Source organism: Pseudorasbora parva, chromosome 20 (genome assembly GCF_024679245.1).
Source record: "Pseudorasbora parva isolate DD20220531a chromosome 20, ASM2467924v1, whole genome shotgun sequence".
In the NCBI taxonomy this organism is placed as follows: domain Eukaryota; kingdom Metazoa; phylum Chordata; class Actinopteri; order Cypriniformes; family Gobionidae; genus Pseudorasbora; species Pseudorasbora parva.
This window is the reverse complement of record NC_090191.1, coordinates 18,122,425-18,244,320: the sequence shown is the minus strand read 5'-3', so window position 1 is coordinate 18,244,320 and position 121,896 is coordinate 18,122,425. Positions and strand designations below refer to the sequence as shown.

The 121,896-nt window shown below is 38.5% G+C and overlaps 1 protein-coding gene across 1 annotated transcript; it reads left to right on the top strand.

Annotated features, from left to right (window-relative positions):
- The first annotated feature begins 226 nt into the window (after positions 1-226).
- LOC137049809 (protein phosphatase 1H-like) lies at positions 227-101,541 on the top strand. The gene is made up of 10 exons (XM_067428500.1): positions 227-687; positions 17,106-17,271; positions 43,792-44,160; positions 52,014-52,126; positions 52,215-52,299; positions 63,861-63,979; positions 65,672-65,735; positions 73,520-73,627; positions 95,947-96,098; positions 98,789-101,541. The coding sequence occupies exons 1-10, from the start codon at positions 449-451 to the stop codon at positions 98,934-98,936; spliced, it is 1,563 nt and encodes a 520-aa protein (XP_067284601.1). The 5' UTR covers positions 227-448; the 3' UTR covers positions 98,937-101,541.
- The last annotated feature ends 20,355 nt before the right edge of the window (positions 101,542-121,896 follow it).

Sequence of the window (121,896 nt, the reverse complement as noted above, 5' to 3'; positions counted from 1 at the left end):
GGTGGTGGAATGGTGATATTTTCTTGGCACACTTTGGATATCATTGATTTAATCACCATATATATATATATATATATATATATATATATATAGAGAGAGAGAGAGAGAGAGAGAGAGAGAGAGAGAGAGAGAGAGAGAGAGAGAGAGAGCAAACACACACACACACACACACACACACACACACACACACCTTAGCAGTTGAAAAAAACCCATCATTATCAGTTCCTGCGCAGGTCCCACGCAAGCTGTCATCGTATAAGCCGCTCAGAAAACAGCTCCATGGGATCACATGACCTCTAATCGTTGAACTGTTTCCGCTTTGGTTCAGACACTGACTGGAGAATTTTGTGAAGGGAACACGATTCATTCAACGTGTCGGGCTGTGGATCGTGCTGGCGGGAAACCATCAGGCAGAAGGAGACGCACGAACATACTGCGCTCCGCAGACATGCTCACGCGCGTCAAATCCGCAGTGGCCAGCTTCATGGGTGGAATCATGGCCGTATCGTCTATTAATAATAGTGAACGTTCGGGTGGCATGGACCAGCCGCTCAAATACCCCTACATGAGACCGAAGTTTCTAGGATTGTCGCCGGATGAGATCGAGTGCTCGGCAGATCACATCGCTAGACCTATTCTGATCCTGAAAGAGACGCACAGGTTGCCGTGGGCGACGGGATACGCCGAGTAAGAGCAACTCGTGCATGCCTTACAAAATAACACTATGAAATGAACGGTAATGCATCAGTGTATGGTTAACGTGCAGTGATATATAAGGCCTACTACTAATAATAATAATAATAGCGTAGACGTGCAACATTTTGTCGTAAAAGTGCATTCATTGAACAAACATTTGCTCTCTGCAGTTTTAGGTATGTCAAATATAGGAATGCTTGTGGAATTTAGGATGAGGAAGATTTCCCCCTTAAGAACACTGTAGGTTTACTTTTCAATTGCAACATATTTAGATATAAGTTAAGCATGTGCATGATGATGATGCATCAGTCAATGTGCTATTTATAAGAAATAAATACCTCATTTGCTAATTTAGTTGTTATAGCACAAAATGTCAATGTTAAAAGAAGGGTAAGATGGACCCTACTAAGTTGTAGGGGGTAAGTTAACACCAAGAAGCTCTTGACTGCATTAAATTAGATAAATTAACCCTCTAACCTTTTTGACTGTCTAAATTACTTAGACTTACTTGCATAATAGAAAGCATGCAAACCGATTGCCTTAAAAAACAAGTAAAGTGAAATAGGAATATGTTGTAGTATGTTGTGCTAACAAATGCTTAGTATAGTTTACTTACACAATAGTTATCTGTAGAGAGTACTTGATCTTTTGCTTTAGATTTACTCTTGACTAGCTACCATTGTTGTTACCATTGTTGTGTTTTGCATGCTGATGTTGAAGTTTGTGTGACTCAAGCATGGTCAAGTGCAAAATATAAATATACCCACTAAAATTGTGAACGATCATTATACAACATAAAGGGAAATATTATATAGATTCATTTTAAAAGGTGACCTTATTTTCTGACTAAATCATTAACTATAGTTAATTGTCCAGTCAGAATCTAGGTCAAGATTAAGAATCTAGATTACTTATTTTCCTTTTAAACCAAATAACGTACTCGGTTACTCACATAACCTCGGTTCTCTGAGAGAGGGAATGAGTATTGCGTATGGGAAAAAGCTCCTTTTCTTGAGAATATGAAGCGAGCTACCCGCTAATTGGCTGTGCTGCGGCAACTGCAGGAACCTATCGTGAGGCGGCTGAGAGAGCGAGCCAATAAGGGTCGCTGAAAAAGCCCTCCGGAAGAGATCGCCTGAATTAGCATATTGAGGCTATAAAAGACCTCGTGTTCAGCCATAGGATCGTGTTCAGCCATAGGATTTCAGGTTAAGAATCGACTGATGCGATATCCTGAGAAGCACAAGCATGTTACGCGCGTTACGCAATACTCGTTCCTTCTCTCAGGGAACCGAGGTTACGTGAGTAACCGAGTACGATCCCTTTCGAGAGGTCTCTCGTATTGCGTATGGGAACCCCTTTCAAAATGCCGTGCGTGCTTACCTGCCCCAAACTGAGGTCTGAGGAAAAAACCTGTAGCACATAGGATGGGTAACAGTGAGCCCCAAGGAAGCAGGTGAAAGTGGGCCTCGTATGAGGGCATACAACATATAGGGCGGATAGAATCGGGCCATGTGAATTATAAAACTATGACTGGCTTTATAGTATGCAGTATAAAAACACATGCTTGTGAACACAGGTTTATAAGTGTCAAGTGGGATAAGTCCCCAGTAATTGTCCTGAGACCTGCGCGTGATGTGCTACTATTGCAGCAAAATACATCTTGAAGCATGAGCGGGAACGACCCGCGTCCATTAGCTCCTGCAGGAAGGCGAGTACTTCTGCCACCTCACACGAGTGTGGATCAAGGTTTCATGCTGTGCACCAGTTAACGAATATGACCACTTCAGTGCATATTGCCGTCTGGTTGCGGGAGCTCTAGCTTCAGAAATAGTATACAAAAACTCTCTCAGAAAGATTCACTGGTATCCGTTAGTGGGCCATACATGAAGGGCCCATAGATTGGGACGGGATGCCAGATTTTCCCTTTTGCCAGCGTGAGGAGATCTCTCCTCCGTGTAATCGACCATGGGGCTGAGTCTAACATCTGAGTCAGCTCAGGGAACCATATTCTGTTTTTTTTCCACGTCAGGGCTATTAATAGCACTGTGGATTTGGTTTGGACTTGATCTTTCTGATGGCCTGTGGCAACATCGCGATCGGAGGAAAAGCATATAGCGGGTGTCTGGGCCAGGAGTGGGCCAGCGCATCCCTGCGTTTGGAGAAAAATATTGGGCAGTGAGCGTTGTCTTCTGAGGTGAAAAGATCTACTTTCACGTTCCTGAAGGTGCTCCGAATCAACTGAATTGTTTGTGGGTGGAGGGACCATTCCCCTGGGGGAATGCCGCCTCTGGATAACATATCCAGACCTAGATTCATTCCAGATACCTGGCACGTGATCCGCTCTCAGGTAGCTCAGATTGTGCTCTGCCCATAAAAGGAGGTGTTTCGTAACTGTACCCATCATTACGCCTGCCTGGTATCAGGTAGTCACTTTCAAAGGAGCCAGAGCTTTAACACAGCTATGATTCACTTTGATGCGAAAGTGGCCTAGCCACCATGCATGAGCCGGAAAGCGGGAGTTCAGCCAGCATTGAAAGGGACATATGTGCAACAGACTTAGTTTGAGTACTGCCAATGCTAAGGCCATAAGACCTAGCATCCTCTGAAAACATTTGAGGAATGCAGCACCAGGTTTGAATGACTTCGCCATGCTCTGAACAGAGAGGGCGTGTTGTGACATAAGCCGCGCTCATGTGAATTGAGTGTATGACTGTCCCCAGGAAGAAATACTCTGGGTGGGATACATCAAGCTCTTGGCGGTATTGGTCCTGAGATCCAAACATTCTAGATGGTCAAGTGCAAGATATTGTTACAAATATAGAGGGTTTATATAAACTGGGTTGATATAAACTAAAATTGTGAACGATCATTATACAACATAAAGGGAAATATTATATAGATTCATTTTATATATCACAGCCAGGACCTGTGGGTTATCAACTGTGTCTCTGACTGGGCTGAAACAAGCCAGTCGTTGAGGTAGTTGAGAACACGCATCCCTCTTAGCCTTAGCGGGACTATGCACTTTGCTAAAGTGTGAGGTGTCAGGGATAACCCGAATGGCAGGACTGTGTACTGATAAGCCTGACCCTCGAAGGCGAATCTCAAGAATGGCCTGTAACGGGGGGGCTATCTGAATGTGAAAGTAGGCATCTTTCAGATTGATTGTGAAAAACCAATCTGCCAGGCGAATGTGCGCGAGGATTTGTTTCACTGTCAGCATCTTGAACGAGCTATACATAAGCATTTTGTTCAGATTTCTGAGATCCAGGATGGGTCAGAGACCACCATCCTTTTTCGGGACGAGGAAGTAGCGACTGTAAAAGCCTGACTCATTCAGTGTTGGGTGTACGGTTTCCACCGCTCCCTTTTGTAACAGTTTCGATACCTCTGAGCAAAGCACGTGACTTAAGTTGCTTCTCACTAAGGTCTCGACCGCGCGCAAAAGCGTGGGGGTGTGTGAGCGAACTGTAGTGAGAAACCTCGTTTTATAATGTTCAACAACCAATTTTATATTTCCGGAATGGCCTTACAGGCCTGGGCTTGTGAAGCCAGGGGTTGAATTAGAATCGGGGGCGGGCCGTTTAGTAATGGGGACCCGGTTGCTTGTGCTTGTAACACTGTGGATAATGTTTGTTTGGCGGCGTGCACTGTGTAGTGGGCGCGCGTATTACATTTGTGGTACGGGACAGCGATGTGCACTGTGTGGGAAGTATTTGAGTGTAGGGGTGCATACTGTGGGTTGGGCACACTGCCTACAGAGAAAAAAGCTTTTCGATTTATTTGAGTCGCAATGAAAACAGTGTTTGTGTGCAGGAGAGCGCATTTGACATTGGACTCGTTGGCTGCGGAAACAAAGTCACCAGTCACCTGATTGCAGACCAAGAGTGGTGGGGATCCGACAGAGGCGGGACCTGACCACCTTCTGTTTATGTTTGGCAGCATGCACTGTGCAGTGGGCATACACCTCACACTCGTGGCACGGGTGCGCCATGTAAAAAGTGCTTGGGTGCAGGGGTGCAGACTGTAAAGTGGGCACCTTACCTACATAGAAAAGCTCCTTTGTTATTATTATTGTAAATAAGACGTAGTGGTACGCATTGTGTAGTGGGTGCAAACTTACATTTAGAGTGCTCACGGCGCAAGCTGGTGAGCGAGTAAAGTGGGGCTAACCCAATTACTATGTTCAAAATCCGTTATGATATACTGGGGATGGCCTCCATGGTCTCAGCTTAGAGACGGGCCCCTTGTAATAGGGGCCTGGTCACCGAGAGACACAGTGGGGAAAGCACTTATGTGTAGCGGTGCGCACTTTGTAGTGGGCGCACGCTCTACATTCAGAGCACTCTAGGCAGCTTATGTTAGCCTGGCTCTGCCCTCCTACGTACTTCCACTCAATTTTCATTTTCCTTCAGTACTACGTCTGGGACTGCTGTATATTCTTAGGTTTTCTCCGAACACATTTTTACCGGTCCAATCAGCGAACAGAGGGAGTGGCTGAGAACGATGACGTTGATGTCGAGCGCTAGTTTGAGATGTAGTTCAGTAATGGCGGCAGAGAAAGATGCAAACTAAACCATTCATTGCATTGTGGCACCGCTGCCGAATATCCAGAAGTTAAAGCCCCGAGCAATAACAGTCTTTGCTGGGGTTTGTTGGTGGCCATGATGTTGTGGCCCTCCAACAGGGTAAATTCGGGAAAAGTTTGATTTTCCAGATCACTTCGTTAGTGATGAAGGAGGTGGCTGAAGCTATTCGGACGGTAACTGTTTCTCGTGGGGTCGGAAGGTATTGCCATCATTTAAGTTACAGGGACTGGTCAGTTATTTTATTGCCGTCCGTCTCTCACCACCCGCGTAAAAATCCCCGTCCGAGTTACCTAACTTACTGCTTTTGAAAAACGCAAGGTCTTGTTGATGTAATAGTTGTCCGAAATCACATCTCTGAGTTTTCAACAATATATCACTTCAAAATTCACTGTTTGTAATCATTTTTGACCACTGCAGAACACCATACGGTTGCTTTGCTGTTATGGATGCATTTCTAGACTTGTATTTCCTTAAAATGCTGGCAAGTAGTTAGAAGAGCAATATATTTCACCACCGCTCAAACAAATTAAAATAAAAGCACTTAAACATTTGAATTGGTCCGTTATTTATAGCAGCATTTATTATCATACCAAGCATATGACATTTTATTTACAGCATTCAATGATGTTACGGACCACGTGAGCGCCGCGTTCCCGATCATAATACTCTCCTCTCCACGTGGCGTGAATAAATCACAATCCGAATGCACGAGTTTTAGGTTTTATCCTATAGTTTTATTACTGAGGTGGCATACACATGTGCACTTTTATTTTGTCGGATTTCCATGAGTGAAACAGGCGAAGGGCGCATGACATACGTCACGACCAAACATTAGCGATTGGTTATGGCAGATCCAGAGTGGCTCAGGGCAGATCCAATAGATTTAAACCTCAACAGCGTGCCCGCCTTCGCGGAAATAAACCCTTGTCAATGGAGAGTGGCCAGACTCTATGTACAAATGAAATGTATGAGAGTCTGGTTAAACCAGGCTAAGCTTATGTGCAGGGTTGTTGTAAAACAGCATTGGTGTACAGACAAGCGTTTTTGTCAGGCTAGTTGACTGCAATGTTTACATCCCCAGCCGCCTGAACCAAGGGAACTGGGAGAATGTAAAGAAATGCATGGTAGTAATCCGGCCGCGACGGGACGAGTGATTTGAGGCACTGAATTAACAGTGCTAATATGCAGGGGTGCACACTGTGTAGTGGACATAATGCCTACAGTCATAACAGAGGAAAAAACTCTTAATTGTTTATTATTAATAATACAGCATTTTGTATTCAGGCGTGCATGCTTCCTCTCCAGCTGCCACAATAGAGGAGACTGGGAGAAGTGATAGAGATTGAAAAAAGGTGCAGGGCTTGGCCTAGAGGAAGCGCTGGTCCTCCTGGATAAACAGGAAAGGTGATGACGAGGCCTGCAGGAAAATGGCCGGCGTGTGCTCGCGAGTACGCTCCAGCGTCCTCTGTTGGCGGTGCTAGACAGAGCAACGGGAGTGAGAGAAGCGCGAGAACGAGGCATAAGAACAGTGCTTGTCTGTTTATAAATGTGCGTTGCAGCGGCGAACGCAAAACACCTAGATACACAGAATAATAAAGGATATAACACCAGAAGGCGAAGTCCAGGGCTGCAGAGAAGTTCCGCTGAATGCGTTTCAACGGCACTTCAAAATTCCGAAGATCAGCGAAGGGTAAGTTCGCTGAAGGAGATTAAATCTGAAATCCTATGGCTGAACACTGTCTTTTATAGCCTCAATATGCTTATTTAAGGCCCTATAAAATCCGTTTTATTTTTTCCCAAATTCCGTTTTATTTTTTCCCAAATTCCGTTTTTTCCGTTTTAATTTTTGCAAATTCCGTTTTTTCCGTTTTAATTTTTGCAGATTCCTTTTTTTCCGTTAAAATGTTTGGCAATTCAGTTTTTTTTACCCTTTACTGTTATTTTGGTGAAAAAAAGAGTGTGTTTTAATGTTAATATAATAGAACATAAAACAAAAAATAGCAATGAGCTTAAATTTATTGAGGTAACAAACATCACATTTACTTTTTAGGACAAATACTGCATGATGCAACATAACACTGCACTTCAAGTACTTCAAGTATTAATGGTTATTAGCTTTAAACTTCCTAGTAAAATACATTATAGTAGTTTATATAAGTTAAAATTAAAGTGCTCCATTAGGTTTTTCTTTCAAATTAAAAAATTAAAAAAGAACTAAAAAAAATCATAAGAATCATCTTTTACATACAGTACTATTAAGTAAAACATTTAAAGCTGAAAATAAACATGAAAAAATAACACATTTCACCATGAAATCATGTAGTGAAATGTTCTGTGTGTTTAACAATCACCATTATGATATCCAGAGCTGTGAAAAATAAAGATACACGAAAACACAACACTGCCAGAAGTTTTTTCCCCCATCTTCAAAGGCCCCTTTAAATGATTAAAAATAGATGCTTATCTTAACTTTAAGGTTACTTTTATCATGTAAACTACCCATATACAGCATGTAATATGTGTTTGGAACAGAGGGGAAAACGGTCGCATTTGCAGCAGATATGCATTGCTGTCTAATGTGCCCATTATAAATCAAAGCACGAGATGATAGGGGTCGAGAAGAACACCGGAAAATCTGACAGAATGTCAGAGTTTCTTAACTTTTTCGCTGCCGAAAGCAGAGCCGTGGAGACCAACTTCACCATACTTTCATTGTTTTGATGGGCGAGCTGAAATGACGGGAGGGGTTGTGTCCCGAAGATTTGCTTCCCCCGGTGTGCACTTTCCTCAGACATACGTTCTCCACCCACACGACACAGAATTTCATTACAAATATGTAAAATTCCGGGGAAATCTGCGTTAACACCAGATTCCGCGTTTATATGCAGATTCCGCGTTAATATGCCAATTCCGTGATTCCGTCCGCGATTCCGTGATCACGGAAATTATAGGGCCCTACTAATTCAGGCGACCTCTTCCGGCTGGCTCTTTCAACGACCCTTATTGGATCGATCTCTCAGTCGCCTCGCCATAGGTTCCTGCAGTTGCCGCAGCACAGCCAATCAGTGCGTAGCTCGCTCTGTTGCATCTGCTGTGCAGCCGCACTGCGTTTTAAATAGATACTTTATAGAATAAAGTTTTTGCTTCATATTCTTTAGAAAAGGAGCTTTTTCCCATACGCAATATGAGAGACCTCTCGAAAGGGAACTGGGATTTCTCAATAATATCTGTCTGCAGAGCCGCAGTTTCACCACAGCCGCGGTTTTGCCCGCTCATGCGCAGTTTCACTACAGCAGGTTTGCCCCGTGCATGCGCAGTTTCACTATAGCGGTTTCACGCTGATACATTTGCTTTTAACATCTTAATTCTGTCTAAAAAACTATCTATTGATTATTGTTATTCATGCTGTTATTTTTTTGCTTCGGCTGTTGCCCGGAGGCCTTCAGGCTCCTTTACTGATATAAAACAGTGCTGTCATGAACACTTAAATATTTTACATTTTTTTCTCCCAAAAACGAACATTGCAGCATGAAGCATGTCACCATTGTTGAGAATCATATGTTGAATCTTGATGTCTGTCTAAAATCAGACATCAAAAGTGTGTATGTATATACATATACATACACACACACATACACACTTATTACTTCCCTTCCTTTGAAATCAGATAACTGTGATTTCGTGTTGCATTGCTGCATCAATAGCAATGAGGTGAAGAGGTGAAGCATTGATTGACTGATAGACAACTACTCTGTAAATGTTTGTAACTTTTCTTTTCTCATTTGATTGTTTGTTCATTTGTTGTTGGATAAGTGTGTCTGTGTAGTGCAGTGGTGTGTATTAATAGTTTTGGTGTATTCTCGCGGTGTGTGTGGGAGTTTGCATTTGTTTGGTCATTGCCACGTTGTGAGTGAGCGTTTGTTGGGGGCGTGGCCAGCGAGGTATTAAAAGCCTCATGTTTTTGTAGCATTTGGCTAGAGGTGAAGCATTGATTGACTGATAGACAACTACTCTGTAAGTGTTTGTAACTTTTCTCATTTGATTGTTTGTTCATTTGTTGTTGGATAAATGTGTCTGTGTAGTGCAGTGGTGTGTATTATTAGTTTTGGTGTATTCTCGCGGTGTGTGTGGGAGTTAGCATTTGTTTGGTCATTGCCACGCTGTGAGTGAGCGTTTGTTGGGGGCGTGGCCAGCGAGGTATTAAAAGCCTCATGTGTTTGTAGCATTTGGCTTGAGGTGAAGCATTGATTGACTGATAGACAACTACTCTGTAGTGTTTGTAACTTTTCTCATTTGATTGAGCGTTTGTTGGGGGCGTTCCCAGCTGCTTTCAGTAACGATACTCAGGTGAGTATAAATAGCGTGATAGTCCGCGGCAGCGGAAGCGGCAGCGGCAGCGTGAAGCCCTCCTTGTGTGAAGACCGACGAGTGTAAAGACTTCAACTATTCCCTGTGCAAGACCGACGAGTGTAAAGACTTCAACTCTTCCCTGTGCAAGACCGACGAGTGTAAAGTCTTCCACTCTTCCCTGTGCAAGACCGACGAGTGTAAAGACTTCAACTCTTCCCTGTGCAACTCCTCCCGAGCAAGGACCCCGGCAAAGCACTTGAGTATCATCTTCCTTTTCATTATTTGTGTTCGGTTCTTTTCTAATTCCTATCTGGCCTTTTCTCTGATCTGTATTCACCATGTGCGTTCAGATCTCAACTATTACTACTAGCACTCGTAAATCACGCTCCGTACGCAAGAGACGTCGCAATCCTAATAATTTGCGCTATATCCTAACATCCTCTGCTACTTTTCTCTCTATTCCAATTGGTCTGTAAACAAAGAAGACTTTATTTCATCTATTGGGACTCATTCTCAGCTCAGCCTCATGGCCCTAACTGAGACCTGGATCAAACCAGAGGACACTGCCACTCCTGCAGCTCTCTCAACCAATTTAACTTTTTTCACACACTCGGCCTATTGGGAGGGGTGGGGGTACTGGTTTGCTTATCTCAAATGATTGGAAATTTGATCCCTTACCATCTCTACCGGCCAGTTAATTTGAATCGCACTCAATCACTATTACTCACCCTGTTAAAATCCATGTGGTAATGGTCTATCGTCCTCCAGGTCACCTCGGTAACTTTGTGGAGGAGTTGGATGTGTTACTTTCTAGCTTCCCTGAGGATGGCACTCCACTGATTCTGCTTGGTGACTTCAACATCCATCTTGATAAACACCTAGCCACAGACTTCAGCACTCTACTGACTTCATTTGACCTTAAGTTAGTATCTACTACGGCTACTCACAGATCAGGTAACCAATTAGACCTTGTCTACACACGCAACTGTTCCACGGACAACACTTTAGTGACTCCATTACACACCTCAGACCACTTTCTCATCACTCTTAACCTCATACTGACTCCTGATACAACACGTTCTCCTACACAGATTACCTTTCGGTGTAATCTATGCTCACTCTCCCTCTCGCCTATCCACTATGGTTTCATCTTCACTCCCTCCACCTGCTCAGTTCTCAGCACTGGATGCTAACCGTGCTACTGACACACTTTGCTCCACTCTAACATCCTCCTTAGACAGTTTTTGCCCCCTTTCATCCAGACCAGCCCGCCCCACCCCATCTGCCCCCTGGCTGTCTGATGTTCTCCGTGAACATCGCTCTGGACTCAGGGCGGCAGAGAGGAAATGGCGGAAATCTAAAAACTATACTGATTTTACCTTGTATCAGTCTCTTCTCTCTTCTTTCTCTACAAATGTCTCCACTGCTAAAACAACATACTACCACAACAAAATCAACAAATGCTCTGACTCTCGCAAACTCTTTAAAACATTCTCCTCTCTCCTTTGTCCTCCTCCTCCCCCTCCTTCATCAACTCTTACAGCTGATGACTTTGCATCATTTTTCACAAACAAAACATCTCTCATCAGCAACCAGTTCTCCTCACCACAAACTTACACGCACATCTCAACAACTAACACGAACACGCTTCCATCCTTCTCTTCGCTCTCCGAGGCCGATATTTCTAAACTCATCCTTTCCAATTACCCTACTACGTGTCCACTTGATCCTATACCCACTCACCTCCTTCAGGCCATTTCTTCTTCAATCCCTCCTGCACTCACTCACATTGTCAACACTTCTCTTCACACTGGAACCTTTCCCACAGCATTTAAGCAGGCTCGGTTAACCCCACTGCTTAAGAAACCCTCTCTGAATCCAGCACTTTTAGAAAACTACCGACCGGTATCCCTTCTGCCTTTCATTGCAAAGACCCTTGAGCGAGTTGTGTTCAATCAACTCTCTATGTTTCTTGAACAGGACAACCTCCTAGACAACAACCAATCTGGCTTCAAAAGCGGCCATTAGACTGAGACTGCCTTGCTCTCTGTAACTGAGGCACTGAGACTGGCAAAAGCAGCTTCCAAATCCTCAGTGCTCATTCTGCTGGATCTATCTGCTGCTTTTGGCACGGTTAACCACTAGATCCTCCTGTCAACACTTAAGAAGACGGGGATCTCAGGAACTGCTCTCCAGTGGTTCAGGTCTTACCTCTCTGGTAGGTCCTACAGGGTGTCATGGAGAGGTGAAGTGTCTAAGTCACATCATCATCAGTGCTTGGACCACTTTTCTCCATCTACGTGTCATCATTAGGTTCTGTCATTCAGAAACACAGCTTCTCCTATCAATGCTATGCTGATGGCACTCAACTCTACTTCTCATTTCAACCAGATGATCCTACAGTCAGTGTTCGTATCGCTGCCTGTCTGACAGACATTTCTGACTGGATGAAGGAGCATCACCTTCAACTCAATCTTTTAAAGACAGAATTACTTGTTTTCTCAACCAACCCAGCACTTCATCAAAATTTCTCCATTCAGCTTGGTTCATCGACCATAACTCCATCCAGGACAGCCAGGAACCTTGGAGTTGTGATTGATGACCAGTTAAACTTCACTGACCACATTACTGCAACAGCCCGGTCCTGCAGATTTGCTTTATACAACATTAGAAAGATTAGACCCTTCCTATCAGAACAGGCTGCACAACTCCTGGTTCAAGCTCTTGTTCTCTCCAGACTGGACTATTGTAATGCTCTTGGCTGGGCTTCCAGCATGCACTATCAAACCCTTGCAGCTGATCCAGAATGCAGTGGCGAGAGTGGTCTTTAATGAGCCGAAGAGAGCGCATGTTACGCCTCTCTTCATCAGACTGCACTGGTTGCCAATGGCTGCTCGCATCAAATTCAAGGCACTAGTTCTCGCCTACAAAACAACCACTGGCTCTGCACCAATATACCTAAACTCACTTGTTTAGACTTACACACCCTCCAGAAGCTTGCGTTCTGCGAGTGAGCGGCGCCTCGTGGTTCCATCCCAAAGAGGCATGAAATCGCTCTCTCACGGACATTTTCCTGGACCGTTCCCACCTGGTGGAATGACCTGCCGATCTCAATTCGTGCTGCCGAGTCTGTAGCCATTTTTAAAAAACATCTTAAGACACATCTTTTCCAATTGCACCTGACCAATACAGAATAGCACTTACTGATCACCACAGCAACGACCAAAAAGCGCACACTCCTGGATCATATCTACGTCTCTCATCCGGATTTGTGCCTTCAGGCGGGTGTGTTACATAGTTCTCATAGCTATCATAATCCGGTGTACTTTGCGTTCGTGAGTTTTTGTTGTAGATGGCTATTGTTGCGCGTTTAGCTAGAATGGCATACAAAACCAACCCATTGGGCCACTGAATCTGCTTAACGACAACAGTTGGGGCAACAGCCTTAGTCCTAATGGGTTATTATCATGGCTATCAAAATCCAGTGTTCTGTATTTTGCGTACGTGAGTTTTTGTTGTAGATGGCTATTGCTGCGCGTTTAGCTAGAATGCCATACAAAACCAACCCATTGGGCCACTGAATCTGCATTAACGACAACAGCTGGGGCAACAGCCTTAGTCCTAATGGGTTGTTATCATGGCTATCAAACAGCTAGACAACAGTTTACCTGGCAATTATTATTTTATTTATTTAATCAAGTAACATTTAATATCTCTAACATGATGGAAAATTGTAACTTTAGGGTTCACACATAGGTGTCGGAACCATTGTGTGTATGTGGGACAAGACCCACCCACTTTTTAAGACCAATGATATTGGACCCACTCACTTTTATCGTCTCTAATTCAGCATGTCTGTTTACCTACCCTTAATCGAGAAACACTTATTATTAAACACATGTTAAACGCTTTATTTTGCCTTTTCTAATATTTTTCTCCATTTTTATTGAAAATAAATGCCTATCTGATCTGATATCTGATACCTTGGGAAATCCAGGTAGCTGCTGGTAGAGTTGTTAGTGAGGCCAGCGGGGGGTGCTCACCCTGGGGTCTGTGTGGGTCCTAAAACCCCAGTGTAGTGATGGGGACACTGTACTGTCAAAGAGCACCGTCCTTCGGATGAGACATTAAACCGAGGTTCTGACTCTCTGTGGTCATTAAAAATCCCAGGATGTCCTTCGATAAAGAGTAGGGTGTAACCCCGGCATCCTGGCCAAATTTGACCCATTGGCCTCTATCCATCATGGCCTCCTAATCCTCCCCCTCTCCTGATTGGCTTAATCACTCTGCCTCCTCTCCACCAATCAGCTGGTGTGTGGTGAGCGTTCTGGCGCAATATGGCTGCCGTCGCATCATTCAGGTGGATGCTGCCGATTGGTGGTGGTTGAGGAGATTCCCCCTACATATAAAGCGCTTTGAGTGGCTAGAAAAGCGCTATCTAAATGTAATGAATTATTATTATTATTTTGATATGTAATGGGAAAAGGTAGTAGAGCAAGTGTGATAAAAGGTGGACTCGGAACCTCTGATTGAATTGCGTCAAAGCTTGATGCATGCGTATTACCCCCTACTCTATAGCCAGGATAAATAACTCTGATTTCTGTAATTTTGTCTGGCCCAATCAATCGTTTAGTAAACGGCACTATTTCTATCTGGACACGGAGCATGATAAACATGCAACTTGTTCATTATCATTAGGCTACCTGTGAAACTGTTGATATCTATGGCAGTTAAATAATATTGTCTTTTTATTAGACTATTGACTGGTTTGAGTTTCTTTATTGGTATAGTCAAGGGATATGGCCTCAAATGCACCATAATGCAGGAAATCACATCTACAAAATAATACATTTTCTGGGTTTTTATTGCTGTCTAAATCCAGAATGTCATTGTTTTTTTTTTCTCCCACCACCTGCATAAAAAAACCTCTGCCGAATTACCTACAGCTTTTTGACGAACACAAAATTTGAGTGTTAATTTAATTGCAAAATATTTCACTTTAAAATTTACAGTTCATATCCTTTTTGACCAGTACAGAGTACCATAACAGTTGCCCTGTTATTTGGATGGATTTTACAGATCTAGACTTACTGAAATGCTGGCAAGAGCCTGATAACAAGAGCTCGTTATCATGATATTGCAAGATTAAATCATCACCGCTCAAAAATTAAAAATAAAAGCACATTAACATTTGAAATGGGCCATTACAGCAGCAGCAATTATGATAATATATTCAAGCAGCATTATGTTTACCTCATGTAATAAGAGGCTGTATTAACTTATCTCCACTCATTTTAATGTGGAATAAAATTATATCCTTTATTTTTAGATAAAATACAAGACAGAAAACAATTTTAACTGGTGGGTCTATATCTTCCTTTTTTAGGTTTAAATAATTAAATAATAATTAGGACATTATTTTCCTATTATTAAATTAAATATGAATTTATTCTTATACCATATGCCATTTTATTTAGAGCATTTATTTACCATGATTATGTTATTGATCACGTGAGCAGCGCAATCCCAGGTGCGCAGGATCACAAAACTAGCTCCTCCATCGTGAACAAATTTTATCCCCGAGTTGGCATGCAACTTTATTGTTACAGACTTCCACATGAGAAACAATTACCGTCCAAATAGGGCTTATCTCAAGAACTGACAGAGTACATAATTAGAGACAGGTGACAATAATGAGTAACTAAAATAGAACCCACGGCGCATAACAAAGAATGAAAACAGGGAATTGAGGAAGCAAAGAGGAAGCAAAAAATCTAACCAAAACACATAAGAAACAAACACTGACACTTGTCCAGTGTGTAACCTTTATGTTTTGTGTTGCAAATGAGGGCACCATTTACCTGATGAATACCAATTAATCACAACCTATCAGGCAGGGCTGGACTGGTAATTTGACATACCAGGCATTTTACCAGTGGGCTGATGCACTTTGGGGCCAATACAAAGTTATTTTGTTTGTCTTCTGAATTGACAGCGAGAAAGCGAGAGACCTCCACTCCTCCATATTAGGGACTATTTTTTTCCTTTTTTCATTTATTTTTTTCCTTTTTGTAGCGTATAATTTGATAACTCTAAAATATTATTGTTTTTAAAGTTAAGCCCAAAATGTGTCATTTACTCACCCTAATGACATTCCAAACGTTTTTTTTGTCCGTACAATATTCAATGGTAGCCAAACCAAAATGGTTTGGTTGCCAACATTCTTTAAAATATCTTCTTGTGTTTCACAGAAAAGAGTAAGTCATTCAGGTTTGGAACGACATGAGAGTAAATGATGACAGAATTGAATAGCAGTAAATTCACTTAATGCATCCTAGCTCAAAATCAGTTCTTTAGTGTCAAGTGCATTTCTGTGTGACAAAAGTGCAATATTAAATTTGTTAACTGCATTTCCAGTAAATGTAATAATATCCATCATATATAAGGCCCTAACCCCAGCAAAAAAATTCCCCCTGAATTCATGGGCTGGATTGGCTGGGTTTGTCCAGGGCCGAATTTTAACCCCAGTCCCGAGTGGGTCATAATGAGATGCAATGACTGACAAGAGGCACACAACGAGTTGGGGTGTGGTCTTTTGCGTCAGTGTTGAAGGTGGGGTTGGGGTTGAAGGTGTAGTGTTCTGACGAGCATTTAATGCCAAGTATGTGTTGTTTCTGTGTTGCATCTGGGTTAAGTAGATCAGTGGTTACTGCCCTTTCTGAAGGGGGTACACAGGAGAGGATGATTCGAGTTGAACAGACGTAGTCATCCACTTTTGCCCAGTTCCTGTGTTTCGATAATTAGTTCCTTAGCTTCATTGACCATTGGAACACTGGTCAAACCATTGTCCACATAGAAGTTCTTCTCCAGAAACACAGAAGCTTTACCACTGTAAAGCTTCTGTGTTTCTGGAGAAAAACTTCTATGTGGACAATGGGTAAAGCTTCTGTGTTTCTGGAGAAGAACTTCTATGTGGACAATGGTTTGACCAGTGTTCCAATGGTCAATGAAGCTATGGAACCTTGTGTTGTTGTGCCAGATATTTAAGGACAAAGTTGGCACATCCAGGAAAAGACGCGGCACCAAAAAGGGTGGACTGTCATTCTGTACTCACATTCTAGACTGTCTATACACATTCTATTCAGATTTCTAAAAGTCTCCCCTCCCACCAAAGGAACCTAAGGTAGTTGCAAACTTGTCCAGGGCCGAATTTTAACCCCAGTCCACCCCTGCTATCATGTGTTATGATAGGCCTCTGTTACCCACCATGGTTGATCACCAGTCAAGTAGTAATAAATTCACCAGTAAAATAATTTCCTTTTATATTTAGTATGGCACATTTGCTGGTGTTTTTTTTAAATATGTTTTATGAATGTATGATTGTCTATTTTTAAACATTACCATATTAAAACACTAAAATGAAAATGCTTTAGTGTCATGCTTTCTGTTTTGGTGTTTGTGTTTCAGGGTAATAAATGCAGGTAAAAGTGCTCTGAATGAGGACCAGGCATGCTGTGAGGTTCTACTGGTTAAGAAGAAACCTATAGGACCCTTGACACCCAGAAAGCCATCTACATGTAGAAGGAGGTCATCCCTTCCCAATAGTGTTGGCACGGGAATGTCAGAAAATGATGTAAGTGATTGTTTACTGTATACCAGGTACAGTACATCTATTGAGCAATAATGTTTTTTCAAAAGAGCCTATTTAAATAGGGTATTATTAATAATAGGTTTGGAAAAATCAGACATCTGCAATTTATATTAGCTTTTAACACATTAAAATTGAAGCTATTCTAATATGGACGATTAAAGGGTTAGTTCCCCCAACGATGTAAATTATGTCATTAATGACTCACCCTAATGTCGTTCCACATCCGTAAGACCTCTGTTCATCTTCAGAACACAGTTTAAGATATTTTATATTTAGTCCGAGAGCTTCTCTGTTCCTCCAATGAAAGTGTATGCACACTATACTGTCCATGTCCAGAAAGGTTATTAAAAACATTAAAAACATCATCAAAGTAGTCCATATGTGACATCAGTTGGTTAATTAGAATCTCTTGAAGCATCGAAAATACATTTTGGTCCAAAAATAACAAAAAATACGACTTTATTCAACATTATCTTCTCTTCCGTGTTTGTTTTCAATCCGCAAACAAAGATTCGAACGGTTATGAATCAGCATATTTATTCAGAATTCGGATCACAAATGTCACGTGATTTCAGCAGTTTGACACGCAATCCAAATCATGAATCAATACGCTGATTCATAATTATCTGATGTCACAGTTCTACATAGTTCCATTGATTTGGGTCTTTAATCTCTCTTATCAGGTGAATGTTTTCCACAAACACAAGGAACCTTCGTGCCTCATTGCTGATGTAAGCCAGCACTACTTGTAAGTCTTTCCAGAAGAATTCTTGCTTGATTTTCATTTTGAGTTCCGCCTTCATCATAACACTCATCCTGGCTCCAGTGACTGAGGCTGAGAGTTCCAATCTTGGGATGGTTGTGATCTTTGTTAGCGCAACCCTCACTTTGGCCATTACAAGACTGCAATGAATCTCATCCTTGTCATCTTTGTATCTGACGTAGGAACATGAACCATATCCTGCATTACTGGCATCCGAGAAGTGTTGCAGTTCCACCCAAACAATTTTACCAAAGCTTTGAGGCTGGTAACATCTGGGTATGGCAACTTCTCTTATCTTCTGTAAAACATTCTTTCACTCCTCCCACCATGAACGCAAGTTCCCGGGAATGGGATCATCCCATCTAATATCTCTTCGACAGCTCCTGTAGGATGCACTTGCCACTTAGAGTGAAAGGGGTTACGAACCCGAGTGGGTCGTAATGAGATGCAATGACTGACAAGAGGCCACAACGAGTTGGGGTGTGGTATTTTGCGTCAGTGTTGAAGGTGGGGTTGGGGTTGAAGGTGTAGTGTTTTGATGAGCATTTAATGCCAAGTATGAAGGCATTGCTTGTGGGTTTAGTGGGGTGCTGGGTCCAGCATTTTGTCAACCATACTGAGCTTTATGGTCAGTCTCTTCCTCAACTTTTAAGGCCATCAAAATTGTTGTACGCTTTTACCCAAACTTCTGCTACCTTCACTTCATTGTCCGTTTGTATCTGTAGTGACCTTGTTTTTTCCTCTTCTAGCTTTAGTTTCATATCAGCCTCTTGACAAGACTAAAATTACAATTTCTGTTTTTGTATTTCCAAAGACTGACTATTTCCTTATTTAGCACTATTCTCACTTGCTTTCTCTAGTTGGTCATTGAAAGCATCATCTATGTTCTCTAGTCGTTTACTGACAAGGTCACAAGTCTCAGCTATAAGAATGTCACATGCATCCATTCTTTTGACAATATTTGGTGCACTACTTATTATTTTCGTGTACTATGGCTTGTTTAATGTTTGGTGTACTCGTGGATATAATGTTTGTTTGGATTTTATCAAGGTCCTCACATGAACTGATAGACTTCAGTTTCGCTCCAGGGGCGAGGCTACATAAGGGCCAGGGTGGCACTGGCCCACTCAGATTGACGGCTGGCCCACCCAATCAGAACAGACAAAAAAAAAAAAAAAATTGGGATAGCAGAAAATAATATGCCTATGTGACAACCAAGCGGCAACCTCCCGCGATCTCTCTTGAAGCCAATACGGAAGTAATGTAAACTGCAATTCCTCAACTGGCCACTAGAGGCAGGCTCCAGAAGGGAGCAGAATCTCATTGAGCCCCATGTTAAAATTCTCAACTTTAAAGCAGAAAAAAACATGTTTACAGCCTGGTACAAATTGTGATTTTGGCTTATAAGGCTAATTTTGATCTTCATGACAACTCTGAGGGGGGTGAATTTTTTTATAACTCATTCGTTTACGTTATATAAAGCCTTAAGGCTCTGCATAATTAAGGGCGTGGTTACAAGTGGATAGCCATTTATCCGCCGTCTATAGTTATTGCGTCACCTCAGCTCCGCGCACATCCCGCCTTTTTGCCCATTTTCTGTTATCCGGGAGTGACACGCGATGACTCGCTAACAAGATGGCAACGCCCTGCTCGGCCATACTTTAAGCTTCAGAATGGCTTATCGGAATCCTATGGGTGACGTCACGGACACTACGTCCATATTTTTTTACAGTCTATGGTGACAACACAAATCACTTAAACACGTACAAAAAGTTTCATTAAAAAATAGGGCTGTCAAATATGTTAACGCGTTAACGCAAATTCATTTTAACAGCACTAAATTAATTAACGCAGCGTGCATTTTCTGTTTGATCCGTGGCATAGGGCATAGCCCGTATTTGGAAAAAGTCAGACGCAAAGGATGCAGCAGCAAACATTAATAGGGAAAGAAAAGGGTTGACATTAATGTTCTAAACCAAAAGTGCAGTTATTGCCTACAAAAGCTACCACATAGCCTAAGCTACCACATTTTTTGTTTAACTGTTATTAGACTTCAGAAAGAAAAGTGTGTTTTTTTCACTGAGCACATTCTCTGCAGTCTGAGCACGATGCACTGCAGCTCACTCTCGCTCATGTCTGAGGTAAATCATTAACACCATCACCGCTTACAGTACACCTGTTTTATTGAACTAAATACATTACAATCGGCTACAACGAATGCACAGGTTACTTTACTGAACAAGCGCGCTCCCAAGTCCATGTACTTCACACTGTCCACGTAAATCGCGGCCCAGTTCGGCGCGCACACACAAAATACCGACAGTTCAATAGGGAGCGCACGTCTCTTAAAGGGGCCGCACTATATTCCTACTCGTGGAGTATGGCCCTCCTCCGGGTATGGTGCATACCTGTCAAGTATCCCGTTTTGGCCGGGAAAGTCCCGTATTTTACCCTTCTTTCCCGCCGTCCTCCCGTATTCGTATTTTCCCGTAAATCTACCGTATTTTAACCTGCGTTATTAAAAAATAATAATACCGGAGTAAAAAAACAAAAAAACATTTCCAATCTGAGCTCTGTAACTAGCCTCGCGATAACTGCCATCTGCAGTAGCCTACAGGTGGTTGTTGTCGCGAGGTTATAGTGTGTGAGGTCAGATGACGACGAGTGACAACGCGGGGAAAAACAAAACAGACGGATGATGGACGTAACTAACGATAGAGATGAAAGGCACTCCTGCCAACAAACCCAAACCCTGTGTAAATATCGTGATCAAGGGGACAGTCACGCATTTTGTAAGTTTTGTAACTGCGACTTCATCATGTGCGACAGGGGAAGATCTTTTAAAGTGACAGTATTCACTTATAATGACAATATAAAAACAGAAGTAATTTCTCACTAAATATGCTCTGTTCTTGAGTAAATAACTTCAGTACCTTTAAGAAGGATTAATCTATATATAATTCTTAACTTATGCAGTGCAAACTAATGCCAATTTATGTATATTTCCCACTTGATAAGTTGTTATACATGTAGGAAGAGCACAGGTACAAATAAAACGTATTATTATTATTATGGGTTTATGTGAGGATGTAACCCCCATCTATCCCGGATTTTGATACCCAAAAGTTGACAGGTATGGTATGGTGTGGATCTGGTGCGCTCACTGGTACACATTACCAATTTTTCATACGAACTGTGCCCTGCTCTGAATTAAACTGCCAGTGTAAAAACTGAAAGAGAAAAAAAGAGAAATCACTGCTTACTCTTAATTTTTAAGTTTAGGCTTAAGAGACATGAACAATTTCTTAAATAAACATCTATGACCGTTGATACATCTAATCTTCATGCTGTATTGATTATTATTGAATAAGTATGGTTTCACTAATAATAAATGAACATTTGCATAAAACATGCATATTTGTCCATACTCATGTTGATTAGAGTATTAAAAACTTAATTTTAGATTTACAATTGCTAAAAATGTGCGATTAATCGCGAGTTAAATCATGACAATCATGCGATTAATAGCGATTAAATATTTTAATCGATTGACAGCCCTATTAAAAAATTATTACTGTAGAGCGAAAACATTTTCATATAACTGACTTATTGCAACAGCCAATCAATAAGCTTAGTAGTAATGTTTAGCCAATCACGTATTGTTAAGGGGATGGGAAGATGAGTTTACGTCTGCTAGTGAAATAAACTTTTAACATGGGCCACGGTGCATAACACGAGACGAAATTCTCACAGGTTAAGCTGCAAATACATGTTTGACAACAGTTATACTGAGTTGCATTAGTTGACAAGAACTGGTTATTCCATTTTAAAATGAACCCAATTACTGAACACTGATGTCTTGTTAGTGGTCATATAGCAGCACAATATCTATATTTGTCTTCCTTGCAATAGGCTTTGTAGCTGCTTGTTATAAATTAATTTTGCATATATGAATTGTATGAATTTGTTGGCAAAAAATAAATCATATATAGCTTATATTTACTGTCAAGTGATTTTGTCCCATATTGTTTAATTTGTGTAATTTGAGAGTAGTCATTGAGGTCCACCCTATTCCACCAAGGTCCACTCAGTTAAAAATTTCTGCCCTCGCCACTGTTTCGCTCTAACCCACTTTGCTGTGTTTCCAAGAGTCATAGGCTTTGTTAAATGCATTTTTACTTCTCTTTGCTTCCTTTTAATGTAATTCTTGACCCTTTGTTGTTAAAGTACGCTCACAGGATCTTGAGCATTTCTGTTTCCTCATCAGATGATGACATCTTGTTAGTCTGTGGATCTGTTTATACTGTAAGGCCTGATTTATGTCTAGACACCATTCAGCTCGGTTCTGAATTTTGGATGAATGGCTGCTTTACTTATCTTTAAAACTATATATTATCACTCACATCAGACATTTACAAAGAAACAATACCAAATGTCATAAACGAGAATACTACTGACAATCTACAGTCTACATCTACAGTCAGACAATTTTACCCCTCGGATATTGTTAGGTTCAGGAATTAAGATCTTGTGAGGTGAAAGCTTATAGTTTGTACCATAAGAATTTGTACTTGATTTCTCTAGATGTCTAATGTCCCATGTGATGAATTAGTTGAGCACATAGTCTTTTGATTTTAATGTAGAGCTCCTGTATGTTATCCAGCTCATTTCAATTATCATATAGTGAAAATGCGGGCGGATCAGTTATTTAGTTGAAAATATATTTGAATATTTAGTTAAAAATGTAGTGTCCCCAACAGAGCAAGCCAAGCCAAAGGCAAGGACAGTGACAAAGAACCAAAACCCCATCATGTGGCATAATGGAGAAAAATAAACCTTGAGAGAAACCAGGCTCAGTCAGGGCCCACATAGCAACATTGTGTCGGCCCAGATTCGGCCCACATCTGGCACATGTGGAATACTGATCTGGCCCACATGCTGTGATGTATGACGGCCCTTGAGTGTTTGCCAGATCTGGGCCACAAGCAGGCCATAGCAATGCCACATGTCAGTCAAGAGTAAAGACGTAAACCAGAACTTGACTTTATCTGAGCCACAAAATCTGTGTATATTAAATATGGAGTCATCTCAGCCTAATAAGCCTGTTAACAAACATAATCACTGAAGGAAAGTCGAGAACAGAAAAAGAAATGAGCAGAAAGACGCAAGTTCCATTATGGATTGCTATTATTATGGCGTATTTACCAGGCGCACCAGAAGCGGTTCACAGCGGAGGAGACTGATGTTCTTGTAAGAGCAGTGAAAGACAGAAAAGATGTGTTGTAAGGGGATGGGAGAAACCCACCCAAAATAGCGTTGGTTAAACAGGCGCTGGTTAAGCAGTTTTTTCAGTTTTTCAGTCGATTTTTTTTTTTTTTTTTTCCTGGTTCTTGGCGGACAAACTAATTTGTCAGATGTCCTTTTTCACATCTTCGTGGCACACCACAATGATTTCCGTCATCTCATGTGTTAATATTTTTTTAGTGTAACAATTTATGATTTGCAAAAATAACTGTTGCATCTGTGTAGATTACATGAGCAAAGTGTATGCGCGTTGTGCACGCTATACATTATGGTCATGCGCCCTTAAAATAGCATAATGAACTACGCGCAACGCGCCACTGACTTTAGACTAGCTTTTTTCTGGTCACTGGCGCAATTGTTTAATGGAACAGCAAAATTGCACCAGGGATTGTTTGCGCCGGAACACGCCTCCTTTTTTGCGCTGAACCACCCAGGGAGTGCAAGTTCATTCACTAGTTTAGTGACGTGCTTCTGTGGAGGGAAAAGCGTGCTTTGCGCGGGTGCAAAATAGTAATGACACATGCGTCTGTGTACAAAGTCAATTGCGCTGGGTGCAAGATAGGGCCCTTGGAGTTAAGCTTTTCTCTGAGAAAAGAACAAAGAATGGCACTGAAGTCATTCTTAAGAAGGGAAGATGTGTTCTGAGTTTTGCTGACCGGATACGGCGAAAGTTTAATCTGTCAACTAGCTCTGCTTCACCTTCATTGCTCTGGTTGGTTGTAGCGCTATTCAAATGCGTGCACACCGTGCAGAGGGAGTTTGAAAGATAACCGTTTATCCCGCCCCTCGGATTGAGCCCTGTCAATGGTGAGTTTCCAGACCAAACATCTTGATATGGGTCTGGCTTGTCAGGCTAGAGATTTTCTTCACTAATCAGCGATTTGTAAACCACACAAGAAAAATTAGAAATTCAGACGATATTTCCTTTTCCGTGCATTAATCTAAACTAAACAAAAAGTATAAAAGGGCAATTTAAGGGCAAAATATAAATATCAATTTTGTTAGATTCCACTTGTCAATAATGCAGATTTATACAATTCAATATCAGATTATTTTGTCATATTTCTAACCCAGTAGTTCTTAGCAACAAAACATAGTTACACTTTTAATCCAATCATTTATGCTAGAATCCCTCAGTGCATTTTATTTAATATAAGGGTGGGTTGGGGCTTTTCAACTCTAGGAACTTTTAAACGCTAGGTTTAGTAGTGTGGCCCAATAAAAGTTAAACCGAGAATGGTCATGAAAGATCTGACGCTGTTAGAAATCAATACCAAAGAGACACTGTTGAGTTTCAAGAAGTTTATTAAAACACTAAACTCCCATGACCAGGTTAAGTTCTCCACTAACACCACAGTTTGCCCACTAGAGATGGTCTTGATGTTAGCATCTCTTCCTGGAAAAGAAATGTTATAATTGTGGGGTACATTTAAAAATCCAAATTATCATGGTTCCTGAAGTCAGTTTACAGCAAGCCCTAACTTTTCCTAGTGCACCTTGTTCATAGGAGCCAGAAGAGGGATGGCACACCGCAGTACTACAGTGGATGAAGATCTAAGAGAGAGGGGAAAAGGGTTGAGCCACATCAATCAATATAAAGACTTCATCAATATTAAGACAAATTAAGGGTTCAGGTAAGGCTGTGGAGCATACGGTTTCCTGTAGAGGAGCCAGTGATGCTGGATGCTGGATCAATGTAAACATCTTCACAACAAAGCGCTAGTAGTGGGTTAGGAACTGAAGACCAGAAGATCCAGCCACCAGAACCAATGTGGTCAGGTAATGGTTATCCTGGCAAGGGCATCTGGAAGGCAAAGACGGGAGTCAGAAATGCCTTACAGCACACTAGTTAGCTAAAGACCAACTACTCAACCATCAACCAAAATGTCTCACTGGGGTAGACTGAGTGGACTGGGGGTTGCTGTTGCCCTGCTATGTCACAGCTTTAGGACAATGTTGGGGTTGGTCCTCTCCAAAATGCGCACCACAACATATGCAGGCTCCAGCAGGACTTTTGTGACCAGATAGTCAGCACCACTGTAGTAGGATATGTATCTATCTTCCATCCCCTGAGGAAGAATACTGGGGTTTAACCACAGATTGCTGAAACCTGTACTGCACTGTGGGCACAAAACCAAGGTGCAGAGACTTTTCACATAACCAAGGTGCAGAGACACTGCTGCATTGCCTTGATTATGCGAGAAAGGGTTCCCCTTGTGGAAGTCCCTTGGTATTAAGCCACCACTGTCTCTTACTGTTACTCTACACCCATAACATCTGCACTGATCATTTATGAAAAAGAAACACTCTTGGACATTGGACATCGCTTCACTGACCTGTTTAAGGACACTTTATCCCCCAACCCATTGTGGCCAGCTGAGATTCTCTGGAACGCCAAGATGAACAATGGCCACCAGAATAAACCCCCGAGGCGACGGATCAAGAAACACAGCGGGAAACGCGCTGGGATTCACAACAGAATGAGAAAAAAAGCTCACAGTCCTCCTCTACCGAGCATTCTGCTTGTCAATGTCCAGTCTCTGGAGAATAAGATGGACGATCTTAGAGCCAGGATAATTTTCCAATGGGACATTAGAGACTGTAACATTCTTTGTTGGTCGGAAACTTGGCTCACGCCCTCGGTCCCGGATGCTGCTGTAACACCGTCTGAAAACGTCTCTGTTTTTCGGATGGACAGAACAGCCGAGGCCAGTAAATCTGAAAGGTGGAGGAGTGTGTTTCATGATTAACAAGAAATGGTGTGACCCCAGAAATATCTCCACTTTGTCGCGCTCCTGCTCGCCTCATCTGGAACATTGATCCATTATTTGCCGCCTATTCTATCTGCCCCGTGAGTTTTCATCGATCATCGTTACTGCTGCTTACATCCCACCACAAGCTGACACAGGCTTGGCTTTGTCTGAGCTTCACGGTGCGCTCAGCGGCAACATCAACAAACATCCTGATGCTGCTACTATCATCGCTGGGGACTTTAACAAACCCAAACTCAGGCAAGTTATGCCAAAAAAAATTATCAACATGTATCCTGTTGAACCAGAGGTCCGAATACACTGGATCATTGCACAAAGCTCGCTCACTACCGGCTTTCGGCAAATCGGACATTTTCCTTACACCAGAATTTAACAAAGGCCGCCCACTCAGAAGCCATTCTACAGGCGGCTCTTGATGACGTAGACTGGGACATGTTTCGGGCAAGTTCATCAGACGTCACCGAGTTTACGGATGTAGCATTGAGCTTTGTAAACACGCTAACCGAACAAGCTATGTATACAACAACTATAAGGATCTTCTCAAATCAGAAACCTTGTTGGGTGGACTGAACAATCCGTGCAGTAGTAAACAAACATACTGCCGCTTACAATGGCGGTCTTTTGTCGGGAAACATGAGCGAGTACAAAGCATTGTGTTATGCTCTCGGATGCGCTGTAAGAGATGTCAAACACAGATACAGGGAACGCATAGAGTCATTTTCCAGCTAAGTGACTCCCGATGCATGTGGCAAGGACTTAGGACCATCTGTGCCTTTGGAAATAAATCCTCTGCAGAGATGAGCACTGATCTGTCGTTGGCCAATGAGCTAAACGCCTTCTACGGCCGCTTTGAAAACAATCTTAACGTTACTCATGTGATCACCGTGTCTGAGGACGAGGTTCGGAGGAAACTAAAGCAAGCGAATGTCAGGAAAGCAGCCGGACCTGATGGTATTTCTGGCCGTATTCTGCGGTCCTGTACTGTTCAGCTCGCGGGTTTGTTTACATCTATTTTTAATGAGTATCTCGCTATATCGGTGGTTCCCACCTCCTTCAAAAAATCTCTCATCATCCCTGTACATAAAAACAATAAACCCTTTAGTCTAAATGACTATCTTCCAGTTGCCCTCACATCAATAGTCATGAAGGTCTTCGAGGGACTGGTTAAAAAGGTCATCTGCTTCTCCATCCTGGACACTTTGGACCCTTTTCAGTTTGCTTATCGCCCCAACAGATCCACCGATGATACCATCTCTTATATCCTGCACTCTTCTCTCACGCACATTGACAGCAATAATTAGAATTAATTAGAATTAGAAGCTTTATTGTCATTGCAATGCAACGAAATTATAATGCCCATCTGATCACTGAAAACACACACACAAATAGCAAAAAAACAAAGAAGACCATAAACATTTTAAGTTAAATAAATAACATTAAATGAAAAATCATCTATAAAAATAATCACATAACATGTTAAAAAAATATATTAAAAAAATATATTGGTGTTATACACCTTAAAATGTATCGCATGTTAAGAATAAAACAGTCAACATTATGTCTTGTTCCCGTTTAGAATCCTTATGGCCCATGGATAGAAACTGTTTTTTAGTCTGATTGTCCTACTTTTAAGACTCCTGTATCTCCTTCCAGAAGGCAGGAGGCTAAACAGTCCATGTCCAGGGTGGGTGTCATCCTTTATTATGTTGCGGGCTCCGCGGAGACACCTGCTGTTTGCAATTTCCTCCAAAGAAGGCAACGGGCAACCAATGATTTTTTCTGCAGTCCTAATAACTCTTTGTATTGCCTTCCTATTTGCTGCTGAACATCCAGAGTACCACACTGTGAGGCAGTATACAAGGACACTCTCAATGGTGGAGTGATAAAAAGTAACTAGGAGATTTCTCCGCAGATTGGTTTTTTGGAGTAGCCTGAGAAAGTGCAACCTCTGCTGGGACTTTTTCACAATGGCCGTTGTATTGTCGTTCCAGGAGAGGTCGTCAGAGATGGTTGTCCCAAGAAACTTAAAAGTGAAGACCTGCTCCACCTCGTCCCCGTTAATTTGTAGTGGGACAAGAACATTCCGTTTCCTCCTAAAATCAATGACCATTTCTTTAGTTTTCTTAGTATTAAGCACCAGGTTGTTGTTGCTACACCACTTATACAGTGCCTGGACCTCCTCCCTGTACTTGGACTCATCTCCTCCTGTTATTAAACCGACCACCGTTGTGTCGTCTGCAAATTTAATAATGGTGTTGGAGGGATGGATGGGAATACAGTCGTGAGTGTACAGGGAATAAAGGAGTGGACTCAGCACACATCCCTGTGGGGAGCCGATGCTAGTAGTGATGGTAGAGGAGGTGTGGGATCCAATTTTCACAGTCTGTGGCCGGTTTGTGAGAAAGTCCAAAATCCAGGTGCAGATGGAACGGGAAAATCCTAGGTGCAGCAGTTTTTCCACAAGAGTGGCTGGTATGATGCTATTAAATGCAGAACTATAGTCGATAAACAGCATTCTAACATAAGTTCCTGGCTGCTCTATGTGACTCAGTGCGATATGAAGGGTTGTGTTGATTGCATCTGCTGTTGACCTGTTTTCTCTATATGCAAACTGATGGGGATCAAAGCTGTGAGCGAGGCTGGCATTGATGTTCTCAGCGATAAGTTTTTCAAAACATTTCATGACCACTGAGGTGAGGGCTACAGGCCTATAGTCATTTAAACTACTGACTGTAGGTTTTTTGGGAACAGGGACAATTATGGCAGATTTTAGGCACATGGGGATGGATGCTTGTGTAAGGGAGGTGTTAAAAATCCTTGTAAAGACCCCTGATAGTTGGTCTGCACAAGCCTTCAGTACTTTACCGAGTACTCCGTCTGGTCCAGCAGCCTTGTTTGGGTTCACTGCCCTCAGCACACGTCTCACTTGGTGTTCTTGTAGTGCAAAAGTATGCAATGTGGTCGAGGGTGGAGGCAGGGTGACTGGAGGTAATGTTGTTGTCTCAAAACGGGCAAAGAAACTGTTCAGCTCCTCTGCCAGTTCAGCGTCGCCACCAACAGCCACCTATGATCTGCCTTTATAATTGGTGAGATGTTGTAGTCCCTGCCACACCTGCCGCGGGTTGTTCTGCTGCAGATGGTCCTCTATTTTCCTCCTGTAATCCTCTTTTGCTGCCTAAATGCCTCTCCTCAGATTCGCTCTCGCCGCGCTATACTGGGCCTTGACCCCGGACCTGAAAGCAGAGTTACGTGCTTAAAGCAGAGACCGTACTTCTCTGTTCATCCATGGTTTTTTATTGGGGTAAACCCGAATGTGTCTGTAAACAGTTACATTTTCTGTGCAGGTCCTAATGTAACACAACACGGTCTCTGTATATTGTTCCAGGTCCTGGGACTCAAAAATACTCCACTCCGTGTGTGCAAAACAGTTCTGTAGCTGAATAAGTGCATCCGCTGGCCAGATTCTTATTTTCTTCTTTTCTGGCTTAGTTTGTCTTATCAGCTGAGTATACGCTGGGATTAAGAGCAGTGAAAGATGGTCAGACAAGCCCAGATGTGGCATGGGCACAGCTCTGTATGCGTGCTTTATGTTGGAATAAACACGGTCCAGTGTGTTCTTCCCCCTGGTGGCACACTGTACATACTGTACAAATTTAGGGAGCACAGTCCTTAAACACACCTTGTTAAAGTCCTCGGCAACTATATGTACACCTTCAGGATAGGCCTGCTGCTGTCTGTCAATCAAGTCATGTAACAGAGCGAGAGCCGTGCTAGCGTTAGCATCCGGTGGTATGTACACAGCAGTAATAAGCGCTGCTGAAAACTCTCGCGGCATATAATAGGGTCTGCACAATACCGTCAGTGCTTCCAGGTCCGGACAGCAGTGTGTATATATGGTCCTACTGTTCTTACACCAGCCAATGTTGACGTACATACACATACACCCCCCCCCCCCCCCCCCCCCGTTCTTACCGGAGTCACTGTTCCTATCCAATCGATGCATTGAACGCTCTGCTAGCTGTACCACCGTGTCCGGCATCAGTGGGTGTAACCAAGTCTCAGTTATTATCATCACACAACAGTCGTGGATGGTGGAACTCCCAGCGATGAGTACATCTAGTTCGTCCATTTTGTGCACGACGGATCTAGCGTTGGTGAGAAAGATGCTTGGTACCGTTGGCTTGTATGGTCGCTTTTTCAGTCGAGCCAGTAGACCTCCTCGGCAGCCCCGTTTCTTCCGTCTCTCTCGACGCCGCCTGCGTCGCCTTCCCGGCCCGAAAACGATCCAAGCAGATCCCGGTGGCCTCGCTATGTCCTGCGGGATGTTATGAGCCTGATGGAACGAGCTCGTAACATTTATCCGACACCCTCGACTGATATTCTGCAAGGTTGAGTAACTATATGCGTGTCCTGCTTGAGAACACGTCTTTACACACACAACATACATGATCAAACAACACCGTATCAGAGAGCAAAGAGCTGCTGCGTCTGTGCGCGCCGCCATCTTGAATTCACTTCATCCTCACTTCAGGCCCAATGGAACAGGATTGTTCACTGATGGTTATATATGCTCAATATAATTGTGTATGTAACAAATAAATAACAGGAACTATGTAAGGCTGCTATTTATCGACTATAGCTCAGCTTTCAATACTATAGTCCCCACAAAGCTAGGTTCTAAACTCATGGATCTTGGCCTGAATTCTTCACTCTATAACTGGATTCTTGATTTCCTCACCGGCAAACCTCATGTGGTGAAAGTAGGCCAGTACACCTCCAACTCCATCACCCTGAATGTAGGAGCCCCACAGGGCTGTGTCCTGAGCCCCCTGCTCTACTCTCTCTACACACATGACTGCATGTCATCCCACAGCTCCACATCTATTATCAAATTTGCTGATGATACTGTGGTTCTGGGCCTCATTCACAACAATAATGAGACTGCATACTTGGATGAGGTAGAGAAACTAACATCATAGTGCCAGGACAACTGTCTCTCTCTGAATGTGAGCAAAACTAAAGAACTGATTGTAGACTTCAGGAAGAGACAACAGAAGCCTTAAATATAGAATGGAAAATTTCCATTCTATATTTAATTGTACAGCATACATACTTTTTATTTGAATCTTTAATTTTTTAATCTTTTAGATTTTTTTTATTTATTTCTATATTTATGTAAATTTTCAGCTGTGTTGTATTTTTTTTATATATATATATATATATATATATATATATATATATATATATATATATATATATATATATATATATATATAGGAGCGGACCTGACTCAAATTTCACTGATGGTTATATATGCTCAATATAATTGTGTATGTAACAAATAAATAAAACTTGAAACTTGTTAGACAGTGAGTGACCGGTCTAGCTTCACCCCTTTACTGCTGAGAGGATCGACCCTATGTGAGGCTCTGATAAGCAGGCCTGCATAGAGACAAAATTCCAACTCACGCCTGGATATGTTATTCATATGCAGGGGGTTAGCACCACGTACACACACTTCATGAACATGCAGGGTGAAAGAGCTAGACCAAAAGGAAACACCTGATATTGGTAAGTGAATAAATCTCATGTGTTTCATCTGTCGTGACAAACCAGTCCTTGGACCTGATCTGAGATGCAATCTGTTTGAGTGTTATAACCACGGTCCAATGTAACATCCCGTAGTTACATACATCTGAATAAAAAGAGGGGCCCACCAACTATTATCTTAACGCTGCCAAAACATAGCTTATTATTTTTCCCAGTATATTGTCACAAACGATAGGAGACCAAATGCAATTCTTATACCTTTATATACAGAAAATGTTTAAGGTACACCAAAAAAAAAGAATCAGCGTAATACATTTACATGAAATGAAAATAAATGGAAATAATACCAATACAGCAAATCAAAGAAATATAAACACCAAGATTGTCTGTGATACAAATCAATATATATAAATAAAAATACATAGGACAATGCAAATATGAAATGTTTCTCAGCTTAGCTCAGGCTTGTAGATGAGTGATTATTAAGGTACATATGGCATCACTACAGTGAAAGTTCACCTCACTCAAACCAAACGAATATGAAACTCTTCAAGTGTTCTTCAGATCATCCACTGAAACATTAATAGTCCACCGAGTCAGGATTTGACCTTCCCTCAGGAAATCCAGGGAGAACCATCCATGGGTTAGAAGTCATTTGCTAACCATGTCTGTGGAGCCTTTGTAATTCATGCAGACTCCTCACAACAATATACAAATATGGTAACCTTTAAAGAGTCCATATGATTGAACAGGAAACAAAGTTTCTCAATCAGGACTCCAAATGTGTGATGCTGGAGGTGCAAAGTTAATACCATGCTTTCCTCTTCCAAACAAACTGAATTCTTCTACTCTACTCTCAGTTTTTATACAAGGGGTTTTAGCGCTCAAGCGTGCCCCCTAAGGGTGAATATATGTATAAGATACAAGGATAACAGCTAACACTGTTACAGTGTAAACATCCTGAACCTGAGTTTTGCTACGGAGCAGTTGAGGACATGCAGATCTAAAAATAGGGCGCAGCCCCCATCCTTCTTTAGCACGATGAAGTACCGGCTGTAAAACCCTGACTCCCTAGAGTCTACAGTCTGAAGCTACAGGCTTGAACTTGCTGTTTTTTTTATTACCCAGAGCTAAATCTGAGGAATCCCCTTGCTTTCTCTCAGATCTTATATCGGGCAGTCGAATATGGCCATGGCCAAGCCGCTGGTGAGTACATTTACTCGAGAGCCGACTGAGCATGCTGTTCTCCTAAACAAACATTGCACATCAAATGTGTATGCCCCACTCAAGTTGTAACGAGCAGGGAGAAACACACTTTCAGTAACACTGTTCGCTCACCATATGTCTCTCTTTTAGTGTGTCAGTAAGTGATGCAGGCTTGTAAGTGATGCAGGCTTATGAAAACAAAAAAGTCTGAACTTAGACAAAAACCCAGCTGATAAAGGACAATGTTAACCAAAGAGCTTTCTGAAGACAACAGAAGCTAGCAGCATCTGTTTGCCAGTATGCTGCTTTTTACCTTCCGGGTCTATGACGTCACCCGCCTATGACGTTAAGTACCTCCATTAGACTGATCACATGCTTCACAACGCAATCACACCAGAGATCGAATGAGTAACGAAATATTCTACTCAAGTAAAAGTACTACAATCCCATTTTACTTAAGTACAAGTAAAATTACTGGTCTAAAACTTCACTCAAGTAAAAGTAAAAAGTAGTTTGTTTCAAATGTACTCAGATTAAAAGTTACTGAGTTACTTTTTTAACAGCTTGTTGGGGACTCCTGTGTAGGGTTGGGATAAAAAAAGAGATTTTCACGATATAATAACCATCTCAGAAAACATCTCAGAGTTTTTCCAGCATCACTGCATTAAACGATGATTTAATAAATAAACTGTATTATTAAATTATGGTTATTATTATCATTAAAATGGCGTTAAATTTTGGGTTAAACAAATGCTTTATTATAACAAACTTGAAACCATTTGTTTGTTTTGTTTATTAAAATGTCAATTAAACAATGTCTAATCAACAAAATTTAAAAAATATTATGAATTAGATAAAACTTATTTTTATCATTCATTTATTAGAACACAATTACCATCGCACACCTGTTGGTAATAGATAGGTGCGTGGGATGAAGGATAACCATGTCCAAAAATCTCAACAAAATCTTAGTGTGCGGGATTTCCTTTGTTATCATTAATTTATTAAAAAAGAATAATAGAGTCCTATGAATTTTCTTTCTTTTTATGATTTAATACAAATATACAGTGGAAATAAAATAAAATGTAACAAACTTCTATCATTTTATTTTTTGGCAAGTGCTGCAAAACAGATATTTACTAAATTAAACCCTGGGTTAAAAAATATATTCTTAAATAATGTTTAAATTATTATTATTATTATTATTGTTATTGTTATTATGACGATACATTATATTGTAAGGCCTAATAGTAATATATTTTTGTCATCATTTCTTTTAGTTAAATCAAACATTTATTTTGACGGGCTTTATTGAAGACATGTTTCAGTGAAGAGTCCTGTTTCAGGGTGTTTGACTGGTTTTTAAATAAAATCTTGAAAATTCTCATTAGGGATTCTCTATGATCAGCTCTTGAAATGGTAATGTCTTCATGTCCAAATATGGTTTGTGGGCCGTTAAAAGAGCATCATACACCCTTCAGTGTGTAGTGACGAAACGGCGCTACTCATTCACACAAAGACATTTATATAGCAGTGATTTCATATGAATAACAGTGACGTCATATTCAGTGGTCGTTCGGCATCATCCCAGAACACTGTGCGCTCAACAGAAGTGGCTGGCTTACGTTTTATTTTAGACTTGTTTCAAGGCATATCTTCAACGACTATCCTCATAACAGCAATCTTAAATGATTTATATAAAGTCTAAAATGAACAAAAAGAGTTGTGAGAGTATGAGGCACGATCCATATAAACAGTGAGATCCGCGTGTCTGTCTGCTCTTAAAGGGACAGCAGTCAATAAAGCTTCCTGTCAGTAAAGTGAAAGAACAAAGGGAACAGAGAAAATGACTCGCTGCTCTTGACTAAATAACTTTTGTAGCTTTAATAAGGATTAACTATTTAATTTATAGTTTATGCAGTGCAGACTGCATATAACTTTGATAACTTTATTAAATTTCTGTATATTTCCTAACTGTTAACACAGGAAGGGCAGGAGTAAACATGACATTTATTATGGGTTTATGTTAGCATTGTTTTAAGTTTACTTAAATTAAAAACGGTTATATTTTTGAAGCCTAATAATAAATGTAAAAAAAGAAAAAAAAAATCAGTAGCTGTATTAATAGGCCTATCAGTAATAGGCTACTGGCCTTCATTCATAAAAAGATGCCATTTAAACAAGTATTTAAAATATACTGTCTTTATGTTGTGTCTACATTAATTTGATTAACTGTGAAATTATTATATTAAAAACGTACAAAAACTTTTTTTTTTTATTGCGATTAATCACAGAAAAAATGTGTGATTAATCTAGTTTTTAAATCGATTGGCATCACTATTTTTTAGTATTTTGTTAAATTCAACAACTTATCACAGTTATAGAAATGTAATATTTGGCTCAGGTTTTGTTGTTGGAAAAAAAACACTAAATAATTTAATTGCTGAATTAATAATTATTGATTGAAATAAAATGTGTATGCAGTAATGTTTCTCCTTAACCAACCTTTGTGAATGTTGAGATCTATTTTACTGTGTCTGAATGATAACTTATAACAGATTTCTTCCTGGTGTCGATTCTAAATCTATTTTTTTTTTTATTATTTATGTTATATATGTCAAAATCTGTGTAAATAATAGAAAGGTCGCTAAATAACACTTGCCATGATGTTTTTAAAAAATAAAAACATGATGTTTTTAAAAAATATTCTGAAGGTAGTAAAAAAGGTATTAAAACATAGTAAATTTAACTTAAGGATTGCTGTATATACCCTGTTCCTGCATTCAAATTTAAGAAGCATAAATAAAAGTAAGAAACAACTCCTTTATTTGGGACATTGCAAATCCATTTCACCACTGGGTGAGTTTGAAGGTTTGCACCCCACGGAACCTTATGGGCCTTTAATGCAGCACGTAATTTAAAATATAAAAATAGAGTGTTAGGTGAAATGTTAAATCTTTGAATTAAGTTTTGAAAATCTAGGATTGAATCATCTCCATTTATATCATTTAATGTTACACTGTAAAAAAATACCCATCAAATTTACGGTAAAAAAACATCAGCTGTGGTTGCCAGAATTATACCGTAAAAAATACAGCAGTAACATTTTAGATTTTATGGGATAGCAGCATATAATTTAAAGGTTTATAATGTGGTAATTACGGCTAAAAACTGTTCATTTTACAGTTCCAAACCATATAATTTGAAAGTTTTTATTGTAATAATAATGTGTACACAGTGCACTATAAACAATTATGGTAAAAAAAAAAATTTAACTGAAATAATATTAAATTACCAACTTATTGAAATGCTAATATCTGTTATTTTCCTTTGATATAGATTGACAGCCACCAATTACAGTGGTGATGAGAATCACATGATGAATCAAAGCTCATCACACGCAGCTTTTGGAGGGACAATATTAACATATAGAAGGTGCACACACAAGCACTAAACACCAAACACCATCATGGTAACACACATGATTTTTAAAAATGCAATAAACATTAATTTAACAATATTAGATGTAACATAAAACCTTAATATACATACGTGATTAGAAAAACTAAAAAGAAACATAGTTAATTCAATGAAAATGCATCAAATGCGAAGTGTCACGTGGGGAATTCTGGGAATGTCAATTAACGGTTTTTCACTGTTAATTACACAATGACCTGTTCTTTTTCACTTCGAAAAACTGTACATTTAACGGTGTTTTACTGTAAAATAAAATAAAATGTATAAACTTTTAAATTATACAGTTTTAACCTGTAAACTAAATGGTTTTTAACCATAATTATTATGGTTATAAACCTTTATAAACCTTATACCTTTAAATTATATGGTGCTGTCCCGTAAAACCTAAAACGTTACTGCTGTATTTTTTACGGTAAAGTTCTGGCAACCACAGCTGCCGTTTTTTAACAGTAAATTTTACGGGGAAAAACTGTTGTTTTTACGGGAAAACGCTGCAGCTGCCGTTACCAGAGAATTATGAAACTATGCACACTATGAAATTCAAAATTAGGCGTGGTTAGAGGAGGCACTGTTTTTTTGTGTTTTTTTTTTTTTTACATAAATATAAAACCAGTAAGTATTACATTAAATGTAAAGACTAAAAGAAAAAAGGAAACAAAAAGCATAAGATTTATGTATTTATATTGCATATCAATTTTTCAATGGATTTGGATTTTTTTTACATAAACAAATTAATAAACTTAATGTGATTCTTATATTTAAGTATACATAAATGAAACAGGTAAGATTTGTGTAAATGTATTAATAAACTGAATGTGATTGATATATGCCAGTTATACGTAAATTAAACAGTTAAGAATTATGGAAAAGCACACAAAAATTGTCATGTTAAATTAACACTTCCCGGTGTTCATGTGTGGGCTCACTACTGAGTTAAAGTACCATTGAAGCAGTGTTGATGTTAATTAGATAATTAAGTGATGATTGAGCATTAGTGGTGAACACCTGATGATAACCATGATGGTGAACAGTGTTTTCTTTAGTTGGGCTCTTGACCCTTGTCTCTTTCACATTAGTTTTCTGGCTGCTTTAACTGTGTTTACAAAGCACTTTTGTTACAGCATGGAAAGCCAAGAAAGAAACATGGCCAGGTGATTTGACTCTTAAATGATGATTATATAATCAACATGTAATGGCTGAATCACTGAGCTCATTCAGATTCTAATGCTCTGGTTATAAAGGTAATGTGTTAATTGTGTAGTATGTGTAATAATAGCCATGTGGTTTACAGTACGATATCAAGTATTGTTGTCGTAATCACACAATATGCAGGTTTATAAAAAAACGTTTTAAACTACAGCATTATATAGACACACACAGACATCAAGAATCAGTGTATCTATCTCTACAATGGTGACAAGCAAAAAAAAAAAAAAATTCAGATAAACATCTACTCTTAAATAATACATGAAATAATAATAATAATAATAATAAGTTTTATTTATATAGCGCCTTTCCAGAGCTCAAGGACGCTTTACAATAAACAAACAACAATAAAGCCAAATGACAAACAGAGTAGACAGAACAACAGTAGGCAATTGAGAGTGCAAGTATAATAATACAGAAATCGGAGTGAGAAAAAAAAAAAAAACATCTTTAAGACCTATAACATTCAGAAAAGAGGTGTGTTTTGAGCATGGATTTTAAATCAGAGATAGTGGCAACAAAACGGAGTGGTCGGGGTAGAGAGTTCCATAATTTGGGTGCTATTACACTGAATGATCTGCCCCCCATTGAAGCAAGGCGATGCCTAGGGACAACGAGAAAGTTGGAATCAGCAGATCGTAGAGAGCGAGTAGGGTTGAAGGGGAGAAGCAAGTTACAGAGGTAAGGGGGAGCAAGGCCGTGCAGAGACTTAAAAGTGAGAAGAAGGATTTTGAATTTAATACGGTAAGACACAGGAAGCCAGTGAAGATCATGCAGAGTTGGGGAAATATGAGCAGAACGTTTGGTGTGTGTGAGTAGTCTGGCAGCAGAGTTCTGAATATATTGTAATTTTGAAATGGAGCTAGCTGGTAGGCCAATGAAAAGTGCATTGCAGTAATCAAGACGTGATGTGACAAACGCATGGATGAGTGTTTCAGCATCAGAGATACTGATAAAGGGACAGAGCTGAGCGATGCGACGTAGATGAAAGAATGCTAATTTGGTGACGGAATTAATGTGAGAGTGGAAAGATAAAGAGGAATCAAAAGTTACACCAAGATTTTTAACAGTAGTAGATGGTTTGATAAGAGTACCAGCTGTCTCACAGGTGAAGTTGGTGGGAATTTTATTAGTGAGTGATGAAGGTCCAGTGAAAATAATCTCAGTTTTGTCCATGTTGAGTTTTAGAAAATTTGAATGAAGCCAATATTTTATTTCATGTACACAAGCAGAGATTTTGTCGGTTGTGAATGATAAAGTGGATGTACAGGTAGTGTATAATTGAATGTCGTCAGCGTAAAAATGATATTTAAAACCATGACGGCGTAGGATCTCAGCAAGAGGTATGATATAGATTATAAATAATAATGGCCCAAGAACGGATCCCTGAGGGACACCTTGCTTCAGGGGGACAGTGGGTGAGCGGAAATTCTGAAGAGAAATGTAGAACAGTCTGTCAGAGAGATAGGAGGAGAACCAGGAAAGAGCAGCACCAGAAATACCCACATCCGAAAGGCGCAGAATGAGTAGTTGATGGGAGATGGTATCAAAGGCAGAGCTAAGGTCAAGCAGCAAAAGCATAGATAGAGAACCAGAATCACCAGAGAGAAGCAAATCATTAAGTACCTTAACTAGAGCAGTTTCAGTACTATGTAAAGGGCGGAAACCAGATTGAAAAGGATCGAAAAGATTATTTTCAACTAGAAAAGACTGAAGCTGGATGAAACAAGCTACTACAAAACGTCACAAGAAAAACAGCAAAAGTAAAAAAAAAATAGCAAGAATCAAAGAAAATTCGTCAATTCAGATGCATAATTTATTCATGCCGCAATGCATGCTGGGACCCATGGGAGAGTTTTGATTGGTGGTACCCAGCATGCACTGCAGCACGAAGCTTTTCATTGATTGTCACCATTGTTGAGATTCATACACTGATTCTTGATATCTGTTTGTGTCTAATAATTGCCATAGATTAAAACCTTTTGCGCACTTTTTTTTATTTTTTAGCTCTGCATATTATTAGATTGCTGAAACTCATGCTGTAGAATGAAATAGCCAGTTGGCCACTATTATGAATAAAACAAAATTAACACGCATAACAAGGACCTTAGACTCTGAAAAAGACCAGTGATCACTAGATGATGATTATAGCATCATGAACAAAGAGCCAAATCACCTGGCCATGTTTTTGCTTTGCTTTCCATGCCATAACAATAGTGCTATAAACACAATTAAAGCAGCCAGAAAACTAATGTTGGAGAGTAAAGGGTCAAGAGCCCAACTAAAGAAAACACTGTTCACCATTATGGTGACTTTAAATAATACTATTATTTTCATTAAAACATAAATTACACAAATAAAGTCAGTCTGGTTAGTAATGTGTGAAGCTGGTAATGCTGTTTGTGTAGTTGTTTAATCCTCTGATCAGATCTTCAGAGATTTAATGTCTTCTTTTATCTTCAATTGATTTCATCTAAGGCTGTGTCTGAAGTCAGTTGTAGTTTTCATGTTTCTCTTTCCTTCAGTGATTCTGCTCATTATCACCAGGTTGCTAGGCAACGTGGGGGAGAGGACGCTGGCGTTGTCTGTTCGCCGCTTCTCCACCCACAACAAATCATGTTAATGTACTATTAGATTTACATTTTATTTTATTTCCTTATGTTTGTGACTAGTCTAACAGTCAGAGCTACAATTGGGACTGTTGCTGGCAGCCACTGAGAACTCGTTGTTCGTCGTTTCGCCGTTTTCAACCGCTTCTCTAATGTTTACGTTTGAATTGCTGCGGTTGGTTTCTGGTTTGGAGGACATTTGATGTTTCTCGCCGCGGGTGCTCACTGGTGGTCTCCCTTGGGCTTAAGCTGCATGGTGGCTGAAGTTTGCACCGGGCTAGCGTCATCCGGGCTCTCGTCGTCGGCGTCCGGCATGATGTTGGGATGTTCTGCTTCTCGGCTGCGCCGCTGTTCCGTCCTGCATTGCGACCGTGGAGCGACATCTGCGCCGGCCCCGGTGTGTCCACAGAAGTGCCCGGAGGAATGTTCTGCCTCCTGCATGGTGCTGCGGCGATCCCCATCGTTTGAATCATCATGAAGAAGACCCATCATCTGGTCTTCAGCTGTCGTGCCTCAGCGATGTCATCAGGACACACCGCTGGGAGAAATTTTAAACATGGAGTGGACCACAGTGTGCTGCGGAGCTAACAGAGACTTCCACCATCAGCTGTTTTCTGTTCACCATCAGCTCTGTTTCTGTTCACCATCAGCTCTGTTTCTGTTCACCATCAGCTCTGTTTCTGTTCACCATCAGCTCTGTTTCTGTTCTGTTTTCTGTGTTGGTTGATTGTTTGTAGTATTCTGTATTTTTACTTGTTATTCATTTTTTGTGTTACCCCCCTTTGTTGCACTTTGAGATTCTTCGGAATGAAAAGTGCATTATAAATAAAATCTATTATTATTATTATTATTATTTATTATTATCATCAGGTGTTCATCATTAATGTTCAATCGGCTCTTAATTATCTCATTAACTTCAACACTGGTTCAATGGTACTTTAACTCAGTAGTGAGCTTCTCATCTGAGAATCTTACCTGTTTCATTTATGTTTGATTTACAAATAAGATTTTCATTACGTTTATTAATTTGTTTGTCAAAATTGCATAATCAAAATGCATGGAACATTTATATGCAATTCAAATACATGTTTAGACATTTTTTTAAGTGCATAAACTTGTAAAATGACTTACATTTCTAAGAACAACTGACTAAAACTTTACTTTTTATAATATTAAGATATCAAATTAACAAAATAGTTTTTACAGTATTACTCTGTTTTTGATACCAATATTTGTAGGTTTAACAAACAAATGTGTTTATAATCACATATTGTTGTAAATATAACACAATATTCTGTTTAACAGTTTACAAAAGTTCATTGTGATTTAAACAAAAAATATATGTTTTGGGGTTTCCAATAATACTCTGTTGGGATTTTACATTGTTTTTCTGTAAATTTTACAGGCATAAGGTTAGATCTATTACAGTTATTCACTGTATATAGTACGGAACCTGTACTGTTTCCTACGGAAACTTTCTGTTTACCAAATAACAGTTTTTAACCGTAGAATATTACAACCTTACACCGTTAAAATCACGATCATTTTTTAGAGTGTAGTATACCATTTATTAGCCCAGGATGGTTGTACAAAAGGTTGTCCACCTGAAAGTAAATTCAGATTGTGCCAAATAGGAGTCTGAGCGTGCCATATGATTTTAGGTGAACAACAGGCTTCTATCTTTTTAAATATTTGCAAAGTGTAGGAAAGTACAGGACCGTAATATAATGAACATTTCCTGTGTGATAGGCCTGAAAATAAAAAATCTTGCAAACGGATTGGTGCAATGCGCTCTTTTTCTATTTGCTTCCATGAAGGCTGTGAGTCTGGATCAAACCATTTCTCCACCGAGAGCAGGATAAAGGACCAATGATACAATTTAAAATTAGGGCAACACAATCCACCATTTATTTTACTTCTTTGAAGTGTAGACCATTTAATACAGGGACGTTTCCCATTCCAAATATATCTTATCAACAAAGAATCTAGCTTTTTCCAATAATTTACTGGTGGGGGGAGAGGAAGCATAGAGCTAATAAAGTTAATGCGGGGAAGAATATTCATTTTTATAGTTGAGATTCGGGCAGATGGTGAAGAGGGCAAACATGTCCATCTTAAAATATCTGACTCAACTTTTCCAAAAATTGACATGTAATTAACTTTTGAAATAAGGGGCAAAGTGAGTCTCAGCTCAATCCCTAAATATTTGACCTGTGTTGATACCTGAATATTATGTGGAATATAGAAATTAAAACCATTCGATTTGAGGGGCATTCAAATAGTTTTAGTGATTCATTTTAAACCCAGATAGTATACCGAATTCTTCTATGATTTGGAGGGCAATAGGTAGAGAGCGTTGTATATCAGATAAAAATAATAAAGTATCGTCCGCATACAGGGAAATAGAATGGGTTGTTAAGCCTAACTTGATCGGGGTACAAATTTTACACTGTCTAACAAACTGAGCCAGAGTCTCTATTGATAAGTCGAACATGAGGGGGGAAAGCGGGCACCCCTGTCTTGTGCCTCTATTCATTTTTAAAGTGTCCGAGATGAGTCCACCAGTAGATACCCTGGCCATGGGGTTAGTGTATAGAGTTTGTATCATTCTGATAAACTGGTCTCCAAAATTAAATTTTTTAAGTGTATACCATAAGTAGGTCCATTCCAGCCGATCAAAGGCTTTTTCAGCATCAATAAATAGAAGGCCACTGGGTGTTTCTAATTCCTCTGATTCTGCAATGATATGTAGCACTCTCCGAATGTTATCTGAAGCCAAAGTCCCGTAATAAACCCTGATTGATCTGGATGAATTAATTTATGTATTACTGATTGTAGACGTTTGGCAATAACTTTGGCATAAATTTTAAAATCATCATTAATCAAGGAAATATATATTATAATTAGAACAGTCAGAAAGATCTTTGTCAGGTTTAGGTAAAACCGTTATTAGAGCTGTATTAAGATCTTTATGAAAATAGCCTATGGAATATGACTCGCAGCGATGCTGGGTAGATCAGGAAAGAGTCAGCGCCTTTCTGGTGAAGCTTGAATCTAACGGACGAAAATGCCTTCCTCTTTTCCGCAGTCTCATGACTGTAATCAGCATAGAATTCCAGCCGCGCTCCTCCGGGCAGAGTGGGTTTAGCTTTCCGGGCTCCTTGAAGAATAGCCTGCCTGTCGGGATAACGGAGGAGCCGGAATATCATCTATCGTGGTTTAGGTGAGTTTACATTTGAGTATAGGACGTCGTCCTCGAGCGTTTTGAGGCGTTTGCATCCACCAGACGATTTTTGAGGAGACATCAATTTTTTGCTAGTTGCCATTTTTGAAGTTGACTCATCAAGTTATTGAACGCTGGCTTTATATTTCCTCAATGTGCAAACAAAAACTTAAATAAGGAAGTTTTGGTCAGGAGCCTAGTGCTGTGCGGCCATCTTGCAGCGCACGCCACCGGAAGAAAACTACTTAAAGTAGAAGTACACAGAAAAACTCTCAGCTGTTCTAGAATTACTGTAAACCACAGCTTATTTGGGCTTATTACTTTAATATTTGTCAATCTAATATAAGCGAAATTAATAAACTACTGTTGTTTTTGCTGTGTTGTGTTATGTAGGCTTGTGTTTGTCCACAAGACTCAGAAGGGCTGATCTTCCATTACTGGGCACTGTTTGATGGTCATGCTGGTTCAGGAGCAGCAGTGGTGGCTTCCCGACTTCTACACCAACACATTGTGAAGCAACTCCAATCTGTACTAGAGGTCCTATCTAACCTGACATCCCTTCCGCCAACTGTATTGGGTGATGAACCCAAACACCACCCATCCCCATGCACACATCGGACCCTCACCCGGGCTGCATCCCTACGCGGGGCCACTGGTGCGCCTGGCTCCCCCTGCACCCCTCCAACACGGTTCTTTGTGGAGAAGAAAATCCATCATGAAAGCCTTGTGATTGGTGCCTTGGAGAATGCCTTCAAGGATATGGTGAGGTCCAACTCTGTGTAGTTTCCACAAAATAATTGGATGTGGTTTGAGTTACATAACAGAACAGAGTTTTCCACTTCAAATGGTATTAGACAGGAGAGAATTAAATAGCTATATAAAATTAATTTATATTTATGCCAGGTACAAATAGCCTTGTTGGCAGAAGCTATTTACACTAATTCCGCACACCATTGTCTGACTGAGTCAGACAACATTACATAAGAATACAAGATAACAGCAGCAGTGATGTGATGCCTTTCTCCAAACTTTTAATAGGCCTAATTGAAATTGGATTTGTTTTTGGTAGGTAGAGTTTAATAGAGATAGGGGAAGGTGTAGGGGGGCTTTAGAAATAGGGACTAGTAATGTCCCAATAAGGCAGCATACATTTATGATTTTAATAAATATAAACATACTAGATATGTTGTTGTTATTATTGCATGCTGTTTTATAATATTCAACAATAAACTGAGGTGCCACTAGTATCTATCAATATTTACAATAAATACTGGACAGGGTTTAAATTATTACAAGAGTTAATAATTAGCATTACTTATTATTAATCTAGAATAGGTAATCATGGTTAAAAATTACTTTCTTAATCACAATTAAGTACAGATTACTAAAACCTGTACTTTGAAGTCCTAAACTAAAATAAACAAGATTCATTTAAAACCAACTGTGCCAATCTGAATTAGCACGATCAAGGTTGCCTCTACAACACTGAATGAACCAAGAAATGCTTAATGTTGAATAAACTGTAACTGACAAGCAAAAACAAGGAAAACAAGACTATTCTGAACAAGACCAAACTCTTGCAAATAGCTAAGAAAAACTACGCACAATCATGTGGAATCAAAGAAAAAGAATGCCTGGAAATCTATTTGTAATTAATTTAATGCAAACTTACACACATCTAATAACTGACAAATGAAATACTACAACAAAAACAATACACCAACTTCAGGTAATAAACATTAGCTTTATTACCTTACTGTTTTGTGAAATTTGTGGGTTGTCCTTACAGTAGTTATTTAATATAGGTCTTGTGGAAGAATATAAACTATGCTGAACCTCTGTCTGGGAACAAAAAATAAAATAAACCTTGCTCACTCATTAACTCAGTAAACAACTTTGTTTTCACCTGATCGTGTCCAAATCAAACTTAACCTTCAAATGACTTTATTTTTTATCAATGAACACATGCAAATGTACTCAGGGTTAGACTGAGGCTAAAATTCGGCCCTGGCAAACCTAGCCCATCCGGCCCATGAGTTCCCTGTGAATGTTTTTGCTGGGGTTGGGGCCTTAAATTGGAGTAAATAAATAAAACTAGGACAAGGACAAATAATGATAGATATTATCGAGTTTGCTGCAAATGCAGATAAACTTAATATTGTTTTTTTTGTCACACTGAAATGCACTTGACAGTAAAGCACTGATGATTTTGAGCTAGGATGCAGTAAAGTAAATTTTCTGCTTTTAAATGCTGTCATAATTTACTCACTCTCGTGTCATTCCAAACCTGTATGATTTTCGTGAACAGAAAAGAAAATGTTTTTGACAAAAGACACAAAAGAAAATGTTTTGAAGAATGTTGGCAACCAAGCCATTTCGGTTAGGCTACCATTTGAATATTGTATGAACACGACAAACAGACTCAGATTATTATTTTTTTATGCTACACAGAAATAAATTCATTTAGGTTTGGAATGACATTAGGCTGAATAATTTTAAGAGTTAACACATAATTTAAGTAAGACATTGATATCTATCTTTCATGAGGCTATCATTGAAATATAATTTAATTAAATTTCATTAGATCTATTAAAGAGTTAATAAAACTTTTAATGAGGAAAAAAAAAGTTTTTCCTTAAAGGGTTACTTCAGCGATTAGCATATGGCTTTGTATAAGTATAAACCCTGGAGTATATTCAAATGATTGTGCTTTCCCCCCTCATATCTCCCTGAGACGAGAGATTTATGCATTTTATTTCTGGAAAAATTCCTCCTATGATGCAAATTGACGATTTTTGCATCATAGGAGGAATGTTTGCCCAGAGGCTAAAGACTACAGCCAGCAGAGGGAGCCATTTCCGCATGTTTTGAATCTGCGCATGGGGGATGGGAGATAACACTCAGCTTGCAGGGAGAGCTCAGCTTGCAGTTACAGGATCATTTAAATGGAGCTATGGTGAGCAATGTAAGTCTTTTAACTTCTCAAATTCATTTCTATGAAAGTTAAGCTTGCAAAGGCATGAACTGAAATGCGCCAGACTTAACTCGCGTTGTGAATGTATGCCGCGAGTGTAGTCACGATTACCTCAGCTCTCATCACTCGTGCAGTTAGTGCTCAGTGCTGTGATACTCGCGCGGTGACTCACTCATTATATTGAACAGACACGTTCAGTTTTTAATTGTAGTGTCTTCTCTAACTCAGTCACATTAATGAAGTTGGTGGCGTTGGGAATGTCCTCGCAGGGCAGCGAAGCATTCTGGGAATTGTAGTCTTTCATCCCCATGAGACAAAAATACATTTTCTGTCTTTTTTCAGTCTAGAAGACACCAAATTCAAAAATTATTTCACATTTCTACTGCATTGATGACCCAGTTTAAATACAGATTCATCTTCCCAGCGCTGAAGTACCCCTTTAATTCATGGGATCCAGACTTTAAAGCTGTTTTATAGACTGTAGTTTAACTATAGCCCAGTTTCATTTAAATGTAAGATTATGGTAGTCACTCACAGGGTAAAAAATAGACTGTAAAAACCTTGCTCCTCATTAAATGGCAATATGGTTTCTAAAATATATAAAACATATAATAAACTATTATATTTGTAATTAATAAAAATTGTAAACACCTGTAGAAAATAAGCAAACAGCCTCTGTGAAAGTTATTTATATTCTGCAATATTAATTTAAGTAATAATAGCAACATTTTTAATAAATGTTTCTTCCAAAACACCATATTTATTCTCTGTTAGTAGCTGCAAGGTAAATGTGAAACGTTTGTGTGTATTGCTGTTTTCCACTTTACCTCGTAATAAATACATGCTCACAGCTGTTTTTAGCTGATTCAACACAGAACCTGTAATGTTCCCATATCACACGATTGTAAAAAAACGTCTCGGGTTATGTATATAACCCTTGTTCCCTGAGAGGGAACGAGTACTGTGTCGAAACGACGAATTTGGGGATGCTCCTTAAGCATCAACGCATCTGAAGTATGAATGAAACTGGTCCAATCCTTATTGGTCCTACGTCATGATGTAGATGTGACGGCATACCCGTAAGCTATAAAGGGGAGCCCGACGCATTGTAGCGTCAATTATCGCGATGAAGCAAAACGCTCTCATGTGGTGACGAGACTCAGTGCTCATTCCCTCTCAGGGAACAAGGGTTATATACATAACCCGAGACGTTTCCTATATCGAGGGAACTTCGCACTGCGTCGAAACGACGAATTTGGGGAACGAGTGCCCACACCAAGGATACGCCTGCCCTTTTGTGAGCTGGAGACCAGGCACAATTAGGACTGGAGTACCCTGCCGCCGGGTGTCGCAGGGAGGTGTAAGCTGTAAAATCTTATGAACGTGTGCTGAGTAGCCCAACCGGCCGCTTCACAAATGTCCTGCATTGGGACTGAGAAGGGCCACCGAGGAGGCCATGCCCCTGGTAGAATGGGCTCTCAAGGCAATAGGTGAAGGCAGATTGCGCACCTGATATGCCAAAGCTATCGCCTGCACAAACCGATTACTAATAGTAGGGGTTGATACAGCCAAAACACACTGGTCTGATTTCCTCCACTGAGCTGACCTTTCCAGATAAATCCTTAAGGCCCGAACCGGGCACAAAAGGAACCGTCTCCCTTCTTCCACCGTCGCGTGAGGCGGGGGATGAAATGCCTGAAGAACTAAGGACCTGACCACACTGGACAAGACCTTAGGCACATAGCCTGGTCTAGGGTGCAGTACGGCTTTTACTCCTCCCGGGGCAAACTCCAAGCAGGTTGGCGTAATGGCCAAGGCTTGAAGATCCCCCACTCTCCTAAGAGAAGTGATGGCTAGGAGGAACGTCACTTTAAGCGTCAGATTCTTAGGTTCCGCTGCATCCAGTGGTTCGAAGGGGGGCTCTGCCAGACCTTTGAGAACCACTGCCAAATCCCATGTAGGAACTCTGGTACGCACTACAAGCCTCATTCTCCGTGCCCCACGGAGGAAACGTACAACCAAATGGTGCCTACCCAAAGGCCCATCGCCTAATGGAGCGTGGAAAGCTCCAAAAGCTGCCACATACACCTTAAGTGTGAACGGGGTAAGCCCTGCAGAGAAACGATTTTGGAGGAACTCCAACACTGAAGCCACTGGGCAGTTAATTGGGTCCACCTCACGTTCTCTACACCAAGTGACGAAGACATTCCACTTGAGGCTGTACAATTTCCTAGTAGATGGGGCCCTAAAGCTAAGTCTGGTCTGCTATAACGTCTGGGGGGGGGCGTGAAATATTGTGCCCCCTGCCTGCGATAGGAGGTCCCTCCTCAGAGGGACCTGCCACGGGTGATCCACCAGCAGAGCTATTATGTCCGAGAACCATACTCGGGTCGGCCAACGAGGAGCCACCAGAAGGAGACTGACTCCTTGTTGCCGAACTCTCTTCAGGACCCCTAGGAGCAGAGCAATAGGGGGAAATGCGCACAGACACAGCCTCTTCCATGTCTGTACCGTGGCGTCCAACCCCAGCGGTGCTGGATGCGTGAGGGAGAACCCCAGCGGACAGTGGGACGTCTCTCCAGACGCAAACAGATCCACTTCCACTGGGCCAAACCTCCTGTATAACGCCTCCACCACCTCTGGGTGGAGCCGCCATTCCCCGGGCCTCAGCACCCTGTCTAGACAGTATGTCTGCCCCCTGATTCTGTATCCCCAGGATATACATTGCCCTGAGGGATAACAGTTTCTCTTGCGACCAGCGAAGAATGAGATGTGCCAGTTTGCATAGTGGGCGCGATCTCAACCCCCCCTGGCGGTTTATATATGCCACGACTGCCATATTGTCCGTACGGACCAGAACGTGGTGTCCGCAAAATTCCGGGAAGAAACTCCTGAGAGCTCTGTAGACCGCCATCATTTCCAGACAATTTATGTGCCATGTCGAATGACGGTCCTCCCATGGACCCCTCGCAAAGCGGCCTTCCATGACCGCGCTCTAGCCAGTGAGGGAGGCATCTGTTGTAGTGGTTTTCCGGCAACATGATGCTCCCAGCACTGGCCCTTGGGACAGAAACCAAAATTTCTTCCATATACCTAGAGCCCAAAAGCATTTGCGTGTGACTCTGATCATACGGAATGGGTTCCCTCTGGGGGAAAACCTTTTGATTTTCAACCACCAATGCAGGGCCCTCATTTGTAGCAGGCCGAACGGAATGACGTTGGACGCTGCTGCTAGATGCTCCAACATTATCTGAAAGTGTTTTACAGTGATAATTTGGCCCAGCTTTATCTTTGAGACTATCGCCAGAATGGAATTGAATCGTGCGGGGGACAGTTGCGCCCGCATCGAAACCGAATCCCATATTATATATTAAAACACCTCTTTTTGAGAGCCGCTTGAGCATGCTGAACGCCCAGGCACTGTACACATAAAAAGTGCGTGTCCGCTCCCGAAATGAAGCGGGGACACAGGTGCACATATCTCTTAAACTCAGTACTTGACATTGTACTTTATAGGTCTCTTTACTTTTGAATATATGTATATATATGGGACAGACAACAGAAAATAGACAGATAGTCTTTCAAACACACACAGAGCGTTATGCTGAAGAGCGATAACTGACTCTACAATGCGCTGGGCTCCCCTTTATAGCTTCCGGGTATGCCGTCACATCTACGTCATGACGTAGGACCAATAAGAATTGGACTAGTTTCATTCATACTTCAGATGCGTTGATGCTTAGGGAGCATCCCCAAATTCGTCGTTTCGACGCAGTGCGAAGTTCCCTCGATATAGGGAACTAATTCAGAGTCAAAGTGCCATTCATAGAGCAGCATTTAAAAGCGGCGTACGTTCATCAGCGGCTGCGCTGTGCAGATATTCGCCTTTTGCAGTTCCATGCGCTAAAATAGTAAATAAATAAATAGAAAAAACGCCTAATTTGGAGGGGAGGTCTCTCTTGCTTCGGCTTGTCAATTCAGAAGACAAACCAATGGGACGCTGATCCTGCATGCTGTCAGTGGTACAAAAAAAAAAAAAAAAATGTCCGGTATACCAGATTACCAATCCAGCCCTGGATGTACTTCTGGCAAAGTCTACCTTGTCCTATAATAATTTAGCCTGATGATGGCCCTGTAATGATGATTGATAGGTCTTAATGCACACATAAAGTGAGTTCTTCGAAATATACCTAGTTATTTTGTGAATTGTGTTTTGAGACAGTTAATTTTTTTGGTTCCTGTCATTTCTGTTCCCTGTGTTTATTTCCTGTTTCAGTTTGTTTCCATAGTCACTGATTAGTTTCCTTATTAAATCATTGTTTACCTGTGTCTAGTTTAGTTGCTCGTTTCTGTGTATATATAGCCTGTGTTTCTGTGTTTTTCTTTTGTCAGTTGTTGTCTTTGTTTTTGAAAATCTGTTATACTGTGTTTTGTTTATTTCATATCTGTCAGGATTATCTCATTTTGATTCATTAAAACTGCTTCAAAAGATCCCCATTTCAGTTCTCCTTCTTCCCCAACTGCACAGTTACAGTAAGTTATAGTTCTTACAAATGAAGACATTTTTATTTATCCTTTATTTTACCAGGATAATTCCATTGAGATATACAATCTCTTCTTTCAAGGAGTCCTGCCCAAAATGGCAGCACAAAAAGTTTCACATATTTTTTAAAATATTTTTTTTACAAATACATAAAATAAAACAAACAATGCATAAATAAAATTGTATCCAGCACTCAAATAAAGTGTACTTTGGTGACATGGTGTTTACATGAGATAAAGATTGTATCAATGTGTGCGTATGTTTTAATTATATATGCGGGTCAACCCTCTCAGTGTATTTGCTGAAATTAGGTGACATCAGAGAGAATCCTCTGCGTCATTGGTTGCCACCCCTGTAGATTAGGCAACACTATGCTATTAGCGTATATATACACTAGCTTAGCATGGTTATGCAAAGAGTGAAAATTAGACAATGGAGCCACACTTATTTTCATTCTTTTCCAACTACCAAAAGGAGAGTCAGTACCTGTATGGCTGAAGAAGCGTAAAAGGTTTGAAGACAGAAAGTCTGACTGATGAAAAAGGAAGAAAAAATAAGGAGTAAAGAGCCATACGGCATACATTGAGTGGAAAGTGTAGACCTTACGTGTAGACCACTTGCTACAACTCACCGGTATCATTATAACTTAAGCAATTGGGAGATGCTTAAACTGATCCACATACTGTAAATGGCAATATAGTGTCTTCACACTATTGCTAAAGAACTCAACACTCTAGCTATAACACCTTTAACCATGTTAAAATAACTGTAAGACTTGTTGCTTTTTGTTTTATAAAGCAGCAGCAAAAACAATATGGTAAAAGACAACCCAATAAATATTTTAATTTCCTATTAATAATTATAATAATATCAATAAATAATTGTTGAAACATTATATTTCTCATTAGCCTAACTTTTTTCTTTTTGATGCATAAAATGTATAAAATTCAGCTGATGTGTGGCCACAGGTCTGCATATACAAGATATTTTTCAATGATTCTGAACATAATTTATCCAAACACATTTAGTTATTGTTTATTTTTTAATTGCTTTTTTTTATTTCATCTCCATATTTTTATGCGTTTGTGTTTATTTCAGGATGTCCAAATAGAGAGGGAAAAATCTATATACAACATCTCTGGTGGCTGCACTGTGCTTGTAGTTGTCTTCTTGCTGGGAAAGCTGTATGTTGCCAATGCTGGAGATAGCAGGTAAGACATATTTTAGATATTTATACACTTGTATGTACAGATGTACAGATTTTATCATTTTGTATGTGTGTGTGTTTTTACCCCTCAGAGCCATTATAATCAGAAATGGAGAGATTATTCCTGTGTCCACAGAATTCACCCCTGAGTCAGAGAGACAAAGACTTCAGTTCCTTGTAAGTTGTAGTTATTCACTCCTTGAAAACTTTCTTATTCACTTTTTATGTCAAGGAGAGCAAATTATTTCACATAATGCTATTATGATTGTAATAATGCTATTCATTTTATTGTGATTATAAATGGTCTTATCCCTCTCATAAATGTTTTAAAACATACATGTTTTAAAACCTTTGACAATTTCCATTGGCGCTTTAAAACAAAGTGGGGATCAAAAAGTTAAAACCTAATAAACCTTTAGAAAATGCTGATCTGATCCAATCTGAACTAAGGAAGTATGACATTATTTTTACCACACACTTTATTTTAATTATAAATTGAAAAACCTGAAAATTAGTCTTCTGCGTTCTGATGTCATCCCTCTATAAATGAATTATACCTGTTTTAGGGTGGTGGTCAAATAGCTAACCTGGCTTACACCAATAGGGGGCAGTAAACCTGCTCAAGTAGTTCAATTAAATTAAAACTGGGCCTCTGGTGCAGTACATGGTCTTTATTTCGTTAAAAAAAAAACACTTGAATAGAACACTTTGTTAAACTTGTATAGAATCCAATACATAAGTAACAAACACAAAATAAATCAATATAACAAAATACAATAAAAATAAATGCTAATAAGATACAAACAAAATAACAGCAACAAGGGGGCCAGGTGGACTCATTTAGACTAGAGTCTAAAAGTGGAAGTAACAGTCTCAGCTGTTTCTAGTACCACCATAAAGACTTGTAAAGTCCACACGTGCTATGCAATATCCAAAAAGAAATCAACTGGTACTGTCATCACTGCATCACACCATATGCTAGTAGCCGAGATACTGTCTCATCTAATCTGGGGCCCCCTAAAGCAACTGAATAAAAACAAAGTACAAAATCCAATAAATTATAGCATATTCACATAACCAAATACAAAATACACCTACATTCACTATAGAAATATAGAAATTACATTTCTGCCAATATTTTAGTAAAGTACACTTTATAAAATGTTAACCTATTCAAGTTACCTCCGCAATATTTCTTGCATTAAATTAAACACCTCATAATCAATCAAGTTCAGAAACCACGCTGCTGCATTTACTACAAAAGCTGTGTCAATTGGTGTCTCCTCTGAATTTGCCTCACCGGCACATCCTCAATAAACCCGTCTCCAACACAATAACTCTGATCTTTCAAGTATTTATACTCTTGTGTAATCGACGCGCCATCCTAAATAAACCCGTCTCTTGCGTGATAACAAGAAATGTAGAATATTCCGATCTAATATGATTTCTGACCTGTAAAGTTGCCAGAATAATAATCATACACTGTTTTTAATAGGCCAGAGGACAACTGGCACCCCGACTGAGTCTGGTTTTTCCCAAGGTTTATTTTTCTCCATCCATGCCTTGATGGAGTTTTGGTTCCATGCCACTGTCGCCTTTGGCTTGGCTTGCTCAGTTGGGGACACTAAAATTATGATCCAAGTTATTAAACTAAATGCAAATAAAATGCAAATAAAATGAATGAATTATGTCTTATTTAATTCTATAAACTATAATATTGATCTGCCAACATTGTCGCTATATGATAAATTAAAATAAGCTGATAACATCACTGTTTTCTCCAAATTAAATTTTGTTGCAATATTGTCCTGTTTAATACTGTGAAGCTGCTTTGAAACAATCGTCATTTTAAAAGCGCTATATAAATAAAGTTGACTGATTGATTGATTGACATGTTTGTTATGTTTACATTGTATGCTCTTCACTCACTGCCTGCAATTTCGACTCATGACCAAGAACAAAGAAACACACTTGCAGAACTCTGTTGCTGCTCCGGAAAAACAAACTACATCCACTAATTTCTTATTTGGGATGCTGAACAAGGTTATTTTCCCCTCACAACTCAGAAACACACTTCTTTAGTGACATTGTTGATTTTGTGGTCTAAAAACAAATTAACAGCTCTGCCGACAGCATCCGTAATCCAAACAAAGAATGTTGATTGGAGTGCTCTTGCTCTAGTTGATGTGCACACGCACTCATCCGAGTAAAGTGCCCAGTAAGGTTGGGCGATGTCCTCTAAATTGGCAGTTGACGATGTTTACAGTAAAACATTGCGATGGATGATGATATCGTTGTTTGTTTTTATTTTTATAAAAAGATATAATTTACTATACTCTGTATTTTATTTCTTTACATAAATTACTATTTTCTACTTAAAAACTATAATTTCATTATTTTAGTAACCCAAATAAGGACTCACCCGCACTAGTTTGCACGTGATGGGGAAAAAAAGTAGCTTCGTTCCACTTAAGAAGTAGCCTGACAAGCGAGACCCACATCAGGATGTCTGGTCTGGAAACTCACCATTGACAGGGCTCAATTCGAGGGGCGGGATAAACAGTTGTCTTTCAAACTCCCTCTTCACGCAATAGGATAAACGCTACAACCAACCAGAGCAATGAAGGTGAAGCAGAGCTAGTTCTCAGATTAAACTTTTGCCGTATCCGGTCGGCAAAACTCAGAACATATCTTCCCTTCTTAAGAATGACTTCAGTGCTGTTCTTTTTTCTTTTCTCAGAGAAAAGCTCAACTCCCAAGTCTTCCAGAGTCGCGGTCAAAGCCGATTCGAAAGACCGCCGTTCGCCAGCTTCTTTGTTTACTAGAAGCACGCAACGCAAGCGCATTACGTTAAACCCCGCCCACCGACTCTATACACGATGTGATTGGCCCGACCAGAGTTTGGCAAACGCCGTCTAGCAACTCTTAATACAGTTCTCGCGGCAGATTAGATTTGCTGCCGCTAGGGTGCGTCTAGATTTCTAGGCTACTTAAGAAGAGTTGTGCACTTTTTATTTTAATTTATCTCTTTACATAAGTACTATTTTCTACTGGGTTATTAACCCATTGTTTTGTATGTGAATTCTGTTTTACGTGAATATTACCACAGGAGTAAAGCACAAAGCTTTGTTTACAAAGGAAATAAATTCCCAGATGTAACATTGCAGCCCTGGATGAGAGAGGTGAGCTGAGCCTAATTTAAGATTTGCCAGATTTTTAATTCTGTTTTGCAGTCTGGTCACCCGATTTTCCGATTTCCGTGAATTTTAACAATATGCCTAATGTTAGTCCATTTTAGTCCACTGGACATCTATTTTGTTTTCTCAAATCTTCACTCCCGTCGCACTCATTTTCACAGGAAATTATAAACGTTTCTTCCTTTCGTTTGCGTATAATTAAGTCTATTATACCCATTCAGATCCATGGTAAAGACTGTAGGACGAATACCTTTTGACAAATGTTATTTTATTAAATTTTATGTTTGTCCTTGTTATTAGACTTGAGGCACGTCAAGTTTATTTGAACAGCGCATTTCACACCCTGGGATTTTACTTTCGTTTTCTCTGGCAGTGCATAATCAAACATAGCCTAAATGTCTTGACCCTGTGGAAGATAAAATTCGCTCTTCAGCCCTTTTATGTCAAGTGTTGCTTTGCAACATCAGGAGAAAACATGAAGACAAAGATATTCGAAAAGGTGTCTATCCAGCTTTTGTCCCACAATCATCTCAAAGTGCAGAGTGGCATAGGACGCATCTTTACGGGGGAAAAGGCTAGGATCTATCTACAGATCTTTTTTATACTAATATTTAATTGTCTTATATTCTTTAGGTTACCATTATTTACTTATAATCGTTTAATTGGCATAACGATGGCGGCGCTCCATCATCAGAGGTGGGTAGAGTAGCCAAAAAGTACAAGTACTTACGGAAATATTTACTCAAGTAAAAGTAAAAGTAACAATCGTAATAGTAAAAAAGTATTCGATGAAAAAACTACTCAAGTACTTAGCTACTAGTTACTTTCGATCTGATTGATAAAAAAGTGAAAACCCTGAATTTCAGACTACTTAGAGAGCTTTCACACACCTCCAAATATATATATATATATATATATATATATATATATATATATATATATATATATATATATATATATATATATATATGTGTGTGTGTTTGTATGTAAAATGTGTGTGGATTTGTGTTTAATGGTTAAACAGTGTAAATTAATGGTGTGCTGGGCTAACCAGAGCTCTTTTTAAAACATACTTTTTTCTTATATAAGTATATGCTTTCTTTAAAATACAGTCCCATTTTTAAATGTATGTATACACTTCAGACTGTTGTCTGTCCGGATTTGTGTATAAATGCAAGACATCACATTAGGCTATTCAATTCGTTTCATTTTTAGCCTGATCTCATAGGAAAACCGTATCTGTGGCAACGTTTTTGCAAACAACAAAATACGTACTTATCAGGACAGTTTCGCAGTGAAATGTCCACTGGGTGGCGCTAAAAGCTTAGTTTATTTCCGGAACAGATTTGCGTGAATTGCATGTTTTGTTACGTTGTGTTTTTAACATGCACCCACAGTACACCCTAAACCTACCCGATGGTGATAACAAAAGCAAATGTGACAAAAATAAATTTGTGTCCATCTATTTTTAGCTTGTGTTTTGAACTCGTCTTTGAGCTCTTTTATCATGACTCGTTCTTCACGGGGTTCGTTCCCAAGCTTTTCGCATTGCAAATACTAATCTGTATCAGCTGACTTATCGAAAAGGTTTGGTAAATCAGAAAAGCAGAACATATGAAGCTGTGACACACACTTCAAACTTCAAAATGTATTTGTTTTTAAACCATGGACTATGGTTAAAAAAAAACGATAAAAAATGCTGTTTTTCTGCCTAGTGTTCATTTCGGTTGGAAACTAAACTGTGTATTGGTACGTATTTTTGGGTGTGTAAAAACATTGTCACAGGTAGGCCTACATTTTGCCAATGAGGTTGCTCGTTTTTGAGAAAAAAAAAGATATGTAGGCTAAATATACAGATGTGAAAGTTTTTTTGTAGGCGTGTGTTATTTAGAGGATTCAAACGATTTGTCATTGCTTGCAAGAGCGCAAAAAACACTCGGACAGTGTGTGAAATAGTATTACAATAAAGGAAAAGTGCCCATAGTTACCAAATTACCATTAATAGTGTTCAAATATAGGCATCATTGTTACACTTACCGCTACATGTTTTCTCAGGTTGGAGCTGGAATTCTTGTATGCTGAGATGTCAGTTCATTTTGGTGCACACAGCATGCATTAAATTATGAAACTGTTCTTTTTGACATCTTGGAGTGAAAACAGACTGAACTTGAGGCCACGTACGGGTGATCTGCCGTAGCTCACACACATCTCCCTCTGCTTCGCCCATCATCTTCCAACTCAACGCGCGCTAATTATAAGCGAGGGATGCGTATCCATCTTTCGCAAGGCAGCCTCACCAACGTTTCGCGAGACTTGCGAACAAGTCATATTAACTTTTAAAATAAACATGTAATTAATTATTACCAATGACAGTAGCGGAGGAACGCCACCGAATGTAACAAAGTAAAAGTACAGTTTTTTCACAAGAAATGTACTTGAGTAAAAGTAAAAGTACCCATTTTTAAATATACTAAAAGTACAAGTTACCCAAAAATGTACTCAAGTAAATGTAACGAAGTAAATGTAATTCGTTACTACCCACCTCTGTCCATCGTGATGTCGGTCAGCCGCACAACCCTAGTGCCCAGACCAGGAATTCCGCCCCTTTATGACGTCATACAGGTCCATACTTGAAAAAAACTTTCCGGAACTTGTTTGAATCATATGTCTAACTTATTTTGGCCATGTTTAAGCATGAGAATCAAACTCTTTAACAGTGTAAATTAGGTTAAAACAGCCTTTCTCAAAGTGGGTGCCGGCACACCGGGGTGCCCCCTGACTCTGTCAGGGGTGCCGCCAAAAAATTACGTAGGCTAAAAAAAAAAAAATCTGAAATTTCATATATAAAATATATTTGAATTTATATAAATACATTCTTCTTCTTTTTAACCCTTTCGCATGTACGATCACACATCCACACGTGATTAGAACGGTTCATTCAAATGTAAATTCAAATGTGCTTTTGCATTGGCTTGCACTGAGCCAGAGACAGGCGCGCTCAGAGCTGTCATATATCACAACTTTTCAGCCACATAATGTTTATTTTAGGTTTCATACATATACGTACTAAAAAAAACAATACATGTAGAGTTTGTAAAATACACAATGATGAAAAATGACGAGGCAATAATAATCCTTTCCATTATAATTAGTTTTATTCATCAGCTACACATTGTGTAAGTAACTTTAAAGTTTACACTATTCTTCTCCCAGTTTACCTGCCACTTACTTTTATGTATTTTGGGAGAAGTGGATGAATTCACGTCTTGTAAATCCAACATATCCGATTTCCTGAACTGCGCCTCCGGCGGCGATGGCGACGCCCGTCTTGCATACAGCTCAACTAACGCGATCGTTATAAAGGTGTTTAAACGACAAAACACTTCCACTTCTATATATTTGACAATCGGAATATCAGATATTTCAGGCCATATCTAACAAATGTGTGAATATTTTAAATAAAAAAGGAAAAATGACAAAAGCAGATCATCATTCATTCAGCTCTGTTGATGCTGTGGTGTGTCACGTGACAAGCAATGATGCGTCACCATGGAAACCATAAAGTGACACAATTAGGGCTGGTCGATTCCCCACTGTTGTTTTCGATTCCTTTTCGATTCTTCTTTTTTTAACAAAATCGATGGTGAACCTAGTTCCGGAGTGACCGCAGGATACAAGGATGTAGAAAGTATCCTTCTCTGAAATTTTATTTGTAAAATGATGATACGTTTCCATAACTCTGATGAATTTTAAATGATGGATTCTCCTGAAATGGCCCATATAGCCCAGAAGTAAATGCGATTTAGCCTAATAAATCAAAAGGATAGCACATTATTCATCGATGTGCATTTATTGCATGTTTAAAACTACATGACATGTCTAAAATGCATGTGCACAGTTAAGTTAAATGACTACATTCAAATAAGTGCTTGCACAGAATGTACGAGGTAAAATAACCACAATATTAAAGAAAAAAAATTATATAAGAGTGCGCAGTTTATTTGTCAATCAGATGCGCGAGCAAGTTGCGTTCATTACTATAGCAACATAGACTCGGTCATTAAGCTGTACTAGGCGCATTTTCTTTCAGTTATCAATGGATTAATGAAAATAAAAGAAAATAGAAAATTAAAATAAGACCCTCACATCTGCATCTGTAAGCAGCGCTCAAAACCTACCGTTGTGGATAACAGAAACATTTCACAATTTAAAATTATGGAGTTTTTGTGTGCAAAATGTAGCCAACTTGTCCAGGATGCAGGATCAATGAAAGGAAACAATGACAATAAACACTATTAAACTAAGTGAAGGAAAGGTATAGTAATAATCAGCGATATGCGTTCTCATATGGCTCGATTTGAACGTTTCATACCATAAAAATAAGTAGTTAGAATTACGTTTTTAGTGACGTCATCACACAATGACGCAAAAAAACGCTGAATTGCTTTATTTTTAACTCGTAATTTGAAACTAAGTGTTCAAAAGAACCTTTTGCAAAAAATAAATAGACTTCCAATCATTATTAGTAAGCGAGAGACAAGTGAATAAAGAGGAGTCGATTCCCCGAGATGGAATCGATTCCAAACATTGGAATCGACTCTCGATTCCCAACGCCTTGGAATCGAGGAATCGATTCTTTTTGGAATCGATTCCCAGCCCTAGACACAATAACGGTGACACAATAACATTGAAAAACTCAAGCTGGGGGGTCAGCCAGAATGTTTTAAATTTACGTGTGTACGGGTTAAATATATGAGCAGATTAATACAATTGTAAATTAATTTGAGATGTGTGTATATATATATATATATATATATATATATATATATATATATATATATATATATATATATATATATATATATATATATATATATTTAACCATAAAAATCCGTCTCACATCAGTAACTGTCATGACGTCCCCACCGGGGATTGTCCCGGGATTGTCCCCGATTCCGACTCATCTGGAATATTATATATTGCAGTTGGCTAAATTGTTTTATAATTTAACCGCGAAAATACGAAAATAAAAATTAAAGCCCCGCAAGAACCGGACAGTTTTTACTGTGAAATGAAGTATTATGCTCTGTTCATTACTGTCCGGTCTAAATAAACAGGACATTTGCATTTAAATTTGGGTTATGCAGTGTTTTTAAATTATATTTTAAACTGGGGTGCCTTGAAATTTTATGCACTTTCGAAAGGTTCCCTGACTGAAAAAAGTTTGAGAAAGGCTGGGTTAGAATACATTTAGTAGCATTAGCCCTTTAAGTGCTTGGAGTCAACACAGTTATAGCTGACAGGATAACTTGTGGAGTTTCATCTAAACAAATTACGACTGAATGTACCATGTGTAGTGCATTTAAACAATAACTGGAGTAAAAGAAAATGAAGAACAAAAAATATCTGTAGAAGATTTACCCATTTAAACTTGTTTTAATTATTCAGTTTGGGAGAAAGTATGGTTATGATTATAAAAAGTAAAGTAAACTAGCTGGAAAATATGATAAACTTTCTTTTAGTTTAGTATGTAACACTCAGACAGGTATAGGCTCTAGCATGCGAGCTGCTGCTGTGAGGCTGTACAAACACTTCCAGTGTGAATACACTCGCGCGTCTGCAGCTGCAGTGACGGTGTAGTTATGCTCACGCTTGCGGTGTGAAACGGCCGTTACATTCATTGTTCACATTTTTCAGTGAAGTGGGAACATATTAATCGATCTGTAACAAAGCACTGGTGACACATGGTAAAAACTTTGTTACTCTTATGTTGTGACATTACTGTTGGATCCAATATAGTCATGTTTTATTTCCAGTTTCTCTGAAAAGACTGTTGAATTGTGTCTTGTTTAAAAAAATCTGCAGTTAAATGAAGCAAACTAACATTGTCTTACTGACAATCTTTAAATGAAAAGTTAATCCAGGCAAAAATCGTCTTGTAATCCTCAGAGGCATCTCTATAATTTCCATTGCAGGATACTGGAGTAATTCTGTGTTTACATCTCTCTCATATTTCTATTTCATGACAAGCACGAATCGGTGGGTGGTTAATTTTGCCCTTTAAGCAGTTTTACAATGAAGAGTGCTTTACAAACACCAATAAACAAGCCAAGGGTGACAACATTACATACCTTTTGATTTATGAAATTTTTGCTATTATGTGCTGAATCATATGTATATTGTTAGAAGGATACAAGTCAAGTCAACTTTATTTATATTGCACTTTTTACAATGCCTATTGTTTCAATAGAATTTGATTCGGCTGTACAGCTGTTCTGGAGAAAATGATGTCATCTAGCTAATTTTAATTATCATAGTCTCAATGCAGGGAGATCAGTTGAAAACTTTGTGTCCCCAACTGAGCAAGTCAAAAGCCAATACTTACAGACAGGGTTGGGCATCTGGGGCCCCAGTGCAGGTTGTTGCTGTGCTCCCTGAGAATCATCGCCACCTATCTCTCCTCTAGCGACGGCCCTGCTTATAGTAATTTGTAAGAAAACTTTCATCCTATATGCTTATTTTTTAGCTTGAAGAGAAAAACAGTCATTAAAAAGTCAACTTCAATATTTCACACTGTAGTGTCATCTAATCCAGTTTACACATCAATAGTCTCCTACTGGTCATAATATAACACTTAGTTTGATAAAATGTTTTGTTTTTTTTATTATTATGAAAGATATACAAGACCTTCACTGTAATGCACTGCACTGTCACCAAATGTAGTTTACATATCAATGCTCTGCTGCTGGTTATACTACAACACTTAGTAATAGTAATAGCAAGTAATAGCACATTAAATCATAAAATAAATATACAAATAAAAGTAATGGCAAACATGCAAGTTTTGCAAAGGAATGTAAATATCTTTGCGAGGGAACACAAAAGATTTGAAAAATATATTTCCTCCCAAGTTTTTTCTACCCCATCCCTTAAGGGGTTCTGTAGTGTTGTGTACCGTCATATTAGGTGATTTTTAAAGGGGGGGGGATGCTGTTTCATGCATACTGAGCTTTTTACACTGTTAAAGAGTTGGATTCCCATCCTAAACATAGACAAAGTTTCAAAAACTAATGTTGGACGCTTGATGGAGTATTTCTGTGTCAAAAATACTCCTTCCGGTTTCTCACAAGTTTCGGAGAGTTTTTTTCAAATATGGGTCGGCTTGACGTCGATAGAGCGGAAGGTCCTTGTATGGGCCGTAGGGGCTCTTTTCCCGGTAGGGTGCGTGCATGCGTGACTAGAGCGAGAGAGGAAATGCACGCCCATAAACACACTCTCAGCTGCAGATCCACTCGTCCGTGAACACTTATGTCGTGCCGCGCTCCACTTTATTCCTATGGGTGACATCAAGCGACTTCAACGCTTCAGCACAGCATTCCGGGAAGGCAGCGCTGCATTTGAACCGATTTGAACGCAGAAGCTTCACAACATCGCTTCAGTCGCGTCGCAAAGTGGATCTCCACAGTCACTGCTGTCATAGGACTTTACCAAATCATACCAAAGAAGTGTGTTTTTGACGGAGCGGTCCCAGCGATAAAGGTTCGGTCCTGCTTTGGAAGCAGGCGGTGAGTAAAACTGCTTCAAATGTCTATGCTGTTGGCTATCATCGCGTGAGTAAACATCAGTAAACGACACGATCGTCATTCAAATGTGCTAACGGTTACTCCATTGTTGTTCTATGTATAACGTTACACTAGTCTGACGTGCAAAACCGTTTTGCTTGCTATTGCTAAGGTTTAGTCGCATACAATAGTCCATAAACCGAATCATGTCCTCATAAACTGCGAGTAAACACACACAAATGTTGACAGGCCACTAAATACAGTACATACCACAGAGACGAACGTCCTGTTGCTGTTTCTCCTGTTCAATTTATTTCAGCCTCCGAATCTGATTCTGGATCATATCTGTATTAGCTGAATTTGATCGATAGCCATTTGTTTCTACACGCTTGAGGACGTCACCGCTTTGTGCGCACTCGTCATTCTTTAGCTCCGTCCACACGATACGCCTCCAGGCGCTCGGTTGATTCCGGAAAGACTCGGGTAAAGCCTATATTTCTTTTATAAATATAATAAAACGAAAGACTTTTCAGAGATATGAAGGATGCAATACTACTCTATAGGTACACAAGATTGACATGAGATTGACTGAAACTGAGTGTTTCACCCCCCCCTTTAACATTCACCTTTTAACCTTACTCAGTCTGTAGTGGGCTGTATGCACAAACAGGGTTACACTCTGGATTTGGTACTGTCCTGGGGTCTCATTTATAAAGCGTGTGTACGCACAAAACAGGGCTGGAAACATAAGTTAGAACTGTAGAAAATAAATGTGAGAAGAAATAAGAACATTTCATTTTCACTCCATTTCATACATTTTAACCGATGAGGTATGAGGTTCTAAAGGATGAGGTAAGGTTATAAAAGTTTATTTAAACCCAGACACGAACACAGTAAGACGTTGGAGATGGGCGCAATGGGATCTCAGGTGAGTAACAGGAGATTATATCTGTATCTCTCTATCTGTATTTGTCTTTAGGGTTTCATGCAGCCCCATCTATTAGGAGGAGAGTTTACACACTTAGAGTTCCCCAGAAGGGTGCAAAGGAAGGAGGTGGGCAAGAAGATTTTGTATCGAGACTGGACCATGACTGGCTGGTGAGGTTATTATATTTTATGAATATATTTTTATATTTGCTCCATCACTGTTGTGGCAGCTAGTTCTAGGTGTTCCTCTAGGTGTTGTTCAGAAACAATTAATCCATTCAGGTAACGAAAACACAAATTGTGGAAAGCTATAGAGGAGCGTGGGGCGCAACCTAACGTGGGGTTAGTTGTAGCATGCATGGTTTAACACTTTCCACACATGCCAGGATGACGAAACTTTGTGTATAGTTGTCATATTAACATTAATAAAAAAATCTTTGGAAGATATCACTGAACATTTATTTTCACATACAAAAGTAAATTTCTTACTTAAATTTATTTTTCATCTCATTTTTTTGTGTTTATTTAAAATAAGACAAATCTGATATTATTTGAAATTTATATCTGTTATTTAACAGTTGAGATCTGTTCTTTGATGCTGATCTAACGGCAGAAGACGCGAGCCACGGTTAAAATACCAGTCGCGCAGGTGGGGTATGTTGTAACACTGCATTACAATGAGCCCCTATTAAAAATATGCTATTATATTCTATACTTTTATTCATTCTTTTGGGAAACCATGAGAAAAGGGTAAATAAGGACTGAGAGTCAATGTTCAGAAATTATTCATTATTAGTCTGTTTTTAACTATGCTGTATAGCTGTATTAGCGATGTGTTTGTTGTCCAAATCAAAAATGTGCGTATTTTTAATGATAAAAAAAAAAACATTATTTAATTTCAAAAAGTTAATAATTGTATTTTATTGATAAAATATTTTAGTTTGTTTTGGATATTTTTTTAATTATATCAGATTACACTTTAAGCTGTCATTTGTTCATGTTACAATATGCCCCCTCACATGTTACAATGTACTTATGGGTCATGTTGTCACATTTCACTTCCATTCTTTCGGGGTTAATCGAGAAAAAAAATATACACTGTATTAATGAAACAAAACCACATAATTGTACTAGACGTGTGAAATTAATTTGGGAAAAAATAAATACTCTAAACCCCAAGTGTATTTAAATAAACTAAGACAGTCAAAAAACGTTAGGGTGTGCCCCGCTCTCCCTAGTTATTTGTTTTGTTTCAATTATTTGAAATGAAATGTTTTTTTCATATTGTTTTGTTCTGAGAAGAAACTGAAAATGTTTTTTAATTAATAATTTATGTATGTATGTATATGTATGTATGTATACTAATTTATTTATTTATTTATTTATCTATCTAAATTCTTGTTCTGGCATTCCAATGACTGCTTTTTCAAATACATTTGCATAAACTATATAAGCCTATAGTTGTGCTATAGTAAATCAGCACAAACTACTAAAAGAACATTTTAACTTAAAGGGTTATTTTCAGATATTTGTGGCAACTCTTACATTGACAAACATTGATTTGTTTTTAGCACGTTTTATATGGTACCGCTTAAAATTGTCAGCTTTCAGTAGCAAAGTTTATGATGCAGCCAGAGGAGAACTGACTGAGCCTGGTTTCTCCCAAGTTTTTTTTTTACTTTGTCCATTCTTTTACCTAATGGACTTTGGGTCCCTTGTCACTGTTGCCTCTGGCTTGCTTAGTTGGGGACACATGAATTGACGGAATTTAATGATTGATGGAAGTTGCTGGTTTATTGTCCTCACATTCAAATTAGATATACCCTTAAGTCCTACTTTCTTTTCTCTTTTTTCTCTTACCAGGGCTTATAAAACCATTGAGGATGAGGACCTCAGGTTTCCTTTGATATATGGAGAAGGAAAAAAGGTAACAGATGAGAGAGTGGGAGGGGGGGGGAAAGCAAATAGGATATGACAACGATATCAGAAGTGTCAGAAAAAAAATCTAAAAGTCAAAATTAAATAATATTGGCACGGACAAAAAGAGCAAGGGTAGATTCTAAAACAGGAGCCAAAGCTAGGAAGAGATGGTATACATCACCTTGCTTTTGCAGGAATAGTTTGTGCAAAAATTCCAGTGGTTCAAATTAAATTTGAAGCGACGAGAATACTTTTTTGTGCACAAAATCTACCAAAAACTACTGTTTTATTCAACCATTTCTTCTAGCCTGTGTCAGACTCTTACACTGTTTACTCAGTGTAAACAGTGCAGCACTTCTAGAATGCCGGCTTACTGTTCACGTGAGCACCACGACGCATGTGCATGAGTTGTTCTGCCATATAACTGGAAACACTGCACTGTCTTTACTACCTTTTTGGGTCTTGGAAGTTTTAATTAAGTAGCTGTCTATGGAGTGGTCAGAAACCACTTTTTGGGTGAGTTTAAGTGGTCCCAGGAGTTAACCCATTTATCATGGTCCCAAAATATAACAGATTGAAAAAATAATAATTCTTATGGCAGACCCAAAAATGTATCAGAAAACAAGTTTTTAAATGTGTCAGCAGCTTGCATGTTAAGCAGCTGAACCTAATATATTGTAGTAGGCCTATATCAATATCTTTAATGCAGCATATTAGTTAAAATGGTAAATATGAATATTTAATGAGAACTTATTATAATTAAATATGAATACTTTGATCAGTTAATGGAATTAAATTGATGTAGGTGAATTAATATTACAATCCATTAATCAGTTCGTCTAGCGAACACTCAGTATTGATTTCTATCAACTCTCTCAGAAAATATATTTTTCATAGCCACAGAAAAATAACTCTTTCTTAGCATGTAGCTGTGATCGCGTCATTAAAGTGACATTGATTTACAAGCAGTGACCAGAATCAAAACTCGCATGAATGTGTACAAAAGTTTTATTTAACTAAATCACAGACACATAACTAATCTAAACAAACACATACATGGGTGGAAAGTGACAGAATAAAGCCTAAAGCAGAAACAGGGGAATGAAGCTATGAAAACTTAGTTCAATGCACCTTGTTTACAGGGGTCTAGCTTATACTAAACCTCTACTACATTCATATGATACTTGCTATGGGAGCTGTGGTTGCCAGCAATGTACTGTAAATTTACAGCCCTCTACTGTTTATATATACAGCTCTCCTTTTTTACAGTATGCTATAATAATAATACCATGAAAGGAAACTTTTCATTTGGAAAACTGATTGCTTTAAAGTTCTCATTTTAAAACAAGTGTTTATACGGTGTTTGTACTGTAAACTTGTTTCATTTCAGTAATTTCACACGTGTAAGGTGTAGTAGTGAAATAATTTAGAAACATGACTTTACCTTCAGTCTTTGCAGTTCATTGTTATAATAGCACACACGTATGTGATAAATTACTTAACAAACAGCTCATAACTGCATCAGCAAACACAGTCACTGCCGTAAAGCATCAGGCAGCATATCATCAATGTTTCTCTGCTCATCCTGGACTGAAGCACAGGCTCTACTCTTCAGCAAAATGGTAACCCCCAAAACTAATTAATTAAACTAAAAGATCTCTTCTATATCATATTGTGCAACAACACATAGACACACTACATTTTAATATTTATTCTCCTTATCAGTTACTGACTTTGCACTCTTAACTTGCGCTAATATTTCAGTTAAAATATCTTGATTTATCTGGTAAATCTGAATGTGAACAAAATTCTAGGAGTTGGGAAATTATCTGTTTGGGATTTGCAAACAATATTTGGATTCATTTGCGTCAAATATATTATTAGTCCCGAGATTCTTTGCATGATTGTATATAAATACGTACATCCGCTGCTTTTATTTGAGTTCCTCAGTGGTCTAATAGTAGACTTTTAGTAAATCGTCTCAAATCCCCTCTCATATAGTATTCTTCATTAAAATGTTCTTCAATGATTGTATATTAAGAGCATGGACGCGTTGCATTTTTGTGTGTGCTTTTTGTGATTTCACCGGAGAGAATAGGCTCTCTCCGCAACGGCATTACGCAACAGATTGTGTGTGTGCTCTTCTGTGTGTGTGTGTGTGTGTGTGTGTGTGAAGATTATAAAAGAGAATGTAAACCCCGCCTACTTTGATTGGATTGGCCATCTGAGTGCTGTTAGACCACATTTGTTTCTTATCAGCCTCTATTCCTGTCTGTAGTGTACACACTACAGAGTGTTAGAGTAAATTAAGCATTGTTTAAATTAATGAGATTATTAAGAGATTAATTAAGTGATAACTGAGAATTAGAAAGATGAACACCTGCTGTTAAGCAGAGGATTAAACAATTCCACTCCACATCCAGCATTACCAGCTTCACACATTACTAACCAGACTGACTTTATTTCTGTCAGATGTCTACAGAAGCTCTTGTAGAGAATTAACAGATCTTTAGGTGTTGATGTTAAATTGAAAATATTTGGTCATCGTTATCATGATCAGTGTTTGCTTCAGTTAGGCTCTTGACCCTTGACTTTGTAACGATAGTTTTTTGTTGGTTTGCTTTGACCGTGTGTTTCTTAGACACATTTGTTGTAGCAAAAAAAAGCCAAGAAAACATTTTGGTCAGAAGTTATTGATTATGTTTTGCTTTTGACATGATCATAATGGGAATCTCATCCAGAGTCTCTTCATTAAACAAACCCATTAATTAAAAACACATACAATTACCCTGAAAACATTGAGCAGTGATTAGGAACTAGTTATGAAAGATTTTTAAACTCCTGATTTACAAAAATTGTTTGTACTCCAGTGTCATTTAGACTCACATAGACATGAAGAATCAGCATATGAATTTCAACAAAGGTGTCAACAAAAAAGATTAACAGATCAACTCTGAACATCACAAAACACTACTTAAAAGTCACCACAAAAAGAACACCAACAATTAAGGTAAATTGTAAGAATTAAAAAAATAACCAGGCTATTCAGTAGCATAATCTATTCACGCCGCAATGCATGCTGGGAGTCATGGATGAATTTTGTACAATGCCGGTACCCAGCATGCATTACAGAATGAACTTTTGAGTGTCACCATTGTTGAGATTCATATGCCAATTCTTGATGTCTATGTGAGTCTGAATGAATCTGATGTTCAAAACGTTTTGACCACAGGTTATTTCCTTGATCTTCAAATTAACTGGTTGCATCTTGACCCTTGAATGGATCTCATGCTGTAAAATCATGAGTTTCAATTTTTTGAAATTTTTAGATATAAATTCTACTCTAAATTCTAAAGAAAATGAACCTTCATCTATATCATTATAGACAAAACAAGTGAATCAGTATTAGTGAATCAGACCATTAATAAATAGTCAACATAATCTGTTGACTATGTCTCAGCTTTACTTGCTATAACAAATGTATTGCAAACCAACCTTTACAGCAGCGAAAGGAAAACTAATGTTATTGTGTCAAGGTTTAAGAGCCCAACTAAAGCAAACACTGATCACCATAATGGTAAGAAGAAACAATAAAACAACATCTGTAAACTCTCAACAAGAGCTTCTGTAGACGTCTGGTTAGTAATGTGTGAAGCTGGTAATGCTGTTTGTGGAGTTGTCTAAACCTCTGCTCAGATCTTCAGAGATTTAATGTCTTCTTTTATCTTCAGTTGATGAAATCAACTTTTTTTCTGTTCATGCTTCTCTTTCCTTCAGTGATAACAGCAGGTGTTCATCAGTGTCTGAATTCACTCACTTCTTTTCGCTCTCTGTCAAGTGGACTATATCAGTAAACAAGTGTAGAGAATAGTGAATACGGAGATAGGGTGTGATTTTTGAACACAGCCTCTGAGTGTCGACTTTAAGCGCTGGTAATTCACAGTATATTTGCTGTTGGCTATTTTCTCGAAAATGACAAATATTACCCAGAATGCATTGTTTTCTACAGTATATTACTGTTTTAATGGAAAACAGCATGTTACTGTCAAAATGTGGCAGTTTTTTTTTACAGCATTTGTTTACAGTGTGGAGAACATCTTGGTGCCTCAGTCATTCCGGGTTAAATGAAGCGTTAATGAACTTGAAGTGTTAGTCCAACTCAGTTATGGTTGCGGAAGTTGCAAAAGTCTTAATTTTGAGGCGCCTCTAGCAACACACCTAGGAAAAGGTCCTGCTATTGGGCTTGATGTCTTCAGTCTTTTCACACGAACAGCAACCAGAAGGAGGAAGGGAGAGAAGTGTCACTGGGACAGTGTCCTTTAACTTCTGTGAAGGCATAGTAGTAGATTGCATAGGTGTCCTGAACAATAGACTTCATAAATGAACAACACATAGGACACCACTGCTGGCGAAAAAAAATATTGAGGCATGTCTCATGCAGGGGCGGAGCGTGGGGGGGGGGGGGGGGGGATTTGTGGCTAATTGGGCTTAAGCCCCGAATCTTTTGTCAATAGCCCCGAATCTTTTAGTAAAAAAAAAAATTTTAATTTTTTTTTTCATTTCCTCTCAGTGTTTTCAGACTGGAGCGGCAAAAAATGAATCAAAATTCGATTACCGTGTGTGTGTGGTGGTCGGCAATGCATCGCACATCACTCAGCTTGTTTGCCAATGCCAACTGCCAATACAAACTAACTAAGAAGAATATACATCTTCTTCGTCATCGTTGTCATCACGGATTGGCGGGCTTTTGTATTTCACCGGGGTCATAGTTAACTGTAGTTCACATGGACACTACACATTTTTTTAAAAGGAACACTAAACCTCACCGGCCAGAGAGAGATTCTGCGTCAGAAGAAAGTGTTAGAGGTTTGTGAATCCGCTGTTGTAACACTTGAGTTACATGACTGTATTGCTGGCTAGCTAGCGAGTTAACGTTAGGTGTTACTTATTAAGGCGAGACACGACAGGTGAAAACATATTCAATTTTTAGATTTTAGGCCAGTTTACTGCCTTAACATGTAAGCTTTCATGCCAAAATAAAAAAAAGGCAACATTACACATTTAAGGTGGTTATTTCATTATATTTTGTCACCGTGCGCCTTTAGATTTCTAACTGAAATCATCCAAAGTTACTCTAACGCGAGCTCCCGTGCCGTCTCCATTCACAGAAACATGTCATGCCTGGTGTCATTATAAAGCTCTCAGTCTCACACACAGCGCTGTCTAATCCAAATATGGGCATTTCCTTTGTAGAACTAACAAACCGCGAAAGTTTGCAGCCGAAAACAACATCTGATTGGTCATGGATTCTGATGTAGCAAAGTTGTCAGCTAAGCACAAAGTAAACCAAACTGAACTCTAAAGATTAATAATGATGTTTACACCAAATTCCAATTTCACCTATGCAGGCTAACTTAAAAATAGTCAGATAATGGTTGCCTTTTTTATTTGCCAGGGGTTAAAATTAGTCATCCTTAACATTTTTGGTGTTTTGGATTCACTACAGCTGGAGAACAGTTAAATACCAAACAGGTTGTAGGCTCTACTGGGTGAAATATATATATTTTTTTATTTTTTATTTTACTGAGTAACTTATCATTTTCCCAGATAGTATATAGATTTTTAGGCATTCTATTATCTCAAACAGCCTGAAAAATAGTGCATTTAGCTGATGTAAATGGGGAAAAAAATCTCCCCGGGGGAGTATGCCCCCGGACCCCCCTAGGTTTGGGCTAAGCCCCAAATGTTTACATCGTCTGGCTCCGCCCCTGGTCTCATGTTTGACCACTTGGTTGATGAAGATGTGGAACCATACTCTAAAACAACAGAACGCGGTGATCTTGCAATTTACCACAGCTCTCAGCTGCTTCTTCTCTTCCTCCTCTCTTTGTCCACCATCAAACTCTTCTCATTAACTGGACAGCCAGAATGGCTTTTGACTGCTTAGGCCATCCTCCTGCTGCCATTTCTCTGGCTCCTCAGTCATTCTTCAGTTCATTGGCAAACCATCTCCGTATTCAGGCGCTCCAGACGAGTGCAATGGCTCCCTCCTGCAGTGCAGACTCACTTTTGATATGCAAATATCAAAACACATTTCCCACAGAATAATCAGAATAATCTCCCACCTCATAGCTTTATGGAAACAAGATATACTCAAATCGTCTGAAATCCCCAATGCAATACTTATACTTTTCAAGTAAATACATTTTGTAGCCACTAGCGAGCCAGCTGACTACAACATTAGGGATATCAGGGATATAGTGGACAAGGAGAAGAGGAAGAGAACAAGGAGTTGAGATTTGTTCATTATATTGTACTCTTGTACTCCTTTGTAAAGTGACCTTGAGTTCTTGAAAGGCACGATAAAAATAAACATATTATTATTGTTATTATTATATTAAAAGTACCTGTACAAAACCATCACCTGTGTACCTCTGCACAACTCTTGCAAAATACTTTGTAAACAGACAGGCCACCTCCAAAAATAGGATCTTACCATCCATCAAGGCCAAGTTAATATTTAACAAAACAGTATATTTTGTATTGTGTATGCAGCATAAAAACGTGACGACTCTGATCTTGCGAATATTCCTATTCAATTATTGTTTACTCAACGCGTCATCCTCAATAAACCCATCTCTTGGGTGATACCTTTCGAGATATTCCAATCTAATATGATTTCTGACCTGTAAGGTTGCCAGAATAATAATCATAACACTGTTTTGTTAATAGGCCAGAGGAGAACTGGCACCCCGACTGAGCCTGGTTTCTCCCAAGGTTTATTTTCCCTCATGCCCTGATGGAGTTTTGGTTCCTTGCCACTGTCGCCTTTGGCTTGGCTTGCTCAGTTGGGGACACTAAAATTTCGACCTAAGTTTTCAACAAAATATCCAAATTAAATGAATTAATTTATTAGGTCTTAATTAATTGTATAAACTATAATACTGATTTGCCAACATTGTTGCTATATGATCAATTTAAATAAGCTGATAACATCAACGTTTTCTTCAGAACAACTGTACAGCCGAATCAGATTTTATTGCAATATTTTCCTGTTTAACACTGTGAAGCTGCTTTGAAACAATCGTCATTGTAAAAGCATTATATAAATAAAGTTGACTTGACGTCAAATTAAGAAATCTTCAGAAATGCACATAATACATTTTTTTAAATAAATAATGTTAGTACAGAGCCCACAAACATCAAAAACATTAATAGGTTAAGGTGTTTCTTTCTTCAGTCGAAAAGACAATAAGGTTTTTGAGGAAAAAATTCCACTTCAGTGGAAACCAACATTTTGAATGTCCAAATTGCAGTCTCAATGCAGCTTCAAAAAGCTCTAAAAGATCCCAGCTGAAGAATTAGAGTCTTATCTATTTTCACTAATAAAAGGACTGTCTAGAGAAAAAGAATGATGACGGGAGAGTAGATATTTATAAGTAATCTACTGCCCACTGACATGTTTAAAGCTATTCATTCCTGAAATGCAAAAATGTAAATCAGAGAAATCAAAATTTTCTAGGGGTACTGCCTCTAAACTCCCCTAAATAATGTTGCATACTGGTTTTGGTTGTGGAAAATGCTTTTGGTGTACCGTAGTGTACAAAACCAATATATAAATGCTTCATTCATTCATTCATTCATTCATTCATTCATTCATTCATTCATTCATTCATAATATATGCCTATTTATTCAGTGTATAATTCCAATGTACTTTTCTAGTCTTGTGAATTTATGCTTATTTTAGATACTTGTGCTTGTGCTTATTTTTTATAATTTCTTACACACAGGCCCGAGTGATGGCAACCATAGGTGTGACTCGTGGTTTAGGAGACCATGACCTCAAAGTCCATGACTCCAACATCTATATTAAACCCTTTCTGTCCTGCTTTCCAGAGGTGAGCTACTTTTTTGTTCAAATTAAATGAAACAATGATTAGAAATGTTATGTAGAAAGTCCTTAATGCATGTGGGAACATCAAGCAAGATGTCTGCATATTGTGTTACAGACGTTTGCAAATAAAAGTGAGGAAACAGATCTAAACGGGGGAACCGTAGTACCCAGTCCACGCACTCCTTGAAAGTGCATCGCTTTTTGTCTCAAATTTCCACATTGAAACCTGCCTGAAAAATCACATTAAGGCTCATCATCATAATGTGTGTGCCTCTCAAGGGTTTGTTACTCCTGCCAGAGTACTAATTTGTACTGCCGTTATATCCAATTCAGTCTGTTATTCTGTCACAGTTGGTTTCAAATAAAGATGAGGAAACTGATTTAAATACAGCAGCATAAAGATTTTTTAACAAAGAAATAGAAATGTCCCGGTTACGTCTGTAACCTTAGTTCCCGGAATAGGAACGAGGCGCTGCGTCACCACTCTGGGAACGCCTCTGCGTGATTGCGTCGTGAGCACGTATGTAATCAGTCCAATGACAAAAGTATGAGGCGAAGACCACCCTGCCGCATCACATACATCTTGCAGGGAGGCCCCTGCCAGGAGACCCTGAGAGGCCGCCATACCCCGGGTAGAGTGGGCCCGCACAGCCAAAGGAGAAGGCTGCCTGGCCACCACATAAGCGATCGAGATGGCCTCGACCACCCACTTGCTCATCCTCTGCTTTGACACCAGACCCCCCCTCGAGGGTGGCCCGTAGCACACAAACAGTTGTTCGGACTTCCTCCACAGGGCAGCTCTGTGGACATATGTATCAAAGCAGATTCAGTGTTTCCTGGTCAGACGTCACAAATGGAGGAGGATAAAAGGCCTGGAGCACAATAGGTCTCATGGGATTGGATGGAATCTTAGGAAATAGCCCGGCCTCGGGTGGAGGAAGGCCTTAGCCATACCGGGCGCAAATTCCAAGCACGAGGGTGCCACAGAGAGGGCTTGCAGATCTCCTATTCTCTTCAAGGAGGAAATAGCCAGAAGAAATATAGTTTTGAGGGTGAGGAACCGCTCAGGGGCTCTCAAAGGGAGCCCCTGACAAGCCTTTCAGGACCACAGTCAAGTTCCAGGCCGGCACCCTGGTGTGTACTGCAGATCATAACCTCAACGTACCACGGAGGAAACGGGTTACGAGAGGGTGTCGCCCCAAAGACACCCCACCCAAAGAAGAGTGGTAGGCTGCTAGGGCCGCCACATACACCTTTAGAGTGGAGGGAGCTAGCCCGGAGGAGAATCTCTCCTGCAGGAACTCCAGCACCGAGCTCGCAGGGCAGTTAACTGGGTCCCACAGGCGATCTCTGCACCATAAGGTGAAGAGTCTCCATTTTAAAGCAAAAAGTTTCCTTGTGGAGGGAGCTCTAGAGTGTAGAATGGTCTCAACAACCTCGGTTGAGAGACCAGAACTTATGAGCTGGGCCCCCTCAGAGGCCAAGCCCACAGTTTCCACAGCTCTGGGCGAGGGTGCAGAACGGCCCCGCCCACCTGAGAGAGAAGGTCCCTCCTGAGCGGAATCTCCTGTGGAGAGCCGTCGAGGAGAGACACTATGTCTGAAAACCAGGTTTGGCCCGGCCAAAATGGGGCTACCAGCAGTAGACGAGCCTGTCCCGGCACACCCTCTCTAGAACTCCCGGAAGCAGAGCAATCGGGGGGAAAGCTTACAGGAGCAGCCTCGGCCACTCCTGCACCAGTCCGAGAGGAGCTGGCTGCACTAGGGAGAACCACAGATGGCAGTGTGTATTCTCCTGAGTAGCGAACAGGTCGACCTGTGCCCTGCAGAACTTTTCCCATAGGAGCTCCACCACCTCGGTGTGGAGTCTCCATTCCCCGGGCCTCGGCCCCTGCCTCGACAGGATGACTGCTTACATTCAGGCGCCCTGGGATGTAAACTGCCCTCACCGAGCACAGTTTCCCTTGGGCCCACAGGAGGACCTGACGGGCCAGTTTGTATAGCATACGAGACCTCAGACCCCCCGATGGTTGATGTAGGCGACCACCGATGTGTTGTCTGTGCGAACTAACACATGGCGGCCCCTGATATTTGGCAGGAAGTGTTTCAGAGCCTGAAACACGGCCAACATTTCTAGACAATTTATATGCCATAAACGCTGGCCCTCTTGCCACAGGCCCTGGGCCGAGCGACCACTCATGGTCGCCCCCCAGCCCGTCAGGGAAAAATCCATGGTCAGAGACACACGCTGACACAGTGCCCCCAGGGACGGGCCTTGGGCCAGAAACCAAGGGTCCTTCCATATAACCAAGGCGCGGAGACACCGCCGCGTGACCTTGATTACACGAAAGGAGTTTCCCCTCGGGGAATATCCCTTGGTCTTGAGCCACCACTGTAACGGTCTCATGTGCAACAGGCCGCAAGGAATTACGTTGGCTGCTGCTGCCATCAGACCTAACAGTCTCTGGAACTGCTTTACAGTGAGTGACTGGTCTAACTTCACCCCCTTGACTGAAGAGAGAATCGACCCTATATGAGGCTCTGAAAGATGGGCCCGCATGGAAACCGAATCCCAAATCATCCTCAAATACGTGATCCTCTGGACTGGCGAAAGCACGCTCTTTTTGGAGTTGAGCCTCAGCCCCAACCCCCTCATGTGAGCGAGCACAGAATCTCGATGCTGGGCCGCCACACGAACCGAATGAGCGAGAATCAACCAATCGTCGATGTAATTGAGGATCCGAATCCCCTGCATCCGCAAAGAGACTAATGCCGCGTCCACACACTTCGTGAACGTGCGGGGTGAGAGGGCTAGACCAAAGGGAAGTACCCGATATTGGTACGCTTCTCCCCCGAAAGCGAACCTCAGATACTTCCTGTGCTGTGGAAGGATGGAGATATATAAATATGCATCTTTTAGATCTATGGTCACAAACCAGTCCTTTAGACCTAATCTGTGACACAATCTGTTTGAGTGTGAGCATCCTGAACTTGAGTTTTGCCACCGAGCGGTTCAGGACGCGAAGATCTAAAATAGGGCGCAGCCCCCCATCCTTCTTTGGCACTATGAAGTACCAACTGTAAAACCCTGACTCTCTGTCCAGCAGAGGGACTCTTTTTATCGCCTCTTTCCGTAGGAGAGTCTGTATTCGTGAGTCATGACCAGAGCCTGGTCGGGGCCCACCACCGTGGGCAGAATCCTGTTGAAAGGAGGTGGACGCCATCTGAACTGTATGGCGTACCCCTTTTTTATAAACTGCAGGACCCACCGAGAAATATTTGGCAGATTCTCCCACTCTGCCGCAAAATCTACTAAGGGTACCAGCCTCTCGAGGCTGGCCTCTGATGTACTCTGCACCGCGAGTGCAGCGCCCTAAAACGGCGAACTGGCAGGGAACAACTGACTCGACGGCGCCACTCCCCTTCTTAGAGGGCACGGACCATCCTCGGATGGCCCGTGAGGGCCCTCCACGCCCCGGCGTTCGGGCGGGGTTTCTGGAATGACCCTGTGAGGGCACCGAGGGCCGACGGGTACCGTATGATGAGGTAAGCACCGCCTGCTGCGGGGGTGTGCGGATGGCGACGCTCTGTTTTTGCTGCGCTCGATGGGAGGAGCTAGCACTCTGCATCTGCTGCTCTCTCACAGCAGCAGATGAGGCCTGGGGTTTTCGGGGAATGGCTTAGTGGGCAAAGCGGGAGCCTTAATGGCCGATGCCGAATCGGGAGAGAGATGGCTCGCGAGCGTCTCTTCCACCCTCGGCATCGAACCATAACCATGTCTTTTCAACCCTAAGATATTACTATATACTGCTGTGTGGGGGCTGAAAACACGAGATGACATGGGCCGCTTCCACGATCTCGACACCTTGGTGTGGAGATCCGCGAAAAACGGCAGGCTCCGCCGTGGAGGCTGAGCAGAACGTGCTGGCAGAAAGCGCTCATCAAGCCTGCTTTTTACTGAGGCGCACTCCTGCTGTTCATTTGGCCAATGAATACACAGAGCGCTTGTTGAAGGCAACAGAAGCTGGGGGCGTGGGTTTTGTCGGCAGGCTTTATAGTTTCCGGGTCGATGACGTCACCCGCCTATGACGTTCCGTCTCTCCATTGGACTGATTACATACGTGCTTCACGACGCAGTCACGCAGAGGCGTTCCCAGAGCGGTGACGCAGCTTGAGTTCCTTGAACGGGAACAAAACACTCTTGACTAAGAAACATGGGCAATACAACCAGGTATAGTGTATACAAATGTAGCAAATATAAATACACAGAGAAACTAATTAATGAAATGAACATCAGGTGCAAACGATAATCAACTGAATGGAAAAAACTCTGATTTGCTGTTGAGTTTAGTGACCAAGTCAGTGAATAAAAGTGAAAGCGATGAAAGCTGCCAAAGAAGTCAAGACAGCACAGACATTAGACTGTTTAAAATTTGGCCTAAGCATTATAATACGCAAATAAGTTAAACTGCATTCTCATCAACATAGTAAAATCACATACAAATGTTCTTTCAGGACAGGCCAAAGCATCCAGTGGCAGAAAATGTTGTGTGTAAAGGCTTCAACATACACTGCAAGAACGAAGAAAAAAGTTCTCGCTTCCAGGGCTGTGAGAACAAAATGAGGTAATTTTGTTCTCACAGCCCTGGTTTGGGAGTTCTCGCAGCTTGTTCTCGACACATCACCTGAGCAGAACTTTTTTCTTGAGGGTGTCCGAGAACTATTGTGTGATTGGTCAGACATTTAATGTGGGCGTGGTTAATGCGGAGAAACGCAGATGATCGGCACCTGCTTTTCTCGTGAATTAATGATGTATTGGCCAGATTGAACTTTGTTCTTGTTCTTGCCACCTCGAGAAAACGAACAAATTTCTTTGTTCTTGCAGAGTATGTTCCATGCTTAATAGTGATGCAAAGTCAGATTCATTTCCGCGAACCGGTTCTTCTCGGACAGTTCGGCTCAATGATCCTATTTAAAAAGCCGATTCATAGGTTCCTGACATCATCATGCAATGATGTCACTATGCATTTATTTTATGCTTTTTAATACATTTCTCTGTGTCATGTTATATCAAAGGAACATTCAAATAAAGTAATAATCTGTACCAATGCACATTGAAACAATCGAATAGTTATTTGAATGAGTGCATTTTCTGATTATTGCCTTTCATTCACTTATTGGTGTGTGTTGTGTTCAGTTAAAGCAGCACTTGGTAACTTTTCCTCCATTATTAATATATTTTCAATACAATACTTACAATAGGTTGAATGACACATCTGCCATAGCCTGACTGTATCGTTTTTAACCATACTTTTAAACTTCGGGTTTCGGGTAGTAACCCGAGAACGAAAAGAACTACAAAATTAGACTGCTTTACAACATATACGTCACTTCCACCACGACTTCCTTACATTCGGACGTGCGAGCCCAACTATTGTTTGTTTGTCGGATGTTATAGTCATCTCTGAAGCAGCACAGAAAAATAAGAAAGCAATGGTTTTGTTGGAGGAAAGCAATTAGAGGAAACAAAAAAGTGATGGGATTAAAGGCAGGACGATGATCAACATTGGGCCGCATTTGCTCGTTGGCATGAGCTGAAGGAGGCGTGCCCGACCGATGCTGACTTGGCTGTCTTGCTTGCTATGGTTATTACCTACCACTCAAACATTGAATTGAAGTATCATGCTAGATACATAGATTATACTGTAAAACAGTAACCAATTGACTAGGCTACTATAATGACGCTGGCTTGTAAATGTGAGCATCGTGATCATTTGGTGTTTGAAAACAATAAAACCCATGAAATTATATATTCATATAACATGCTGAAACATATGCCACTGTACCTGGGATGAAGACATTTCACACGCGACGCAAGCAGAACGACCGCATGTGAACAGTTTTTAAGGGTTAGTGATGCGTGCATCAGCTTTTTTTTTCCAACCCGCGGGTCCCGCTTTTATGAAATTTGGCCCTTTATTTGAAACTTATAAATTCCGCTTAAAGGTGCCCTAGAATGAGTTGAAAAAATGTTTAAAATGTTAAATTGTTCTCTGATATCTACATAGAGGGTATATGGCTTATTTAAGGGGAAAAAATTGTTCAGATACAGTTTTACAGGTCCATTTACAACCCTACAAATTGTCCCTAGGATGTAATGCTCTGATTTGCCTTATTTGGAAGGATCATGAATATTAATGTTGAGCTCTGCTCTGATTGGCTTATTTCAGCAGCTCAGCATTTCAGTTGTTCAGCGAACAGCGAGTCCTGACAGAATACAAACCAACTGAATGACACTTTAAGCAGAACATCTCAAATGGAGATGGCTAAAATGCAGCTTACTTGTTTATTGGTGTTTTTAGATCATCCGTGCACGCGCGAGAAAGCCCATGCATATGCATATAAAATGCATCTGGTTCCCAGATTGTACATGTTTAGGCAAAACACCAAATAGTATACATGTTTTTTTTCACAGAAAAGCTCTGATTTGGGGATTTAAATTACTGAAATCTGGCAACCGCAAGCACGAACGCTCTTCCTTCCCTCAGACAAAACCAAAACCAGTGATGACTCTGGTTGACTCTGAGTGATGTCTTTTTTCATCAACGATATTGCAATGATATTGCATGTAGGGGTGTAACAATATATCGCTAAACGATATATCATGAATGATGATATGTATCGTTGATGGATACGATATGATTTGCGATATAGAGTTGTTTTATCCAAGGCTCAACTTGCTGTAGTAGGCTTATTTATAAGGTATAATTCACCCAAACACAAATTAACAAATGTAGGCTACCACAAATGTAAACTGTCATCATGTACTTACTCACATCGTGTCATTTTTCATTTAACTTCCAAACACAAATAAAGATTCTTTGTGAAACCTGAGGGATTTATTTCCCTCCATTTTTAAAGTCCATTCCTCTCAAACTTAAAAGATGCAATGAATGTCATAAAGGCATGTAAAAATATCTAATCGAGTGTCTAATCCTAACATTCTTTAGTCTTCTGAAGAGACACAATGGCTTTATGTGATGAATATATATTTAACACGACGCACATACTGTTAGTAAACACAGACGTTCAAGTGATTGCGTGACGTGCAAAAACAACATGAGTGAGTAAATGCAGAATTAAAATTCTTGGATGAGCTAAACATTTACAGTTTGAGAGCGGTCATTCTGACGAGCCTTCTTGCGATTAGAGCTGTGACGGATTGCATTGATCATCTGAAGTGCGCGGAATGCCGCTCCTCAGAGTGAAAGCACAAACATTATTTAAAGCGACACTCCTCAAAGTAAGCCCGCAAACATCATTTAAAGCGACACTTCTTAAACATAATTTAAATCACCAGTTTTAGTTTCACATTTAGTCTTAGTGGTATGATTATTCAAAGTATTTCAGATGGTTCATTCTTACTGCATTAATAGCAGGAGAGGCAGGGCATAGCAGGCATGGGGAGAGATGCTGCCTGCATTGAAAGCGTGTTTCAGTTTCAGCGATTACATTAAAAATCTTATTACATAGAATCATACAACAACTATACATAATGTTGAATATATTGTATAATAATGCAATGGGGGAATATTTGTCGGTCCTGATAATAAAACACAAATAATAATAATAATAATAATAATAATAATAATAATAGTAAATATAATAATAAAAAGGTAAAAATGTTTTGGGTTTTTTTGTTTATTTTGGCTTAAAATATAGGGATACATATCGTATTGTTAGTTCAGTATCGAGATACATATTGGCTGTGTCTCATTTCGTTAAATTTCGAAGGCTGCATCCTCCGGAGGACACGTCCTGTGTAGGATGCAATATACGAAGTGTCCTCAATCAGAATTAAACGAGACGTCCTTTGTAGGACACACAGGCAGGAAGTATCACGTTGCTATGCCAACACATTCAGCCTTGTTGCGCTCTCACGCCAGTTTATATGAATGAAAATGATTTATAACTGGAAAATGACTATGAAATGTTTCTTGTCGACAGCAATGTACTGTTCTAAACGTTTAAAAAGCACTAAAGCGTTGTAAACCTGTTAACCACAACTATCTGTTTGAGGTAATAGAGCTTAAAAATAAAAACAAGCTTGAACTTACATTTTAAACACGCTAAACTACGATCGCATGTATATCTGGCAGTGGTGCAGTTTTTCATATAATATAAAAAAAATATATGACGGTTGTTAACGGCGACGCAAAGAATTATGGGTTATCTCCAGCCGCGAAGGCTACACCTCATGCACACTCCGAAATCCTGTGAAAGAAGGACGCATTCGAAGGTCGCATTTGAAGTGTCCTACTCACTTTTTTTAAATGAGACGGCCTTATGACGTATGCACCCTTCAAATGCAACCTCCGGAGGACGCAGCCTTCTGAAATGAGACACAGCTACTGAATCGTGACACGAGTGTATCGTACACCCCTAATGTTTATTTAACGTTAGTCACAATGTAGGATATGCAGTGACTGTGGTGTACTCTGCATGCAAGCATGCAAAAACATCATACGTAAGTTTTCAAAAATATAAATATATATATTTTTACAAAATGGATAGCCTTGTCAAACGACTATCGTTTTAACTTATATGGTGGAAAAGGTGAAGTTTGCTAGAAGGATCGAGTGAACAATCTGTAAGCAACGTATCTACGGTTATCTACGGTAATATTACACTTTGTCATTAGACACACTATTTTGTTTCCTATTGTTACTGTACTAGCATCTTGCGTTATCTTGACAATGCTGTCTTTCTAAGAAACTTTCAATTTAAACAGAAATTGTTTAAACAGTGGATAAAATCGCTACATGCTGATTGCTGGAATATAGTTGTAATTGCCACTTTCTTCAGTTTAAGATGCTGAGCGAAGCTTGCTTGAAATGGGCCAAACAAATGAACGATTTTGAATTAAATTGCAGTGGTATCCGATTATAAACATCAACCATGACTTGATATTTTTTATCTGTGGGAAGGGTAGAAAAGTCCTCACATCTCCTGCGCAGCCTGGAACATGACTTGTGTCCATGAGAGCTGCCGTTTTTGCTATCCCCACGTGAAGCTTTTTTTACCTGCAGTCCCAATGATTCGCTCCGTCAGTTCCGCCTGACAATGAACATGTTTGGAAATATGAAAATGTTGTACATATAAATGATCCCCAACGATTGCATCATGGTTGGCGTTATGTTGAGAATTACTTATTTTTCCGTGGTGTTTTTCATGCACAAGATTTACATGAGAAGTAGGAGGCAATGGTGTTTGAGACTCACAGTATGTGATGTCCATGTACTGAACTCATATGGCATTATTTACATATACATATTATTTCATATGGCAAGGTTAATTACATTTTTCATTCTAGGTCACCTTTAACAATAATCTGCATGCATAATAAATTACAGTTAAATTTATGGTTTTTGCATGTTTTAATAAAATATTATTTAATAACAGTAGTCATAATAAGCATATTTTCAGTACTCTACGTGCCTCAGACTTGCGTCGTCAACTCAATCACCCTCACCTCTGTAATCCTCGGCAAACTTCGACAGATGTTTGAACTGCCTCAATCGGTTCTTTTTCAGTTGGAAGTACTACTTGCTTTTGTGTCTTGCGTCATCAACACAGAACTAAAGTTCGATTCAGTTTGATTAGTGAACCGGCTTGACCGGTTACTTGCTGAGAACTGGCTCAAAAGAACGATTCGTTCAAGAACCTAACATCACTAGTGTGTAATGTAGAACATGTTTGTTTGTTTTTTGTTATTTATTTGTCTAAAAACAATGACTTATTTTAATATGACAGGCTTTTTCCTTCTCCTGATGTTTTTTTGACACTTTATGAGGGTATTATGAGCTACATGAACCTCTACAGTATAGCTGTGAGTTTCTCCTACTAACTCTGGAGAGGGTATTGTGGACCCTCTGGTGGCATTTCCAGCAGAGGTTATCTGGTCGGATTCTACTAACCGCAGATGGGTATCCAAGCCGAAGGGGGAGAGGAAAGGGGGAGTCAGGGTGGCATCCATCAGAGGTTGAAGAGACAAGGCCACCGTCATATATCTCTCCCTACAGTTATGTTGGCTGACGTTCAGTCCCTCCATGACAAACTCCTACAGCTTCGGGAAAATGTTAAGTTCCTGAAGGAGTATAATAAAGCATGCTCTTTGTCCGACTCTTATTCGGACCAGGAAATTCATGAGTTTTGGAAAACCTATCGTTTGGACAGAGATCCAACTGTGTTGGGTAAATTACTTGGTGGAGGATTATATCTTTTTGTTAACGATAATTGGTGTAATATAGTGGTCGTTAGGGAGACATTATTTACTCCTGACACTGAACTTTTATCACTATCCCTACAACGCTATTATTTACCAAAGGAGTTAATGCAGCTATTTGTTACCCTTGTGTATGTTAACCCGAGGGAAAATGTTTATACGCCAATCAGAATTATCATAAAAACTGTGCAAAAGCTTCAAGGGATGTCGTTGGATGCGCCAAACTTTATGGGTGATTTTAACCATTGCAGAATGTCCCTTTATTTTAACCTGTTTTGCACATCATATGAAATGTTTGGATCTTTAGTATTAAGGGAGAGTATTACAAAATTTAACTTTTAATACTTTAGTATTAAAAAATTTTTTAAAAAAAATTTTGAACTCCCTTAGGAGCATCTGATTAGATGTTAATTAGATGTTATGTTGTGTACCAGGGGACTATACCAGGGGCCTGTACCTTGATGGTAGTTTAACAAACTCAGGGTTACAGGATTAGTTTTGAGTTGACAAAACCAAACCAATATATTCAGGCTTTGTTGGTACCATGATGCTGATCATCAGCTTTCTCTATCAACTCGGGCTTTGATCCTGAGTTCAGGAGTTTCACTGTGACATCAGTAGTGAACAGCCAATCACATGCTGCGGATCAATGGAACTGAGATGCACTTCTCTTCTGCTGAATATTACATGATTGAAAAATATTAAGAATTGAAACAAATTTACAAAGCAAGAAGAAAAGAGCTGTCTATGAAAGAGGACAAACTTTCCACAAGCAAAATAGCTTTATTTATTGACTTTAAATCTTATTTGTATGACTTTATATAGGCTATTTATATTAATTTCAACAAACTGCCTAATAATGATTGATTAACTAAAATGATCATGTGTAATTGATTAAGGGTATAATAATTACGTAAATTATCATTCAAAATTATTATAAATAAGCATTGGAAGACTTCCGGTGGCTGGGCACGAGTGATGCACCCTTAGAACTGAGCTCCGTCTCAAAAGTCCGAAAATTCTATTTAATATCCTTAAATTCAGTAATTAGTCCAGATTATTTTAATATTGAAGTATCTCTGAAAATGTCTGGCCCAAAATCCGGGAAGAATAAACCAAGACGAGACGGCAACGAAAGAGAAATGCAAAGACGGGCCAACTGAAGATCCTCCAAACACAGCCATTTTAATGGCTTTATTAAGCTAGTTATTTTTAAGTGAATTTCAGCAATGAAACGGCTCTGAAGAGAAGATTGTTTGACAGTGTCAGACGGAAGTTAGCAGACAGGGGATATTACGTCTGTTCCTGATATATCCAGCAATCCTGAAAGTGAAGTTCAACAGATCGCTGCATCACTTCAACAACGGAATTGGCCAAAGGCTAAAGACTACAGCCAGCAGAGGGAGCTATTTTCTGCATGTTTTTAACCCGCGCATGGGGTATGGGAGATTGCACTCACAGCTCAGTTTTAAGCTGCAGGCGTTCATGTAAACGGAGTGGCCGGTGGAGCAATGTAAGTTAAGCTTTCAAAGGCATGAAGTGAAAACACGCCAGACTGAACACGCCTTGTGAATGACTGCCTCGAGTGTGGACGCGATTACCTCAGCTCTCATCATGAGAGCTCATCCGCTCATGACATTAAATGTAATCTGACTTCGGCAGCGTTAGTGCTCAGTGCTGTGACACTCATTCATTATATAGGGCTTGGGCGTCATGACGTTATTACTTGGCGTGGCGGCCATGTTGATGGCATCCTTTACTGCTACTCGGACTACTGCGCACTGTTTATAGACGTACCCTTTTGCCCATTTTCTGTTATCCGGGAGTGACACGTGCTGACGCGTTCACATGATGGCAACGTACAGCTTGCCCGTATTTTAAGCTTCAGAACTTCAGAGCTTATCGGAATCCTATGGGTGATGCAACTCGATCACACATAAATGCGTATAAATAGTACGAGTGTGCAATGTCGTGGAATGTATACGCCAAAACTCATTTTGGCGTGCATATGATACGCTGTTTTTCGCGTGCATATGATATGCACTTTATAGCGTATATATGACACGCGCTTGGGTAGGTTTAGGGTGGTGGGGCGTATATATGACACGCGCTTGGGTAGGTTTAGGGTGGGGGGGTGGGGGGTTCGTATGTATAATACGCCATAAAATGCGTATCATATGCACGCGAAAAACAGCGTGCCATAGACACGCCAAAATGAGTTTTGCCGTATACATTCCACGACATTGCACACTCGTACTATTTATACGCATTTTTGACACTACGTCCATATTTTTTTACAGTCTATGTATTAAACAGACACGTTCGGTATTTAATTGTAGTTTCTTTTCCAACTCAGTCCCAGTAATTGGAGTGACATTTACTTAAAAAAAAGTTAGGCAACTTTTTCCACACAGAAAGTGCTTGTAACCTTTACTCTGGCCATTTCTAGGTAATATTTACTTACTAGAACCACTTTTTTTTATGTAAAATACACAAGTAAATTGCACTGGCAATACTCATCTATAGATTGTAACTTTCACTCAGATTACCATTGCATCCAATTACAAAACCCAAGTGAACATTGCTGATATTTCTTTGTGTTTCTTTCTCATTATTAAGTAATAAATTATTATGAATGTTAGCGGTGGCTTTGGGAATGGCCTCACGGGGCAGTGAAGCATTCTGGTAATTGTTGTCTTTCATCCCCATAGGCCAAAAATACATTTTCTGTCTTTTCTCAGTCTAGAAGGCACCAAATTCAAAAATAATTTCACATTTTTACTACATTAATGACTTAGTTTAAATACAGATTCATCTTCCCAGCGCTAAAGTACCCCTTTAAATGTTCTATCGCCAAAGCCTTGGTGTTTTTGTTTAAGTTATGTGCATCTCATATCGTTTTCTTGTTTCTGTGTTATTACAATTTTATGAAGGCACATTTATAAATATCCGATGTTGAGATCCCTATCATGAATATACAGCTTAATATAATGTTGTGGAATATCCGCGGCCTAAACTCGCCTATTAAACGAACAAAGTGCTTAGAATTTCTTAAGCGTAAAAATATTTCCATTGCTTTGATCCAAGAAACTTGTTCAGAACAGATTTTATAAATGTGTAGCTTATTCTTCTGCTCCAAAGAAAACTAAAGGTGTTGCATTAACATCTGTTTGATAGGAATTCAGGACTAACCATCAATACATCTGGAAAAGACAGTGCTGGACACTATCATATGTGTTAATAATCTAAAAATGTGTTTTGCATCAATATATTACCCAATATGACACCAGTTTTGCAACTTTAGCTACGTTCTTAGACATGCCTGAGTGCTTATTGGTGGTAGGTGGTGACTTCAACCAGACATGTGATATATCTCTAGACAGATCTGCAAGTATCTGTTCTGGTTTAGATGTACCTTCTGGGATTAACACATTTATCGCTGATTTGAACATTGTCGATGCCTGGCGCATTCAACAGCCTTTAGTGAAAAATTACAACTTTTTCTCCTGTAGACAAAAGACTTATTCTAGAATTGACTACATTTTTGTTTCACCTCAACTAAATAATTAAATCACATCTACAGACATTCTTCCTATCGTAATTTCAGATCATGCCCGATGATATATATATTATTAACACCGAATCCTGGTAAACGTACACACAGATGGGGCTTTAATACAACGCTACTTCAGAACTCAGAATTCCTGAAGCAATTGAAAGTCAATCTCAATTTTTTTTAGAAATTAATCTAGGATCAGTGTTATCACCCCAAATTCTCTGGGAAACAACCAAATGGTTCATCAGGGGAATCTATCTCATTTGCTACTCATTTGAAGGCATCCAGGAATTACAGAATTAAACAGTTAGAAAATTAGATTCCGCTAATGGAATCAGAGCAGAAACTGCAGTTCTCCAATCAAAAACAAGCATCCCTTTTAGCTTTAAAATTTTTATTAAATAACCTGTTAAAGTCTAAAGCAGAATTCTCAATCCATCATACGAGAGTGACTTACTATAATCAAAGCGAAAACAGAATTTTTACAGAACAGAAGTTTAATTCTTACAGAATTAAAAGATGCACTTTTCTCAGTGAAAAGAGGTAAATCTCCAGGTCTAGATGGTTTTCCTCCGGAGTTATTAATGGATAGTATAGGACCACTAAAGTCTATTAACTATGCCCTTAGAACTGGCTTATTTCATTGTGATCAAAATACATTACTTATTTCTGTGTTGCTTAAGAAAGGCAAGTCTCCTTTAAATTGTGAATGTTATAGACCCATTTTTTTAATTTCAACTGAGTTAAAACTTTTTTCAGCTATTAGTTAAAAGACTAGAGCTGTCTGTGAACAAACTGATTCATTCTGATAAATCTGGGTTCTTAAAAGGCAGACTTGCATCTCACAATGTCAGGCGTCTTTTGCACATCATCCACGCATCTGAAATGGATATTCTATCTGCAGCCGACTTAGTTTGGGAGTATCTTTGGACAGTTCTGGAAGAATTTGTATTAACGGGTAATATTATGTCAAAACCATTTCCTCTGCATGGTGGTACCTATCAGGGCTGCCCACTCTCTCTTCTACTTTTTGCATTATCAATTGAGCCGTTAGCGCAGTCGATTAGATTAGATTCTCGTATATCACCCATAGTTATAAAAGGAATACAGAATAAAATGTATCTCTATGTGATGACATTCTACTATATTTTACTAATATACATGTTTCCATACAGAAAATAATAAAAGTTTTCTCCCAGTAACATCTTACATTGCCACCTATTTCTCATATTCAATGGCACAACATAGAATTTACAAATTACATAAAAATAATAATAATAATAATAATAATAACTTTAATTTATATAGCGCCTTTCACAAAACCCAAGGACGCTTAACAAACAGCAAGGGAAGGGAAGGGGGGAGGGAGAGAAAACCAAGCAGTTATGGACCATAGGCCTCAGTGAAGAGATGTGTTTTAAGTTGTTTTTTAAAGGTTGCTAGAGATGATGCAGAGCGGATGGAATGAGGAAGCTTGTTCCAGAGTGAAGGAGCACCAACACAGAAGGCTCTATCACCAAACGTCCGTAGCCTGGACTTTGGGACAGCAAGCAGGTCCTTGTCTGAGGACCGCAGGGACCGGGCTTGGTTGTAAGGATGGAGTAGATCAGTCAGATACTGTGGTGCAAGTCCATTTAGAGACTTTTACGTCAGGAGGAGAAATTTATATTTGATCCTTGATTTAACAGGCAGCCAATGAAGCTTTTTGAGGATTGGAGTAATATGAGAACCAAGTTTTGTGTGAGTAAGCATCCTAGCTGCAGAGTTCTGTACATACTGGAGTCTGTCAGTAGCTTTGCTAGGCAGACCAAACAGGATACCATTACAGTAATCAAGTCGGGACGTGATGAAAGAGTGGATTACAACATTTTCACAACATTTTCTAATATATCACATATGAAATATGACAAACTTAAACTTGAAATGTTGGCTGATATGCAAAGATAGTCTAGTCTCAAAATGTCCTTGCACACTGATTAAAAACAACTTGTAGGATTTACTTGATAAAATCTTTGTAACAATTTGCTCTCAATCTTACTTAGTAAATTTTACTGCTGTGATATCAAGTACAGATTACTTGCCAGTATCAAGTAAAATGTACTTTAATATAAATGTAACATTTGTGAAGACATTAAGTAAATGTTACTTAATTATATTTAACTTAGCAGGTTGTATTTATTAAAAGTAATCAAGTAAATTTAATTTTAAAAGGTGACATGCTTCATGCCACAATGCATTCTGGGAGCCATGGATGAGTTTTGCATGGTGCACCCAGAATGCATTGTGGCATGAAGCATGTCAGTGTTGTTGAGATTTATACGCTGATTCTTGATGTCTGTGTGTAAGTAAAGCTTGCAGGAGTTCAAAGTGCTTAGTGTACAGTCTGTTATAAAACTTATTCAACTTTTCTGGTTAAAACCATGCTGGATCTCTTCTAGAATAAAACCAGGTTAATAGTATATTGCTCATACTCAGTCATAAGACTGGTGAATTAAGCCACTACACAATGATCATATGCACCAAGATACAGCAACCAGAGAAACACTAACGTTAAAAAGTCGTCAACCTGCCCAACTAATGAAAACTCTAATCACCATAACAGTGACATTAAAAAAACTATAACTATAAACTAAATCTATAATTCTCAATAAGGGCTTATGTAGATGCATGAAATGAGGAAATTAAGTCAGTCTGTTAGTAATGTGTGAAAGTGGTAATGCTGTAATGTAAATGTAGCGATTCTGCTTTTTATCATCAGATAACAGCTTATTAACAGCAGGTGTGCATCATTAATGCTCAATCATCACTTAATTATCTTATTAACTCCAACACTGGTTCGGTGGTACCTCTTGAGTGTGGACTCATAACATATAAATAAATTAATTGCTTTGAAATTTTCAGTGGATACAAAAATGACTAGACGCTTTTAACCCTTTAAAACCGAACGTGTCGTCGACGACACAGCCAACCAAGCTGTATTGAAGTTACCGTAACTCTTCAACCCACTATCATAATAATTTAAATTGCTCCTGAAAGAAGACACTCTGCGCTTTCCGCCTATATACGGCTTATTATGGTAATGTCATGTTTTGCATCAGCAAATCACTGCGACTTTCGGGGGGGAGCGGGAAGGGGCGAATAGAACGGAGATACGGAGCGCGGCAGAGTTTTACAGGATTTTTAGATTCCAAAACACAATTAAAAAAGGACAAAAACATGGGGAAGACAGTGCATACAAGATACGAGGCTATTGAGTTTATCTTTGAGCCTTGGAAGGCGGCTGAGAGGGACTCTTCAGACCCAGAGACTGCATATTCAGATGTTGAGGAGGCATTTGTTGCTATCCTTGATCTAGACATGGATTGGTAAGTGAAGCTTGTCTTTTCTATGCTGAAACTGTGAGAAATGTCGGTGAAATAGGCATAGATTCAATGTTTTAGTTCAAAATGCTACTGTTTCATGCATCATAGTGTGTGTGTGTGTGTGTGTGTGTGTGTGTGTGTGTGTGTGTGTGTGTGTGTGTGTATGTGTGTGTGTGTGTGTGTGTGTGTGTGTGTACACATGCGCGTATGCGTTGCATGTGTCGTTCATTTGTTTACATGCACTACATTCATGTGTTTGCGTGTGTTCAAATGTGTTTGCATGCATGTCATTCATGTGTTCATGTGTTTGCATGCATGGCATTCATGTATTTGCCTGTGTTCATGTGTTTGCATGCATGGCATTCATGTGTTTGCCTGTTTTCATGTGTTTACATACATGTGTATCCGTTCATGTGTGTGATGTGTACATGTGTGTGTTGGCATGTGTGTAAGTAATTATTTTGTATTATTACTTCATTGTTATTTGGTTGTATTTATAACTTTAAGTGTTTATTTTGTTTTTTTACAATTTTGCTTTAACTAATGTATAATTTATAATGGAAAATACATTCATAAATATATTGTGGATTTGTAATACAAGCTTGTTTTGTTTTTTTTCCCAGTGTGGCTTATACAAAAGCAAACAGGCCCTCCACAACACAACCTCGGAGGGGCCGTGGGGTAAAGAAAAAGGCTCCTGAGTGAAAACTCTGCATCCCAGTGTCACAAAAAGACTTGTATATATGTATTATAGTTTATTCTTCAAGTTTAAAGTGTTAGATTCTTTCGTTCAGTGGGTTTCTGATTTTTTTCTCAATAAAAAGCAGTAAAATGTATTCCCGTTTTTGCCTATTTAAATTCTATTTTCAAACTTATCACATACAGTGAGGGTAAATAAGTGTAATTTATTGAAAGCCAGTTGTCTTCTGAAAAAAATAACACTTTGCACTTGAGGATAGCACATTCTGTTATAATTCTACAGTCAAAAAAAACAAAATATGTGAGAACGCCCCTTTTTAGCTTCAGGTTCTAAAGGGTTAAATAAGGCTAACACGGCCAGCTTAAATTATTTTGAAGTTAACCAGACTTTTTCTACAAGAACGTGGCTAACTACATTTAATCCCCTCTATTTTTTTACTAACTTAACTACCAGTCTGAACTTTATAGAAGTGGATAATGCCGGCGCTTTAACTACCGTAATTGTGATTAAAACTCATGTTCAGTTAAAAGTCAAAACTGATTGAGAATAGGTCAGCCACATAAAAGCAACATCCCAAAACAACTGTCTCTGCCACCACGGAAAAGGCGGGAATTGAAGATCTGCTATTTGCTGGACTTAAACCTAAATCAGCACATAACTTATTTGGGCCTCCCTGCAAGTTTGGTCAGCTGTTCAGTCATATGGGTTGCAACACTAAACTTTGTGATCGCTACCCCATCTGGTACAAGTATAATCTACTGCAGAACTCTGACCCATACTTCAATGCAAGCTGGGCTTCCGGGGGAGTTTACATACAAACAAAATTGTTCCACACACTATAAGCTATCGGAAATGGAGATCCATTAAGTCTCTCGAGTTCTCTGATCATTAGATCTTATCTATTGGTTTGGACAGATTTGCTCCTTTAAAGTCTCGATCTGTCTCATTTGTATGAAATTGCTCCCTGGTACACTGATGAACTTAGATCTTACAAGGCTCATCATCATAAAATTGAGCGTAGCCTTATACTTAAGTCTGGCTTAACTGTCCACAAACAGGCCTGGAAAGACCATGTTTGGTTGATTATAAGGGACAAATTGTATCTGCTAGGTCAGACTTTTTCTCATAAATGATAACAAGTCAGCAAAATAATCCAAAGCCGCTTTTTCTATCGACAAACAAACTCCTAAATAGGAATAATATGTCTAATAAGCGAGTTTCAGCTCATCTATACAACAGGTTTTTACCGTTCTTCAACAGCAAGTTTGAGGACATATGTAATCGTATTGCCATTGTACAAGTGTCAACACAACACATTGAATGGTTATGTATTTACTGGTGTTCCACTTTCCAACTTTCCTACTTTGGACTCACAGTCTCTGTGTAACATTGTCTCAAGTATGAAAATAACCACTTCTGTTGTTGACCCCATACCAACTTGTTTGTTTAAGTGTATACTCTTGTCCTGCTGTACTGAGTATAGTTAATGACTCTGAATACTGGTGTGGTACCAGCTGGACTTAAAATTGCTGCTGTTACCCCCAGTACCTAAGACAAATAACGCTGATTTTGACAACCTTAAAAAATTCTGACCCTTTTCTTTAGAAAAATTTAGAACAAGTTATGGCTTCTAAATTAAGAGCTCACCTGACTGTTAACAGACTATTTGAGCCCCTTCAGTCTGGCTTCCGTAAGTTACACAGTGCTGAAACAGCATGGGTAAGGGTTTTAAATTATTTGTTAATTGCCTCAGATTCAGGTAATATATCTATATTGATTCTACTTGATCTCAGTGCGGCATTCGATACCATTGATGTTTGTACTTTACTTTCATGTCTTGAGCATGTTTTTGGTGTTTCTGAGATTGCTTTGAGCTGGTTCAAGTCTTATCTCTAACCATTAACAATTTGTTGTATTGGGGGTTCAAGATCTGAAGTCGGAGTTGTGAAATCAGGTGTTCCTCAAGGATCAATACTTGGTCCATTACTATTTAGTCTATATATATTTCCCCTTGATCAACTTTTAAGGTCGCTTGGTCTTAACTTCCAATCATATGCTGATGATACTCAGATACAGGGGTGGAGTGGCCTTCGGGAGAATCGGGAGAATTCACGGTGGGCCGCTCTGTCCGCTCATAAATTGGGCCGGCAGACTCGGCTGCTTCATTTTTCTTTTCACTTAATTTTCTCTGTATGTGTATATAGTTACTGTGTGACTGATATAACAGCGCAGCTAATTACACTAGATTTCAATTTAAAGCAGCGCATGATCATCAGACCGTGCATTAAAAACATGCCGCTTTCTGTTGTCAGAGCGCTCTCTCTCTCTCTCTCTCTCTCTCTCTCTCTCTCTCTCTCTCTCTCTCTGGTGTACTCAGCTCGTTGCCATGGAGAAACAAAACAAAATCATAATTTAATGCTGTGGAGAGAATAAGCTAATCACGGAAGGATAAAATGGATAGTAAAAAGTTGCCCGGGGGAGCTGAAAAAGCCAGGTTAAAAAAAAGAAATGCGTTGGAGGATGATGCGGTCAAATATAGTAGTATATGTAACGTTACATTTATGCATTTGGAAAACACTTTTATCCAAAGTGACTTACATTCAGATCACTGTTTTTATTTTGATTATCTGTTTCAATTAAATTTCTGTGATTTTAGCCTTGTGACTTTCCTATTTCTTCTTGAATCATGTAATAATAAATAACAGGATAGTAAGAACAGATCTGCCACTTAATTTTTCAAGGTTCCACCACGGTTTGATGTGGGTGTGTGTGTGGGTGGGTGAGTGTGTGGGGGTGGGGGGGTCTTGTGCTCCTGGGCTGAAAATGGGTCCCACACCGCCCCTGATCAGATATATGTACATTCAAAATCGTAAATGTAAATGTTGATATCTCTACTCTGTCTCAAAGTATCTCTGAGGTAAAGAAGTGGATGTCTGAGAACTTTCTCTGCTTAAACAGTGATAAGACTGAATTCATTGGTTCCCCACACCAGTTACGTAGAATGGAGGTCCTTACAGGTGGATGACGCCATTGTATAGTTTAAAGACAAATTAAAAAATCTGGGGTGATATTTGATCACAACGTAACGTTCAACTTACAGGTTTGAAACACTGTTAACGGTGCTGATCTTCGCGATCCCATCTTTCAAACTTTAGTTAGTGTGTTATGTTGCTGTTAGAGCATGGCCACTGTGAGACGTAATTTTTTTTAAAAATCCAGAAATCATAGTGTATGATTTTTTAAATTATTTATTTGTATGATACAGCTGCAAATAAGTATTTGAACCTGAGAAAATCAATGTTAATATTTGGTACAGTAGCCTGTGTTTGCAATTACAGAGGTCAATTGCAATTACAATTTCCTGTAGTTTTTCACCAGATTTGCACACACTGCAGGAGGGATTTTGGCCCACTCCTCCACACAGATCAGTCAGGTTTCTGACATGTCGCTGAGATACATGGAGTTTGAGCTCCCTCCAAAGATTCTCTATTGGGTTTAGTTCTGGAGACTAGGCCACGCCAGAACCTTGATATGCTTCTTTCAGAGCCACTCCTTGGTTATCCTGGCTATGTGCTTCGGGTCATTGTCATGTTGGAAGACCCAGCCTCGACCCATCTTCAAAGCTCTAACTTAGGAAAATTGGTTGTTCCCCAAAATCTTGCAATACATGGCCCCGGTCATCCTCTGCTTAATACAGTGCAGTCACCCTGTCCTATGTGCAGAAAAACACCCCCAAAGCATGATGCTACCACCCCCATGCTTCACAGTAGGGATGGTGTTCTTGGGATGGTACTCATCATTCTTCTTCCTCCAAACACATTTAATGGAATTATGACCAAAAAGTTATATTTTGGTCTCATCTGACCACGTGACTTTCTCCCATGACTCCTCTGGATCATCCAAATGGTCACTGAAAAATTTAAGAAGGGCCTGGACATGTGCTGGTTTAAGCAGTGGAACCTTCCGTGCCATGCATGATTTCAAACCATGACGTCTTAGTCTATTACCAGAAGTAACCTTGGAAACGGTGGTTCCAGCACTTCTCAGGTCATTGACCAGCTCCTCCTTTGTAGTTCTGGGCTGATTTAATTTTAATAATTAGCATAAAGCTAGCACTCAAAGGAAGGCTGAGTTAATTTTGATTCCAGCCATCCCTTGCAAAAAAAAAATTTAATTGCTTCTTCTACTCATGATTTATCTGCCATTTTGTCAAACTAATACATTTAAAAGTTACTTTGTAAAAGCTGCCATTGTTGTTGTTTTTTATTGGTCTAGGTAAATTATTTATTGAAGTCATTTGTGTCCTATATGTGTGTGTGTTTTGTTGATTTTGTGTCTTATTGCTGGCTGTGAAACCAATAGCCCCGTTGACATAATAAAGTTGACCTTACATTACCATAGTGTTTTATCTTTCTCTGCAGGTGAAAGTGTATAACCTGACCCAATATGAGCATGGAGCAGATGATGTGCTTGTCATGGGAACTGATGGCCTATGGGATGTCCTTTCTAATGAGGAAGTAGCAGAAACTGTCACCTCATTCCTGGCAAACTGTGATCCTGATGACCTTCACAGGTTTTTATGTTTTTATTTGTGCCTATTTACAATATCAGTCAAAAGTTTGAGAACGGTAAAAAATTTAAAAGTGTTTTAAGTCTCTTCTGTTCACCAAGGCTGCATTTATTTGTTTCAAAAAACAGCAAAAACTTTTATTGTGAAATATTTTCACAATTTAAGGTAACTTTTTTCTATTTGAATATTTTTAAAATGTAATTTATTTCTGTGATTCAAAGCTGAATTTTCAGCATTATTACTCCAGTCTTTAGTGTCACATGATCCTTCAAAAATCATTCTAATATGCCGATTTGCTAATCAAGAAATATTATTAGGGGCCAACCACCAAAAGTGCGGAGCCCCTCTTGAAATCGTTAGCATTGCTATTATTATTATTCTGCCTTTTCTTTTTCTTCTTCCGCCAAGAAGTCTATGACAGCCCATAGAACCGTATGGTAAAAGTTGTGAAATTTGGCACACTGATAGATGCCAGTCTGAGCTTTCACTATAGCAAATGTGGTGTCTCTAACTCCATCCCTCTAGCGCCACCAACTGTTCAAATTTTTACTCATGTTTATGCTTATAACTTTTGACCCCTACACTGTAAAAAATTATTGTTGTTTTTTGTTGGTTTAACTTAAAAAAGTAAGTAACCTGGTTGCCTTAAAATTGAGTTTATTGAAATAAAAAATTTGAGTTGATACAATGAGGGAAATTTGTTTAATAAATAGAAACTCAAAATATTTTTGTATCTGAACCACATAAAAATTTTGATAAATCATGAAAATAGCACTATTTTGCATGTTTCACTGCGTCATCAGAAATAAAACACACAATTACCCAATATGCTTACAAAATCTTTTAATAATATTTTAATAAAGGTTGTCGAATTTTTAAAAATGTTCGTTGTTTTAACTCAAAATTTTAATTTCAATGAACTCAAAATTTTAAGGCAACCAGGTAACTTTTTTTCTAAATAATTTTTTACAGTCTAAGGGCTAGAAACAAAATTCTTGCTTGGCCCCGGTAATGGCTGCTTGTTATTATTATTACACTGTAAAAAAAATATTTAGAAAAAAAGTTACCTGGTTGCCTTAAAATGTTGAGTTCACTGAAATTAAAATTTTGAGTTAATACAATGAAAATGTTTTGAGATTCGACAACCTTTATTAAAATAGTATTAAAAGATTTTGTGAGCATATTGGGTAATTGTGCATGTGTTTTATTTCTGATGACGCAGTGAAATATGCCAAATAGTGCTATTTTCTTTATACTAATAAGTGTAAATATTTGTTAGATGCTTTTTTTATTTTACGCAGATAATGCCAGATATACGATTTGCACCTCAGTGTATTATAAAAATGTATACAATAATAACATATTCAGTGAATATGTCCATATATGGGATACATTTGGGGTTTAATACATGTATTCAGCAAGGATGCATTAAATTGATCAAGTCAATACAGACATTTATAATGTTGCAAAAGCTTTATATTCCAGACAAATGCTTTTTTAAATCACTAATTGTTGAAAACAGTTATTTTAGTATTAGTATTATAATACTACTTATAATACTAATACTAATACTACACTGTAAAAAAATTTGGTTGGTTTTTGTTGGTTTAACTTAAAAAAGTAAGTAACCTGGTTGCCTTAAAATTTTGAGTTTATTGAAATTAAAAATTTGAGTTGATACAATGAAGGAAATTTGTTTAATAAATAGAAACTCAAAATATTATTGTATCTGAACCACATAAAATATTTGATAAATCATGAAAATACAGCTATTTTCACTAGTGTAAACAAAATACTTTGTTGCTATTTACACTCAGTGTAAATAGCCAGATGTGGACAGTAACTAAGTAAATTTACTTTACTTAAGTATTATTTTTTCTGAAAACTATGACTTTAACTTCACTATATACATTTGAAAGACAAACATTGTATTTTTACTTCACTACATTTTTATCTATAGAGGTCCTCAAAGTCGAAAGTCATTCTTTCTGATATAATAAGCCAGCAGCTTTTAAAGTCAGTGGAGGATATTTTTGGAGAGTTTGGGTTTTGCAGAAGGCTTGCAGGAATCACTCTTGTAGGGTCGCGTGAAGTTCAATGATTTCCCAGCATTTATTGAACACTGATTTATAGTTTATAGCAAATTGGAAGACGACGGATGTCAAAATGTTCATTTTGGTGATTATTCACATAAACGTATGTATAGGATATAAAGGATCCATGCATTCGGCCCTTAAGTGACAGTAGCTTTGTACAGGGCTTTGTAACTTTCATACAAGGTTTAAATTAGTTTAAACTGTCAAGGTTTAAATAACACCATGCCAAGGTTTAAATTAGATAAGGTTTAAATTGTCAGATGAAGCATCACTGGCTGGCTTAAACCATGATGGCATAATGTGTATTTATACAACAATAATAAAATAATGCATTGACATAAAAAAGAAAATTTACTTTTGATACTTAAGTACTTTTGAAAAAAAAATACTTCTGTACTTTTACTTAAGTAAAAATCTGTTTTAACAACTCTCACTTGTAACGAAGTAATATTTGACCAGTAAGTACTTTTACTCAAGTAATGAAGTTGTGTACTTTGTCCACCTCTGTAAATAGCATATATCACGCTATAAGCCACTGCCACTGATATATAATGTAAGTCTATTTAATTATGCTTCAAGTGTGTGTTGTGACCACAGGTACACAATGGCAGCCCAGGACTTGGTGATGCGAGCCAGAGGAGTTCTGAGGGACCAGGGCTGGCGAATTGACAATGATCGGCTTGGCTCTGGGGATGACATTTCTGTTTATATAATTCCCCTGATATATGGTAACCGTCAGCCATAGTAGGTTACTGTCCAGCACTTCTTTCACACGTAGCATGAAGCATGACAAATTATAATATCTGAACCCCTTTCCATGTGACCCCAGACTGACCAAGTCTATTTTCTGCAGTTTTTTTCTTTCTTCTTTCTTTCAGTGTTTTTTGTAGGCAGTAGGGAAATTTTTAAATGAATGCCAAGTTTTTATATAAATGTATATACATTCTTGTAACTTTTGTCAAATTATAATGCACTTTTCCTTAGAGAAATATAGAAGTATATATTAAAAAGGACAGTAACTTACAATATTATTTTAATTAATTTGGTTGATATGTAATTATGTATCTTTGTATCTCTGACGTGTATCTGTATTTCATGTTATTGGTTTGACACCCTTCCTGTCCTCTATACGATACCTGATTTGCAAGATGTAGGTTAAGGATATTAATATAGCGTGTTTAGGGATAATCAGACTGGTGGAGCTTTAACTGAGGCTGAGTTTGGGAGTGTGTCATGCACCTAATCATTTGACGAATAGTGTTTAAATAACAAAAGTCACAAGTCACTTGTTGTTTGAACAATAAGTTATTTGTTTTTTGATGGATTAGGAATTGTGGTTGTCTCCAAATTTACTTATGTAAATGTAGGCAGCTGAATCAGAGTCCTGTATGACTTGTTTGGTTAACCCACAGTAAATGGAATGTAAATTTATCTCATTTAACATAAAATCTGAAACACTATTACATTACAATCTGAATCAAACCAGCATTGAAATAAATGTTGGACTTTATTTCCATAGTCCACTTTAGACTTTTTACTAATTAAACGTAATTAACTTTGCAGCTACATGTTAGCTCTCATCAATTTGCATCTACATGTTAACTAACTCTCATTAGATTATTAGTACGATTAGCGTGTAGGAGCATTAATGAACAAGACCTCACCAAGCCCTCAGCAGCACGGATTGAGGACAGATCTAATAAACTAGAAAAAAGACCCTCTTTTGTTCACAAACGTAAACCTCCTGTAAGACCAAATGACTGACTAACACCTTGTAACCTCCACCTACACTAGATATTTAGTTGAACCCATTCCTTTACAGGTCTTATGTGTCATGTATAATTGAATGTATTCTGTGAAGTTATTTATTTGAGTTAAAACAGTTACTACAGTAATCTTTTCATTAACTACCTCATATTTGTTGTCTTTGATGGTTAAAAGATTTCCTGGAAGTTGGTGTGATTTAGGGTATTTTTTAAACCTGTAGATTGTTTGCTTTGTTCTTAAAGAGGGACTTAATTTGTTACAATGTTGCATTTTCTTCTTAGTTCGGTTCCCATTCACAAGGCAACATTTCAAAGCAAGTCATGTGTGAGAAAAAACTTGTCCTCTTATTGGTCAGGGTTTCCTCTCCATCCTCCCATCAATCCTCCATTTTGCTCTGCAAGCTTATTAACTTTATCTGCTATCATCAAATGTGCAAGCACTTACACGAATGTAATCGTCATTCATGCTCTAACTGATAAATTATACAATTATTCATATTTAAAATTATATATAATTTAATTATAGCTGGATTTATCAGGACAGCATCCTTGCAATGCACAGATACTCTTTGGTTTTCAAAAAAAAAAAAAAACTCACAAGTTAGGGGTAGGGTTAGTGTAAGGAGATATAAAGAATATAAAGTATAAAAACCATAATGGCTGAAGAGTTTTCATTCACCAAGATAGTGAACCAGACATGTATGTGTGTGTTTTTCCATTAGACAGACATGTTGGATGTCTGTTGGTGGTTCATCAAAACAAAGTGTTAGCAGATATTAAGCAGACATTATATTAATACTCTAATGACTGGTAGTTGGCATGTAGAGTTACCTATAGTTACCTATAGTTAGTATGTCTAAAATGGATTATCAAAATAGTGTTAAAATATATGTACTAATCCATCACAAGTATTTTTATCAGAGAGAGAGTTTGAAAGCGAGGGGATGTTTTTTTTGTGTGTGTAATTTTTATTGTCATAACTTAAACAAATACTTCTATTTGTGCAAGCTTTTTGAGCATTGTATACCAGGGACATTTCTTGCAATCTGGTCACCACATTTAAGGAACAAAATACCATGAATTATTTTACTGGAATGCACTGCACTTTTTTGACCAAACTGATTTTAATTTTGAATTATAGGTGTAATTCACATTTTGTCTTTACTTAATATTTGCTCTTTACTTAAATGGGTGCTTCTGGAGGACCTTATTTGTTTTTCATTGCATGCCAACATTTATTAAAAGGCAAATAAAAAATATAAATAGGAAAACATTTTTCTTTTTCAGGGTTCAAATACATTTAAATTTGCAGCATGTAAAAATGCTGTTGTGCTGATTATGCCTCAGTGTGTTGTTGATTTTTTTTTAACTGTCAGCTTGCTTTGTCATCTCATTTGACAATGTCCTATATGTTTTACAGAGCTATAATCAACAACATTTGGATAATTGATTCACCATTGTGAAAGTGTTATGAATATTTTGTAACAGAAAATGAATTATATTTTTAATGTTTGTGACTTTTAAAAATAACTGGAGACCACATATTTCTGTATTTCATAAAATAAAGACTATGGTTTCTATGTCTTTACTGGTATTTACTGCAAATACTATCTCAACACAGTTACAAATATAAAAGACTAACACAATAGCAGGGTTTATTGATGTTAGGAATACAGCATGTAAATAATAGATATTCTTCGGAATGAAAAGTGCATTATAAATTAAATCTATTATTATTATTATTATACAATGTAAGACAGGGGATCACTTAGCCAGGAGATTTCAGGAGAAAAACACAAGCTACACATTGGAGTTTACACAATGTATATTCAGTGCTGGTAATTTGGCAATGGAGGAGAAACAACAGTGGAGTATCAGTATCACTGTTGCAATGCAAGGAGATCAAAAAGTTAGATCCACATATAAACGAAGAGGACTCTAAATAGTCTATGTGGTGAGATGATGAGACCAGAGAAGCTGTGTTTAAGTGGGGCTTAAGTGCAGTCCTTGGTTGACAGGAAATGTGCAACATGTGAGTGATCAGAACTCAAAGGAGAGGAAAAGGCCAGGGTAAACATGACAATTGAAGATAAGTTCGCACAGGGATGGGATGTTCGTGTCAATATGTTCTCAGGAGATCTTTTACAATGAATGGGAGACTGGTCTAGAAGCACAAGGAGTACTGATGAAGACATTATTGAGACACTGGAAGGAAGATGAGTCTTGTGTGTTTCAGGACAGAAACTTGAAACTTGAATTCACACACAAGAGGGAGGTAAGTGGAATGGTAATCTGCAGTAGTTAAGAATGAATCATCCGTTATAATTTTTTAGGAATTGTAATGGAAACATTTTTGAATTTGACCTTCTTGGCAAGAATAAAAGCTTTAAAGGCAGCTTGTTTTTTTTTTTCAATTCCAATCATGATCTCTGAGTTAAGCATGTTCATGTCTTCTTTATAGTAGCCTGCAGGTAAATGTCAGACCCCAAAACTGGCCACAGGCTCAGCAGCACATAGCACATGAATCCTGTTGACATTATAATACAGTAGTCATCATTAACTAAGCATTAGCTTCTAATGACTTACTTCATCATTTTTGTGGCCCCTCAATTAAAGTGGTGACATGGACCTTTGAAAAAATGATGAATGTGTTATTAATGATGGCATTGTGCCAATTTTGGGGTCTGACCATTTACCTGCATGCTACTATAAAGAAGACATGAACATGCTTAATGCATGCCTGTGCATAAGGTAATGTGGATTTTTGTATAGTCCTTAAATAATTCACAAGTTCACACTTACATTACACAACTAAAGTAAAGCAAATTAATTAGGTTAATTGTCTGAATGTGCTCCTCCCGACAAATAAAATAAAACATAATTTAAAGTAGTCTTAGTTTTATTTATTTGTTTATTTTAATGGGTCCCATTAGCGTGAAAGTATGCAATCAGCTAGTCTTCATGGTTGCCATTATACAACGTTACTTTGCAACTACAACAACATTACATCATAATAGGTAAAATATACACAAATTACATAAATACATTCAAACATACATAAATTCTGTTTTCGAAAGTAGTCTGAGATGCATGTATTGGACCAATTTTTAAACATAGAAAACATCTTGATCATGTGTAATAAATCATAATGTATGATGATTTACTCACCTTAGTTAATGTTTTAATTAAGGCGTTGTTCATCCATGAAGTCATGAATGAAAGACTTTGAATTCCTGTTAGTTCCTGACACATCCTTATGAGATATTAATACATGTAGTAATGCATAAGTCATGCATGAATTCATGATAATTCCCTTACCGTAAAGTGTTACCAATATTTTTGAGTGGGAGTGGGAGGCTTAGAATTTCTTTTGATGTGCGATTTTGAGGTATCCATTGAGGTATCAAAGTTCTTCATTACTGGAAGATGGTATTTACTCACAATTTTACACCACATGGCTCCACCTTGTGGAACAACCGAGTTATAACAATAAGGAGACAAACACTTTTTTTTAGAAATTGGTTATAAGGGAATCATTTTCATATTAGATGATCAAGATATTTTTTTATGGATTTTAAAACTAAATTCAATATACAAAGTTCTATAAGAGAGTATAATAAGGTATGTAAAGCAATACAAATTATTTATTTCCAAAAGTCAAATAACTTAGCCTAAACTACAATTAAACCAAATTCCCCTAAATAGCAAAAAAATGCAACAATAATTGTATTAGCAAAATTTTCAAAGATAAACTATTTCATGATTTTTACCAAAAAATAAAAATAAGGCATTATGATAATAAATTTTTTTTAAAAAAATGTACATACAATTCATGAAATAGCAATGAATACCTATACCTCCTAAAATCAAAGAAATTCAAAATTTCAAATGGATATTACCCAGCAGCAGCAATGCTTAAAAAGAGATTTGGTTTTGAAGTGGAGCCATTTGTGTTTTGTTCCAAGGAAGATAACACTATTGAATATTTGTTTTTCTCTTGTACAGTGATAAAAAGATTCTGGCAAGATGTCATGAATTGGCCGGAAACAAAAATGGAGAGAATCACAATTAAAGTTAGGACAAATTATTTTTGGTAATGAAAATCTTCCGAAAGAACTCTTTAGAATTTACAATATCATAACAACTATGGATTTATATCCATAAATGTAAATGGCAAAAAGATGTGTTAAAACTGACACAATGTGTCATGTTTAACACATATAGTGAGTGTGCTCAGGGACAACACATGTTGTGTCAAATTTGACACAATAAATGTGTCATTTAACACAGAAATTGTGTCAGGTAATTACATACTCAGATGTAACTTTTAAACATAAAGTGAAACAAAATGTTTAAGCAGTTAATCAGTTGTCGAGTACAGAACAAATGTTTCAAACTCTATGACTATCAACTCAATTGTTCACAATTTAACACCTCACCAATAATACTGCTTTTGAGAGAAGTTCATGAAGAGAAAACAGTTAACATAGTTTGCACTTTAAATTAAATTAAAACTTAGCAACTGATAAAACACTAATGTACACTAATACATTTTATTGACACAGGCCTGTTAGTTTGAGAACATAAACACTTCATGCCGCATAAAAGCTTCATGCCGCAATTTATGCTGGGAGTCATCATAATACAAAACTCATCCATGACTCCCAGCATGCATTGCAGCATGAAGCTTTTAGTTTGTCACCATTGTTGAGATACATTAGCTGAGATATATATATATATATATATATATATATATATATATATATATATATATATATATATATATATATATATATATATATATATATATATATATATATATATATATAAGTAACAGCCCATACATCAAATAGATAAACACCATCCGTATTCTCATAACCTTGACCAGCTCTTGGTGACTATGACATCATCAATAAACATCTGAGCATATTTTTTGGCCGACGGCCGGGCGACGGCCCTCGGTTGGACGGCCGTTCTGCTTATCCAGAGCACAGATTGCCAACCCGCCCCTGTCTGGCAGTCTGGCACACGTGGGTGCTAGGTATTTTCCGTGGGTTCGACACAAACCACCATTGTTAAGTGTATGCAGCAGAGGTGTGGACTCGAGTCATGTGACTTGGACTCGAGTCAGACTCGAGTCACTTTGGACTCGACTCGACAAAATGTACAAAGACTTGCAACTCGACTTGGACTTTAACATCAATGACTCGTGACTTCACTTGGACTTGAGCCTTATGACTCGAGAAGACTTGCTACTTTTTGGCCATTTTTCTTTCACACGGCAGCGCTGCTCTCAGAGAAAAAAAGCTGCACCCATGCATGCAGAGAGCACGCGCGCTGCCAGCACGAGTCACGACATCCAATCACCGTAGTCCCAAGTTGGTTTGATTCGACAGTATCCATAGCTACCAAGTCCGCCTATAACACGTGACTTTGGGCTTCTCTTTTTGGCAAGTCGCGGTAAAAAATCTCGAATTGCGGGTCGCGGTTTTTTGGGCTTATTTGAAAAAATGTGGTTGCTTGTTAGGAAAATATGACAAGCAACTTCGTTTCTTTACATTTATGGTCGCTGTTTTATCCAAATACATTGCCTGACACTGTCTTCTCACAGCTAATAGCCATAGTGCAACGATACAAGTGCTGTAGTCATTCGTCCTCATACATCTCGCCTCCTTCCCTTCATTGAAGAAAAATCGCGTTCAACGTGCAGGCATGTGATGTGATGTTATAAATGTAATGATAGTTCGTAGACGTAAATAGACGAATACATTTTTTTTTTTTTTTTTTTTTTTTTTACAAACAATGCAACCAGCAGAGATGTACAGAGATGGAGAGGAAACAGGGAGGTGAGCCACCTAATTTAATCTTAAAAATATTTTTTATAATGTAGGCTATTTATTATGACTATTATTATTTGGCTATTATAAAAATAAAAATAAATAATAAAAAAAAGTATAGGCTACTAATAATAACAGTAGGTATGGTTCGAATGTATATTATTATAAACATGTCTCTATATTGCAGCGCTCTCAGTGTTTTCCTGGGCACTAACTCCCAATCATAGACTGTAAAAAAAGTGCATAATAATCCTAAATAGTAGCTATGTGACATTAGTAATTTTCAATAGTATTTAGAGCAGATTGCACATTGAGATGCAGGGCTTATCCTTTGTACGGTTTATAGTGTGCATGTTCACCACTGCTCCTTATATGTGTGCAATAACTCCGACTGGAGTTACAATATTCTCTCACGTCCCTTTTTCTCTTTTTCAATCTCCAAACCTCTTCTGTTTACAGCCTTTATTGCAACTTGAAGAATTTTGTAAAATCCCATCTCTATTTGCTTTTTAAACTCCACGAGATTTCAGTTTAATATGTTGCAGGCTCATTTATTGATAAATTATTGATCATAAATTATACTGATGATAATAAATAATATAATAATATTGGGCTTGTTTTGGGCCCCCCACCCCTCGGTGTATTCTTCATACCTGAGAAGAAAATGAAACAGATGTCAGAAAATCCCTTATAGCCTTACGCTGTATTTGAAACTACTCTTTACTCATATCAGTGTTGTTGTGTTAATATTCATTGTCTATTATACACTACGGTATACGATAATATTTCAGTTTCAGTGTATGCAATATTAAGAATATTTTCACTGCTTCAAAAGTCATAAGAAAGCCCTTTCCCTCCAGAAACTGAAGTCATATGCTTTATAGCAGTGGTTTTCAAAATGGGGACAGGGACCCCTGGGTGCCACGAGGGGATGCTAGGGGGGCCATGGCAAGCTGGCATAAAAAGTATAGCAAAACAAAATAATTGAAAAAATTAAATTAAAGTAAACCAAATAAAACCAAAAATAAGCTAAACAATATTCCCATAATGGCCCTAAGTTTAGGCTAAAAGGACCCATATCTATTTGAAAGTTGAACTGTTTTGCAATATGAGGTCAATACAATACAGGACTGAAGCTGCTGTGCATTGTTCTAGTGCAATATGCTGTTGAAATACAAGCATTTTCTGTGAAAATTTACATTTTCTGTTTTTTTACTGTATTTGCTTAATGTCATTGTATAAAAAGAGGTTTAAGTAAATACAAATCTTACAGACATACATGATTTGTATAATTTTTATTTCTGTGGTAAGATGACTTGAAGTGACTCGAAACTAAAATGGTAGGACTTGGACTCGACTTGAGACTTGTTGGCTTTGACTTCTGACTCGACTCGAGACTTGCCTCATCTTTGACTCGACTTGACTCGGGACTCGAGGGCAAAGACTTGAGACTTACTTGTGACTTGCATAACAATGACTTTGTCCCACCTCTGGTATGCAGTGTTTATGTTCTCAAACAAACAGGGCCGGGTTTCCCAATAACGATGTATCTTAGCTATACAGAGCTCGTTCTACGAGCGAAGTTACGATCACTCGCAGCAATTCCACGTGTGTTTCCCAAAAATGTACTTAACATGAACGAGCGAGAACGCGCTCTAAGTGATACTTGAGAGTCGCTGTCCATTTGCGAAGTGTTGAAATATAACCTTATATGGAATCGATTCCTCTGAACGGGTTAAAAGGCATTGTACAAACAAAGAGAAACAAAACATCTGGGAGGACACCAAATTAAAGTTATAAGTTAAATTATTAGTTAAAAGATCGGGTAAAGAGACTGCAAGGAATGTCCAATACATGGTTGGTTTTCTATGGGATTAATATCCTGCCATGATTCAAAACTGAAAATAAAGTTCTGAAAGGTTGAAACTAAGTGTTCGAAAACTCAAAATCTTACAAAAATATGTTTTGCAAGATCGAAAAATAAGATTTGCAAGATCGAAAAATGTAAAAAAAACATTGTTTTTTTGTTTTTGTTTTAGATTTCCTTCTTCAGAACTGCAACATTTTTTACGATGTCGGCCAAACAATTTTTCAGAGTCTCGAATTTGTCACTGTTCTCCCAGTGTATATTTTGTTTTCCAGATTTGAAACCTTGATCTGATTTGAAACCTTGGTGATCTGAAAACTGGTGTGCGAATGTGTGAAATAAAAGTTTTGAAACTCTGAAAACTGAGTTTTGCAGGCTGCAAAGTGGTAAAAAAAAAAATCTCTGCAAACATAATTTTGTCTTTGAGATTTCCTTCTTCAGAAGTGCTACACTCTTTTTCTATGGTGTTATGCAATCATTTTTTCAGTTTTGAATTTGTCACTGTTCTCCCAGTGTATTTTTTATTTTCCAAATTTGAAACCTTGTAAATGGTGATCTGCAAACTGGTGTGTGTGAATGTGTGAAATAAAGTTTTGAAACTGAAAACTGGGGTTCGAAAGGGCGAAACTTATTACATTACATTAGCTATCCTATTGCAGTCTATTTTTTCAGAGCTGAGTTTACAACACCCACTTTGCGGAGATACGGCCATACAGTTCTGAGTTTGCAACTCACGTGATTTGTGCATAGACAGTAAAAGAAATGGACAGAGCTATCCCATTGACTTCAACGGCGGAAAGTGATGTCAGTAAAGGAGCACTCACTTCCTGATGGCTGAGCGAACTGCGCAGGCTCAAACTGAGCTTGACGGTGGAGATGGGACGTAAGCAACCTGTCTGACGGTTGTAGGTCTTCTAGTAGTTGTGGAAAGTGAAATCTGAAAATATTTTCTCCCGTTGCTTTTGGCTCACTATGGGCTTCTCCCCATTCTTCTCCCTTGACTTTATCAGACTTTATGTCTCCACGTCCCCCAGACTGTCTCATAGACAGTAAAAGATTGCTTGCGAGCGTCTCCTCAGGTCTATACGGTAATTTCTCAACCGTGTGACAGTCACATTGGTTATGACGCAATCGTTAGCCCATTTTTACAAAAACAGCTTCTGCGGGGCAATAGTGTAAGATACAAGGTAACGGAGCCTTTTATGCATTGTCGTGTTTCTTTAGAAATAAAAAATGGACAAATGGCGTCTTTAAAAGCCTCAGATGTAAAGTTATTCACTGTCAAAGTGACTCAAAAATGAATGGGAGTCAATGGGATGCTAACAGCAGGTGATGGCTTGGTTAGCAATGGCCGCCCCTATAGGTGGAACGCTTTCAGAGTGCTAGATTACCCCCTTGGATTTGTGGCAGCGTTGTCACGCAGCTTTGCTCTGAATCTCTGAAACTCAGATTGAGCGAAAATGAAGCTTAAAAAAAAACCTGGAGGGAGGGCCTTTATGCTCTTGGCCAATGCTCTGCTGTCTGCTGACGTATAGTCCAATCAAGTCGTATTTACTGGAGAGGTAGGATTGACCGACTGCTCAACCAATGATGAAAGTGCACAGGATACTCAAACAGGACGCACGGCTCTCTGACCACATGGTATGGGAAGCCAAACAATCCAAAAGTGGCGCCGCGCGGACATGTCATCTGCGCGGTTCAATAGACCGAGCCGCGCGGCCGACTCGTCAGCGCAGCGCGGACGTGTTTACTAGCGCTACCCAATGGGCAGCGCGGCGCGAACCATAAATGCACTCAAATATACAATAAAGAAACCCCTAATTGAAATGAGTCTGCTGGTCAGAAAAACAGCTTTCTCCCTATTTGATAGCAGGAGAATGTCACTCACAAACCAGTTTCTAAAGAAAACAAACAGGCCTGGACTGAAGTGAGGGTATTTGTGAAAACCACTGCTGAAGCAACTGACTGGAGTTGATAATGCGATATACAGTGAGAAACTGGGGGCATTTAGATCTAAATGTAAACAAGTAAACTGAAAGATGTTTGACGAGACTTAAAAGTGCTTAGGTGTATTATTATCTATCTTACTTGTTTTTATCGGCTAGTTTGGGTTGGATAACTATTATGTCTTAAACCCCAAAGGGTCTGTTATGATTTTGATTCAGTATGTTTTGGGAAACTTTCTTAGTAGAATTCGTAGCCCTGACAGAAACATGCAATGCTGCTGGAGGGTAAAAGAATTGCGAGAGGCGGTGTTAACACTCGCGAAACCGATCGCGGAACGTCGCTTTGTCACACTCACTAGCAGATGAGCTGAGAAGCTATGTAATTGTTCCACAAAAGCCAAAATAAATATCATATTTTCGTGATCTTTTTCTCCTAAATACATGTTAATCTAACTTGTTAAAGTTAGTAATATGTGTCCGTTTGTGAAAATCAGTATCTGAGTTGAATGTGCCACTGAATGCTTTATGTAATGCCAATGTTGTTCTCTACAAATATCGCATTAACAGTCGCATCCGTTACTGTAAACCTTTAATTTCGCATCATGCTGCACGCTTTCCTCTAGGTGTCAGTATAAACATATAGCCAGCGAAAAGATACACCATAACTTACTACAGTTGAGGAACATCAACGAGTGGTGTATTTGACATTTGTTTGCAAGTTAGACAGTAGCAAAAACAGTATTTGATAGTATCAGAGTCAGATATATTAAGGGTAATTTGTAAATACTTTATCTGATTTAAAATATATATATGTATATAAAATGTATATTTTATAAATGATTTGCTAATATTCATATAAATAATTAGTCTCCAATAATTTGTTTTAGTTTTTTGCATACTTAGGCCTATTCAGTTATGGATTTAATGTTTCACAACTAATTTTATGGAATTATGTAATAAGAAATAAACACATTTTTACAAATGTGAACGCGTTCCTTCTGGAGTTGCCTAAACGTTTCACCATGGCAGACAGCTGCATGTGTAGGCAACTGGACGTGACACAACCCTATGGACACAATACACAGCGACATGTTCCGTGACAGTGTCACTGATACATGCCACTATCCACTGACACAAGTTTAAGTGACATATGGATAGTGTGACAAAAGCGACATGTTCCGTGACTCGGTGTCACTGCCAGTGTCAGTGTTTCGCGAGTGTCAGTGACACATGTCACTATCAACTGACACATGCCAATAAGAACCGGAAGTGCCACCGCGTGTGTCACTAAGCATAGCGACATATGCCATTGGCTCCTGTGCGTCAGATGCCATGCCACTTAATGTTAATACTGCTACTGCTTTAGTTGCGCATGATATTGGCGCGCTGAGGATTGTAAGATGGGCGCCCAATTTTAACGAATGAATTGTGTCTTCTCTTCTAGACAAAATTGCCTGGCCAGGTTGATATCTGTAAATGCGCAGTGAACGCTTATTACAAAGATTTTTTTTAACAGGAAACGCGAGAGCAGATGAGGCTGCGGAGCCTGTGAAGGCCATGGCAGTGCAGCAGTCAAAAGAACCAGAATGTCTTTTACTATCTGAAATAAACACAAATGCTTTGACTTCTTTACAGAATGTGAAGACCTTCACGACAACAGCGGAGAAACAGTTGTGGGGACGGTGCAGCTGCAAAATGATGTGTGGATCAGTGAGGATGGCAAGCTTACCCCATCAAATTCTATCATTATTCTAAATGGCTGCACTGGTTGAACCACACAGCCAAAAGGGGGAGTAGATACGCAATTTGTAACACACACAATGTGGCAGTGAAGATGATTTAGAATGCAATCATAAAAAATAAAAAACACGAATTGCCAAAATTTTGCGAGGACATTGGACTCACATGGGTGAAGGCCCTACCAATTGTGTTAATGTACATGAGAATGGGGAAAAGACCCAAAGCACACTTAAGCCCGTTTGAAATCTTCTTTGGAAGACCGCTATATGGGCATGGTAGGGGGAAAACAACAGCTTCCATCCACAGATCTGTGCGAGAGTGTGTTGGTTGAATTATTGCAAGGAAATGTCATCTGTGTTATCTAACATCTGTGTGCATCTGTGTAGGTGATTTTGTGGTAATACGAGACTTGGGGAGAAAGAGCTGGAAGGCAAAAGGTGGCTAGGAACTTTCGTGGTGCTGTTGACGACACACTCACCACTGTCAAGGTTTCTGAGAGAGCGACGGGTGCTTGCGAGCCGTTGCAGACAGGTCCCAGCGGTGACCAAGCACGAGGAGCCGAGAGGAGAGCAACAGGAAGCGCATGTCAAACATAAACTTCACCTGCCATGATCGATACAGGAGCAGGAACATCTACCAAGTGGTATTGAGACAGTCAACATTCAAGTTAGAGCCCATTGAAAGATATCAAACGACTGTTTCTGTGAAAAGGCGAGACCTGAGACAATTTCAAGAGCTAGTGATAAGTGTCCGGAGCATCCCCAAAAGTAGCCCACAAATTCCAAACAGGTACAGCAGTGGCTATAAACAAAAGGAATGGGTTGGCGTGGACTGTACTAGCAATAGCTAACAGCACTAAAGATGCTTTAAAAATGGTGAATGAGGATGTGAAACAGTTTAGACATGTGAACAGCAGAAAAAGGGGGTGTTTTGAAAAATGTTGGGACTGTCATCTTGTTTTCACATTCCAGATTATAGCAGCAACATCACGACAACATCGATCATATAAGAATGGCAGTAAGACAGCCTGAGAAAGCTGATGGCACATGGTTTGGGTGGATAGCAAGCCTAGGGGGATGGAAACACTGATTAGGATACACTGTATTGCCAATTATGGCTGTAATTGTTTGATATTGATATGTTTACCATGTGTTGTTCAATTGTGTAGTAGGACTGGTGAGAAGACTGGTGACATCAATTGTATCGCCTCAAATGGTGACGGTACATGACGAAAATGACAAATGGATGGACGACTTTTATGACATAATTAATGACTTAAATGGGCCTAATAATGAGAACCCTAAGGATTAGGGTATTACCTTTGTTTAGTTTTTTCTGACTTTAATCTGGGTGGTAAAAAAAACGATTCAGATGACTATAATATGCTTGCTACAAAATAGAGACTATATCTTGCAAAAAAAGCCTATGCATATTTTCTTACTTCTTTCACAATTTAAAAGAGTGATCACTTATGCGGTGAATTAGAGATGAAGGGTATAAGTGTGATGTGACCTGAATTTGCTTGTTTTCTTAACCATATTTTATTATTATCATATTTAATCTTCAAATTAAAAAAAATATATCTTAAGGTTTGAATTAGTTTTAACATTTAATTTTTAATTTTTAAGTTTTGCTTGTGTTTTGATCAATGTAATCAGTTTTAGAAGTTTTAAGTTTAAGTTTTAAGTTTATTTATATGTTTTAATTTTCTTGTAAGATTATCAGGTTTGATAAAAAGGGGGAATTGTGATGGAAATTTGTAATCATTGAAGAATATTGATTATTTGGAGTGTTTGTATTCATGAGTCTCTGCCATGCAGGACACTTCTGTGCTATGCTTAACACTCTTACCATGTGTGGAAAACTACTGAGAAGGATTGTTTTGACAATGGTTATGTCTTCAGTTCACACTCGATGCAGGCACTGATGACTGTGTTGACTGTGGCTCTTTCTTGCAAGAAATAAACCTTTATAAAGATAATTGCACTGTAAATTCTGACAAGTTCAGTTTACTTTAAAAAAGTTTGGAAACCGATTGCCTTATTTTTGCAAAGCAAACTTAAAGGGAAAACTGAAGTTAATTTAATATTCAGATAAGAGTAAAGAAAGCACCATAAAAGAAATGCATTGCAGAACGAATAAATTAATCACAGGGCAATCGTAACTTTGTTTTATTATTTTTGGCTTTATTTGACCATTTTATTTGCTGTCTTTTATCAGTATAACCCCAATAATGACAGCAAAGGAACTTTTAAATGTCTTATTAAGTGTTAAAAAAAATAGTTTTACCATTGTTGTGTTTTGCATGCTGAATGTTAAAGTCTGTGTGTGACTCAAGCATGGTCAGTTAGATATTGTCACAAATATAAAAGCATTATATCAACACAATTAAAGTTTGTCATAAGTATTAGCAATTAAATATTAATAGATCATTAACTGGCATTGCATTTTTATATATATATATGTGTGTATATATATATATATATATATATATATATATATATATATATATATACATGTGTGTGTATGTATGTATGTATATATATATATATATATATATATATATATATATATATATATATATATATATATATATATAATAAAGTAATAAAAAAGTAAAGTAATAAAAATATTACTTCCCTTCCTTTGAAATCAGATAACTGTGATTTCATGTTGCATTGCTGCATCAGTAGGAAGAGATTTACAGTAATATTGATTAAGTTCCAAGTACCAAACCAAAGGGAACACTGATCACCATAATGGTGAGAAATTTTAGGAAATCAACATAAATTTATGAAGTGAGCTTATGTGACGCTTTCCCAAAGTATTTTTCCCAAAGTTGTTTAGTCAATAACATTCTAGATGACTGGAAAATGAGTGAATGCAACTAAGAAGAACGATGCCTGCAGAAGTGGAGGAAATGAGGCAAAAGTCTATTAAGAATTGCCCCACCTCAACCTTTTGCCAGGCCACCTTTTTTTTTTTTTTTTTTTTGCTTTGGCAAAATGTTCTCAAACCAGTCAAGTAATGTTTACTTGGGTTTTCTGAGTAACATATGCATTAGCATGCAAATAGTTCAGATTACTTTTTAAAAAAAAGTAAGTTCAACAAGTTATTGGACATTAAGTAAAGTTAATTAAAAAGTCTAAGTAAGAATTACTATTGGCTTTTACAGTGTGGCTGATGTTTGTCTCTTATTATTACTTCCTCTCGTCTCGACTTTTGTAATGTATTGTACAATTGTTTAAACAAATCCTCCATGGACAAATTGCAAGTGGTACAGAATGCAACTACAAGACTTTTGAATAAGACCAACAGGTGAACACATACTACAACTTTACTTAAGGCTCTACATTGGCTTCCAATTAATTTTAGAGTACAGTTTAAAATTTTAACCATTACTTACAGCACCTTGCATGTTCAAGCTACCTCTTATATCCAGGATATACTGCATGTATACAATTCTGGTTGCTCTTTGCGGTCTTTAGGCCAAGACCTTTTAACTGTTCCTAGAACACGTTTTAAAACAAGAGGTGACCGGGCCTTCTGTGTAGTGGCTCCAAGGCTCTGGAACTCTCTATTAGCCTTGAGAGCTTTGGACTCTGTGGAAATTTTTAAAAAACACCTTAAGATGCATCTTTTTAGACAAGCATTTAATTAGCAATGATGGTTTTGTATGTTTTTATGTATATATGTATGTTATGTGTATGTGTATATCTTTTATGTGCATATTTTAGTTTTGTAAAGCACTTTGTGACCTTTTGTCTGTGAAAAGTGCTATAGAAATAAAGCTTACTTACTTACTTATTCAGTAAAGCGACGGAGTTAATTATTTTGCAATTACAAAGTTAACCAGACTGGGTGACGTTTTCTTTTCAACGTCTTTGCCTCTAGATCTTACTGTGTTAGAGTTCAAGTTCATGGAATCCAGATTTTTTTTCAAAAAGTCATATTTGAACTTCTGATAAATAAAAAAAATCAGAAAGCCTATAAGTGTACATTTAAATTTAAAGTTCAAAGACTCTGTGTCCAAAAATATATTAAAAAAGTCATACTTGAACTAAAGATGAAACAGAATAAGGAATCTGTTATTATGCATAGAAAGTTCAAGTTCATGGGATCCGGAGTCAGAATATTTTTTTTTTTTATGGTCAAAAAATGTCATCCTTGATCTACTGATGAAACAACAGAAAGTCATAAGTCTGTAAAGAAGGTTCAAGTTCAAAGACTATTTGTCCAAAAATAAGTTCAAAGGGTCATCCTTGAACCACTGCATCAGAATCTATTTATATGCATAGAACGTTCAAGTTCATGGGATCCAGGGTCAGAATCTTTTTCTTTCTTTTTTGTCAAAAAATCTCATCCTTGATCTACTGAAGAAAACAACAGAAAGTCATAAGTCTGTAAAGAAGGTTCAAGTTCAAAGACTCTGGCCAAAAATAAGTTCAAAGGGGCATTCTTGATGAACTAATAAAACATCAGAAGGAATCTATTTATATGTATAGAAATTTCAAGTTCATGGAATCTAGGTTCAGAATTTTTTTATTTTTTTGTCAAAAAATGTTGTTCTTTACCTACTGATAAAACAACAGGTAGTCATTAAAGTCTGTATAGAATGTTCAAGTTCAAAGACTATTTGGCCACAAATAAGTTCAAAAGGTCATCTTTGAACCACTGCATCAGAATCTTTTTATATGCGTAGAAAATTCAAGTTCATGGGATCCAGGGTCAGAATCTTTTTTTCTTTTCTTTTTTGTCAAAAAATCTCATCCTTGATCTACTGAAGAAAACAACAGAAAGTCACAAGTCTGTAAAGAAGGTTCAAGTTCAAAGACTCATTGGCCAAAAATAAGTTCAATAGGTCCTCCTTGAACCACTGCATCAGACGGATTCTATTTATATGTATAGAAAGTTCAAGTTCATGGAATCCAGAGGCAGAATTTTTTTTTCAAAAAGTCATATTTGAACTTCTGATAAAAAATCAGAAAGCCTATAAGTGTGAATTTAAATTTAAAGTTCAAAGACTCTGCGTCCAAACATAAATTAAAAAAGTCATAGTTGAACTAAAGATGAAACAGAAGAAGGAATTTGTTATTATGCATAGAAAGTTCAAGTTCTTGGGATCCGGAGACAAAAATTATTATTTTTTGTCAAAAATATCATCCTTGATCTACTAAAGAAACAACAGAAAGTCATAAGTCTGTAAAGAAGGTTCAAGTTCAAAGATTCTTTGGCCAAAAAATAAGTTCCAAGGGTCATACTTGAAGAACTAATAGAACATCAGAAGGAGTCTATTTGTATGTATAGATAGTTCAAGTTCAAGAATTTAGGGTCAGAATTTTTTTTTTCCTCAAAAAATGTCTCCCTTGACCTACTGATGAAACAACAGGTAGTTATAAAGTCTGTATAGAATGTTAAGTTCAAAGACTATTTGGCCAAAAATAAGTTCAAAAGAACCTACGGATCAAACATCTAAAAGTCATAATTCTGTATTTAAATTTTATATTAGAAAGTTCAAGTTACAAGACTCTTTGGCCAAAACTTGAAAAATCATACATGAACATCAGAAAAAGTATGTATAAAAAGTCAAATATGTAGGATTCCTTTCCAGTGTTTAATAGGTCAAATATTAAATATAGACTATACTCAGTTTGAAAAATAAGACGGAGGATAAACTAGTCTTATTTAAGTCTGTTTAAACATTTAAAGTTCAAAAACTATTTGGCTATGTACGAGTGCATGAAATAATATATTCAATTCATACTTGACCTACTGATGAAACATACAACGTTAATAAATGGAAATAAATTCTGTATACAAATTTAATGTTCAAAGTTTTTGTTGGCCTGTATTTCAAAATTTCATTCTTGAACCGCTGCTGAAATATCATAAGAAGTCTGTGAGTCCCAACTGTAACTGTCTAAACATTCATACATTCAGATAATACATTAGCTAGAAAATGTTCCATATTTAACTATTGGATACATTTATTGAACCTTCTGTGGAATAGGAATTAGTCATAATCCACATCAATGAAGAGTTAGGGCTTTTGCATTTCATCGCTTTGCATCGCATACGAAAAAAATTCGTGCACTGAAGAATTTTGCATAAAAAAATGTGTAATGTGTAAAAAAAATGTTTAAAAAAACCCTTTGTGCATTGAAGAAATCAGAGCACTTTTATTGCACTGAAATAAGAACTCGTTGCGCATTGAAGAAATAAGTACTTTTTCATTGCATTGCATGAAATAACTCGTGCACTGAATATATTTTGCATTGCATTGCACAAAGAAATTGTTGCGCAATTAACATATTAGCGCTTTTGCATTGATTTGCATCGCATAGGAAACATTTCGTGCAATGACGCGATTAGTCCTTTTGCACTGCATTGCATACGAAAAAACTTGTGCAATGAGGAGATTAGTGTTTTGCATTGCATAGATCTCGTCATGCATTGAAAATATTAGCGCTTTTACATTGCATTGCATAAAATAACTCGTTGGCATTGAAGATAGTGATTTTGCATTGCATTGCTTACAAAAACTTGCTGTGCATCGAAGAGATCGTGCTTTTGCATTGCATAGAACTCGTCGTGCATTGAAGATATTAGCGCTTTTGCATTGCATTGCATACGAAAAAACTTGCGGCTTGAAGTCTTTTGCATGCATGCAATACAAAAAACTTTACATTGCATTACATTGCATATAAGATCTCACTGTGCATTAAAGAGATTAGTTCGTTTGCATTGCATACGAAAAAAACTTGTACTGAGGAGATTAATGCTTTTGCATTACATAGCATGCAAAAATTTGCATTGCATATAAGAATTCAGGGTGAATGAAAAGATTAGTGCTTTTGCATTGCATACGACAAAAACCCTTTGTGCATTGAAAAAATGAGTGCTTTTGCACTGCATTGCATGCGAAAAAACTTGTGCACTGGGGAGATTAGTGATTTTGCATTGCATTGAACTCGTCATGCATTGAAGATATTAATGCTTTTACATTGCATTGCATAAAATAACTCGTTGGCATTGAAGATAGTGATTTTGCATTGCATTGCATATAAGAACTTGTTGCGCATTGAAGGAATAAGTGACTTTGCGTTGCATACGAAAAAACTTGTGCAATGAGAGATTTGTGCTTTTGCATTGCATAGAACTCTTTATGCACTGAAGATATTAGCGCTTTTGCATTGCATTGCATACGAAAAAATTGCAGTAAAGTCTTTTGCATGCATGCAATACAAAGAACTTTACATTGAAAAAAACTTTACATTGCATATAAGATCTCACTGTGCATTAAAGAGATTAGTTGTTTGCATTGCATACGAAAAAACTTGTGCAATGAAGAGATTAGTGCATTGCATAGAACTCGTTATGCATTGAAGATATTAGCGCTTTTGCATTGCATTGCATATAAGAACTCGTTGCGCATTGAAGAAATAAGTGACTTTGCATTGAAATTTCGTGCAATGAAAACATTTCGTACTGAGGAGATTAGTCCTTTTGCATTGCATTGCATACGAAAAAACTTGTGCAGTGGGGAGATTAGTGCTTTTGCATTGCATACGAAAAAAACTTGTACTGAGGAGATTAATGCTTTTGCATTACATAGCATGCAAAAACTTGCTGTACATCGAAGCGATAGTGCTTTTGCTTTGCATTGCATAAAATAACGCACATTGAAGATATTAGCGCTTTTGCATTGCATTGCATATGAGAATTCAGGGTGTAATGAAAAGATTAGTGCTTTTGCATGGCATACGAAAAAACACGTGCATTGAAGACTTGCATGCATGCATACAAAAACCCTTTGTGCATTGAAAAAATGAGTGCTTTTGCATTGCATTGCATGCGAAGAAATTTGTGCACTGGGGAGATTTGTGCATAAGCATGCAAAAACTTGCTGTGCATCGAAGAGATAGGGCTTTTGCTTTGCATTGCATAAAATAACTCGTTGCATATTGAAGATATTAGCGCTTTTGCATTGCATATGAGAATTCAGGGTTAATGAAAATGAGTGCTTTTGCATTGCATACAAAAAAACTCGTGCATTGAAGACATGCATACAAAAACTATATGTGCATTGAAAAAATGAGTGCTTTTGCATTGCATTGCATGAGATAAAACTTGTGCACTGAGGAGATTAATGCTTTTGCATTACATGGCATGCAAAAACTTGATGTGCAGCGAAGAGATAGTGCTTTTGCATTGCATTGCATTGCATTGCATTGCATGGCATATGAGAATTCAGGGTGTAATGATAAGATTAGTGCTTTTGCATTGCATACGAAAAAACTCGTGCATTGAAGACTTGCATTCATGCATACAAAAACCCTTTGTGCAATGAAAAAATGAGTGCTTTTGCATTGCATTGCATTGCATTCGAAAAAACTTGTGCACTGGAGATTATTGGTTTTGCATTGCATTGCATCCAAAAACTTGCTGTGCATCGAAGAGATTTTTGCATTCAGTTGCATGAAATAACTCGTTGTGCATTGAAGTGCTTTTGCATTGTATATAAGAATTCGCTGTGCAATTAAATATTATTGCTTTTGCATTGCATACGAAAAAACTCTGCATCGAAGAGATCGTGCTTTTGCATTGCAAAGAACTCGTCGTGCATTGAAGATATTAGCGCTTTTGCATTGCATTGCATACGAAAAAATTGCAGTAAAGTCTTTTGCATGCATGCAATACAAAGAACTTTACATTGAAAAAAACTTTACATTGCATATAAGATCTCACTGTGCATTAAAGAGATTAGTTGTTTGCATTGCATACGAAAAAACTTGTGCAATGAAGAGATTAGTGCATTGCATAGAACTCGTTATGCATTGAAGATATTAGCGCTTTTGCATTGCATTGCATATAAGAACTCGTTGCGCATTGAAGAAATAAGTGACTTTGCATTGAAATTTCGTGCAATGAAAACATTTCGTACTGAGGAGATTAGTCCTTTTGCATTGCATTGCATACGAAAAAACTTGTGCAGTGGGGAGATTAGTGCTTTTGCATTGCATACGAAAAAAACTTGTACTGAGGAGATTAATGCTTTTGCATTACATAGCATGCAAAAACTTGCTGTACATCGAAGCGATAGTGCTTTTGCTTTGCATTGCATAAAATAACGCACATTGAAGATATTAGCGCTTTTGCATTGCATTGCATATGAGAATTCAGGGTGTAATGAAAAGATTAGTGCTTTTGCATGGCATACGAAAAAACACGTGCATTGAAGACTTGCATGCATGCATACAAAAACCCTTTGTGCATTGAAAAAATGAGTGCTTTTGCATTGCATTGCATGCGAAGAAATTTGTGCACTGGGGAGATTTGTGCATAAGCATGCAAAAACTTGCTGTGCATCGAAGAGATAGGGCTTTTGCTTTGCATTGCATAAAATAACTCGTTGCATATTGAAGATATTAGCGCTTTTGCATTGCATATGAGAATTCAGGGTTAATGAAAATGAGTGCGTTTCCCATCTAAGTTCTAGGAGTCCCCGAGACCCTGCTGAACTTCCGAGATTAGACAAGAACGAGTGTGCCCAGAGAGGATTGCCATACTAGATTCCATGAACTTGAACTCTATACATATAAATAGATTCTTTCTGATGTTTTATTAGTTCTTCAAAGAAGCACATTTGATCTTATTTTTGGCCAAATAGTCTTTGAACTTGAACTTTCTATATATTCGAATATATTTATTTTGATGTTTCATCCCAAGTTCAAATATGACTTTTGGAAAAATGTTCTGTCCCTGGATTCCATGAACTTAGATTTTTTTTTATACATTTAAATATATTCCATCTGATGGTTTATTAGTTCTTTAAGGATGACCTTTTGAACTTATTTGTGGCCAAATAGTCTTTGAACTTGAATCTTCTATACAGACTTATGGCTTTCAGTTGATTCATCAGTAGAGCAAGGATAACATTTTTTGACAAAAACATTAATTTCTGACTCCGGATCCCATGAACTTGAACTTTCTATGCATTCATATAGATTCCTTCTTCTGTTTCATCTTTAGTTCGAGTGTGACTTTTTAAATATATTTTTGGACAAAGAGTCTTTGGAAAAAAAAATCTGCCCCTAGATTCCATTAACTTGAACTTTCTGTACATTACATTCCTTCTGACGTTTCATTAGTGCTTCAAGGATGATTTTTTATCTAATTCTTGCCCAAAAAGAATTTCTTCAACATTATTCATACTTGAACTAAAGATGAAACAGCAGAAGAAATCTATTAGTATGCATTCAGAATTTATTTTAATTTTTTTGTCACAAAATGTCATCCTTGAACTACATATGAAACAACATGTAGTCATAAAGTCTGTATAGAATGTTCAAGTTCAAAGACTATTTGGCCACAAATAAGTTCAAAATGTCATCCTTGAACCACTGGATCAGAATCTATTTATATGCAGAGAAAGTTCAAGTTCATGGGATCCAGGGTCAGAATCTTTTTTTTTTTTTTTTTTTTTTTTTGTCAAAAAATCTCATCCTTGATCTACTGAAGAAAACAACAGAAAGTCATAAGTCTGTAA

Coding starts and splice junctions, on each gene's coding strand:
- LOC137049809 (XM_067428500.1), top strand. CDS start 449: ATGCTCACGCGCGTCAAATCCGCAGTGGCCAGCTTCATGGGTGGAATC. Junction 44,161..52,013: donor AGAATGCCTTCAAGGATATG/GTGAGGTCCAAC, acceptor TGTTTATTTCAG/GATGTCCAAATAGAGAGGGA. Junction 73,628..95,946: donor TTCTGTCCTGCTTTCCAGAG/GTGAGCTACTTT, acceptor CTTTCTCTGCAG/GTGAAAGTGTATAACCTGAC.